Source organism: Lissotriton vulgaris, chromosome 1_1, assembly GCF_964263255.1.
Source record: "Lissotriton vulgaris chromosome 1_1, aLisVul1.2, whole genome shotgun sequence".
NCBI lineage: Eukaryota > Metazoa > Chordata > Amphibia > Caudata > Salamandridae > Lissotriton > Lissotriton vulgaris.
In genome coordinates, this window is record NC_141685.1 from 1,926,094,701 (window position 1) to 1,926,238,879 (window position 144,179).

A 144,179-nucleotide genomic window follows, 5' to 3' on the forward strand; every position below is an offset into this window, starting at 1 on the left:
AAGACATAAAATGCATAGAACACCACTGAGTTTACATAGTCAGTAAAGGACAGTTTGTCATCTATTATAATCCCTAAGTTGAGGGCCTTCCTAACTAGAGCCGGAAGTGGGCCCAGGTCTCATGGCCACCAGTTCATGGACCAAAAGCAAGTTTGATTACCAAATAGAAGAACCTCTGTCTTGCCTGAGTTCAGTTTCAAACAGTTTTTGCTCATCCAACCACTAACTGCTAACATGAATTTGTGGAATCTCTGTCCTGTTTTAGTTTCGTTGCTGGCCAGGAAGATGACAGTTTGAGTGTAATCAGCATAAGATGTGAGGGAAAAGCCAGAGGACCTTACTAAATTGGCAAAGGATATAACATAGACATTAAACACAGTTGGACTTAATGATAATCCTTGAGAGACCCCGCATGGAAGAGAGAAGGAAGGTGAGACAAAATCGCCTAGGGCTACAGAATGTTTACAGCTGTTGAGTTGAATAGATCCATAACTGGGAAAGACGATTCAGCAACAACCTATGGATAACCCTATCAAAACTAAAGCCACCAGCACGGTCCAGTGCAAATCCAGTTGAAAGTGCGAAAGTGGTTATCTGGGCACTTCTTTGTTGCCAGTTTTTGCACCTTTGTAATCCTGAAGTTTAACATGAGGCTAGCCAAATAGCCCTTGGAGTCTGTTTGTCTGTCCTAGGTCCAACTGGGAGCAGCTCCAGGCCTAGGAGTTTCTTTCCATAGGAAAAACAGCAGGCTCAGTCCTTCTTCTGAGTTCCAGTTCTTTCTCCCAGCAGGTGCATTTCTTCTTCTGTTTTCCACAGCTCCAACAGTTTTCTGAGGAGGGTATCCAGGGGTGCCACCTTTATGTCGGCACTAGCCTGTGGGTGGGGGTGACTTCTTAACCAATAGGGAAAAAGTGTCCAGGGTAATTCTACAGACTTTGACATGCTTTCCTCATGGTTTTGCCTTAAGCAATTGCACTGCACCCTGCTCTGCCAAAAGACAACAAATCAGAATATTTTGTCCCTTGACTAGAGCTATGGGCACACTCCTGACGGGCCTAGGAGAATGATGAACTCCCCCTGCCAAATCAGTTCTAGGACAGGTATTTACCCACTGGACTTCATGCCATTCTGGCTTAATTGAAAGTGGCAGGGGCAAGACTACGTGTGAGTTACCAATGAAAACACAACAAGAGAAACAAGGTTCTCTATTAAGTTGTGACAGTTCTAACTCAATAGACAATCAAGATCAAGACACAGGCCTATTATAAATCTTTTTAATTATTTAGTACATACTCATTTTATTGTAGAACTCTTCAATTGTTGTTTTTCTTAGGCTCCCTATCTACACAAAACTGGTTTAAAACTTAAATGCATCAGATCAATCATGCACAATCAATTCTAGAACAAACTCATCCAATCCAAGCATGAAAAACAACGTTCAGAGTCGTGAACGATCATTGTTATACATTATTTAGACAATTGCATTGACGTAGGCATCCATTCAATGTATATCGCAGTAGATACAAATACATCTTCATGAATCATTCAATACATATCATATACTATTATTTCATTATTACTATATATTATTCAGTATAATCAATATGTTATTGTTAACTGTTGTTGTAGGAAAAAGGAGGAGGATTGCGCCAATGCTTGTTTCAGTGGGAAGAAACCAAAAACAGTTATGCCACTTTCATCACAGCACTGAACATATTATTTTGCAAGGCAGCATAAGCCATCTATACAGAATAAGAAGAACGTTCAGGGATTCTGTGTCCAAATGTTTTAAAGGTCTGAAACAGGAGCAAATAATAAATACATATATACAAAATCACATGGGGAAATCCGGGTGAAATCCTACAACGATCAAAAGAAATTATCATAAAAAACACCCAGGGCCAGATGTACGACGGATTTTTGCATGCACAAATGGGTTTTAGACCCATGTGTGCATGAAAAAACCTGCGGCTCATGTACTAACCCTATTTTGTGAGTTGCTAATTAAATAGCGACTCACAAAATAGAGCTAGCGGTTCGCTATTATTATTATTAAGGGGCATTTCTAGAGCGCCTGGTTACGCAAAATGCGTGTCCCCGCGCTGAACTGAAGCACTCTGAAGGAGAAGTAGGGGAGGAGCCCACTTATTTTGAAAAGAGGTAAGTTTTTAATTTCCTCCGGAAACTAGATTCGGAGGGGTCCAGACGGAGATTGAGAGGTAAATTATTCCAGCTTTTTGCCGCCAGGTATCGGAAGGATCTTCCTCCCATACGGGCCTTTTTCACCCTAGGGACCTTAAGTAAGCCTCCATGCGAGGAGCGCAGTGCACGAGTTGGTGCATACCTTGTAATAAGGTTCTGGAGTGGTGCTGGCGCTTTTTTAGCGAGGATACGGTGGCAGGTACAGAGGGACTTAAATTCAACTCTGCTCCTCACTGGCAGCCAATGGAGTGACTGGAGGGCGGCCTTGGAGTTCGATCTTTTTGGGAGGTTTAAGATGAGGCGAGCTGCAGCATTCTGTAGCACCTGAAGTCGATTTATCGCTTTACAGGTAGCTCCCAGATAGAGTAGGTTGCCAAAGTCCAAGCGTGAGGTGACTAGGGCATGCACCAGCGTTCTGCGGGCGGCCGTAGGAAGGAGAATTAGGACTTTCCGCAGAGTTTTTAGAATGCTGAAGCAAATGCCCGTCACCCTGTTAATCTGTGGTCCGAAGGACAGGTCAGTATCTAGCCAGACCCCGAGATTTCTGACTTCTTTCCGAGGTGTGGGGGCCTCGCCTAGGCATGGTGGCCACCATGCCGACGTCCAGACAGATGGGCTGCCTCCCACCACGAGCACCTCGGTCTTGTTGCCATTTAATTTCAGGCAATTAGTGGACATCCAGGTAGCAAGATCTTGCATGCAAGCCCTGAAACTGTCCATGGCAAGACCGGGTGCACGCGAGAGGGAGACAACCAGCTGTGTGTCGTCGGCATAGGTAACAATTTGTAGTCCGTGTCCCACCACAATTGGAGCCACTGGGGAGACATAGAGATTGAAAAGAGTAGGGCTCAGGGACGAGCCCTGAGGAACGCCCTGACCCAATTCTATGTCTCGGGAATAGTAGGCCCCTTGACGGACCTGGAAACTTCTCCCCGTTAGGAAGGATTGGATCCATTGGAGTGCGGCTCCAGTTATACCTCCATCATTCAGACACTGTAGCAAGGTGGAATGAGCTACAGTGTTGAATGCCGCACTCAGGTCCAATAGGATAAGGGCCATAGTATGACCTTCATCCACCCCCTGCCGTAGGGATTCCACAGCCGTCAATAGTGCCGATTCCGTAGAGTGGCGGGGGCGGAAGCCAAATTGTGTGTCGTGGAGTAAGGCAGCTTTGTCTATGAAATCCATTAGTTGGAGATTGACCGTTTTTTCTGCTACCTTGGCCAGATATGGTAAAAGAGAGATGGGCCGCAAATTGTCTAATTTATCAAAGCTGATGGTAGGTTTTTTTCTGAGAGGAAGGACCACCGCTTTTTTCCATTCTTTAGGCACAGTCTTTGTCATAAAAGACACGTCCAATAGATGCCTAATGTAGGGCTCCAAGGCCCCCAGGCTGTCTTTTAGGCGTTTGGGAGTGGTAGGATCCCGTGGGGAACCTGATTTTACAGATCTGCAGATTTTTAGGAGAGTTTCTGTGGGTGGGGTAACAAAGTTGGTAAGGGTGGGTGAGTTTCCCCTATCCCTGGGTTTTTCCACAAACTCTATCCCATTCGTGGGTTGAGTTGGGAAAGCCGAGTAAATTCTTGATATTTTCTCGGCAAAGAAATCTGCGATTCTGTCACAAGACTCAGGCGAACAGTCATCAGGGACAGTGACGGATTTTCCACTAGAGAGAGTTTTGTAAAGCAAAAATAGCTCCTTCGTAGAGTTACCAGCTTCGTTGATCTTAGTCTCATAGTGTGTGGTTTTCGCCTTTCTAATCAGTCCGTGGTAGACTCGCCTCTCTGACAGGTAGACCTCTCTAGTATCTTTAGAGAAAGCCCGGCGCCATTGCCTTTCTGCTCTCTTCAATAAGGTTTTAGCATTTCGCAGTTCAGTACTGAACCAGGGTGCGGTTTTTTGAGCACGATCACTAGGTTTAGTTTTGGATAGCGGGGCAGTAAGATCTAGTGCATTGTTAATGCGTTTGCAGAGATTGGAGTTAGCCGTGTCTGCATCATCCCCCCCTGGATCGCCTCCTTTTGTTAGTTCCTCACAGAACTTAGACTGAGAGAAGGAGGCCCATTTTCGCCTTAGATGGTACAGTGCAGTCGGATGTCGGGCTCTGCCTTCAGGAATTTGAATGGTAAACGGTACCAGGTGATGATCCGACCAGGGGATAGGGATGGGAGTCTTCGCTTCTACTTCCCCCCAGTTAACAAATATGGGATCTAGTAAGTTCCCTAACTGGTGGGTAGGCCCGCTTACAATTTGATTTAATTGTAAAGCTTCTAATGCTTGGCAGAGGTTTTTACTAGCGTTGTCGGACGGGTCATTGAAATGAAGGTTAAGGTCACCAAGTACCATGGCTATTAGGAAGTGCCATTCCGAGGGTGCCCCTTCCTAATAGCAAGTCCGAACCCTATGTAAGAATGTTTTGTGACTGCAGCTGCAGTCGCAAAACACTCGCAGTTTACCCCCTCTTCAAGAGGATGGTAAACCATTTGCAAACAGGGGACCCCTGTGTGAATGGGTGCTCACATTTATTTTAAGAGCAGGCAGTGGTCCCAAGGACCACTGCCTGCCCGTACAAAATGAAACAAAAACGTTTCAGTTTTTTTTCAATCCATCCTATTTTCCTTTAGGTAAAACTCTCTGCACCATCCCTGCCAGCCATTCCCAATGGGGTAGCAAATTGTGACAGCCTCATTAATATGCATGAGACATGCAATTTGCAACCCCATTGGGAATCACAAACAGTGTCTCAGACACTGTAGTACATTGGCAATTGCGACTCGCAAATTGCGATTCATAATTTGGCACAATTTGCGACTCACAATTGCCACTGGTCGTACATCTGGCCACCAGTTTCAGGAAAAGAAGAGAAGATTCCTTAGTGTGTTTAATCAAGAAAAAAATAAAAATTAAAAGAATAATGAAATTTTTTTATTATAAACTAGAATAAATAGAGATAACTCCCCAAGTGCAGTATCAGTGTAGATCAGAAAACACAGAGTCCTTAGTAGACATATATGCATGTTGCAGTAGTGACCTTATTCCCGTAGGTTTTTTTAAACAGGAATTACAATAACACAGAACATCTACTGTATCGAGGTGTGAATAGTTTGTTCTGCTTTCCTTCCTAAACATATCAAGGGTAGCCAGAGTATGAAGAAGATTCTGATCACAGAACCCAGAGCGGAACAGGATAACCCTTTATCCTAAGTTACTAGTAGATAACAGAGACTGACTTAATAGAGAGTGAGTCATGGGAAAGATCATCCATATTTGTGTAGGACATTCATGACAGGAGAGATCTAGATGTAAAGTGCATATCATTGAGAAATGAAGCGAATGGAGGGATTCAGATAGGACAAGGATCAGTATATCTATGTCTCCACCAACTTTGATAATCTTTGCACATGAGTGTCCTTGGTGATGAAAGGATGTAATCCTATCAAAAAGCACAAATAAATAGAAACTGAATGGGTATGATCGGCAGTGAAGCAAAGCAAACCAAAAAGTATTAAAGTACTGGATCTGGAGGGATCCATCTATACTGAGAGTAGGGAAAAGCCTGTCATAAGAGTCACCAGAAACGAAAAATGGAAAATAAATGTAGTAATGCATTTAAAAGGGCAGTGAGTCTCCTCTTAAGATGCATAGAAGATATTCAATAAATATCCAGGGAGGAACTCGCATGTAGCCGGAACTCATGGGGGAACCGTTAGCACAGTGAACAAGAGAATAAGTACTAAGGTAAAGTGTACGTGCCAGGAAGAATAAAAATAAGAAATAAAAAGATCTGCATACTCAGTTTTCTGATATACTCGAAACGTGTGTCTAAAATACCAAAGGAATAGACATAGGGACAGCTTGACATAAGATAGAGAGCCAGCACAGTTCTTGAACAAAAAATTATAAAACATTTGTTCAATGTGAAGCATACCTGGAGATACGAGCGGCAGCGTTCTGTCTCAGTCTCGCCAGCGGCAGAACATAGACCCGTGGGAATGCAGTGCTATATAAATATCTAGACAGCCTCTCGCAGATCACCCAGCAGGGTGCACCTGAGTTGGACAGGGTGCCGGAATCCGTACACTGCACAAGCCAGCAAATGCTTTAGATAAGCGACTCAGAGATGTAATGCTGGCAACGGTCTAGTTGCCGCACGCACACACGAACTCCCACATCCGCAGGCGAGGCGTGGCCTGCGGGGTTAAATAAAAGGAGGACGGGCGCACGGGCACGTCACTTCCGACAGAGTTACTGTGTCTGTCCGATTGCTGCAGTCGCTGCGCGCCCTGCCCCTGCGCAACAGCGATAGCCCCTCTAGGCCGGAGGTGGCCCTAACATTGCAGCATACAATATTGGCGACGAGCGGAGGGGGCCCAACCCTCGCCCGTACACCGGGAACCTGTCCGGAGCGTCCTGCTCCCTTCTGCGGTGCCGACCGCGTGATTGCCTGCTGTGGCGATTGCCTGCCCCGGGGCCCACACGGCTGTTCCTGCCTCCACTCCTGGGCCCTGGAGTCTCCCCTGCTACCCTACGGGAGCCGCGACACTGAACCTGCCGGAGCCGGACCGCACACGCGATCGGATGCTGTTCCCCACGCATCTTGCGTGCGCCGCGGACCGGCACGTCGGCCTGCCAATCCTCACGCATTGCGCGTGAGACGCAGAAAACGTCCCAATTTTGCTCACGCTTTGCGCGTGAGTCGTGGAGATAGCTGGGAGGGTGCCATTCTGCGCCCTGGAGGGAAAACCAACAGCATTTCCAGGGTTTGAGCAGGACCCCGACCCTTCCACACCACTGGAGGCCTGCTGAACTTGCGGCGGAGCTGAGGTGAGCTGCGCAGCTTCCACGCGCCGTCACTGAACCAGCGCCACAAGGGACAACGCTCTGCGAGGAACGCACAGACAACTGTATCCAGGTACACCGTCACTATGGGGGACGCGGATGCACCAGCCGCCACTATCCACATCCCATTTCAACACACTGCGTTGGGGGTGCTGCCACCATTCAGTGCAGCGGAAGACCAATCCACAGCCTCACCAAGGGGGAAAGTTTGGCTCAAAAGACTAGAAAACTACTTCATAGTCACGAGAGAGACAGACAAAGCAGTAAAAAGGTCAATCTTACTACACCACGCAGGGGATGAAATATTCAGACTGTTCAAACACCTGCCTAACACGGGGGCCGCGGATGATTACGACGTGGCGGTTGCTGCTCTCAATGGCCATTTTGACCCCCAACTGAATGTAGACTTCGAAGTATTTAAACTGGGACAGGCACGCCAGAGGGAAGGTGAGATGATGGACCAGTTCCATACCCACGTCAGGGAGCTAGCCAGTTCCACCGCGAAGATCAACCAAAGGCCATAAGGAGGCAGATTATCCAAAGGTGTCGAGACAAGGCACTGAGAGGGTCGATTCTACGGAAGCCAGGGATCTCCTTGGAAGATATCTTAATTCTGGCCAGATCTCACAAACTCGCAAACGTCAGAGCCACCGCCATGGAACAAGCATTACACAAACCCCAGATCAAGACGGAAACCATCAAGGTTGAAAGGGCGGACGCGGTGCGGGCCCAACCACGTGGTCCGCCACAGAAAGGATATCGGAGAGACCCAGATTACCGGAGAGACCCGCCCCGAGCGGGGTGTGGATATTGTGGGTACGAGCCCCACGCAGCCAAAGACTGCCCAGCCCAAGGGCAAACATGCGCAAATTGTGGAATCCCAAACCACTTCGCATCAGTGTGCCGCAGGAGAAACATGTCAAAAGCCTTCAAGAAATCACGGACGCCTACCAAAGGCGTCCGTCAACTTTCGCTGGCCGAACCACCGCCGACAAAAGCAGAGAAACGCCAGCCCACGGTGTATGACGACTCGGAGTCAGGGGATGAAGAGGCCTACATCGTCTCATTCGCACGAGAGCTCAAGCGACGGCGACGGCCTCAACCAACGTGTGTTGTACAAATGGCGGGAAATGAAGTTAAGGCCATTATTGACACTGGTGCCACCGTCAACGTAATGGGCCTGCAGCAGTTCAACAAACTTCACCCGCGGCCTCTGGTATTGCCATCCAAGACGAGGATTTTTGATTATGGAGCAGACACACCGCTACCCCTCAAGGGAAAGATCACAATACCCATCCAGGCTGATGAGTCAGAGGTAATGGCGACAGTACAGATAATCAACCGAGAGGCCGACACGCTGCTAAGCAGCCACACCGCTGAAGATTTAAAACTGATAGCATTTGCCAACCGCATCAGAGCACATCAAATAGATGAACTACTGGGGCGATTCCCAGAATTATTCCGAGGCCTGGGCTGCATAAAATGTGAACTGATCAAACTACATATCGACAAGTCTGTCACTCCCACCGCCCTGCGCCACCGCCGGATACCGTTCCACCTACGCCCCCTGGTGGAGAAAGAACTTGAAAAGCTGGAGAGCCTGGGCATCATAGAAAAGGTCACAGGGCCCACCCCTTGGGTATCACCAATGGTCATTGTTGAGAGGCCTAAGCAACCCGGCAAAATCCGCCTGTGCATTGACATGCGGCAACCGAACACTGCAATCCGGAGGGAGAGACATCTGACCCTCACTATGGATGGCATCGTGGCTGACGTGAACGGGTCGAAGTGGTTTTCGAAAATAGACTTAAACGCTGGATACCATCAACTACCACTAGCGGAGGAAAGCCGATTTATTACCACCTTCAGCACCCATCTTGGTCTTCGACGCTATAAGCGTTTAAACTTTGGCATCTCATCGGCGGCGGCGGTGTTCCAGAACACCATCAGAGAACTCCTGTCCGGGCTGCCGGGGGTAATAAATGTCAGCGATGACATTCTGATACACTCCGCCACTGCGTCAGAACATCACAAACAGCTGCAAGATGTCATAAAGAGACTGAGCACCCATGGAGCGACACTTCACAAAGAAAAGTTTCAGCCCTCCATAGAATTCTTCGGCTACGTCTTTAACCAGGAAGGCGTCCAGATAGATCCGAGGAAGTCCAAGGCCATCAAAGATGCTTTAGCACCAAAATCCCCGACAGAAGTAAGGAGCTTCCTCAGCATGGCCACCTACTGTGGCCGGTTCATACCGGGCCTAGCAACGCGAAGCGAGCCACTGCGAGCACTGATCAAGGAGGATGCCACGTGGCAGTGGGGCCAGAAAGAAGACGAAGCATTCCAGGGAATTAAGGATGCTCTCCTGGAGAAAGCCACTCTGTCATACTTTGACCCCACTAAACATACAGAGGTGATCGTCGACGCCTGCCCGGTGGGCCTCGGTGCTGTCCTGACCCAAGAGCACGAACCCGGCCAGTGGACGGCATTAGCTTTTGCCAGCAAGGCCCTAACACCGACTGAAACTAGGTACGCCCAAATTGAGAGGGAGGCTCTCGCCATTAAGTGGGCGTGTGGCCATTTTCATTTATACCTACAAGGACACTCCTTTGTCATGGTCACTGACCACCAACCTCTGGGGTCCCTCTTCAAGGGGACTGCCCCACACCCACCACCTAGCATTGAACGATGGGTGATCCAACTACAATCCTATGAGATGGAAGTAGTATATCGCCCGGGGGCCAAGAACCCCGCAGACTACCTGTCGCGTCATCCCTCTCAACAGGAGCCAGAATCAGTGGACGACGACTGCGAGGAGTACGCCCAGTGGGTGGCACTCACCTCATGACCGCAAAGCATGACAATTGAGGACATCAAGGAAGCCGGTGCCACAGACAACATCTACCTGAGGTCTCTCCAGGCAGTCCAAGAAGGCTCGTGGGCCGAGTACTTACGCCCACCCAATTCCTGGTCCGCGGAAGATAAGGAGTCACTCACGAAAATCTGGCGAGTCCGGCATGAACTAAGTGCCACGGAAGATGGAGTATTGCTGAGAGGGCCACGGCTGGTAATCTCCCAAAGCCTGAGACAACGAGCAGTACAACTCGTCATGTGGGTCACCAGGGCACGACAAAGATGAAGGCGCGCATGAGGGAAAAAGTATGGTTCCCGGAGCTGGAGAACATGGTGGAGGAGTACGTGAGGAACTGCATGGCCTGCCAGCTGACAAGTGACCCCGAAAGGCCCGCGCCGGTGATCACGGAAGAAGCCTGCACGTCTCCCTGGACCAAGGTCAGCATAGATTTTGGAAGCTTCTCGGGCGAAGGACACACATTAGTGGCCATCGATGCCTACTCTAAGTACCCGCTAGTGGAGAGGGTTGCCTCCACCGCATTCACAGACGTAGGGCCGGCATTGGAAAAGATATTCTCCATGTTCGGATGCACATCTGAGATACGGAGTGACAACAGACCGCCCTTCCAAGGGACTGAATTCGCCACATTCCTCAGGACAAGAGGGATTCACCACCGTCGCATCACACCTCAGTGGCCCCAGGGAAATGGGGACGTTGAGAGATTCATGCGGACTCTCAACAAAGTATTCCGGATAGCAATGGTGGAACAAGCCGAACCCGAACAACGACTACATGAGTTCTTGAGGGAGTATCGAGGCACTCCTCACTGCACCACGCAAAGGAGCCCATGGACCCTCATGTTCCAAGGACCATGGAGGGACCTCCTCCCTACTGCCCCGAGCTGGACACCAGCTCTGGTTGACACTGAAGAGGCACAGGAACGGAGACGACAAGGAAACCAGCGAGCTAGCCGGTGCAGGAGAGCAACTACAAGGAACCTGAGCCAGGGGACCCGAGTGATCATACGGAACTGACGCCCTGGGGGGAAGTTCCAAACTCGATATGAGCCGGGAACTTGGACAGTAACATCTACCAAAGGCACCATGGTTACTGCCCAAAAGGGGGAAGAGGAAGTGTCACGAAATGCCTCGTGGTTCAAGGCCCTACCACCAAAATCAAGACAACGCCCGGAGGCAGCGGAAGCGAGCAATGAGTCACTTGTGACAGCGACTCCCACGGAAGATGATGAAACACCCCCAGAGAGCCGGGCCGAGGGACCTGAACTTACGCCGGTGTCTCAAACATCACCAATTGCCAGCAGAGAGGTGCATAGAGGCACGGATGGTGGCAGGGCAAATGCATGGAGATATAACTTGCGGCCCAACCCTCCACCGAGTCAGAAGTTGAAGGACTATGCCTGCTTGCTGAGACCCTGAAGTCGCCATCAAGGGACACGCAAGTACCCGGGCATCAATTGTGTGAACTGTTATCGATAATAGACTGATTTTCATCTGTTGAGAAAATTTTATATAGTTGGATAGAGATGTAATGCTGGCAATAGTCTAGTTGCCGCACGCACACACGCACTCCCACACCCGCAAGCCAGGCATGGCCTGCGGGTTAAATAAAAGGAGGACGGGCGCTCGGGCACGTCACTTCCGACAGAGATACTGTGTCTGTCCGATTGCTGCAGTCGCTGCGCGCCCTGCCCCTGCACAACAGCGATAGCCCCTCTAGGCCGGAGGTGGCCCTAACATTGCAGCATACAACAAGATCTACGGCCTACCTCAGGTGCCATATTGAGAACATCAAGCGATATATGAAAAGTATCCAAAGGAAAATATAAAGGGTGCAAAAAATGACCATCTTGCCCGGAATAAAATTGACTGAGTTCATATCAAAATTAACCCTGGGCGTAGTGTGCGTAGCGGGGCTACTGGAAGTGCAAAGTGTTCTTGCAGGAAATGTGCATGGCGGGTGTGCGTGCATGCGCAGTCTTCTTAAAGCTGTATCTGAATGTCGAGAAAGAGGAGGAGGGCAGCCCAGGGACGACGCGGTTATAGGTAAGTGGTGTTTTCATTGCTTTCATTTAATGTTAAGGTATTTTTTAAATAGAGGGTGTAAGCATGTGGAGGGCCAACTTAGCTCTGCTGCGCAGTGTGTGGAGTTTTGCCTACTATGTGTTCTCCGCAGAACTCAGAGTAGGCAAGGTTCCTCTCTCCGCGGGCAGAGCGGAGTTCTCCGCCCATGGTTAATCAAAATCCAAGAATAACTACTGACGTATATCTTGTGATTTCTTTCTCTCCTGTTTTTGCTTTATATGGTGTATTCGCCCACTGGTATCTGCACCTTCCATTCTTTAAGGATTCATCTGTTTGTTAGTATACCATTTAATGTTTGATATTCTCAGATCCCCGAGTATTGAGGGACTGTGTGATTTTCCACGGTCCTACTCTATTCACCCGATCAGTGCCATAAAACTCTCCATGGAGAGTATAAATTGTTTTTGTTTTAGTAATGAAGAATTTTCAAAACTATTAGGTCAGACTAGTGCTACCAACAAAGCTTTCTCAGCGGCCAAGGAATGTAATGATGAATGGTTTATGTTAAGTCGAGGCTGGACTATGGGAATGGTCTCTACTTAGGAGCCCCCACTTCAGTCATCCGTCAACTGCAGATAGCTCAAAATTCCGCAGCAAGGCTACTCACCGCACCAGCCACCGTACCACCGCAGTTCCCGCATTAAGGTCCCTACATTGGCTCCCAATAAAAGAGCGAATCCATTTTAAAACTCTCTGTCTTGTTCATAAAACTCTCTATGGGAACGGCCCCCCCATCCTGAAGGATATGATCAGACCATACATTCCATCCAGGCACCTTCGCTCTAACCAACAAAATCTCCTTATAACACCCAGGACCAACAAAGCCCGATCTGGGGATCGCCTTTTCTCCCGAAATGCAGCAAAGCTGTGGAATGCCCTTCCGCTATCACTTCGCTTAGAACCGAGCCTGCTGGTGTTCCGAAAACAGCTAAAAACAGCATTGTTTCCTAGACCATAGATCAGCCTTCTCCATTTCTCAATTTCTGTATTTCTGTATTTTCGGTATTTTTAGGGTTCAGGGCTGGGTTTGGGTTTTGGGGTACAGGGGTATTTTTAGGGTTCAGGGCTAGGTTTGGGTTTTGGAGTACAGGGGTATTTTTAGGGTTCAGGGCTAGGTTTGGGTTTTGGGGTACAGGGGTATTTTTAGGGTTCAGGGCTGGGTTTGGGTTTTGGGATACAGGGGTATTTTTAGGGTTCAGGGCTGGGTTTGGGTTTTGGGGTACAGGGGTATTTTTAGGGTTCAGGGCTAGGTTTGGGTTTTGGAGTACAGGGGTATTTTTAGGGTTCAGGGCTAGGTTTGGGTTTGGGGTACAGGGGTATTTTTAGGGTTCAGGGCTGGGTTTGGGTTTTGGGGTACAGGGGTATTTTCAGGGTTAAGTTTTATAAAAATACTTAAATTAAATTAATTAAATTTATTTCACTAATTTTAATATTTATTTAAAAGGTTTATATATATATAATTTTTAAATTGCAATGACATTAATATAAAATGTATTTAATAAATAAAATGAATTACATTTTTATTAATTAATTTTTTTTTAAAATAATATACTTACCTGTACTTACGTTGTAATGGTATGCGTTGTAATAGTATCTGCAATGTAATGTCATGCGTTGTAAAGGTATTCGTTGTAAAAGATCCTGCGTTGTAAATATTGCGTTCTAATGGTATGCGTGGTAAAAGTATGCGTTTTAACGTCATACATCCCTCCAAACAATTCGATTCATATGGTAATAGGGAACAACCAATTTTTTAGGAAACAGACAAAATTCAGGAACCAAACAAGGGGACAATATCAGCATACAGTCAACACAACCCACTGCCTCCGAACCAGATGCCACCAATATTTGAGGGGCTAAATCCTGGTCCAGTTTTTAATCTCTCCTCCTTTGAGTTAGACCAGCATTCCATGGGACTTCTGTCTAAGGAGTTATTCAATGTAACTAGTTCCTTCATTAATACATTTGAACTACTTCTAGCCGTTTTTGCTTCATTGGACTCCTGAACCTGCTCCTGCATGACTGGGCTCCCACAGCCCGCCAGGGACTGCAATTTCCATCATACCCATTGCGCATACGCGCTACAAGAGGAGGACGCTGGCCTGCGGCGCTCTGTAGCCGTTTTTGCGTCTTTGGGCTCCTGCACCTGCTCCTGCATGACTGGTCTCCCGCAGCCCGCCAGGGACTACAACTCCCGTCATACCCCGCATGCGGATGCGCTACAAGAAGAGGATGCTGACCCGCGACGCTCTGTAGCTGTTTTTGTGTCTTTTGGCTCCCACAACTGCTCCATGCACAACTGGTCTCCCACGGCCTGCCAGGGACTACAACTCCCATCATACCCAGAGTGTGGACACGCTACAAGAAGAGGACGACGGCTCGCGGCGCTCTGTAGCCATTTTTGCGTCTTTGGGCTCCTGCACCTGCTCCTGCATGACTGGGCTCTCACAGCCTGCCAGGGATGACAAAACCTGCCATACCGAGCGTGCGGATGCGCATCAAGAAGAGGATGCTGACCGTGGCTTTCTGTAGCTGTGTTTGCGTCTTTGGGCTCCCGCACCTGCTCCTTGCACAACTGGGTTCCCACGGGCCGCGAGGGACTACAAATCCAACCATACCCAGCGTGTGGATGTGCTACAAGAAGAGGACATCGGCTCGCGGCGCTCTGTAGCCATTTTTGCGTCTTTGGGCTCCTGCACCTGCTCCTGCATGACTGGGCTCTCACAGCCTGCCAGGGATGACAAAACCTGCCATACCGAGCGTGCGGATGCGCATCAAGAAGAGGATGCTGACCGTGGCTTTCTGTAGCTGTGTTTGCGTCTTTGGGCTCCCGCACCTGCTCCTTGCACAACTGGGTTCCCACGGGCCGCGAGGGACTACAAATCCAACCATACCCAGCGTGTGGATGTGCTACAAGAAGAGGGCATCGGCTTGTGGTGCTCTGTAGCCGTTTTTGTGTCTTTGGGATCCCGTACCTGCTCCTGCAAGACTGGGCTCCCACGGCCCAGCAGGGACTACAACTTCCACCATACCCAGCACGTAGACGCGCTAAAAGAAGAGGACACGACCCTTGGCACGGGACGCATGTGGGGATGCGTCCATGCTGTGCCAGGGCAAAGCCCAAGCTAAGGGCAGGCCTATGCACGCCCGTCGGAGCCCAGAGGTGGCCGGGCCAGGCCACCCCTCTAACTTCCGATTCCCAGATTTAAGGTACTACCATTCTTTAATTCCATTCTTTACATCGTTTTATAATTATGGTGAGATAGAAGGATTTTCAGACCAAGTTATCAGCTCATCGATTATAATACACCCAGCCGCCATGTCCACCTCCCTTCCCAGTACCTACAAGCACTATATGTAAATTACTTAGTTGGGAATGGGGAATCCACACTATATCCTATATTTACCTCATAGAACTGGACATATTTCAGATTCTGCAATTGCTATACCGTCTCTTGACGATCTCACTAACACCCCACCATTGACGATCTCACTAACGCCTGACCTCGGACGATCTCACTAACGTCCCATCCTAGACGATCTCACTAACGTCCAACCCAGGACGATCTCACTAACGTCCCATCCTAGACGATCCCACTAACGTCCGACCCCGGACGATCTCACTAACGTGCCATCCTGGACGATCTCACTAACGCCCAACCATGGACGATCTCTTGGACATCTACTATTTGAGTATCTGATGAGAGTCAATTTCCCTATCACAAAGAATAGGGACCCAATCCTCCCAGACAGAAACTATCAGTGCCAATCGAACCCACTGGAAGTTATTTCCCATCCAAAGTTAACATCTTTCCCCCATCATCAGATACTTGTAAGAAGGGAATCGCCCATCCTTCTATACGTCAGCACCTGGCTAAAAAGAAAGGTTAATCCTGTCAAAGAAAACAACATGCAATAGTAATCTCTAATCATTGGGGTCTCTTTATTAGAGGATGATAAAATGACAAGACAAAGAAGACATTATAGCAATAACAGTATATCTATATATAGGATGAAGGATTATTAGTGCAAGGGAGAACCTAAACATAACCTAAAAAGCAAAAAGGAGTGAATAATTATATAATGCAAACTATCTAGGAATGCCTCACCATAATCTCACGCATTTCGGTTTCAGCAGCTGAGCTGGTCCCTCTTTCTCTCATCTCAGTTCCTTCAGGACTCTGCTCGCACTCGCTGGTACACGTCTGCACCGCTATGCCTCATCAAAGCTGCTACACCTTTTGGTTGCTTGAACCCTCTTTGGTCTCTTCCATCTGTACTGGTCTAGGATGACACTCTAATAGCCATCACTGCTGACTTCAATCTTTAAACGGAGCAAGTAACTTCGAACTGCTCCCAAGTCTTGCTGTTATTAGCCTCTCCAACTGACCAATAGACCAACTGTCCTCTCCAACTTCGAAGACTAACTGACCTCTCTGCTCCACTGCTCTTTGCTAATATGGGAAGCTCTCTACCCATGGAAATTTCCAGCAAGCACCCTGCCACCCACCGAATTCCTGTACCAAGCCCTGCGCTCCCTGCGCTCCCACAGTGGCCAGCTGCAGTTGCGTCTAGAGCCTGGGAAGTAAGCACATTCCTTCGATAAGGGCCAGTCCTCGTCGGTTTCCAACTAGTGAATAACAAGCTAAAACTAAACATTGCCTTTGGCCTACAAGCGCCTCGGACAAATGAGGCAGGAAGACAAGATGGCTGCTCTCTAGTTTAGGCCTCAATGCCCGAAAAGAGGTAAAAGGACATAAAATCATGTCAATGCCAATAGGTAAGCCTCACAAATAGGTGAAATGAAGTTGGAAATAAAGAATCAATCTTCATATACTGAGATGGAGGTGGACAATGGTCACCACCAGTCCAAATGGTACAAATTACCCTGTCGCTACAGGGAGGGAGAGTGGCAACTCTGGATGCGTTCCTGATTAGAGCAGCGAGCGTCCTCTTGCACAAAATAGAGCTGACAGAGAGATGCATGTCTATGGAACCACTATTCCTTACATTGAGTTAGACCAGCATTCCATGGGACTTCTGCCTAAGGAATTATTCAATGTAACTAGTTCCATCATTAATACATTTGAACTACTTCTAGCCGATTTTGCATCTTTGGGCTCTTGCACCTGCTCCTGCATGACTGGTCTCCCGCAGCCCGCCAGGGACTACAACTCCCGCCATACCCAGCGTGCAGATGTGCTACAAGAAGAGGGTGCCGACCTGCGACGCTCTGTAGCTGTTTTTGTGTCTTTGTGCTTCCACAACTGCTCCTTGAACAACTGTCTCCAACGGCCTGCCAGGGACTACAACTCCCATCATACCCAGTGAGTGGACGCGCTACAAGAAGAGGACGATGGCCCGTGGCGCTTTGTAGCCATTTTTGCGTCTTTGGGCTCCTGCACCTGCTCCTGTATGACTAGGATCTTGCAGCCCGCCAGGGACTACAAAACCCGTCTTACCTAGCGTGCGGATGCGCTACAAGAAGAGGATGCCGACCAGTGGCACTCTGTAGCTGTTTTTGCGTCTTTGGGCTCTGCACCTGCTCTTCGCACAACTGGGTTCCCACGGGCCGCCAGGGACTACAAATCCCACCATACCCAGCGTGCGGATGAGCTACAAGAAGAGGACATTGGCTTGTGGTGCTCTGTAGCCGTTTTTGTGTCTTTGGGCTCCCATACCTGCTCCTGCACGACTGGGCTCCCGTGGCTCAGCAGGGACTACAACTTCCGCCATACCCAGCACGTAGACGCTCAACAAGAAGGGAGACCGACCCTTGGCGCGAGATGCATATGGGGACGTGCCTGTCGCTGTGCCAGGGGAAAGCCCGGGCTAAGGGCAGGCCTGTGCACGCCCGTTGTAAACCGGAGGTGGCCGGGGCAGGCCACCACTCTAACTTCCGAATCGCAGAATTAAGGTACTATCATTCTTTAATTCCTTTCTTTACATCGTTTTATAATTATGGTGAGACAGAAAGTTCCTGTGGAGAAACCTGGGGGAGGGAGAGTGACAACTCTGGATGCGTTCCTGATTAGAGCAGCGAGTGTCCTCTTGCAGGAAATAGAGCTGACGGAGAGACGCGTGTCTATGGAACCACTCCTCCTCATTTTGAGTTAGACCAGCATTCCATGGGACTTCTGTCTAGGGAATTATTCAATGTAACTAGTTCCATCATTAATGTATCTGAACTACTCTAGCCGTTTTTGCCATCTTTGGGCTCCTGCACCTGCTCCTGCATGACTGGTCTCCCGCAGCCCGCCAGGGACTACAACTCCCGCCATACCCAGCGTGCGGATGCGCTAAAAGAAGAAGATGCCAACCCGCGCGCTCTGTAGCTGTTTTTGTGTCTTTGGGCTCCCACAACTGCTCCTTACACAACTGGTCTCCCACGGCCTGCCAGGGACTACAACTCCCATCATACCCAGCGTGTGGAAGCGCTACAAGAAGAGGATGACAGCCCGCTGCGCTCTGTAGCCATTTTTGCGTCTTTGGGCTCCTGCTCCTGCATGACTGGGCTCTCGCAGTCCACCAGGGACTACAAATCCCGCCATACCCAGCGTGCGGATGCACTACAAGAAGAGGATGCTGACCCGTGGCACTCTGTAGCTGTTTTTGCATCTTTGTGCTCGCGCACCTGTTCCTTGCACAACTGGGCTCCCACGGCCCACCAGGGACTAAAACTCCCACCATACCCAGCGTGCGGATGTGCTACAAGAAGGGGACGCCAGCTTGTGGCGCTCTGTAGCCGTTTTTGCGTCTTTGGGCTCCCGTACCTGCTCCTGCACGACTGGGCTCCCGCGGCCCAGCAGGGACTACAACTTCCACCATACCCAGCACGCAGATGCGCTACAAGAAGAGGACACCGACCCTTGGCGAGGGACGCTCATGGGGACGTGCGTGGGGATGCGCCTGTGCTGTGCCAGGGCAAAGCCCGGGCTAAGGGCAGGCCTGTGCTCGCCCGTCGAAGCTCGGAGGTGGCTGGGCCAGGCCATCCCTCTAACTTCCGATTCCCAGATTTAAAGTACTATCATTCTTTGATTCCTTTCTTTACATCATTTTATAATTATGGTGAGACGGAAGGTTCCTGTAGAGAAACCTGGGGGAGGGAGAGTGGCAACTCTGTATGCATTCCTGATTAGAGCAGCAAGTGTCCTCTTGCACGAAATAGAGCTGACAGGGAGACTCATGTCTATGGAACCACTCCTCCTCACTAGTAGGTCATCTTCAAGGAAGCACGTTTGAGATGACCCCTCTTACCCCATATTACAATTGTTACCATTGACCGATCTCCCGGCTGGCCAGCGAGAGCCATTACCAAAAAACAATCTGCAAACAGTTCATATTTGGGGATAAACTCAGCAATCAATCGCTCTCCAAAGCAATGTAGGGGAGGTGGACCCGTTAAACCTAAACAAACTGAAACTGTAACAGTAACCAAACCCAGAGTAGCCCACGTCAAGACTGCTAGAGTGGATATTGTGACAGCACCAATGTCGCCAACTATAAGCACCTTGACCCGAGAGTTAGTATTGAACGGCGCTTTCTAGGCAGAAGTCACTAAATTAATGACCACTCTTCTTGATCCCATCCTCCTCAAATTGGCTAAGATCGAAGAGAGGCTAGCTGGAATTGAGTCCCTAAATGTACTCGTACCAACATCATCATTGCCGATGCGCTACAAGAAGAGGATGCCGCACCGTGGCACTCTGAAGCTGTTTTTGCATTTTTGGGCTCCCGCAACTGCTACTTACACAACTGGTCTCCCACGGCCTGCCAGGGACTACAACTCCCATCATACCCAGCGTGTGGAAGCGCTACAAGAAGAGGATGACAGCCCGCTGCGCTCTGTAGCCATTTTTGCGTCTTTGGGCTCCTGCTCCTGCACGACTGGGCTCCCGCGGCCCAGCAGGGACTACAACTTCCACCATACCCAGCACGCAGATGCGCTACAAGAAGAGGACACCGACCCTTGGCGAGGGACGCTCATGGGGACGTGCGTGGGGATGCGCCTGTGCTGTGCCAGGGCAAAGCCCGGGCTAAGGGCAGGCCTGTGCTCGCCCGTCGAAGCTCGGAGGTGGCTGGGCCAGGCCATCCCTCTAACTTCTGATTCCCAGATTTAAAGTACTATCATTCTTTGATTCCTTTCTTTACATCATTTTATAATTATGGTGAGACGGAAGGTTCCTGTAGAGAAACCTGGGGGAGGGAGAGTGGCAACTCTGTATGCATTCCTGATTAGAGCAGCAAGTGTCCTCTTGCACGAAATAGAGCTGACAGGGAGACTCATGTCTATGGAACCACTCCTCCTCACTAGTAGGTCATCTTCAAGGAAGCACGTTTGAGATGACCCCTCTTACCCCATATTACAATTGTTACCATTCACCGATCTCCCGGCTGGCCAGCGGGAGCCATTACCAAAAAACAATCTGCAAACAGTTCATATTTGGGGATAAACTTAGCAATCAATCGCTCTCCAAAGCAATGTAGGGGAGGTGGACCCGTTAAACCTAAACAAACTGAAACTGTAACAGTAACCAAACCCAGAGTAGCCCACGTCAAGACTGCTAGAGTGGATATTGTGACAGCACCAATGTCGCCAACTATAAGCACCTTGACCCGAGAGTTAGTATTGAACGGCGCTTTCTAGGCAGAAGTCACTAAATTAATGACCACTCTTCTTGATCCCATCCTCCTCAAATTGGCTAAGATCGAAGAGAGGCTAGCTGGAATTGAGTCCCTAAATGTACTCGTACCAACATCATCATTGCCGATGCGCTACAAGAAGAGGATGCCGCACCGTGGCACTCTGAAGCTGTTTTTACATTTTTGGGCTCCCGCAACTGCTCCTTGCACAACTGGGCTGCCACGGCCCACCAGGGACTACAACTCCCACCATACCCATCGTGCAGATGTGCTACAAGAAGAGGATGCCGGCTTGTGGCGCTCTGTAGCCGTTTTGGCGTCTTTGGGCTCCCGTACCTGCTCCTGCATGACTGGGCTCCCGTGGCCCAGCAGGACTACAACTTCCGCCATACCCAGCACACAGATGTGCTACAAGAAGAGGACACCGACCCTTGGAGCGGGACGTGCGTGGGGACACCCGTGCTGTGCCAGGGCAAAGCCCGGGCTAAGGGGAGGCCTGTGCACGCCTGTCAGAGCCCTGAGGTGGCCGGGCCAGGCCACCCCTCTAACTTCTGATTCCCAGATTTAAGGTACTATCATTCTTTGAATCCTTTCTTTACATTGTTATATAATTATGGTGAGACGGAAGGTTCCTGTGGAGAAACCTGGGGGAGGGAGAGTGGCAACTCTGGATGCATTCCTGATTAGAGCAGTGAGCGTCCTCTTGCACGAAATAGAGCTGACAGAGAGACACATGTCTATGGAACCAATCCTCACTAATAGGTCACCTTCAGGAGGCACAGTCGAGATGACCTCTCCTACCCCAGATTACAAATGTCACCTTTCACCGATCTCCCGGCTGGCCAACGGGAGATATTACCAAAAAACAATCTGCAAACAGTTCATATTTGGGGATAAACGTAGCAATCAATCCCCCTCCAAAGCAATGTAGTGGACGTGGTCCAGTTAAACCTACACAACCTGAAACTGTAATAGTAACCAAAGCCAGAGTAGCCCACGCCAAGACAGTTAGAGTGGATATTGTGACAGCACCAATGTCACCAACTATAAGCACCTTGACCCAAGAGTTAGTATTGGACGACGTTTTCTAGGCAGAAGTCACTAAATCAATGACCACTCTTCTTGATCCCATCCTCCTCAAATTGACTAAGATCGAAGAGAGGCTAGCTGGAGTCTAGTCCCAAAATGTGCTCGTACCAACATCATCGTTGGCCCACACCCATGCAGCCATAAACAAGCCACAATCGAACGTCTGTGTTGATGGGGTTGCAATCGCTTTACCGCCCTTGAGCATCCCTACTAGTACATCTGAAATGGAGGATCTGGTCTCTCTTTAGTCCTTGATCAAATTCATATACAACTGATGGCCTCACCATCATTACTTACAGACAATGGAGACATGGCACAACAGACACATCAGGTGCCCGAGGGCTGGGGGAATTAAAAACAGCACCTCACTCATTTGGACCAGACCATTTCCCTGTGGTGGATAATAATCTACTACATCGGCTCCACCCTCCCCCGGCAGCTTCCTTTCTAGTGCTGGTTCTGGCTAACCCTGGGCGAAGAACTACGCTCCGTTTGCGGAGTTTGCGGAGTTTTGGCAACTCCGCGTTCCGCGGAGTTCGCGTAGCTGCCGATAACTCCGCTATCCGGTGCGGAGCGTAGTTGCCGCGCGCTAAATAACATTGTCGCGCGCTAAATAACATTATCGCGTGCGCGGCAATGGCTTACCTTGGTTCTGCGTTCGCTTTTTCCCGGTCGCGTCTGCCACCATGTTTGTAAACCCTTCCGTGCAGCTGTGCGAACGCGATAACGTCATTGGAAGCGCGATAAAGCCATAAGGACGCGCGAGTATGTTTGTTGGTAAGATCGAGTTGCCGAACACGCAGAACCTGCAATCTTGCACAGAATAACTCGCGAGCATGTTAAAAGTTAAACCATAATAATAAATTACCATTTTGGTTAGCAAACAAGTGAAAAACCCCTCAAAGTTGTACCTTTGGATGTATTTTTTGGGGGGAAAGAGTCCTCTTTCTGTTTCTACTCTATTTTTGAATATTAAGGAGGAAGGGCTCTGGAGTTTACAACTTCCTGTTCCTGTCCACCAGGCTCCTCCCAGTGCTTTGTCCATGAGGTGGTCACTTTCATTTGGATTTTGAGCTGGCAGGATCACTTTCTGTGTGTGTTGGCTGCATTACTGCTTTTTTTGAATCTTACTGAGGACTTTTGGATTTTGAATTCTCTTTTTCAAGTAAGTTCAGTAATGTATGAGTGAGTATGATGTTGTAGACTTGTGTTTGTTTGATTTAAATTTTTTTAACTACAGTATTCATTCCTTGATTTAAATTATTGATGGGTGCCTACTTTTATGAGGTCCCAACTTGTATTTCTTTTTAAATTTCATCCAGGCTACATAGAGAGGTACCCATGGGTAAAATCATAATTCTGTGTTTAAAATTTTATTCAAGTTTGTAAACAAACATCATGGCTGGCATTGGATTATGGTCATCATTATGCAATAGCAATGTCTGCTGTGGTATTTCTGTTTGTGTAATGAAAAAGTTTTTTATTTTTTTAAGCCAATAGCTGACCCTAGTACTCCATGTAGTTAGTGTGTAGGCATGTTTGAGTTCATTGTAATAACTTTCTGTGGTTGGCCTGGCCATGTGTTGTTGGCGGCCATTTTATGTTTCCCAGCCACTTTGGTCTTGCCATAGGCCTCCAAACTTGTGGCCTACTCTTCCAGTAGGCCAGAGGTACTAGTCATAGGGTCATGAAAGGTAATCAACCGTTTTTCTGGTGTACCTCTAATTAGGAAATCATGGATGGACTGGTTTGATTTAGAAAATCTTATGTTTATGTGTGGGGTATGTCAGGTTTCGGGTGTCTGTCAATTTCTGCCATTAGGTAACCCTAGGAATACAGCTCGGGTAGTTTTGGTAACGTCGCACCGTGTGAGAACGCGACCTTACCTTTTTTGTCTTGTTCGCGCGCTCAATGTACTGGCTCGGGAACGCGATAACGACTTTTCACTCGATTCGCGTTGCCGAACACGCCGATTTTGCATTCTCGCGAACAATATGTCCCGAGTTGCATAAAAGTTCCTCGAAAATGTTTAATGTGTCCCCTGTGCTACAAAAAAGTCCTCATTTTTGTGTTATTTGGTTGTAGTTTTGTCTTCCTGGAGCATGGGCCACTCTCAGTTCCTTTCTGTCCTCTATGTAATGATTTCTTGTTTATGGTTGGGGTGACCAATTTGGGGGGTGGTGTCTGGTGTGTCCATTTTGTGAAGCTAAGCATTGTCCCTTTGGCATAGGCATTTATTGTCTGTCCTCTCTTTCTTTTCATGTAGTGGTGAGGGCCATTTTGTGTGTACTTACTTCCTTTGTGATGATTCTGCTATGTTGTTGTTGGTGGGCAGGCCATGTGGTGGCGGCCATTTTGTGTATGCTTCCTTTGTGACTGATTTTGCCATGTGGTGGAGGCCATTTTGGGTGCATCCCCTTTCCATGTTGTTTTTGGGTGTCCCTGTCCTCCTGGCCCTATGGAGGCGGCCATTTTCTGTGTCCTTCCCTGGTTCTCTTCTTTTGCCATAGCCATCCAAGGCTTTTGTAGGTACTACCACTCACAGCCATAGGTGCATTCAAGTTAATCAACTATTTTTGTGGTGTAACTTTAATTACACCGTGTATGGCTTTGGATTGCTTCACATTTTTTGTAATGGTGGTACTTTTAGTTTTTTGGTTGCTTGTGTGTAGCTATTATGGCACTCCCTGCCATTAGGTAACCCTAGGAATACAGCTCGGGTAGTTTTGGTAACGTCGCACCGTGTGAGAACGCGACCTTACCTTTTTTGTCTTGTTCGCGCGCTCAATGTACTGGCTCGGGAACGCGATAACGACTTTCCACTCGATTCGCGTTGCCGAACACGCCGATTTTGCATTCTCGCGAACAATATGTCCCGAGTTGCATAAAAGTTCCTCGAAAATGTTTAATGTGTCCCCTGTGCTACAAAAAAGTCCTCATTTTTGTGTTATTTGGTTGTAGTTTTGTCTTCCTGGAGCATGGGCCACTCCCAGTTCCTTTCTGTCCTCTATGTAATGATTTCTTGTTTATGGTTGGGGTGACCAATTTGGGGGGTGGTGTCTGGTGTGTCCATTTTGTGAAGCTAAGCATTGTCCCTTTGGCATAGGCATTTATTGTCTGTCCTCTCTTTCTTTTCATGTAGTGGTGAGGGCCATTTTGTGTGTACTTACTTCCTTTGTGATGATTCTGCTATGTTGTTGTTGGTGGGCAGGCCATGTGGTGGCGGCCATTTTGTGTATGCTTCCTTTGTGACTGATTTTGCCATGTGGTGGAGGCCATTTTGGGTGCATCCCTTTTCCATGTTGTTTTTGGGTGTCCCTGTCCTCCTGGCCCTATGGAGGCGGCCATTTTCTGTGTCCTTCCCTGGTTCTCTTCTTTTGCCATAGCCATCCAAGGCTTTTGTAGGTACTACCACTCACAGCCATAGGTGCATTCAAGTTAATCAACTATTTTTGTGGTGTAACTTTAATTACACCGTGTATGGCTTTGGATTGCTTCACATTTTTTGTAATGGTGGTACTTTTAGTTTTTTGGTTGCTTGTGTGTAGCTATTATGGCACTCCCTGCCATTAGGTAACCCTAGGAATACAGCTCGGGTAGTTTTGGTAACGTCGCACCGTGTGAGAACGCGACCTTACCTTTTTTGTCTTGTTCGCGCGCTCAATGTACTGGCTCTGGAACGCGATAACGACTTTCCACTCCATTCGCGTTGCCGAACACGCCGATTTTGCATTCTCGCGAACAATATGTCCCGAGTTGCATAAAAGTTCCTCGAAAATGTTTAATGTGTCCCCTGTGCTACAAAAAAGTCCTCATTTTTGTGTTATTTGGTTGTAGTTTTGTCTTCCTGGAGCATGGGCCACTCCCAGTTCCTTTCTGTCCTCTATGTAATGATTTCTTGTTTATGGTTGGGGTGACCAATTTGGGGGGTGGTGTCTGGTGTGTCCATTTTGTGAAGCTAAGCATTGTCCCTTTGGCATAGGCATTTATTGTCTGTCCTCTCTTTCTTTTCATGTAGTGGTGAGGGCCATTTTGTGTGTACTTACTTCCTTTGTGATGATTCTGCTATGTTGTTGTTGGTGGGCAGGCCATGTGGTGGCGGCCATTTTGTGTATGCTTCCTTTGTGACTGATTTTGCCATGTGGTGGAGGCCATTTTGGGTGCATCCCTTTTCCATGTTGTTTTTGGGTGTCCCTGTCCTCCTGGCCCTATGGAGGCGGCCATTTTCTGTGTCCTTCCCTGGTTCTCTTCTTTTGCCATAGCCATCCAAGGCTTTTGTAGGTACTACCACTCACAGCCATAGGTGCATTCAAGTTAATCAACTATTTTTGTGGTGTAACTTTAATTACACCGTGTATGGCTTTGGATTGCTTCACATTTTTTGTAATGGTGGTACTTTTAGTTTTTTGGTTGCTTGTGTGTAGCTATTATGGCACTCCCTGCCATTAGGTAACCCTAGGAATACAGCTCGGGTAGTTTTGGTAACGTCGCACCGTGTGAGAACGCGACCTTACCTTTTTTGTCTTGTTCGCGCGCTCAATGTACTGGCTCTGGAACGCGATAACGACTTTCCACTTCATTCGCGTTGCCGAACACGCCGATTTTGCATTCTCGCGAACAATATGTCCCGAGTTGCATAAAAGTTCCTCGAAAATGTTTAATGTGTCCCCTGTGCTACAAAAAAGTCCTCATTTTTGTGTTATTTGGTTGTAGTTTTGTCTTCCTGGAGCATGGGCCACTCCCAGTTCCTTTCTGTCCTCTATGTAATGATTTCTTGTTTATGGTTGGGGTGACCAATTTGGGGGGTGGTGTCTGGTGTGTCCATTTTGTGAAGCTAAGCATTGTCCCTTTGGCATAGGCATTTATTGTCTGTCCTCTCTTTCTTTTCATGTAGTGGTGAGGGCCATTTTGTGTGTACTTACTTCCTTTGTGATGATTCTGCTATGTTGTTGTTGGTGGGCAGGCCATGTGGTGGCGGCCATTTTGTGTATGCTTCCTTTGTGACTGATTTTGCCATGTGGTGGAGGCCATTTTGGGTGCATCCCTTTTCCATGTTGTTTTTGGGTGTCCCTGTCCTCCTGGCCCTATGGAGGCGGCCATTTTCTGTGTCCTTCCCTGGTTCTCTTCTTTTGCCATAGCCATCCAAGGCTTTTGTAGGTACTACCACTCACAGCCATAGGTGCATTCAAGTTAATCAACTATTTTTGTGGTGTAACTTTAATTACACCGTGTATGGCTTTGGATTGCTTCACATTTTTTGTAATGGTGGTACTTTTAGTTTTTTGGTTGCTTGTGTGTAGCTATTATGGCACTCCCTGCCATTAGGTAACCCTAGGAATACAGCTCGGGTAGTTTTGGTAACGTCGCACCGTGTGAGAACGCGACCTTACCTTTTTTGTCTTGTTCGCGCGCTCAATGTACTGGCTCGGGAACGCGATAACGACTTTTCACTCGATTCGCGTTGCCGAACACGCCGATTTTGCATTCTCGCGAACAATATGTCCCGAGTTGCATAAAAGTTCCTCGAAAATGTTTAATGTGTCCCCTGTGCTACAAAAAAGTCCTCATTTATCTGTTATTTGGTTGTAGTTTTGTCTTCCTGGACAGGCCATGTGGTGGCGGCCATTTTGTAGGTACTTCGTTTGTGCATTTATCATTGGCCTCCCTGCTTTTGGTCTGATCTGATAGTAGGCCAGAGTCCCAGAGGTGGTAGTTACTAGTTAGCGGGGCTGCTTTATGTAGCTGTTTCTATTTGGTCTATTTAATTACCATCATTATGGCATGTGTGTATGCCATTGCATTTCCAAGTTTGTTGTCTGGGCAGGGGGGTAGGTAACTTTTTTGTGTGTGTAATAATTTTATGGCTTGTATGTGTTTTTGCAGTGAAGTTTTACAAACTCTTAGCCATGGGGTATTTTGATTTTCCTTGCATTAACCTGTCATGACTCATGTGTAGCAGGCATCCTCCTTTTTCTGTCCATATTGGTATATGATAGGCCTGCTTGACTTTATTATTGGTTCTTTCTGGACTTCATGTGGCTGGGAGCTGTGGTGCTGGTAGTATTAGTCTTCTTTTTTGTGTTTTATACATTGGCCTGTGTGTCTTTCAATTGTTCATGTGCTGGCTTGCTGCTTGTTTCACTGACGTGTTCTGTCTTCTTTGCTTGTAGGTGCACAGAAAAAGACTGAGGAGGTGCGGGTTGTTTTCATCCATTGCCCGTTCAACTGCCAGACGGACGTCCTTCAATTGTACACCACGTGTGGTGTGTGACTCATCTGACCACACATCTCTGCAATTTGTGCTACTGAGTGCTGCTGTGTGCTGACATCAGAAGAAGATGGGCCCTAAGAGAGCAGGTACCAGGTCCTCCACCACCAAGAAAGTTGCTGAGAAGAAGGTACAGAAGAAGGAAGTGTCACTTAAGGCTGGTATGGACCCCCAAACCTTTTTTGGGCCCCCAAAACGTACGCCTGCAGCAGCGGTGTCCGTGGTGCAAGCTGGGGCCAGCACATCCGCATTAGCGGGGGCAAGCCACCAACCCAGGGCCAAGCACATGAGGGTCGAAGAGGTAGCCAGCCTAGTGTTACAAAGCAGTGATACTGAGCCTGAACTTAACTTATCGCTGTCTCAAAGTAGCACACAATCCACGCAAGATGAAAGTGCTCAACAACCGCCGCCAGCAGTAGATGTTCAACAACCACAACCACTTCCCGCAATAGTTGTTGAAAAACCACAACCACCGCCCGCAATAGTTGTTCAACAACAACAACCAAATCCCACAATAGTAGTTGTTGAAGAACCACAGCACGCTATAGTACTTCCTCAAGAACAACAACCACAGTCTCCACACGCAATAGTAGAAGTTGTTCCTCCCGATGTCGGGGCAGTTCAGGAAGTAGAGCCTCATTCCGAGCAAGAAGAAGAGGAAGCCACTTCTGGAGGTGATCTACTGTCTTTAAATTTACGAAAGGAAAGCAGTGTTAGTGGCAGTGCATCGAGTTCTTCGCATAGCATCCCTTCAGATGACCTTGATAACGAATGGCGTCCACCACGAGTAACTGAGCATTCAAAGGAGAGACATCCTAAGACCAGGCTTGGAAAAAGGAAGGATCCGGCAAGGCTTGAACTTCCGGAGTTCGATGTAGGTGAGCAGGATACTGATGGTGATAAAGACGGGTCTGACACTGACAATGTCATCATCACAAGCGTTATTCCTGGTGCAGAGGATGTAGAGACCAGCATTTTCACCCTATCCAGAAGGGCTACGATTAGTGATGAGCAGGTAGCACGTGTAACTCCTACACACTCAGCGCCCAAAGTAACACCAGCTCCCATTTTTGCATCAGCGAAGGCCCGGCAGCGTGCGACATCCAGCGCAAGCACCACCTCAACAGAAGGAGGTAGTGGCAGTACTAGTACTGAACTGTCACATAGGGAAATTCAACAAAAAGGCTCCAGGTTCATCCGGGATTGGAAGTGGGTCCTCCTCTTCCTATGGCAGGAGACAAAAGTTTAGCTCCCCAGTCTGGGATTTTTTTACGGTTCACCCACATCAGGAGAACATTGCTATATGCACCATTTGTCACACCAATGTTAGTCGTGGTAAGATTGGTACAAACTATGGTACTGGAGGCCCAACGACCCATATGAAAAAAACACACACAATTGTATGGGAGAACCACCTTGCAAGCTTAAAAGATGTAAGCACTGGTGTTGGTGGGGAGGATACAGTACTACAAGGTCCACTCATGGAAGAAGAGGGAGACGATGACCTTCTATCTGGGAGTGGTACACAAATGAGCCCTGTCGCCAGCACTGGAGTGGTGCAGTCCAAATCCTCAGCATCAGCAACTTCTCAGTGGCACCAGAGTCAGCCGGAGACACCAAGGGCAAGGAGTGAAAAGTCTGCGTTGAAAGGTGGTCCGTCTAGCAGAACAGAAAGAATTACCAAGCAGCTTAACATTACTGGCATGTTTAGGCAGGAGGGAAAGTACGAGCGGAACCACCCAACAGCACGTTTGTACAATGCGAAACTTGCAAAAATGTTGGCACTGGACCTTCTCCCATTTTCATTTGTTGAGGCAGTGGGATTTCGGCAATTAGTGGCAACACTCGCCCCAAAATGGGACGTTCCCAGTCGCTACTATTTTGCAAGAGTTGCTATTCCAGCACTACACCACGACGTGCTGGGATTGATTGGGAAAGCCTTACAACAGAGTGTTGTCCATTGTATCCACCTGACAACCGACATGTGGAGCAGTCGCGAAGCCACAGCAGATTACATGTGCATCACCGCACACTGGATCTCTTTTGCAGGTGTGAAAGACAAGTTAACATCAGGCCTTCTTGAGGTTGCTGGGATTTTCAATGACACTCGCAAACATGCAACTGTAGCCATGTTTGGTATGGAGAAAAATCATACTGCTGACAACATTTTGTCTGACTTTAACAGCAAGGTCTTTGAATGGCTGAAACCAAGAGGCCTTAAGATTGGTTTTGTTGCCACCGACAATGGCAGTAATGTAGTGAGGGCAATGAAAGATGGACAGTATTTCAGGGTACCCTGTTTGGCACACTGCATTAACTTAGTCGTGCAAGGCTTTCTGAAAAATGAACTCCAAGTCAGCACCATACTGACCATCTGCAGAAGAATATGCACGCATTTTAACCATTCTTTCAAAGCGCGGAAGCTGCTACGCGTCATTCAGCGGGAGCATAATTTGCCAGTCAAAGCACTGATCCAGGAGGTCCCAACACGTTGGAACTCGACTTATTTCATGCTTGAGCGTCTCTTTGAGCAGTACATACCACTGAATGCTTATGTAATGTCAAGAAGATTAGTGGATCCTACTGTTAATCTTAAAAGCCTGACCGTTGAGATGTGGCAGTGGGACATCATTAAATGCTTGACAGAGATGCTACAACCTTTTGAGGTGTTCACACGTGCAGTTAGCAGGGAGGACTGTACTATGGGCCAAGCCATCCCATTGTTGTACATGCTCGAGCAACAGCTGAAGGAGGTCTGTGAAACATACGAAGGTGACGAAGAAAAAGTTGATGCATGTACCTTGGCCAAGGCCTTACGCAACCGCTTATCTGTAAATGCAAGGCTTAAAATGATTGTGTCAGATCCAAATTACATAACTGCAACAATCTTGGATCCACGGTACAAATTGTTTGTCAGCAGTAGCGCAGTCATTCCTTTTTCAGATGGGGATGTTGCCAATTACAAAAGTTCCATAGCTGTGGAAGCTAATGATTTCGAAACTGAACGGCTGTTACTTAAAGGCCTGACAGTGCCAGCCCAGGACAGTCAAAGTACTCCAGGCCATCCTCCTGAGGCAACTCAGGCAAGTTCATCACAGCATGAGAGCGGTGCGTCCGCTTCCCAGCAGGCACCAACAGTACCAAAAGCAGCACCTACACGATCTGATTCAGCAGACACAACCAAAAGCATAACTGCTTTTTTTCTACAGAAGGGGATGGGTAAGTCCGTTGCTGTTGCAAAGGGGAAAGAGGAGCAGCAAAGCCGAGCACCAATGAACACTGAGCGGATGGTTCAGGCCTATCTGGATGACACAACAGAGGTGTTCATGGAGCAAAGCCCATTGGTCTATTGGTATGAAAGAAGGAGACAGTGGCCAGTGCTGAGCAGGCTGGCGATAAAGTATTTGGCTTGTCCTGTAGCCAGTGTCGCCTCTGAGCGGGTTTTCAGTGCTGCTGGTGCCATTGTGACATCGAAAAGGACCAGTCTCTCCCCCAAAAGCGTCGAGAGGCTGACAATGATAAAAATGAATCAACACTTCATACCACCAGACTATACTGTACGTGAATCAGAGCAGGATGAAGAAAGCGAGCCCGAAGAATTCCTCACTGCTGGGTTACATGACCTACTGCTGTCCGGACCCGCAGAGTTTGAGGACGAGCACCTCTTCCCTGACCAATAGGCTGTTAAATTGTGACTTTTTCCCTTCTTTTATTTGTGTTATTTATTTTCTTATTAAAAATGACTTTCTGGTGCAAAACTGCTAATCTTAAAATAAAAAGCTCAACCAAATCCATCCCCACCACTCATTCTTTTAATGTACCTACTGGAGTTGCACACCTGTGCATTTATTTTCGCTGTATCTTTTTTAGTTACCTCCTGGAGTTGCACGCCTGTGCATTTATGTTCCATGTTGACTGCACTCCTCAGAGTCTTGCTGCATCTTCTTGACTCCCACTCAAGTCAATACAATTCCATCTTGGCAGCCATACATTTGATGTTGTAGATGGAGTATAGTACAATAACAATAATGTAGCCTCTAACAGTCCCTCCATAATAAGTGAACCGTACATGACTACAGCCATCCTCTATTTCATTTGAAATCTGCAACTCATAATAACTGCCTTGCTGAGTCTTACTGTTAAGGCTACCACCTCTGTCTGCAGGCATTCAGAGACGACTCTTCTGTGTCAAAAGAAACTTGAGCAGGCATCCACAACTGAAGTCAACTTGTTGTGATGACTCGCATTACAAAGGCTCGGCAGCATCTGTGATCAATCTTCTGACAGTGAAAGAGAAGAAGAGCAAAACAGGTATAAAAATGAATGATGTCATGCATTGCATTGGATGTATTTTTTGGCTGACTCTGAGCTAATGTGCATGGAGTTGAAGTATACTAGTAACTTCAGTTCAGACTCACGTGATAGCCAATTCTTCCATGTTATTTACTAATAATAGAAATTATTTACGCACTTGTGTTCCTACTACTACAGATGCAGTCAGGACTTAATTTATCGTAGTCACTCACTACAGACTGAGTTTCTGATGATAATGATGGTGACCACCATATCTTTGCTGTCAGGCAGTTGGATCTGAGCTGATTGATGCACGATGTTTCTTGGAGTGGAATACAAGGTAATAAATAAATACAAATAAGAGTCACAGCACAGTAGACCCAGGCTACTACATGTTTGTGCACAGTGCTGTGGTAGAGTACAATAGTGGTATGATTGATGACTGAGAATGACGCATTGATTTTGTTGATTAATTTTGTAAATGCTAGGTTGCTTTTTCAATTTCATTCACCTTTCTGTGGCTCTGAAATTTTTAGGGAAATGCAGTTTGTATAACGGCCAAACCTGTGTCGTCGTGGGCCTGTTGTTGTGTGCTGGCTCCTGTCTTTTTTTGTACTTCTAGATTAAAAATGATATGCAACTAGTAGACTTATACAAATTGTATCCAAGCCGCCTCAGTCTGAAAGTCCTCTCATACGACTACTCCTCTTGTGTTGTTTTTTTTATCTTCACTGTATTACAATTTGTTTAGGTCATTCACATTCTTTTGTATTTGCCTTTTCTTTTTCAGGCTGGACATCTTTCACGGTTCACCCACTGCTTTATAGTATGAGCATCAACTCTCATCCTTACCACAGATCCTCATCATCAAGCAATTGGATTGCGGGAAACCAAGAATCATATTCAGCGTGTCCTTTTCTTACGTCCATTGCTTACAATCATTAGCTAGCGGATCAACATCATAAATCATCGTCTTCATTGTTTTGCTTTTGTTGTCTCCAATCTCCATGCGTACTGTTTTTCTTTCTCAAACCTTTCCCAAAACCCCCGTACCCATCCATTAAACAATCCCTAACACTCTTCCCCCGGGCTGCGTGGTTACATTGAGGTGTGATGTTTCTTACATTAAATATACACCAACAATTTGATCACGCGCTTGCTGGGGCAGATGTGGTCAAAGCAACAATAGTGAAATGTCAACAAGGCATGGCCAGGAGCTTCTGCGGCTTCCCAACTCAAGCTCTGTGTATAACGCCAAATAATTTACCATTAACATCAAACAACGAATGCATCTAATGAATTGGCGTAATTTTTTGGGTTTAAAGTGTAAAGCATTATGATTTAGAAAAGTTTGACGTTGCCGTGAGTACTACAAGTAAAGTTGAACTTCTTATCTTCTCTTGCACTTTGTTTCCAGTCCCCAAAACCATTGTTTTGTTTCAGTTTAGCAGTTGCAATATTGGGTCACCCATGCAATGTACTGTACTTACTTATACTACCCCCACATTGTCTGTCACGCAAATGACTGTCTCTTTCTTTTTGTCGCTACTGGCAGGGTCTGTCTACTACTATCACAGAAGTTCTGATTCTGAACCACAGATTCTTCGCCATTGTCTTGGAAATCAAATGCAGCCCTTGCAGTGCCACACTTCATGATAAATCATCATCATCTCATCAGCAATCACAGGTAAGATAAGTTTGCAGTGAGGTATAACGCAAGACAGACTGGTCGTTCTTCTAATACTACAAATATAACTCGGTGAGGGTTTGCTGCATCTATCTGTTTGCATGTTAAAGATGTGGGCAATATATTTTATTATTAAAAAGCACTGTCCGCCGACCTGCATGGCCAAATTAAACCTTGCGAGGTTGCACAACGTACATTATTTGGTGAAACACTCCCCCCTCCAACCCCACAAGAAACGCAAATGAACTTCAAATGTTTTCTTTTTAACATAACTTTGTGTCTCGTTTATTTTAACATAATGTAATATATAACTAAAGATGATACAAAAATAAAATATATATAAATCCTACACCAAGCTGTCCCCCTACCCGCCTCCCCTAACCCCAACCAAATTCCCACGCTCAATGTCATGTAAAAAAAAAGTAAAAACCCAACACCCAATTCCCACCCACCAACAAAAGGATTGAAAAAGGGGCAAACAGGGTCCATCTCATAGCCGGCGGGCTTTTAAGTGTTGATCCACCAGGATCTTTACACGCTCCTCTATCTGTTTTTTAGTCTGACTGCTTTGAGCCTCCAGCCTGGCTACCCGGAGGAGAATTTTTCGCTGGAACTGGCGGCACCTACATTGGCAGCCATGTTGTTGTGGGGGGGTGGACGATGCGGGGAAAATCTGGCGGCGGGCGGCTGCCTGACCACGCCGACGTACTCCTGCAGGCTTGGGGGCCGGGGCATTGGAAGAGGCAGCAGCTGCTGCCGCCGCCTCCTCCTCCTCCTCCTCGGCCTGAGCCACCAGCCGGCGGTAGGCCTCAACGATGGCCTGCAGTTTCCGCTGACGGGCCCGGACTGCCTGCTCCTTCCTCGTTGGTTTAGAAGGAGTAACTATAAAGAAAGAGACAGAATTGTTGTAATCAAAAATCCCAGCAAATAAAGAACACAAAATGGATCCAACACATAGTGGGCGGCACAGTACAGTAGCAATAGCAAGCAAGTTGAGTACCTAAAATGTTGTTTTATCTATCTTGAACATTCTACGCCTTATATACTTCATTTGTCTGCCTTTTTGGCACGGCATTATGCCTGCCCTAGTAACATAGCATGGGTGTACTTCAACGGTCACATACGAACACCTGTCTTTTTCATATCTCGTTTTTTTATATCATATACTCTGTGCTTCCGGGAAAAGTGACAGTCTCAAACTAACATTAAATTAACAGTGGCCAGCTAGTACTAGTAAATGTCTACTCTAGAGACTATCATTCTTTATATCGCCAACAAACGTTAGGTGGTTTGTGTTTCGCCAGCAACGACCCGGAATGCATCCAGTCGTCCCCTCCTTCCCTTGCCTTTGTGTTTAACCAAAACACCGCTGCCAACACTAGTATCCACTATCCACTAACCACCAATATTGGATGTGTCTCCCACCCACGCAGGCAGCTGTGTTTTCCACTTTCTATGCTTCCACAACAACCCACGCATCCAACTGCTCTCAAACACCTGCATTGCTGATTCCAAAGTATCCTTCTATATTATATGATTAGAGCTTTTTCCTTGCACCTTTCATCATACTTAAAATCAATCTCATGTTAATCCATCGCGGTCATGTAATGTTGTGGATAAGACTTTTTTAGTCTGCCACCAACCTTTCACAGCTGAGTTGTAGTCACATAGAAGAGGCATGTATAACTAATTTTATCAATTCTGGCCGGTGGTAATGCTTTTGCTAAGCTTGGTAATGAGAACAGTGGCATCATATATTGTCCAGTAGAACTTCAAGTTCATTATAAATATCAGAGTACAGTGAGGAAGTTTTCCCTACCCACCAAGTAATGCGGATCACTATTGAATGTAACTTACCATCGCCCACCGTTGTTGTCTCCTCCCCCGCTGCTGCCGGTGCTGCTGTAGGTGCCTCTGGTGGTCCTCCATTCCCCTCCGGGATCGCCTCTGCTGACGGCGTTGCAGCGCCGCTGCCCCCGTCGGCACTGGTGGATGGTACCGGTTCTGCAAAAATAAAAATAAGTAATTAAGTACACCTTTTTAGATGGATGCACAGCCCCCATTGTACTTGTTCACCAAGAACGGAGTTCTGCAAAACAGTTAAGTACAACGTAATCACTAGTAGTCCACATTGCCTAGTACAGCAGAGTAAGTAACACACTACACATATCAGCATTTATTTGGTATGGTATGGTACCCAAGCTCATCTCATCTATACTGCTACTCTAGTCCTTGGAAAGTTAGACTGAACCATGTAACCTAACCAGTTTGTACATCAATGACATGTCTACAGTTTTGCGCATGCTACCTCACAGCTTGTTGCGCAGTACGAGAAGATGCCTTTGAGGCCACATGATAGTTCAAAGCATACACCTGAAGAGTTTGGAAAATAGAGGCCCGTATTTACTTTTTGAATGTGGATTGTGGAATCCAGTTTCCTTACAGCCTCAGGTTACACCTTTTTTTTTAGCATGACAGCTAAAAAGTTGAATAAATGTATGTAATGTTTTCATACTGTCTAACGTGCACCACTTTTGTCATTATCTTTCGGCAGATGAGAAGATTTACTTCTAAGAAGCAAAGATTTGCAGAGCTTACCAACAAGAGGCATATGCAACCAGTATACGTTCAATGGTGAGGGGTCTCCGACATTTCCCACATTTCCCTATCGTGCACTGGTAGCTGTACAAATGTAGAATACTTTTTATTGAGCCTTTTTTAACTCTGGATTTCTTCTGGTGGCCCTGCCCTTGACGTATTTGACAGAACAACTTAAAAACATTGATGTTACTTACTTAGTTACTTCTAACAAAATAAAGGTTTTGAAGTACCACATTGACTCGGAAGTATATTTTCAGTGTCTGTTGTCTTGTAGACTTACACGAGAGAGTGAGAAAAAGGGGGTTACTTAGGTTATGGATTGTGTAATAAAATCATTTGGCATCTTCATATTGGGGTTCAGGAAAGGGGTAATTGAATAATTGACCACTGACTGAGCCCATATAGGTTGTCGTTCATTGAATTGTGGGTTCCTCTGAGTTCTGTGACTGAGGTGTAAGACTCGAAGTAAGTAAGGTCCAACCTGCCTATCAACAACAACATCCAATTTTGGGGTGCATACATAGTTATGTATGTCACTGCATAGAAGAATACCCGCAAGAGTAGTAGTGGTATTCATTACTAACGCTTACAAAATAGTAGACCAACATCTGCATGCATACTTGGTTGGTGTCAATTGCCAAAGAAGAGACATTACAGAGGAAAAAGCATAAGACAGGAGTGGACCCTGTGCCTTCCGCTATTCGATCACAGATTTTTTGAAAAGATTGATACCTTAACTAAACAGTTAGGTGAAATGTCATTAATCGGTTGGAAAAAAAGCTCCGTTAGAAAGTTAGGGAAATATCATTGTTCCAAAAGAAAACACTGTTGGACTTACTAGGGACAGCAGCAGGATCCTCAGTAGAGGAGCTCTGTGCCTGTGGTTCACAATCACGTTCACCCGCCGACTCGGTCCCAGCCTTCTGCTTGCCCCTGGGTTCTGTGGTTCATGTAAGAAATAATAAAGAAAGAGAAAACATTGAGTGCTGTGAAACATAGACAGCAAGCATTTCAAAAACCACTGCTACAACATTAAAAGAAACAAACATTGGTCTACCAAATGACTACTGCCTTGCATGATTCACTGACTAGTGTACTTGGTGAAAACAAATCAAATGTTCCATAAACATTCTGATTGCAGATTACTAAGTAACACAGAGGCAGTAAGACCTGAACAACACCACAGATTCAAGAATGGGGTAATCAATCAATTATCTGTAAGTAGCCATTTCTTTTTCATTTTTTGCCAGCAAAATGCATAGATCGCAAGGAGGAGACATGCTTAACTTTGTGCATACTAACTAACACGAAATTGTACGTTCATGGCATCATATTTTGTTTTGCTACTGACTGAATGCTACTGCTGCCCTACCCACTCAATAAACAAACTACATCAGTTCTATGGAGGGCTGAGGCAGGGGCGGCTATAGGCTCATGGTGGTCCTGGACTCCTGGCCAGGGAGCGTAGGTGGGGGGCCCGGAAGAGGAGGTCGGGGCGGAGCACGGAGGCCAGTGAAGAGGGGGAAGTCAGGGTGTTTGGAAGTGGAACAGAGCCGGAGGCACCAAATCCCTGCCAGGGGCCGCCACGCAAATATGTATCCATCCTCTGAGGATTATTAAATTAAGGATATATATTGGTGGGGTGGCCCCTGGCGTTTGGTGGCCCTGTGCAGTTGCACAGCTTGAACATGCCTAAATCCGGCCCTGGCTGAGGTAAGAAGAACAAAGTAACTTTTGCATTCATTGCCAGAGGAGTATTATTCATGCAGAAGAGAAGGCCGTGAAAAAAAGATACGATATGCATTGCAAACACGTACAATTATCCATCAACGGCTATTTCACTGACGGACAAAGGAAGGACAAGACTCTATTAATAGCATTAACTAACTTCAGTTCTCTACAATAAAGAAAATCTCACACCAATAAACAGCAAAAGCTAGCGCCAAATTGAACACGCAAGAGTCAGTGAAGATGAAGAAGCGCAGCATAGACCAGTGTCATACAATTACAGTAGATATAATAACGGAAGGAATACATCGGAAATGTAACTAGGAGCACCAGTCATCGCGTTACTTATTCAGCCAAGATTTGCAAAGATACAACAACAATACTTATACTACTATAGAGATATATTATACACACACTTATTTTTTTTTGGGTAGCCACTCACCAAGACCCACGACCTCGACGCCAAGCAGGTCCAACAGGTCCTGCTCCCGGTCCAAAATGTCTGCCCAATGGTGGGTCAGCTGGTGGTGGGTACGCCGGATACCGGAGCAGCGGAAGACTGCCCGGCGCACCTTCACCCACCGCCGGAGACGCTCCTCAATATGCTGGTAGCCGGAGCCGGGCCTGCCACCTGCTGCCAACATCAAGGGGAGGTAGCGCTGGATAAAAAAAACCAGGGCAGCCACCTCCTCCTCCCCAAAAAGTTGGCGGGGCCTCACCCCTAGGGGGCGCATTCTGCCGCAAGGCAGCCTAGTTTTTTGGGGCACTGGCGCCTTGCCCTTTGAGCCGCCGCTGCTGCTGGCGCCCTTGACCATGGTTCTGGGTGGAGGGTAGAAGAAAACTAAAAGTTCAAGACAAAAAGGTAGGGGAAAGAAGAAGCAAGGTAAAAGAACAAGAAGGAAGTAAAAAGCAATAGAAAAGTTGTAAAAGTAGAAATAAAATGAAAAATATAAACCTAGGCACAGAGAGAAATAGGTAATAACTAAAGAAAGTTAGAAAAAGTGGGTAAAAAGACAAGGATTAAAGAGATTTTAACAGGATGCAAAAGTAGGCCCAAAACCATAGCCAGAGTGTGTGATCCAAGATGGCTGCGCCCATCGCGACCGCATGGGTAGGTTCGCGCGATATTTAGCGCGATCACGCACTTTTGTAGTGCGAACGAGAAGATGAGTTCCCGAACATGTCTTGCACAACGTGACCACGTTAATTGTGACCCGGAACAGGAAATAAGGGAACGCAAGCAGGCGGGACAAACCTCTGGGGTAATTTAGCGCGCTAGCCATCCCGCGCATGCAGGCAATGCCCCGAACACGTGCACCGCGCTCCCGAAGACGAAAAACGGCGCGCGAACGGGCCCAGCAAGCAACTCCGCATGCTTGCGGAGCTACGCGTAGTTCGCGGAGTGCAACTACGTCTTCGCGTAGCTCCGCGGAGTCCGACTCCGCGAACTACGCCCAGGGTTAGTTCTGGCCAATGTTCCTCTTCTGTGAGACAATCAGCAGGAATCTACGATGCAGCTAATGGACAAATGCTTGCATTGGCTATCAAATCAGCCTATGGTCTGGGGAATGGGGAGCCATCATTTAGCCAATAAAATCATTATGGCCAGGAGGGTGAGGTGGGTGGGAAATTCAACGAAAACCTTTGCAGGGGTTTGTGTAGTGGTAAACTTCAACAGTCCCCATACTGGCACTTTTCAGAAACCTTGAAAGATCTCGTCCGGGGAACACCCAGATCATTTCTTTGGCACTGGAGCATTTTAACAATCATGGCCCAACTTCAGGAATTAAACTAAGGGGTAGGTTAAGACGAGGTCAGCCCATGTCACGATATATATTGAGCGCTCAATTATTGCCTCAGGGGTTGGGCTTTACAGCAGTTTTGCCCCCCTCTCTGACTTGAAAGCTTGCAATTGACCATCAATTCCTACCTACCCATCATCCCCAATGTTGGCCAACTCTGCTTCTATCACGCAGATTCCATTGTTGCCCCTTTTCCATGAGGAAATAGGGGAAAGAAACAGGATAAACGTAGTAACATGGAACATGGCAGGGATCGCTTTAAAGGTAGGAAATGAAGATTGGCATAATCTTTGGCAAATATCAGACATTGTTTGCTTCAAATAAACCTGGGCCAAGGACTCCGTTTTTTCTCTGATTATCGCACCATTCAAACACCTGCAGTTCCTTCGACTTCAGGCAGAGCTAAGGGTGCTTTACTAACCCTTGTCTCTAATACACTCGTGGTTCAAGTTAAACAGCTGGGCCCCTAGGTCAACTTCTTTCAAATTATCCACTGCTGGCCAGTGGATATTAATTACATTTTATAATAACGATTTTGCGGGGAATATGAGACGAGTCGTAAATGACTTAAATAACAATCTCCGATTAATTAACTCACGAACACAAAGAGGTTTGCCTAGCATAATTTAGTTGGAAGACTTCAATACCCACTTGTGAAAGTATGCTGAGGTTAGCATGTGTGGGATGAACGATGTGCATGGCAACCCCCTTTTACATTACACACATAATGAATATGGTCATGTGCTCAATAGGCTATTACATACAAGGCATCTGAGTGTAATTAATAGTGGAAAGACAGGTCAGACAGAGCCAACATTTAGGAGGAACAGCTCTGAGTCTGCAATTGATTTTATTGTATCCTCTTCCGTATTATAAGACAGGGTGGGTGGACCATCTCAGTAATACATTCACCTCTTATAGTGATCATGCAATATTACTCATTCACATAATTATCTTGCAAAAAGTAAAGAGATCCTATATGCTAGTCAATAATATTGCACTATTTAGAAAAAACAGCTATCAAATGAGGTGGGCACAGGTAGACAAAAGAACCTGGCTTCTGCTAGAATACCCCAAGTAAGAGGGGACATTCTAAATTGCCTGGTTGAAGATGCATCTCCCTCCCTTTTAGTTTCCCAGTTCAGAACCCTTTTATCAAAACTAAAAAATGCACTTACCAGACACAAACCAGCAAACGGCACACCACCTGGTTGCTGGTTTGATTCAGCATTCTCATTAGCAAAGAGAGCTCTGGACAATGCCTTAAAAAAATCACCCCAGAGTTCTGGCACAGATAAGTTCCCTTCACAAAGATTACAAGCAGGTGAGGAGTACTTGTGCAAAGGCATTAAGGGAGAAGGCCTGAGATGACATTGTACAAGCTGCAAGTTCATGCAATAGTAGGAAGTTCGGGAGGTTACTAATGCCCCATATTTTAAAGATCTAAATGACCTGTCTCTTGATATGCATATAGAGGAAGATGCATGGATAGGGCACTTTGAAAGCATCTTTGTACAACAATTTCCCCTTGAGATCCCTCAACTTGATTTAGCGCCATCCATCCAAGGAACCCTGACCTTCTTGCTCCATGAATTGAGAAAAGGACTGGAATGCTGTGTACCAGGGAAAGCCCCGGGACCGGATGGGGTCTCAATGGACCGCTTCCAGGCCAATTACGATCTGTGGGTTCCTTTAATAACCAATGTTTTTAATAGTATAGCGGTAGAGGGCCCTTCACCATCTTGGAACCACAGCGCAACAGTTCAAATTTTCAAGAGGGAAGACAGGGGCTGCCCCAAAAACTATATGCCCATCTCCCTCCTGGAATCAACGGTAACATTTATGGGCCGGTTGTTGCTAGCCAGGTTGAAAGAGTGGGCAGAGTATTGCAATATGTTAATGCAGGCCCAATACAGATTCCAGATGGGCAAGGGGACAGTAGACCAATGTTTGAACCTCTCGCTTTGTATTGACAAGTACACGAAGACCAAAGGTGGGAAGATATATATGGCCTTCATGAACTTGTTCTTTGATTGCGTGCCCCACTCCAAACTGTGGCCAGTGATGGAGGGCATGGGGATCGATCCCTTGATCACCCGCTTTATTCGCCAGTTGTACGCCAATACCACTCCCTCTGTGAGGTACGGTAAAAATGGGGAATGCAAGCGCGCATTTAGGATCGAGAAAGGCATCAGATAGGGATGTGTCCTTGCCCGTTTCTTTTTTCCATATATACTAACGGGGTGGAGGTGGCCCTGTCTGGCCTCTTTTTAGATGTGCCAAAATTTGATAACACCGTACTCCCCATCTTGGCGTACACTGATGATGCGGTTCTGATTGCAAGGACAGGGGTAGCTCTCCAAAATCCTATATCTTCGCACGCCTCATTTATGGCTTCATCAGATCTGAGAGTGAACAAATCCAAATCATTCATCATTATAGCTGAAGCCCCTAGATGGCGAAAGCACTATATTTTTATCTATCCTCAAAGAAAATCGAAGTTGTTGATTACTTTTCATACCTGGGAATCTTGTTTGACAACAAGCAAACCTGGTGGCAGCCAGAGCCTTGGGTATGGAAAGAGGTCTCCAAGCGATAAAAGGTTTTGTTAAAAAAATTAGGAGCCGGACCTTTGCATACAATTAAAAACATATATCAAGCCAAAACGAAGGCGGCAGCAACTTATGGGGCGGGAGTTTGGGGAATGGCCCAAATTGACCAACTGCAGAAAGTGGAAGGCACCTTCTTTAAGTTGAGAGTTTTGCTACCATCCTCAACCTCCAACTATATCTTGCATCTTGAATTGGGCCTTCCATATTTGTTTGAATCTATTATATTAGTGCCCATCCTGCTGTGGCTCTCGATCTGGCACAGGGACACTGTCAGCTTAACCCAACGCATAATTGGTGATTGCCTGAGGCTCGAGAGCCATAGCAGGATCGTCTGGCTTAGATATGTGGAGGTGGAATTAAATGCAATTGGGGAGGGAGAACTATTAAGGGACCCTTCATCATGCAGCAAGGTATCTAAATGGAAAATAATCGAACTATACTTGCAGAAGGCCAACTGTGATCGCAGGGAAAAAAATAGGCATTTACAAACGCTCAAATCCTGCCAAGACCCGGGGAAGACCATACCGCGCCGTATGTCAATAGATTTACAAGACACAATTAATCGCCATTGTTTTACTTTACCGCGTCTCCTCCTAATTTCACATGACGGCCGGTTGGCATATTGCACAGATCGACTAATTCCGAAATAGGATTGGCATAGTCACTTTATATACATCACCATGTTAGTTCCAATAAACTGCGCTGCCTGCCAAGAGTTTTACTTTAATTCTCATGCAACGACACGGCATAGTCATTGTTTTCAAACAAACACTCGAGTAAGTCGACCATCACGGGGGATGTATGTCAATATCACTACGCCAGTTAAAAATACAGCGCCGCATGTCAGTCGAATTACAAGACACATTTAATCACCAATGTATCGATTTACTGGGTCTCCCTTCGGTTGTGGCAGACTTCTTAATTTCACACGGGATCCGTTTTGCGCATTGCACAGATCGACTTTCGCGTTTTATTGACACTATCCACACATTTCACCCTTAAATGACTACGCTCGACATACTCTGATCCTTCAGAATACAATCCGCATGCCACGCCAGGCCACTTTGGCAATCGTTTTTAATCAAGCACGGTTCATATGACTCTTATGTAAATCAAGTCACCAATTTATAGGTTTTTATCCATGACTAGCCTGAAACCAAACCCATTACTATTGTAGGCAACTGCCAAGGCGTCCCAGATCAGTACATTTTCCCACCGGCTGGTGTTGAAGAATCAATCACATAATAATATGGTATGATGATACTGTTAACCATGACAGTAAGACCACATCACCGTCAATTAAACAGGCACTAAGGTTTACTGTATAATATTTATAGGACCAGTGATCCAACAACATCCTGTGTGACATGTCGACTGACAGGCACCGGAAGAAGTATACCCAATACCAAGGTGAGCACACTAAAGGTGCCCCACACCTAATGTAGGTTTTTAACTGAGCCACGGTAAGCCCTGACCCATTGTTATTCTCATCCATAGGCTGTCCTAATTTATTTTCAGTCCTGATGAAGACCCGCCTAAGATGCACACAGTCAGCGCATCACCACTAGGGTCGAAATGTCGACGTACTATGCTATAGATCTAACTGTACAAAGTCTGATAGGATCAAAAGAAATAATTTTGCCAAAAGACTATTGTGATTACAGTTGATAAGCTTCAAAAATTGCATTTTGTATGTATCTATGTAGTGTAACCTGTAATTGTCCATCACAAATCATGATCTACACTACTTGTTGTATTTCATTGTAAATGTCTTTTTGTATTTTGGGCAGCATAACCAATGCTTTATTTAGTCAAAATTACAGAGAAAGTTGAATACTAAAGATTTACTTTCTCACCATTTGTGTCAGTGTTATTCATGTGTTTATCCTATTACGTGTGTACCCCTCCTGGGACATATAACTACTATTGAAGTATTAGGTACCATGTTAAATTGATTTTCTCCTCCCAACAGAACCATTATTGAATGTTGAAGGCCATTTTTACCTTTCCTCTGTCACTGTAGCACAACTCAGATTCATCCTGCTGCGTTTCCACTTGAATTTAATCCTGTTGATGTTTGGGTTCCCGGGAGAAGATGTTTAAGCACTCGATTTGGGCCCCTGCCTCTTTGACCAAGACCCACCTCAGTCCGACCTACACCTGCTACTGTTTTGCAAACGTTCCTCCTTCCAATTTTAAGGCAGCAACATTTTACGCAATGCAGAGTAGCACTACACTTTTTAACAGCACTTTCGAATCCCCATGTTCGTTTTACGGTAGCATCTTTTCCGTGGGCCTGTTGGAGAATTAGAAGGGTGAGGAGTTTGCCGCTCTGAACTTTAGTATTAACGGTCTAAGAATGCTCATGTAATTATCCAAAAGTCCAAGTTATGCTAAGATGCACACGAAACCCTTTGTACAATCTCAATGCCCAGGAAAATGCTGCCCTAATAACCTAAGGAAAAATCATGAGGGGACAGTCAAACCATGCGAAAATGGAGGAGGCATTGTCCTATTACATTCTCAGAAATATTAGAATAAATGTAAGTTTTGATAAACATACCTGACCATCATTGCATATGCAGAGGCAATACAGAAAAAGTATCAAGGCACAGATCCTGAACATTATAGAGGATGCAATGAATAAAGGTATTATCTGCAGACAGGAGTTTTAGTATCTTAATAGATCACAAACTCGAACACATTTTATGTATGGGGTTCTAAAAACCCATAAGGACCCTTTGGATCTACCACTCAGACCAATTGCATCTACCATAGGCTCAGCCACCGAGCCCTTTTTAAATATGTTGACCTGTTCCTTAAAATCCTAATTGTTGCCCTTCCGGCACACATTAATGATAAGGGCCAGATGATTTCTAAGCTTGAAGGCATTCCTTTTGATCCTGCAACAGATATCCTAGTCACAATGAATATTAAAGCATTATACACCAATATAACACAGCAAAAGGCTTTTGAAGCTGGTCAAACTATATTGGACAGAATGAGTATCAATAATCATCATGACTTTATCTTACAAAGTTTAGCTATTTTAGTCCTAGAAAATTTCTTGAGTTTAAAAATACTTGCTAACAGCAGATAAAGGGCGTCAGCGTGGGGAAGGCCTGTTGCCCCAATGTGGCCAATATCTATATGCAGGTTTTCCAAGACAAGTTTATAAACTATTAGATCAGCACCTTTCTCAGAAAATATGGACCAGTGAGCAAGATACATTGATGACATAGTTTTTGTATGGAAAGGTGAGGAGGAATGACTACAAGAATTTCTCCTGTTGATCAATATCTGTGATCCCCACATGAAGTTTACTCCCAAGATTGGCAACTCCTGATTCACAACCCCAAGATTAGCAAAACCAAAGTGGAGTTTCTTGATATCTAGTTTTTTCATCACAAAAATGTGATCCATGTTCCTTGTTCACTAAACCTATGGCCAGAAATACTGTGCTTCATTTTGACAGCTATCATCTCAGATGACAGAAACAGAGTATTCCCTTTAGCCAGTTCTTACGATTACACAGGAACTACACCTGCATCTAGGATTTTGATATGAGCTAAGAATAATTTAAAAGTAAGCTATAGGCTAGAGGTTATCCCAGACGCTTTGTTAGAGATTCATGCAAGAGGGCAAAGTACTAAACAGGGAAATGCTGTTCCTAGAAAAAACCCCAACTAGTGAAAAAAACCTTGTATGTGTCACCCAACATTCTTATCTCAATTACAAAATCTAACATAAGCTAACAGATTATAGGATCACAGTCGCATATCCTAAATAGTGGAGACTGCACAGAAAAACTCCTTAAACCTGTATATATGCGTTTAAATGCAATTTGAATCAGAGAAATTAGAGCTGACTTTGAGGAAGAAAAAAACTTAATCCAGAAATCCATTACAGGTTTGAAACTGATCTCTGGATATTAGATATGTGGCAACTGCCATGTCTGTGTCAGTGCCATTGTGACAGACACTCTGGGGAAAAACACACACTGGGGAAAAAGGAAAATTGAACTTTTCAAGATGACAAATAGTAGTAAATTTCAATGTTGTAAACTTGATTCACCCATAGGAAAAACAGAACAGGAGCCCCTCTGGTGGAACATTGGTCCAGTAAACATCATACGGAGAGTGACCAGATCTGCACCATCCTGGAAAAGATCAAAAGAGCCAGACACATTGACTTTGATGCACAAAGAAGAAAGAGGAAAGTGCAGTGGTTCTTTTCCCATGGAACTTCGGACCATGGTTTGAATGAAATTCTACCATTGAAAATGCCATGATTTAAGTCTTTATGGGTTCTGGTGACTTTCTCCCCTCAGCTGTCTTTTGATCCTACTTTTTATCTTTTATTCTCTATCTTTGTTGGATTCAATATTTGGTACAATCTGAAATGGTCCTATCTACACACCTCTGTGTGCTCTGCAGTTTGAGTTTCACTTATAGGTTACTTATTTCACTCCTTATCATCCACGTTATTCAGGATGTGATTTGCTTTTTATTGCTCTCATTTTATTCTCTGATGCTTTTGAGATGAACTCCATTGGGCACTTGCAATTCTTTATTTCTTTTTTCACTTATAATTTTTCAGGAGCCCTAGATACCTTTTGACTTTTGGATCTAGGGTCTGCTTATCAGGTAGAACGTAGTTATTGCCTGGTTTGAATCTATTAATCTTCTCCTTATTATAGTGGCTTGTATCTTTCCTCCAAACTCCTGTGATGTGGAAAACACCATGTCTTCTTTGTGGGGCAGATGATTACATTTGGGAGATATTTTTGCCCTAGTTTGTTTACCTTTGAGTAGAAGTGATTTTGCATGTTTATTTACTACCCCTATTTATGTCCTACAGCTATATATTGAGATGGTCTCACCATACCTTGCTGAGATTCTTAGCATCTTTGTGTACAGTGCCTCTGGCTCTTTATTATGATGAACGCAAGCTCAATATTTTTGGGAACTTTTTATATTTTCCTTTGGCTACTTTTTATATATCGCTTGGTGTTCGCTCAATATGGCACTTGGGTAGGAGGTATATCTAGGTCACTCACTATAGCTTTTGCGGTCTTGAGCCGCATTCGTCTTCTGGCACCCTGGCCAACTCAGGTGCTGCCTGTTGTGTGATCTGCGAGTGGCTGCCCATACATGTCTATATATACAGCGTCAGACCGGGTAAGGCGACTCGCGGCTTGTGTTGTCCCAGATTGGGAATCAGCGGGTTACCGGATTAACTTCTAAAAGTTATTACTAACGGACTATAAATACTCAGTGACACAGTGGATTAATTCACCAACATTTAGAGATTCAATTGGCATTATGTTTTCCAACGATGCAATCCGTGACAGGGAAACGGCAGCAGAAGCTCTTTTCCAAAATCCCCCTACAGTCACCAATGAACCACGCAATTTTAATAAGCAGACACAGAATAATGACGGTAAAGCACTGCTAAAGACATTAGAGAAACTGTTAAGAAATGAACTCTCAAAATGGTGGGAGAAAAAAATCTTTGGAGAAATACAGGGACGCCAATCGAGTACCGAGATGTCTCTGTGTGTTAATTGCCCCTACTTTCGAAAATCCGAATCCAGCTATGTTACAAGAATGGGCTGAGAATAATTTACAGGCATCTATGAACATGATTCACATTTTGATCAAATACGCTGAAATTGACCGCAACGTTTTATTGATTTAAATCGACCGCACTAAAGGATTATTAGATGCTACAGGTGATGCTGACCTTGTTACTAAAAGCAACAAAAGAAATCGATGCACGCATTAAAAAACATGAAGACGTCATTAAGGAACATAAAATATATAAGTTTGCCAGTGACGAAAATGATTATGCTACTGCCAGAATATTTACATTTGCTCGGAAGTACGACAATTACAAATGTCAGGTTCTGACTGGAAGCAAATCACAGAGCAAACAAGCTACCAGTGGAACTGAGGAGACATCGATAGAAGGCGACTCTGACTCTACCTCATTGACATCAAACAGCGATGTTGAGGACAATAGACCTGGAACTTCAGCCATGATTCAACCTGGTATGATGAACTTTTCCCTCGGTGAGGAGCTGTATTTTGTGAGCGAGGACCGGCGGTATACCTTGCACCCCCGCAAGCCTCTACATGCGCAAGGAAATCAGTAAACAATCGAAGGCATGAGAGGAGGGTCAGACACAGGCAAGCCTTCGTCAAGAGGCAATACAAGGTGACTGACATGGTGCTATCAAAAGCAGAGGAACAACTGCTCTCATTAGGATTGTCATTTGGTCCTAAAAATCGCTTCTCATATAACAAAGCACATATTGACGTATTTAAATTCATTAGGAAAATTAAGCTCATCAAATATTTTCAACTAAATACGTTTCCAAGTAAAGCCACTGAAATAACATCTGAGGCTCTCCATACTGAAGGTGCCATGCAGGTTAAAGACAGCTCCAACCTACAAACATTATATGATTTAGCCTATGAGAATGACTCCGAAGAAGCTCCTACTGTCAGCCAAGCTATCAATGTGAATAAACCAGCTAAAAGTCCCTTTCATCCAGGTTCCACCTTTCTACCCTTAATGCCTAAAGATGCAATTGATGTTTATAGTGACAGGGTCATGACAGAGCTCAAAAGTCTCAATAGAACTGTAATGTCACAAACACGTCAGAGAGATTACCGTGATAACCCGTACCATCAACTTATCAGAAAACTTCAAAGTAATTCTGACATGATTATAAATAAATCCGACAAAGGCGGAAATACAGTCTTGTGGTCAAAGAAATATTATTTGATGGAGGCAGATCGGCATCTAACTGACTCAACATGCTACATGAAATCATCAAAGTTTGAAATGAGAAGAGCAGAAGAGAAAACCCGCAAAGAAATCCATCAATGGCGGCGCATTGGACTGATAACTAAAGAGGAAATTAATTTTTTTAATGTTGAACATCCAATTAGACCAGTCCTCTAATTTTTTACCAAAAGTCCATAAGCAAATTCAACCTGTGCCTGGGCGGCCGATTATTACTGCCCAGGGAAGCATTAATGAAAAACTGTCAAAATACGTAGATTTCTTTCTGCAGCACATGTATATAGTTTGCCGTCTTATCTTAAAGATACTACAGACTTTCTTAACAAGATCAATGATGTCATTTGGTGTTCAGATTATTACCTAGTTGTAATGGATATTGAATCCCTTTATTCTAGTATTAATTATTTTCCCGGTATTAGTGCCATTAAACATTTGCTAGATAATCGTGATCTGTCTATGGGAGAACATCACATAATGTTGTTGCAAATCATTGAAGTATGCCTCACCATCAACTTCTTTCAATTTAACAATGTGGTTTACCAGCGGCTGCGTGGTGTGGCAATGGGTTATTGCTTCTCCCCGAGCTATTCATGTTTACATGTTGGCTGGTGGGAGAAGCATGTCCTCAGAACTGCCCACCGGCGCTGGTGGAACCTCATAGCACTTTATTGTTGTTACATTGATGATGTTTGTCTCATAGGGAAGGGGTCCAAGGATGAAGCCTTGAAATTTATTGATGACATCCATGCAAACGATTTAAATCTCAGGTTTACTGCCACCATTGACAGATCCATGGTTGAATTTTTGGATGTATTCTTACATGTTGATGGATGAACAGACCATGTTGCATAGGAAATCTACTGCCGGAAATTCAATTCTGCATGCCTACAGTACACATCCTAGACACTTGATTAATAGCATTCCGTATGGTGAGTTTATTCTCATACGTCGTATCTATAGCTCTCAACTAATATCTATAAGTGTTAGATGGAGGCATTCCAAAGATTTTTGAACAGAGGCTATACTAAAACACAACTGACTATCGTTCTAAATAAAGCTAATGCCAGACAAAGGGAGACTCTACTTCAGCCTAAGCCTGATAAAAAGGTTGACATAATTGTTTCTTATAACAATGTACAGTCTATTCGGCTAATAACTACTTTTAATAATCAGGAGCAGGCAATCCATAGAATTATTTATTCTGAATGGCCTATCGTTTTAACCGACAACATTCTAGGACCAATCCTGCCAAACTTGCCAGCCATTACTTTTAGACGGGCTCCCTCTATGAGGGATGCTTTCGTCAAATCAATGCCAGAGATAAATGCTAAAGGTACTTGGCTTATGAAAACTGGTTTAAGTGCAAAACCTGCCGAGCCTGTACATTTGCTAGAAATTCCACTCACTACACTATAGCTTTTAGTGATAAGAAAATTGCTATTCAGGAACATCTAACATGCCATTCAGAATACGCAATTTACAAACTGAAGTGCACCTGTAATTTAGAATATATTGGCAGCACAAAGCTTCCATTGCACAAGCGAATCCTTCAGCATGTTAGGGCAATTGTCAACTCTGACCGTAACTATCCAGTGGCGAGACACTTCAGGTATATTCACGATAATAAACTTTAAGACCTTGAGTATACAGTCTTGGGATCTGCCCCCAACCCCGGACTGGGGAGGAATCATGATAAGATGCTTAGGCAAAAGGAATCCCAATTTATTTTAGCTCTCGACACAAGAGTCCTTAATGGCCTGAATATGAATGAAGATCTTCACAATTTTCTGAAGAGTCTCTAGTAGAGCCCACTACTTTTGTGCACATATACTGTGGCTTTTATTAGATTAGATTAATGACCTATTCTACAATTGTTCTGATGTAATTCTTACTGAGTACTGTATTAATTTTGATACGTGACTGTAGGCACATTTGCACTTTAGGACTGCTTAGGCTTAAGCAATCCAGGAATTTTGTCTTCTCTGCTGTTAAAATGAATATTTGTTTGTTGCACATTATACACTTTTTTGCACAGCACTATTTTGCACATATCAGACGTTTGGCACTTTCTGATCATTTTCTATATATTCGTTGGATAGTTGTAAATAAGGCATTTTAACTATTTATTGTGTTCTTTTATTAGCAGATATTTCCATTTTTAACATCTATGGTTTTATCTCCGGACATATATTAATCAATTCTATACATGATTGTATGGAATCTGCACTGGCACAATATATATGAAATGTATCTGATAATGTTTGTTGATTGATAACCATGCACACAGGTGCCGCTTCAACTGTTTGGAAATACTGGCTAGAATAAATTTAGATGTTGAAATTGACTTGTCACAACGAATAATTCAAATATGCTGCAATATATTGATATATGATGATGATTGCTCAATTTCAGGCAGATATGGCGATGACAATGTTAATTTTGCACTATGCAATTATCTAATTCATTAGCTGCTATCCACACTATGCACTTTATTTCATTGTGTTTTTGCACAGCTAGTATAGTAATAATATGTCAGTAAATGGTATAATTGTATACACTATGTATAGATTACCTGAGCTGCTATATTCATTTTGCACTTTAAATATCAAGATAATTGCGCAGATCACTTGTCAAAGTCTGTTGTTTAGTTGTATTGTAAAGTAAACGGTTAGCCTATTTTCTATGGATAATGGTGCAAATTATTCACTTTAAATACGTCATTGTAATGGAGACGCATCATGTGATCAAGCTCCTAGGAGGAGCGACACGCGTCATGGAGGACACTGGTCCTTGTAACGACATACCGAATAAATTTGCACTGCATTTTCACTAAAATTGGTGTGGAGGTCCGTAATTTCCTTTGGAGCAGCTGTAAGGTCCGAGCCTGTTTGGCGCCGCTCTGCGAATTGGGGCAAACAGGACACTTACTATATTATATATATATATATATATATGTATATATATATATATATTACCTACTGACGGTCGCCAGTAGGTATATATAGTTAGGATTCTTTCTCTATGGGACTTTTGAAAATTCTATGTCTAATAACTTTGGCGTTTGTGGACGGAATCGGCTGAAATTTTCAGGAAAATGGCACATTTTGTTTCTGAGCAGCCCCTGAAAATTTGGGGGGTTTTGTCAAGGGGGGGCCGAGAAAAAAAGGGGGTCCCAAAACGCGTTTTTCCCATGTTAATTTCCATAGGGCGTTTGGCCTCACTTTTAGCTCGAACGACTGAATGGATTTCCACGAAACTTGGCAAAATTGTAGGGACTGTTAGCCCGATGTGCCTTTGCTGGGTCTCAATATATGTGCTCCAGTGGATTTTGAGAAATTAACGTTTTAAAAAACAGATATATCTGTGACAGCGTCCTGGATAGCGCTCCAGATCGCGTACTTTTCGCGTAACGGAGCTTTGCGAAGCGAAGCTGATTGGCTCTCCGGTGTCTGTCAACATTCTAAACAGTCAAAGCGGCCGCCATCTTGTCTCTCGGTAGGATCGAGAGACAAGAGGAGGAGAAAAACGAAGGGGGAATTTAATGAAAGGGGGCAAGGTAGACCCCTAGGAATGATGTTGGGGTTATTAAAGGATCCCGTGGGGAAAATAAAAAAAATTTGATTTTTCACGGTAGAAGCGCTTCCCGGTTCGCGAACCGGGCCGCAAACTGGTAGCGAAACGGGAATTCGCCATTTTGTGTTTCGGTTTAATTAAATTACAGGGTATAAGGGGGTACGGGAGACGTATCCTGACCCCTTATGTTTTCTGAGGGTGGCTGAGGAGGCTCATATATGTTGATACATGTCTTCCAGCGGCTGTGCGTGAGCGTTTTTTTTTTTTGCTGCGTGACGTCTGTTAACGTTCGATTCGATGGAAATCAGGAACTGTTGACCGCCATTTTGTCACTGCGAGTAAATATTTTGTTATAAATAATTGTTATAAATTAATCCTTATTGATAAACATTGTCTGCGCCATCTTGCCTTTTTTGCAATGCCACACTTTTGTTGAGCACGGCAGCCATTTTAGATGCCTTGACCAGACCCACTCTCTGCACGCCGCCGATCCTCAGCATGGCTCCCCACCCTCGCAAGCATCTCCCCCACGCACTGGTCACCCCCGCTCTCTCTCTCATGCATGGGCCAGAAACCTCCTCCCATCTGCGCTGTTCTTCTCTGAGAATTACACCCTGTGCCCGCCCGACACCTCCCTTTCACCCTATTCACTACCGCACCCTCTGACACTCCTCTTCCTCTGTGTCCGATTGTCCAGGCCGGTCCCAGGCTATCACCTAGCCCTGCAGATGTAGTTTATGGCCCCAGCTGTAAAGAATCACCCCTCTTCAAAGGAGTTACAGTAGATCAAGACCCCCACCTGATGAGATCCGTCACACCACACGCGTTCCTACTATCTGATAACCATCCTGTATTGTGCTTGGGGAGGGGATTCTCACTGTGAGGGTGTGTGGGTCCGAGCCTGAAGCGGAAGATTCCAGGGATGCCTCTTTGTACATCAAAGTCTTTACAATTATGTGTCACATTAAAAATATATAGCACTCCAACAAAGTAGTAGGATTATAAAACTTTAATAACTTATAAATATATACAACACAACAAAAACAGTAAATACATTTAAAAAAAATTTTGAAAAAAGAAGCAACAATGGTCAGTAGCTGTGTTTTGTGCGAATAGTCCCAAGGCAGCACAACGTGCTGAGTTCTGGACGGCACCCAGGTGATGTTACCTGGGTGCCGCACTGGTTTTTGGTATCCTACAATGCAGCTCCGAAAAACGGCGTGGGGCGTCCCGGGGGGTGCGGGGGGAGGCCTCGTCAGTAGTGGTCTGTTGTGCGAATAGTCCCAAGGCAGCAGAACGCGCTGAGATGTGGATGGCACCCAGGTGATGTCCAGTAAGTTGCCGCACTGGTTTTGGTATCCTACAATGCTGCTCCGAAAAACGGCGTGGGGCGCCCCGGGGGGGGGGGTGGGGGGGAAGGCGGCGTGAACGGGCCTCCCCAGGTGGAGGCTCGTCTGCTGTAGTGGGGTGCCCCTTTACCGTTTCAGTTGCCATTCCGCCCGCTTTTGGTACACTGTGCCAAAATCCGCCATTCAGCTGAGTTGCGCCCACTCTTGCGGTTCAGCGATAGGCGGCTGCTACAGGACTCTCAAAATGGCGGCAGGCTCTTTCCTTTTTGGGCCTGGTCCACTAAAATGGCCCTGGGACACCTTGGAACTCGGACGCTTGTCTGCTAGGTCTTGGACCCCATTCTCGAAAGCGTCCCCTGAGCCTTGAAGATTCTACAAAAGTCTTGGGGGCCCCCGACTCCTGCAGGCTTCCGGCTGCCATGATTGCTCGCGGAATGACCACGACGGAGCCACGAGATGGTGGTGCTCTCATGCTGACGCCAGCTTCAGTCTGAAACATCCAGAAACAAGGTGGGGCTTTCATCGTTTGGGAAAAAAAAATGTTTTAATCCAATGAAAAGTGTTATTTTTAGGTCATATGATCAAGCCTTCCATCATTAGGAAACCAAAAGTAAAATGAACCAATGAAAAGTTTTATAAACAAGTCACATGACCTGTTATGCGGCATAGGGCTATAAAAAGCGTAGAAAATCCATTGGCACGTGAGGCGGCGTCAGTAGCGGACCGATGTGCGAATAGGCCGAAGGCAGCACAACGCGCCAAGATCCGGATGGCACAGAGGTGGTGTCCAGCAAGTTGCCGCACTGGTGTGGTCATCCTACAATGCTGCGCCGAAGGTCGGCGTGGGGCGCCCCGTTGGCCTGTGAGGTCGCGTCAGTCAGTGGGGGCTGTTTGAGGATCTGACTGCATTGGAAAGCAATGTGATGCTGTGCGTCGCCCCTCCTCGGCTGCAGTGGGGCGCCCCTTGGTGTTTCACTCGCTATCCAGATGAGTTGCGTCCGCACTTGCGGCTACAGTAGGCCGAAGGCAGCACAACGCGCCGAGATCTGGATGGCACCGAGGTGGTGTGCGTCGCCCCCAAGATGGAGGCTCCTCGGCTGCAGTGGGGCTCCCCTTGGTGTTTCACTCGCTATCCAGCTGAGTTGCGTCCGCACTTGCGGCTACAGTAGGCCGAAGGCAGCACAACGCGCCGAGATCTGGATGGCACCGAGGTGGTGTCCAGCAAGTTGCCTGCACTGGTGTGGCCATCCTACAATGCTGCGCCGAAAGTCGGCGTGGGGTGCCCCGTTGGCCTGTGAGGTGGTGTCAGTAGCAGACCGATGTGTGAATAGGCCGGAACCAGCACAAGGCGCCAAGATCCAGATGGCACCGAGGTGGTGTCATAGTTGAGAGTTCTGAGCAGCGCTTGTAACACTGTCTGAAGCTTATTTGCACCTGCTGCAGCTTCACTATTGCCCTGGTGTGGCCAAAGATCGCCCATGACATAGGCGGCCGGCTCCCGGGGTCCGGCGGAACTTTTTTCCTTTTCCTTTCTGCATCTTGTCCCACAATCCGTTTGACCTGAAGACACGACCAGGTCCCTGAATGTGTGCAGGGGGACGCTATTGATTGAATCGAAATGGCGGCTTCACACAAAGCTGACTCAAGCGTTGCTGCTGATGCTATACAGACAAAAACTGGTTTTCAGTTTGTACATTCTTCAGGATTTTTCCATCCAAGAGAGTTTGTAGAACAATGGCTTCAGATTTTCAACATACTACTCTTCAACATTCTTCCTAAATGTAACAATGTGAGACTCACTAGGAGAACAGCTGTTTATCTTTCCTTTCAAAATGCTGCCAACAATATTTTCTGAATGGAAGACACCACAAGGCGCTGAGATCCGGTTGGCACCGAGATGGTGTCCAGCAAGTTGCCGCACTGGTGTGGCCATCCTACAATGCTGCGCCGAAAGTCGGCGTGGGGTGCCCGAAGGGGGGGGGGAGGCGGCGCAAACGAGCCGAAATATAGTTATGGTAATTATACCATGCATCGTCATATGGAGAGGTGGCACCGATTAATTATAGTGCTGCACAAATGAGAGATTTGGTGGACAATCCCCGACCTGCCAGTACATCCACCAATGAAGTGGCATTGACAGCATCAGAGGCAAGGGAAACGGTCCCAAATATTCAGAAGAACTTTGGAAAGATTAAAAGGACATGTTTAGATTGTGGCAAATTAATTTCATGTGGACAGATGAGTGTTACTCTAATAAATAGAGCTTATGAACATCATCATAGTCGATGGTTGGTGGAGACATTTTGACTATATCCTGGACCTGCCCGGCCTCGCCCAAAATGGCGCCGGTATAAATGGGACTCGTAACTTCTTGTTGTGTACTGGTTGCACAACCTTGATATCACGAGATACGTATGCAGTTTTGAAGCACATGGCAGGCGGGGACGAGAATTGATTGAATATTTCGACATCCCTATTGATATTAAGTTCTGATGTGTTATTGATTACTGTACTATTGAAAGTTCGAATTAACGTCACCCATGGTACTTGCCCGCAAATGTATATCTAGATAATTTTATTGTAAGTGGCCCTGTCGTATTTTAATTACAAAATGTACGTCCACCGATTCTGCAACTGTTAGACACCTTAGTTCTTGCAACCTAATGGCCCGCTCGTTACGTTCCTCTACAGTGTAAATGTCTCCTCATCATATACGATTCCAGTTTGCTCCGTGGCCGGCCCACGTGGTTATAGGCCCGTATTTGTATACTGACATTTTCACAATAAAGGTTTTTAAAACAAAACATGGTAGTAGTATTTACATTGGTAAAGTTTTTAATTTTAGTCACTGTTTTCGAATCAGTAAAAGGCAAGTGAAATAAAGCAGTCCAATTACATGACGGATAAAAGGTATAATACGCAGGAACACAGTAAAGATAAATGGTCAAGGGCTGTTGTGTTTTCTACTCCTGCAACATAAAGTGATCGATAAGAATCTGATATTCAGGCGTATCGGCGACTAAGACAGCAGGCCGAGCCTCTTTTGCTCAACGGCTCCGTCATGGGACGAAGAAACGCCCTTTTTCTCGAAAAAGGAATATATTTTACTTGCAGGACAGTTGTAAATTTTCCGGGAAAGTACATTAGCCTGGAACATTATAACATATATGTTTTAGAAAAAATAATGTTCGAAAGCAATAAAAAGCGTAATTTTTAGGTCATATGACCAAGCCTTTCATCATTAGAATAACAAAAGTAAAATGAACCAATGAAAAGTTTTATTAACAAGTCACATGGCCTGTTATGCTTACGTTACGCGCTGCGCGCCGCACCCCGGATCGCTTCCGGGAAGCTGCGCTTCGCGCACCGGAGCACTTTCGGGTGCGCTAACGCGGCGTGTCATATAACGCATTACGCGACAACGTAGGTCCAGAATATAGTCAAAATGTCTCCACCAACCAGCGGTCGGAACACAACCCCTTTCAGCAGTCTAAAAAGTTCTGTTAAATGACAACAGAAGGGACAGGCAACAAGAACCATCAGTCAAAGAGGGGAGGGCAAGTTCTTCTCTACCGGGTCACGTTGGGGCGCTACCGGAACTGATCGAATTTGTAGTCTACAGTGTTTCTGGATGTTTCAGACTGAAGCTGGCGTCAGCATGAGAGCACCACCATCTCGTAGCTCAGTCGTGGCCATTCCACGAGCAATCATGGCAGCCGCTCCCCACCAGAAGCCTGCGGGAGTCGGGGGCCCCCAAGACTTTTGTAGAATCTTCAAGGCTGAGGGGACGCTTTCGAGAATGGGGCCCAAGCACTAGCAGACAAGCGTCCGAGTTCCAAGGTGTCCCAGGGCCATTTTAGTGGACCACGCCCAAATCTGAAGAGCCGGCCGCCATTTTGAGAGTCCTGTGGCAGCCGCCTATCGCTGCATCGCAAGAGCGGGAGCAACTCAACTACATGGTGAGCGAGACGCTGTAGTCGCAAGAGCGGGCGGTAAACAGCTGAATGGCGGAAGAAGCACAGTGTAGCAAAAGCGGGCGGAATGGCAACTGACACAGTAAAGGGGCGCCCCAATACAGCGTGTCTTCAGGTCAAACGGATTGTGGGACAAGGTCCAGAATGGAAGAGTCATCAAAAGGCAAAAAGTTCCGCCGGACCCCGGAAGCCGGCCGCCTATGTCGGGGGCGATCTTAGGCCACACCAGGGCAACACGACTTGGGGAGGGGGCAGGAGCCAAGCGCCCCCTCCCAGTCCGCGCCACCACACCGTATGTTAAAAATCTGAAGCCATCGTTCTACAAACTCTCAACCAGCCTTGGATGGAAAAATCTTGAAGAATGTACAAACTGAAAACCAGTTTTTGTCTGCATAGCATCAGCAGCAACGCTTGCTATCAGAGTGCATGAGTTTCATGTTCGATCGATTGAGCTACCCGGATCAGGCAACAAAAAGTATAAAATAGTTATGTAAATAGTTATTTAATAAAATGTTTTACCCTGTTACTTTGCTGGTGTGTTGTATATATTTATAATATTTGCATAGAGTTTATCGTTATTTTGGGCGGGGTGGGTGGCGGAGCCGAGCTGTCTTGCAGCCATCATGGTGTGGAGCTCAGTTCATCTCACTAGTTTCGTATTTCTCATGAAGGGTTGTTCCTAATGTTTCTATTTTAGCGAGGTCAAAAAGAGATCCCATTAGTGGCCTACTGATTTTGCTCGATTACTTTTGTTTTTTTATACGATTTTTCACTATCTGCAAAGACTAAACAGAGTATTGCGACTCTGTGCTTGTTTGTAAATAGAGAATGAACCAAAGAGAATCAATTCTAAAACAGTAAATGCTTGGATAACAATCAATCAAATGGAGAGACAAGCAGGCACGACGGATTACAACGGGGGCAAAGGCCTGCGTTAACTACCCTTCACTATCTGCAAAGAGAGAGTACTACTAAGAGAAAAGAGGGGGGGGCAGCGTTCAAAGCACATCAGCGTGCATAAACACGAAAATGTTTTTACCTATCACGTACTTGACATTTGACAGCTTTTGATATTTGCTATTAAAAAACCATTGAAATTCACTGAAAAAACCATAGGTTATAGACCATATATAGTTAGGAATTAGCATTTACAAAACCTTGAAAATTCAATGAAAAAACCACAGGTTATAGACCATATATAGTTAGGAATTAGCATTTACAAAACCTTATTTTACTCGCACAAAACCATAGAAATTCGCATATATAGTTAGTTGCAATAACTATATATCGCGCACCCGCAATCCACTGCTGATGATGTCACATATTACATCATTCATGACATGGTCAGTGACATCACTGATGACATCACTGATGACATCTCAAATGACATCACTGATGACATCACTGATGACATCTCAAATGACATCACTGGTGACATCACTGATGATATCTCAAATGACATTACTGATGACATCACTGATGACATCTCAATTGACATCACTGATCACATCACTGATGACATCTCATTTGACATCAATAATCACGTCACTGATGATATAATTGATGTGATAATACAATGCACCTCCTCACACTCTAAAATAACCTCTGTTACACCCAGTGTTAAATACAGAGTTTCATTTTTTTAACCATTGACACACCAATACCGGTTACTACATACGCACTCACTGATTCCTACGTCTACACACACATTCACTCATTCACCCATACAATCACTCATACATACAGTCACTCATTATTACAACACCATCATATGCACTCATACACCTATGCAGACACTCAAACACTGCCACTCATCCATAGAGTTACTCACACACCTAGTCAGTCCTGTAAATAATCAATCACACTTCGATTTGCTCATCTATACAGTTAAACACAGAACACCTTATTTATTCAAACATATACTAACACATACTTACTCTCTTATACAATTACTGATACAAGTACACATTGATGTGCACAGAGTCACACACCTCCCAGCCAGCCACACACACACTAAGTATTCCATACAAATACTTGGGCAACCAATCAATAACCCATATAGCCACTCATATAGCTACTGATCAAACCATGCAGCAGTTTGCACAACAACAGACATATTGATGCACACTTTCAGACAGTTTAGTCACTAATCCATGCATTCAGTAAGACACATTTTTTCACTCACTCAGTCAGTCACGCACCTACTAAATCCTTCATCCAGACACTTATACATCCACTCATTCTTCAATATGTAAGACATAATTTAATTTTAAAGAAACATACAGTCACTGGATGTTGTCATCAGTGATGTCATCAGTGATGTCATTTGAGATGTCATCAGTGATGTCATCAGTGATGTCACTAACCATGTCATGAATGATGTAATATGTGACATCATCAGCAGTGGATTGCGGGTGCGCGATATATAGTTATTGCAACTAACTATATATGCGAATTTCTATGGTTTTGTGCGAGTAAAATAAGGTTTTGTAAATGCTAATTCCTAACTATATATGGTCTATAACCTATGGTTTTTTCATTGAATTTTCAAGGTTTTGTAAATGCTAATTCCTAACTATATATGGTCTATAACCTATGGTTTTTTCAGTGAGAATATATATATATATATATATATATATATATATATATATATATATATATATATATATATATATATATATATATATATATATATATATATATATATATATATATATATATATATATATATATATATATATATATATATATATATATATATAAAGATTCGAGGGTACCTCAGAGGAGAAATCACACCAAAGGGGGTATACGCACACCACTGCTGGTAGCTCCAAGAACAGCCTCTCATCACTCTCCGAAGTGGTATAAAATGCCAAACAGGTTTCGAGCGTGAAAGTCACTCTTCCTCAGTGGCATGTATCAAAAAATGCAATGGTTGAAAAAAATCCTATGGATGCTGCCCCTTGCAACTCAAAAGACCGTAGTCAATGCACTCATTACATCTCGTCTTGACTACGGAAACATTCTCTATCTGGGCTCAAATCAAGCTGTCATTAAACGTCTACAACTGGTCCAAAACTCGGCTGCAAGACTATTATGCAAAATCCCAAAAACTGCCAGTGTGTCAAAACACCTGAATGACCTACATTGGCTCAGGGTAGAAAACTGCATCAGGTTCAAAGCCCTGAGCTATATGTTTAGGATCAAAACCGGCACCGCACCAAAATACCTGTAATCTCTAGCGACCCTATACATACCGGGAAGAGAACTGCGCTCCCAGACCGCAGCAAATTTGTGGCTCCCAGGTTCAAACTAGCGAGAAGGGGAGGGAGATCCTTCTCTGTCCTAGGGCCCACTCTCTGGAACAAACTCCCCCTTCATATTCGCAAAGAATAAAACTATGCCAGATTTAGGAAGAACATAAAGACCAGGCTATTCCAGAAATAAACCTACTGACCTAATTCATCCCTTACTTCTGTTCATCGATAAATCATCGGCGCCGGGAAACCCTTTTTGGGTAGCTGCGCACCATACAAGTGCAAAAAATAAATAAATAAATGCTCCACGTAAGCTATCCTGGCTGAAGACGGCTGATAGCCAGAAACTGATCCTAGGATACTTGATTCCGGTCCAGGGAAGACATGGCTTGGTAGTTCGTGCTGGACTGTTCCCATGAGGCACAGGGTCAAGACTGATTTGCATATGGCCATGTCTGAACTGGGGTGGCTTGGTGAGCAAAATAACGATGGATTAAACCTAGATCTGTGACTGGGGGTGAATGTTTTGCCATTGTGCAACATTCCGTCCATCATCTTGTGTGTTTTGCAGGTCAGACCCAGGCACTGTCCCCTTATCACCGCCTTGCACGTGTCCCAAAATACTCCATGATCTGTCACTGATCTTTCATTCGCGTCAAAATATGTTATTATGGCCATGCCCACCAAGTCTCTAAAGAAGGGGTCCTCCAGCGCCGCTGTCTGTAAACTCCCAATTTTAGTGGTGTGTGCCGTATCTGTGCACAGAGCTGCAACATGTGCGGATTGTGGTCGGAATGTGTGCGACCAAAGTAGCCTGCACTCGTGCATTCTTCTAACAGCGCCATGCTCCTTACAAATCTATCTATGAGCACATGTAGGCCATGTGGGTGTGAGTAGTGTGAGTAGAGGCATATGTGTGGGTTTGATGTTGTCCATAATCTACTAGTCCCCATCCGAGTAACCACTCAGCCAAGCCTTTTAGCGTTGGACACAGCAGTTGTCTGCTGCAGTGGTGGGAAGGATCTGTCCAGGCTTGTGTCTAGTACTGTGTTGAAGTCCCCACCTAGTACCCAGGGTACATCGCACCAGCGGGCCAGTTTGGTTGAAAGTGCATGCCAAAATTGGGCTTTGTCCGCGTTTGGGGCATATTTGGAACCCAGCACTATTTACCTGCCATTTAGTCTACCTTTCATCACTACAAATCGGCTTTGTATATCTATTTCCGTTTCTTCTGACACATATTGCATGACCGGTGTGACACACACTAGCGCTCCCCTCACGTATGGGAGTATCCTGTGGCAAATATCTGCCCCCTCCATTTTCGCTGCAGTCTATGTATTACTAGTTGTGATATATGTGTTTCCGGTAAAAATGCTATATGGGCTGCATGTCTCTTCAAGTACGCGTAAGTGTTATACCGGAGCGCTGGCATATGCATACCCCTGACATTCCAAGTAATTATGATAGTCAGCGGCATCTACTAAGTACATATTATAGGTATATGGGCAGTTGGCTTACCACCCTTTAAGGAGGGCGGTCAGCGCACACATGCATTCTAGGTCTATTCTGCAAACTCTCTATGCATAATTCCAAATGCTGTGTTTGTGAGATGTGTGGGGGAATAGACACTGTATTATGTAACTGGGACAGGGCAGAGGGACAACGTGTGTCTGCCCAAACCTTGAACTGCACCTCTCAGTAACTTCTGGCCGTATGTGCTGTGTTACTTTGTGTATAGAGGGGCGTGCTTAGCCTAGTGTATAGCGACCTGACTGGAGCTCAGGCCCTGTGACTAAATTTCGTTATGCTCACTGCACCTTGTCTTGCCTGCATTTCAGCGCCCTCAGAACAGGGGCAGGAGAGAAGGCAGCGAGGGAGGAGACAAAAAGTTCACCTGTGCATAATTTCTCACTTCGTGTAGGTGGACCTTCATCCCACTGCGCTATGCTTGCCTCTTTGGGTCAGCTAAACCTACTAGGTTCTTTATGAAAATATTGTAATGCTTTATCCCTGTATTACACAATGTCGTCAGCTGTTTGGGGCGTCACTTTTGGCAATGGCTGTGAGTCTTTGCCCAATGGCCACAACGTAGATGTACTGTCCGCACTCATGGACCGTTGTGACGAAGCATCCATGTCTTCATGTTCTTGGCTTTTCCTCATGGTCGCTGCTGTCTGGAATACGGCATGCCTTTCCTTCATTCTCTGCTCAATGGAGGGAGCCACCTTGATTTGTGCTAGGTTCTTCCTGGTTTGTTTGAGAGGCCGTTGACGATTTCTGTAATTGCTTTGTTGAGAGTTCATGACAGTATGTCGTTGACTTGGTGATATACGGTGTCCCTCAGCTTCGAGCCAGTCCCAAGCCTCTTCTGCTTCATTAAAGAAGCGAGTGGAGCCATCCCTTACTGCTCGGTGTCGGGCGAGGAAGAGAAGCAAGTATTTTATATCCAACTCTCACATTTTCCTTTTTGACTGCCATAAATGTGATTCTCAGGTTCTGCACTCCAAGGGAATAGTCCAGAAAGAACAGTACTACATCAAGGACCCCAGCCAGGTTTCCGTGTGAGTCACCACGTCCCACCCCTCCGTACCCTTGGGTAGGCCTAATACCCTGAAGTTATTATGGCGAGAACATCCTTTCTCATCATCTATCCTGCGCTCTAGTATGCGTACCTTCTCCGTTGGTGTCCACATTTCAGTAGCTGAGGCTTTGATGGTAGGGAAGTTTTTTGAAGTTTTTAAGTTTATTATGTTTTTGGCTCTCAAAAGAGGGCCACATAAAACAATCACATAGTTATACACCACTACATACAATAAAAAATCACAATAAAAGCCGAATAAAGGATCACATCTTTAACACTGGCCGAACAATCATCAAACAACATCTCTAGGTATCATTAATAAATATCTAAAAAACCCTTAAAAAAGTAAAAAATTTTTAAGCAAAACATTTCATTAGGTGGACAATAAAGGGCATGGAAGAAAGTATTTACATTAAGGATTCCTAATTGTAGACAAATAGATTTTAACCATTTAGAGCGCAATGGACGTAATGCAGGACAAATAAACAAAACATGATTTCGGTCCTGCACTGCCTTATTACAAAGGTTACATACTGGAGATGTCCCATACCACTTTGCTAAAAGTGAATTTAGAGGAAGCAAATCATGTCTTAAAAGGTACCATAGCCTACGGACTCTATGAGGGATATTCCAAGAAACGTACTGCTGGGCCTGCTTTACTGAGTACGTGCTTAAAAGTAAATCACCACCCTTCTTTTCGTGTAAAGCCGTCATATCCAATTTAAAACAGAGTTCCCAAGATGCATATTTCAGCTGAGACTTTAGTTGAGAAGGAGAAAGTAGGAACAAAGTACTTGCATCCAAATCTAACATTGTTACCGCTTTTCTAAAGTTTTTTACTATTAATGAAAACTTGTTTAGATTGCCCAGTAGTTCGTTTTTAATATATGCCCGTAAGTAACCCGATTTACCTCTGGCCAAACAGGCCACCCACCTTACCAGGGCAATCAACCCCTGTACCCAACAGCTCCGAAGGCCAAATTCCAGCCTGCATGCAGACACGGAGCAAGCTGTATTAAGGGAAGCAATTCTTCTTAATACCTTTCCTTCCATTAGTTGCAGAAAACCCCAATGCCTTAACTCCACCAATTCTATTCCATATAGCAGAGTTGCAGGGATTTTTGCTCTATATACTTCCAAAAATCGAGCAAAGTGTCTTTTTCCTGTAGCAGAATACAAGAAACATAACCCCATACCATGAGCCAATGCTTTACGCGAATTATGTTCAATGTGGGGTTTCTCACTTAGATTTGCCGAGATTATTTTACCTAAAAAGGTGTAAGTTTTAACCACCTCTAGTGTCTGGCCACCTATAGCCCATCCGAAGTTTTCAGACCTACATTTTTTTCTTCCAGAGATGCACATGATTTTGCTTTTGGAAGCATTGATCTTCATAAAATGTGCTTCTGCAAATAAATGTAATGCTTGCAGGCGGTTAGACAAGCCCTTCGGAGTTAAGTCTAAAATGAGGATATCATCCGCATACATTAAAACCGAAATGGATGACCCTCCAACTACCGGGGCTAACCCACCACATGCAGCAATGGAAGCAGGTAGGTCCGCTGTATATAATGAAAACAACATGGGGGCCAATATACACCCCTGTTTTAATCCATTCAGGGATGGAATAGTCTGTGAAAGACCCCTTTCTCCGCCTTGTAGCACCTTACACCAGGTATTCGAGTGAAGGGATCTTACTAGTTCCAGTAGCTGTGGTGGCATACCCAGTACAGCAAGCTTTCTCCACAGCGTCGGACGGTCCACCTTGTCAAACGCTGTGGAGAAGTCTATGAATGCCGCATATACTCCACCTCCTCGCACTCGTACATATTTGTCCACAATCACTTGAAGAGCTGTTAAATTGTCAAGTGTACCATGCTCTTTACGGAACCCAGTTTGTTCCAAAGGTAGAATTCCATTTGCCTCCACCCAATCAGTGATTAATATGATGGTAGGGAGAATCTCTTCCATATCAGCTTCTATCTCCTCCACTCTCTTTGCCAATTAACGATAGTCTGCATGCAGTATCATAAAATCTGATGTGATCTTATCAATTCGTCTCTCTAGAGAAGTATGGGTTTGTGCTAGGGATACACTTAGCTGTGTCCCCACCTGCAGTACAGTGTCTATTTTAGATCGCAGCGTGGGATTCTCTGCGCTCTCAAAAGACTACTTTTCATGGTCTGGTTGTTCGAGTGGCGCCATAGATTGTGTATGCTGCATGGTTGCTCCTGCACGTTGTCTGCCCATTATCTCTGTTCCGGGAATGGACTAGCCTATATTGGTACAGCTGTGATGGGTCAGGCACTTACCTTTTTGCCCGAAACGCTAAGCATGTTATGCTGATGAACTAGTGCCAATGGTGGAGCTACTATCCTCTTATTATATCACTGTAACTATGTGCACTGTTCCTGGCTCTGCAGCTTTTCACCCCGGGCCACGATTTCCTCTACACCTTCCGACCACGGTTACTGCAAGCCTCCGATGATATCTAATAGAGAGCCTAGACACAGCTTCTCACATTCTTACTCCTGCGCAATGCGTCTCGCCTATCTCCCATTTTGCCTCCTCTCACCGGTGCTCTGTATGTCCTTCAATGTGTGGGCACCTTTTTTTGGGCAGCAGCTGTCACTGCGCAGGATCCGCGTCTATAAGACTCTTACTGCCAAGACTGTTATCCCTTAATGACCGGACTGCTAGGTGCCATAGAGATTGCGACAAGATGGCCGTCCACTGCACATCTGTTTTTGTTGGTGCAGGTCACTGTTACATAGGCGGTGGGGTTGCTTTCGCAATGCTTAGTCTCAGTTTGTTTCCCCAGTATGGCTGCCCTCCTGTGCTTAAGGGGAACTCTGGTGTGCTCGGTTCTGTGGCTGCACCACTGCCCTACGCTGCCTTCAATGCACGCCTCACCTCCTTGGTTTCATGTGGGGAGGAATCCGGTCCGGTGTCTTCGCGAGGCTTCCCACGCGCATCCCTCAAGGCCTCCGTGCTCTTTCAGTGGCACCTCGCACCCCGGTCTTGGCTTCAGAAGACCACCCTCGGATCTGATTGCCATGCAGCAATATTTTGTTGTTGTTTTTTAGCTGAAAATCCTCAAAGATGGATTTTGATTATTTGAAAAACAGAATAATAATGACCCTCCTACCCCAGGGGTTTCACCCATGATTTGCGAGTCACTATTTCTCTTTTCGGTCTCTCACTGCCAGGTTAGTCCTGGTGGTGACAGACACAACAAGCATTTGCAATGCAATAGGTCTTGCATTAGGAAAGTTTGAGCTATTGGTATTGTAAATGACAAATTTTGTATTTATGTGTTGGTTTTGAAAATAGCTAAATTAATAGCTTTGTCATTTACAATGCCAGTAGGGAAGGTTGGCTAAACTGCTGACTTTGATGCTGGAAACCAGGGTTCGCGCCCACATCCTGTGATTCTGGGCAAATCACTTAATCTCCCCGTGCCAAAAGTAAGTAACCGGGGCATATGTAAAGCGCTCCAATACCTCGAGTTGGCGCTATATAAATATGCCCCCCAAAAAAAAGCATGCTTGACCATATTTTAGAAGGACTATCGGGCTTGCCCTTCCAGTTGAGAAACTGTTACTAATTTGAGAGCTAATGTACCATTAAGAATGATATCAAACAACTACAATAGACTGTGCGATCACTGGACAGATTCTCGTTATTAAACGATACATTTGAAATCCTCTGCATAGAGATTGAAGTTCTTACTAAGTCCGATTTAGTACCAAAAATAACCGACCGTGTGAACCCTCCAAAACTTTCTTGGGATCACTCATCTGCTTAGCAGTAACCCCACCTACTGTACGTCAATCTACCTCTGTCTCTACTGTTTACAAGCAGCATCAGAAGTACGGAACTTGGCGTCAACCCAATGCCACCGTGCTCGTGCTTGCCTACCACACACGTTGGCATTAGGAAGCTCCGGAGTTGTATTGCTGTACTCTGCATACTAACAAGATAACAAAAAACTATATGGTGGAAACTTGGATTGGAAAGTGGAAGGAACTGCTTTTTGTGCACGAGCATATTACGCCATAGAACCCCCTTGTGGGTCGGAATTATCACCACATTTACAATTGAGAAACTTGGACAATCTAGCCTTGAGGAAGTCGCGGGATCACACCCCTTTCGCAACGAAACACGTGTTGGCTGTGGCTGAAAACAACAGAATAAAGCTTGAACAGAGAAAATTGAAAGAAATTGTGTATATTTTGTGTGTACATTACTATATATGCTTGCCAATAATAGGGAAACCTGCTATAATTCTAACGTGTGCTTGGGAGTATAATTTAAGTGTGAATATGAGTTGCGGGAAATTGATTGTGGTTGTTAATACAGCTGACAGATTCTCCAGAGGAATTCAATCACATTGAAAGACAGGACTTGAGCTTTATGAGAAAGAACCTAATTAGAAGGAACGCAGAGTATGACAACGTTATTTAAGTGTGGAACATCATGTGCAGCTTATTAGCCCCTTTGATGCTGGTGACGGAACCATTCCGTCATCAGTCACGGTTGAGCTGTGCTGATGATGGAATGGTTCCATCACAACCACACCCATTATCATTGGGGCCCAGCACAGGAGGAAAATATCATCCGCAGCAATGAGGTTAAGTAGATGGCGGGGAGCCATGGAAAGCTCGAGACAGAGACCAAGGCTTCCAGTGGCTTTTACCAGCAAACCTACGCTCCAACCTCAAGAAACGCCCACACCCCTTTAACATTGATTTTCAAGACAATCCAGCACACACAACAATACCGGCCCTGTAATGTAACAATTAATAATAAATTCCTGCAGAACACCTTGCGGACACAGAAGACAGCTAGTTCCCTCGGTGTGGCCGAAATAATTGCTGAAAGATGTAAATTTGGAGAAATTTACAACATCCACCACTGAGGTTCCTATCGCCAGTCAAGCCTCCCAACTACCACAGCCCGAAGCAGAGACGGAGGGCACTGGATGGATGACAGGAAAGCTCCTCTGTGATTGGGAATGAGAGGCAAGTATGACGTATCCCTCTGTAATTGGTCAGCCGCTCACACCTTCGGACTGATGACCTGATGTGAATATGTTGGAGAAAGTTTTGTGGAAAACACTTTTAGGTGGAGCTGTTAAAATGATGCAGAAAATAAACATCAAAGGAGAGATAAAACTTAAATGAGCACTAGATTGTAAATATTAAAAACACCACTTTTGTCATGGGAGTGGAGAAGAAGCAGATACGAAGGGCAGAGGATATAGGTAATGGCCAGAGTTGCTGCATCAGGAGCTAGGGAACCAGGTTCACGTCCCCGCCTTAACATCCAGCTATTCATGGCAATCACTTAATCTCCCCAAGCCTCTACCAATTTTTTTTTTATATTAGACTGTGTACTGAAACCAATGCCTGTGTAAAGCGCTCCAATACCTACGGTCTGAGATTGCTTTGCATAAAACTGCAAAAGGGGAGGAGGGAAGTCAATACACTGCCGAAAGAGGTCTGTGAATGCAGCTACCTCCGAGAGAGGGGTGGGCATGTGGGAGGGGTGAGATGGTGTTGGGCACTGCAAGGGAGATGGTGGAGATGAGCCATGGGCAAGCTGAACAAGCTCTGGAATTGCGTAGAGGGGGCGGGGGAGCGGCTTCCTTTGAAGTCTGATTGGGGGGGAGCGGCTTCCTTTGAAGTCTGATGCCGAGGCATGGTGTGGGATGTGGCTGGCGACGTGCACGTGCCTGGCTCACATGAACTGTACCCGATCTGCAGCAGTTTGGGTAGACTTTTGAAAGCCTCACTGTAATCTCGACAAAGAAGCATTGCTAAAGAAATGCTGTAGGTCGAGACCTAAAAAGGGCATCCCAGCACTAAATAGGGTGGCTTGTGTAATGTCCTTTCTCTGATGTCCCATCTCCGTCGGACCATTGGTGGTAGCTTTTCCTCAATAAAGCCAAGTGTGCCTCCGTTGACGGATAGCTTAGGTTCTGCATCTCTCTAAAAGAAGTAATTGAACCAAGAGTTTGGCGTACATGGTACTCAATTGCATTTGTGATGGAGTAGCCTGTCTGCTGAACTCAAAATCATACTCAAAGGGTTTTCTTTAGAGTTTGACAGTTAGTACACCAGGGCACCTGGTTGGTGGAGGCCATCACCTCTACTTTTTGCTGCTTTCCCAGATAGAAAAAGATCTCACTCTCTTCACTGAAGTCACCTCAGTAAGTCAGTAGCTGGTCCATTGAAGGCAGTAAAGCTATATAAGATCCATGTCTGATGCTACTACCCAGCATTTTTTTTTAAATGTATAAACTTCCAAAGTGTTGGTTTATTTAAAAAAAATCAATAACCCCCCACTGTAGAGGGAGCTTTCTTTCCATGAAAGTGCAGGTGACCACATAGCATTTTCCTTTCACATCACTGCCAAGCTTCGCACAGCAGTTTCAGGCAGGAAAATCTAGTGACAGGACTAAATACGGGGGTTCACTGTCACTATGACCTGACTGCCCTGTGTTAGAGCAGATCAGTGGTTTTACCAGCTGAGACCCCTCTTTCAGAAACCCAGCACTTCCACTGACTCTAGATAAGTGCAAAATGAGTCTGACGATGTAGAAACGCTCCACTTTTCCTGAAGAACTCTAAATAACCTATTAAGTGTCCCTGTGACACTTTTTAGTAAGACCTTGACTATAAGGAATCAAATTTGTGAGTACACACTTTCGGTTAAAAATGATAACATCATGATCTGAATGCGTCCACGGTATTTACCCGGTGAGAGCTCCAAAAAAGTGAATTGAGTAGCAGGATCAGTGCCATGAAAAGAAAACAGACAACAATGGAAAACCTCAAGTGTTGATAGATGCCTTTTGATCTCCAATGTTTCAAGTAAGACCATTTGATTAACTGGATAGCTTCTCTTATGTAGGTCCCATTTTATAGCAGTTATTGAAGATATCTCTGTACAGAGGGCATAGCCAGCAGACTGGGGCTGAGACACGATTAATGGGCTCAAACAGGTATATTAAAGTTTGCAGTGGACACATTTGTCGTGATTCAAAAGGCCATATGCAGCTCATGGTATTGGCTAAGGCAGGGAAGGTCAATTTTTCATATGATCTATGCAAGCCTTCCACTCTAAACATTAAATGCCCTTAGAAGTTTTCCTGAGGTTTCGGAGTAATAATCAAGCTCTCTTGAAAACTTCAGCTGGCACTTTTGAGAAACTAGGTGGCATATCATCAAGCACGGCGTTAACATTATCGCCGCTTTAGCGGCAGAAAACTGCTGCTAAAGTGGCGATAACGGGCTTGATAAAACGCCGTGGAGAATTCCCATAGAAGCACATGTTCACACCAGAACATGGGCTTCAATGGGAATGCACATGGACATATCATCAAGCCCATTATCGCAGTTTTAGCGGCAGTTTTCTGTCGCTAAAGCAGCGATAATGTTAACGCTGTTTCTTGATATTATGCCCCTAGATTTTTATTAAACAGCCATGGCTTCTCTCGCAAAATTATTTTCTACCACACCCTCCGTGTACAAACCAGATATACAGCGCAGCTCAATTAGGACATTTATCAGGAGAGTCTGCTTGACCCTGTGCCTTCTCTGTTTTTCTTTGGTTTCCAGGCTGCTAAGTAAGATAGGCTTCTGGGCACTAGGAGAAGTAGATAATGCAGCCAAATCAGTACTCGAATTACCCTAGTAGTATTTGGGAGGAATACTTTTTCAAATTGTGAATGTCATTCTATGGGCTAAGATATTGGAATATATGTTTTCTTCGGTTTGTTTCACAGATCAGCGCTGCCAATAAAATCATCTGTAACTACAACAAAGGAGTCACATTGGCAAAAAACTTTATGAGGAAAATATATTTCTTTTGGTGAAATTTCTATACAGAAATTGCTCCTTTGGAACACTGTTATTAGCCTAACTTTCATTCACTTTTAATGCAATGTGATTTCACCAAATCTTAGTAAAATGCTTTCAGGCCACTAAACCTTTACTAGCAATATTTTGCAAGATGAGCTCTGCTGGCATTGGTTCGCTCTACCTTTAAGCTTTAAATAGGAAACATGGATGGTTTCATCAAAGCCCTCTTTGGTTCAAGAAAAGACAAAGGGTTTACCACCTTATTCTTTATGGTTAACTGCCAATAAGGTTGAGGTGACAATTCCACAAACGACTTTCCAGAAAGGTCCATCAATATAAATCTAGGTTGTCATTTCACAATAGCAGACATTACAATTTTTAACCCCTTGTATGCCGATGACGATACCCAGCCGTCATGCACTACAGTGCTCGTGTGCTGATGACGGCTTGGTATCGTCATGGCCCGCCCCTGTTCGTTTGTTTACCGCACAGCAGCAGAAACGGGCCAGCAGCAAAGGGGTTAAGAGAGAATCCTTATTTTTTTATATTTTGTTAGCAGTTAAAAATATATTTATGAACAAAAATTATGCAAACCGAATTTGAAATGTATTAGTATCACCAAATGTTACATATACCTTACAGTCTTGATGAAGTTACTTTCACCAAGTAGATATTGCACTACTTACGTTAATTGTGCCATGTGTTTTGTAAAATAGGGCCGCTGTTAGCATGTGTTGACCAAACTCAATACACATAACAATTGCTGGGGAGAGACAGAACACAACTGAAAGATACACTTAAAAAACAGCGAGATGCCTGTGTACAGTCTATTATATAAAGTGTTGAAATATTTCTAAAACAAATTAGGGCTAGATGTAGGTAATTCCCATTTACAGACTCTTAAATACCGAATTTTACCGAATCGGTATTTAAGAGTCTTTAAATAGGAAGGGGGCAGATTTAGGTAATTCCGAATTTAGGAATACCGTTTCTGTAAGATTCGGTATTTACCGATTCGGTAAATACCAAATCAGTATTGCCCATTGATTCCTATGGGCCTTGAAGCCCATAGGAATTAATGGGAAATACCGATTCGGTATTTACAGAATCGGTAAATAGCGAATCCTGCAAGGGTGCAGGGGGTGTCACTTTGACACCCTCTAGCACCCCAAGTACAGGCTTGTGTGACATGTGGCACACATACATGCCCTAAGGGCATGTCTGCGTGTCACATGGCACAGGTGTGCATGCACAGATGCGCATGCACACCTGAATTCGGTATTTACCACACAATAGGATTGTGTGGTAAAATACCGACTCTTAAGGGCCTGTGGCACTCTTAGGAGTGTCAGCTACATATGGATTTACCGATTCGTTAAATATACCGATTCGGTATTTTACCGATTCGGTATATTTACCGAATCGGTAAAATTACCGATTCGGTAGGCCCTCTACATCTGAAAAGCCTAATACCGGTCGGAAACAGCCGAAATCGGCCGTTTCCGACCGGTATTAGGGCTCCTACATCTGGCCCTTAGTCCTCAATGGAGGCTATGCCAAATTTTAGTTGTCAATCAATCAGAACATTTGTTAAGCAGGCTACATACCCGTGAGGGTCTTAAGGCGCGGGTGGTTGCTGCTACTGATCGAAGAGCCAGGTCTTGAGGAGTCTTCTGAAGGCCAGTAGGTCCTGGGTCTCCCGTAAGTTGGTGGGGAGGGTGTTCCAGGTCTTGGCGGCGAGGTGGGAGAACGAGCTGCAGCCGGCGGTCGTTCTTCGGATGCGGGGGACTGTGGCGAGGGCGAGGCCGAGGCCGGCGGAGCAGAGCGGAGCTTGCGGTAGGGGCGTAGAAGCTCAGTCGTCTGTTGAGGTACGCTGGGCCGGTGTTGTGGAGGGCCTTGTGTGCGTGGATGAGGAGCTTGAAGGTTATCCTCTTGTTGACGGGGGTCCAGTGTAGGTCTCTCAGGTGGGATGTGATGTGGCTGCGGCGGGTGATGTTGAGGATCAGTCGTGCCGCGGCGTTCTGGGTGCATTGTAGCCATGTCAGGAGCCTGGTTGATGTTCCTGCTTAGAGGACGTTTCCCTAGTCCAGCCTGTTAAAGACGAGGGCCTGGGTGACTGTTCTTCTCATTTCAGTGGGGATCCACTTGAAGATCCTGCGGAGCATTCGTAGGGTGTTGAAGCAGGATGAGGAGACGGAGTTGACCTGTTTAGTCACGGAGAGGGTGGAGTCGAGGATGACCCCCAGGTTGCGTGCGTGGTCAGTGGGTGTCAGGGCTGTCCCAGTGAAGTCGACCACCCGGAGTTGTCGTAGGCTGAAGGGGTGGAGCCGAGGATGAGGACCTCGTGTTGTCCGAGTTCAGCTTCAGTCGGCTGTTCCTCATCCATTTGGCGACGGCCTTCAGTCCTTCGTGGAGGTTGGTTTTGGCAGTGTGAGGGTCTTTGGTTAGGGAGATGATGAGCTGAGTAAGTCGCCTAGGTCCTGCAAAGGGGGGATGTCGTTGGTGTTGGAGAGTTCCTTCACGATGCTGAAGAGCTCTTTGCTGTTGCGTGCGTTGTTATCCAGGCGGTCTTTGCATGTGGTCCTCTTGACAGTTCTGATGAGTTGATGGCATCTGCGGGTGGTGTTCTTGAGGGCCCTGTAGTTGTCTGGTGATTGGTCGCAGAGCCAGTTCTTCTCCAGTTTCCGGCATGCATGCTTGGAGGCCTCGAGGTCTTCAGTGAACCAGGTGGCTTTCTTGCTCGTGTAGCTGTTGGAGGGTGTCTTGAGCGGGGCGAGAGTGTTGGCGCAGTTGTCGATCCACTGTCGGAGGTTGAGGGCGGCGGTGTTGGGTTCGGTGGGATCAGCTGGGGGGCTTTGAGCGAGGGGGGCAGCTAGCTGTTCTTCGGTGACTTTGACCCAGCAGCGACGAGGCATCTGTTGGGCGTGGTGGTGCGTGGTGGGCTTCCTGAAGGTGAAATGGACGCAGCAGTGGTCGGTCCAGTGGGGTTCTGTGGTGTGGTTGAAGAAGACGTGGGGGCTTCCAGAGAAGATGGGGTCTAGCGTGTGACCGGCGGCGTGGGTGGGTATTGTCACAAGCTGTCTGAGTCCAAGGTTGGCGAGGTTGTCGATCATGGTGGTGGAGTTGACGTCGTTGTTGTTCTCGAGGTGGAAGTTCTGGTCCCCGAGGAGGATGTAATCTGTTGAGGCGAGGGCGTGGATGCAGATGAGGTCGGCGATGGAGTCGCTGAACTGTGGTCTGGGTCCGTAGATTAGGTTTCCTCTGAGGGTGTTGTTGGGGTCGGTGTGAATCTGGAAGTGCAGGTGTTCGGTGGTGCTGAGGGTGTCATCGGTGCTGGTCGAGATGCTGAGGATGTTCTTGTGGACGATGGCAATTCCACCTCCTGTTCCGTTGGTGCGGTGTCTGCGGACGATCTTATAGCCTTCCGGGATGGCTATGGTGATGTCGGGTGCTGAGGAGGGGTTCAGCCAGGTTTCTGTCAGAAAGGCGACACCTGGGGCTGTTGATTCGAGGAGGTCCCAGATTTCAACTGAGTTTTTGTGGGCAGAGAGAGTGTTGAGGAGGATGCACCTCAGGTGGTTGGGTTTGTTGGTTGGTGGTTTCACGGGTCGGATGCTGGAGAAGCTGCAGTTCCGGCATGTGAAGGGCCCTTGGGTGCGCTTCGGGGTGGCCCGGTAGGAGGTGTGTGTTCTCGTCCGGTGTTGAGTACGTAGAGGGTGCTGGCATCGTAGTGCAATAGGGTGTCTTGGTGTCTTCGGGGTCCAGGGGTTCTAGCGCTGGACACGGTCTGGGCACGGTCCAGGCACGGACGAGCGCAGACAGGCTCGCCTTAGTCGAGCCCACTGCGCGCGGCCACCATAAGAGAGGGAGGAAGGAGGGAGGAGCAGCTGGGTGGGGGGAGCGGACCAATGGGAGCGGGGGGCAGGCCACAGGGGACACAGCAATGGAAAACACGGGGAGGACGGTGAGGGTACAGAGGTGGAAAAAGGGCACAGAGATGCGTATACAATACAATACAAAGAGAGCACAGAGATGCAATCACAATACAGTACAAAAGGCACAGAGATGCAATTCACAATATGATATAAATCAGCAAGGTACACTAGATATGGCAGGACTTGGCCGCAGGGGACTCAGCAGCGGGATCGGTGAGGGAGGGGAACAAGCACAGGCAAAGGCAACTGAGCGACAAGGCAGCAAGAAACAAGGCAGCAAGCAACAAGGCAACAAGCTTGGGAAAAATAGCAGTTATGAGAAGCACAATCTATCCCACACTCCCTCCAACTCCTGTCTGGGAGGGATGAGCAGGCCTGTGATGCTGCAGGATTATTTACAGGTGTATTCTAGAGCCCTGTTCCCACATGGATGTACCCATAAAAGAAATCCATACTGTATATTTTAAAAGGCTTTAATAAAACAATGAATGTCCTCACATTGTGCAGATTATATGGATACGTTATCAGCAAAAAAAGAATTGTTACAGCATTTACTGAAATTAAAGTGAGGCAAGAAAACATGGCAATTTATGTCATGGTGTACTATGTTGAAACCCCCTCTTCAGATTCATAGTGGTAAACTAACCCTGCTCGGAACCAAAGCGCTATGATGTAAGTATCTTAAAATGGCCTGCACATACCTTGTTGACATAACAAGATGGTTTAAAACCTGCTACTGGGTGCGGTGAGCCCGTCAAGGCCTTCAAGTGTTTTTGTATTCCACTGTAGTCAGAGAATATCAGATAAGAGACTAACTATTATGCCTGCCCATAAATAGAGTTTCTGACCCAATTTCCAAGCTTTAGCTGTGAATTCAGCTAAATAAATATTCAGATACGTTCTTGAAATGTCAAATCTCGCAATGCATGATGCAAAATACTGCATAATTGCGTGTAATGATATTTCCATCCTCTATTAGAATATTGGTTCCATTGCATACTTATTGCAAACCTAACATATATCATTCAAACTTCTATATTACATATGAACTAGGTTTATACCAGCATAATACAATACACTCTAAATGAATATCTAGTGTACCATGCATATATTGAATAATGCACGAAAACATGTACCTATATTTCTTCAATAAATACAATTCAGTCAAAGTAATAGGCAAATGCTAGGCAAAAACATTGTCAATGAAGTATTGAAGTCAAATTATAAGGTGTGTTTATCAATCAATAACTACATTATGGTAAAAAAATAATGTGATTTTGACTCTTCATTTGACTATGTGCTGGTACAAATGGAGGTCTGGGGCACCTGAGTACATTTTGTGACTGACTGCTGTGTTTTCTGGAACTACAATAATTGGATAACAGAATAAAGCAAAGTGTATGCGTTGTGCTCCACTCTTCCTAGAGATGTAGAATGAATAGAATGCCATAGGGAATGTTTTGGCATAATCAACCGGAAGCAACCCTTAGGGGCTCCATGTAGTTCAGGTTGGAATTGTGAGATTGTGGACCTCCTTCAAGCTGGAAAGGGCTCCATCAAACAGAAAACAAGAGTGAGGGAGTTGGGAAATTAGGGCCACATTATGATGGCGGAAGGACCGACACTGCTGGGGCCGGCAGTGGCTGTCCTTCCACCATCATGCAAAATAATACCAAATATTCCCACTGCCAAATTAAGATGGCGGTGGGAATCCCAATGGTAACGCGGTGGAAGGTAAGTCAGTCCGCCATGGTTCAACAAGGGTCCTTTTTTGCCCGCCTTGCGGTACCCGGAACCAGGGCAACATTGCGGCGGTGTCATGTAGGCACCGCCGTAAGGATTACGGTATCTCTTTCTGCCTGTTTCTTTTAATGCCATTCTTGATAATATGCCCCTAAGAAACCTGACCCACTGAAATAAGCACATTGTATTCCTAGGGTTTGAACGTTAGCAATAGCAACAATTTCATTGTCTAGTAACCTTGCAAAACAAACCTTATTTGCATTGTCAAAAAAAGCAATATTCTATTTGCAAATAATCTACAACAAGAAAATAAGGGACTTTTTAATTTATTTTAGAGACCAGGACCTGTAGAAGATTTTCGATTTTCAGCATTTCATACTCACCTTGAGACAGAGTAGTAGGAGTGATGAAAATGGAAGGAACAAGCGAAGCAAGTAAAACCATTGTCTTACAGTTTTAAATAAGTAAGTTGCACCCATAAAAGATTTACGGAGGACTAAAATAACATCGTCTCAAGTTGGACATTTTAAACATCTTTCCTTGAAAGTGAAATTCACAAATTACTTATTTAAAATTACGGATGGATTTTCAGGCTGGACTTACTGTGGACTTGATGTTATGCTAATGATTTGTACAGAAGTGATTAAATTAAACAGAACAATAGTATTACTATTGATTAAATATATACAGTAGCATCAACGTTTAAATGACATCTGCAGGTGGGCGGGGAATTCATCATGTAAATGCCTACATGAATCTGTAGAATAGGAGTGGAAGAATATCAGATAGTAACGTAGCAGTTGCAATGCACCATGGATCTAGTAGTTTGATGAATGAGTGGGTGTTAATTGGAGGAACACTAACAGGTGGGGACACGTGATAGGTGTTTAAAATGAAGTGAGAGAGTGAGGCATCGAGATTAGCTTTCGAACACGAGCTTTCGAACATGAGCGAGAGCAGTTACTGGAACATTCAAGGTATGAGCTTGGTGAAATAAGGTTTTTGATGAAGGGATATTGTAATTCGTAGTGGTTAATTGCAAATCAGAGAGGGATAAAAGTTTACGAAGCTAAGAGTATTTGAGGGATTGGGCATTTACCTAGTGGTAATGTATTATTAATAATTCAGCGGGCATAACGTTGATAGTGGGGTGAACCTAAGCTATTATTACGCATTATTTTTGTTTTGTTTACACTAAGTTAACAAACAGGAGCCATGTAAGAATATAGCTTAAATGTAATGTTTTAAATTTGTAGATAACCCCTGACGAAGGGCCCGAAATGCATTGGGTGATGAAAACTATTGATTGAGGAAAACTTGTGTGAAACTCCGTGCTCTTTCATAAGGCCTGGAAGGCATGTCTACAGCATTAGGGATGTAATGTGAACACAAGAGTCTTTCATGTGACTGGATTAAAAGGAAAAATGTATGACAAGAAGTGGATAAAATGAAAAATAAAATACGGATGAAATTGCGATTCTCCTATTAACATGACCAGAGAATCTGGATTTCATTAAAGACACGGAGGCTAACATTATGCATTAATCCTTTAATGCAGCTCACAAACAGCCGCCTACATCACAAAGACTAGAATAAGAAAAAGTGACATCATAGTATCCATAAAAGTCATGTGCCAAGGAAGATCAGCCTCTTTTAAATGCCTTGAACGACAGGTCAGGCTGCAAACGAAGAATATATCTTGAAACTTGAAGGAAGTATTGTCGAAACTTGGAAAATCCTTGGAGATTCATCAATTCGAATTGTCTGGAAGAAAATAAAGGAAATTAAGAAAGGCACAAAGTAACCTTCAGAAGAAGCAATAAGAAAAGCATAATATAGGTTAAAAGGGGCATGAAACATTGAAAAACATTGTAAAACATTGTAAACCAAATCAATCCTCAATTTCCCTCCAGGGAGGGACGGGAGGGATAATGTTAGCCTCCGTGTCTTTATTGAAATCCAGATTCTCTGGTCATGTTAATAGGAGAATCGCAATTTCATTACAAGACAGGAGGCTACATTATGCATGTTGGTAGCCTTGAATCACAACGTCAGAAACATGTTCAATTGGTTTACAATAATGATGGGCAAAGGTAGAGGCATTAGACCAATCATCAGCCTTAAGGATAGCATCCAACTTACCACCTGACCAGTATGACTTACTGGCCATTGCACTTCTTAGTGAATGAGCTTGAAATTTAGAAAGGTCAATACCAGCGAAGTTCATAGCCAATTTAACCCACCTTGCGATAGAGCAGGATGAGATGGGTTTAAAGGGTTTGACATAGGAAACAAGAAGTTGATTTGCATCAGGGGGGCAAAGATTAGACATCCTGGAGTCATATTCCTTCATACAATCAACCACACAGAGTTTTTTGCAAAAATCAAAACGTGGATAGAAGATAAAGTCAGACATGGTTTTAGTTCTCCTAAAAATTTCACATTTAACACCAAACATGTCATAACATCTATTAGAGATGTCCAGAGCTTTAACATCTGAAATTCTGCGACAAGAGACTAAACAAAGAAGAGAGGCAAGTTTAATAGAAAGACATTTCCTGTTAAGGAGAGAATTGTCAGGCCATGAACAAAAAAGGTCAAGCAGAAGTTTAACATCCCAAACAGACTGATATTTATGGCGAGGAGGCCTTTTAAGTCTAATACTTTTGAGTACTCTACAAATGATAACATTCTTACCTACCGTCTTACCATTGACGAGAGAATGTCCAGCTGAAATTGCAGATCTAAAGCAATTTATTGATCTATAGGAGAGACCATTGTCAAAGAGTTCTACCAAAAAGTTAACTATGTTAACGATAGGGGCCTCCACGGAATCCAAGTTCCTCTCCATGCACTAACGAGACCATTTCTTCCAGATGTTGTTATATCTGTAGTGGGTTCCTGGTGCCCATGATTTACCAAGGAGAGTGAGAGCAGATGATGAAAGTCCAGACAATTGGTTAGATTGCCTGACACTTTCCAAGCAAGAAGGTTCAAACTCCCTGAAAGAACCAGGTGATGATCTTCTCCATTTGCGTTTGAGAGGAGGCCCTGAGTTGCGGGAATCAGGAAGGGAACGTCGCAAGAAAGTTCCAGAGCTGTGGGGAACCAGGCTTGAGACGGCCAGAAAGGAGTTATCAGGACAAGAGAGCACTGTTCCTGTCTCACTTTCTGTAGAACCCTTTGAATCATTGCGAACGGGGGAAAGGAGTAAGGGTGAAGAGGAGCCCAAGGCTGGAGAAAAGCATTGACAGCCAGAGCACCCGGGTCTGGCATCCAGCTGAAATACTGAGGGAGTTGGAAGGTCAACCGGCTGGCGAAAAGGTCCACGTCGAAAGGACCCCAGAAGTGATTCAGGGAATTGAAGATTGTCACATCGAGTTTCCAATCGCTGAAATCTGGAAGGAATCTCGAGTTCCAATCTGCCCGGATATTGGATTTTCCTGGGAGATATTCTGCTTTCAAAGCAATCTTGTGCTCCAGACAGAACATCCAGAGTTTCTTGGCCAGATCTGATAAGTCCGCAGATCTCGTACCACCGAGACGGTTGATATCAGAGACTGCGGAAACGTTGTTCATCTTCAGAAGGACAGATCTGCCCTGAAGGGAGTGTCTGAAACTCATAAGAGCATAGAGACCAGCGGTCATTTCTAAAAAGTTTATATGGTGAGCAGACTCTGAATGGGTCCATACTCCACCAGTGTCTTGGTCGAGGAGACGTGAAGGCTGGCGTCTGACTCCAAAACAAAGTCTGGGGTCGAGCCAAAGATAGCCCTTCCATTCCAGGTGTCCAAATTGTCCAGCCACCAAGAGAGTTCTAGTTTCGCTTGTTGATCTAGAAAAACATGGTCCCCGTACCAAAGACCGGACCGAAGAGCATTGCCTTTCACCCTCTGGAGAGCGCGGTAATTCAGAGGACCTGGGAAGATAGCTTGGATCGAAGAAGAAAGTAGACCCAGGAGTCTGGCCAGTTCCCGGAGAGAGAGAGATTGTTGTCTCAGAACAAACCTGATCTCTTTCCGAATTTTGCAATCTTCTTTTTGGGAAGTAAGAGAAGACAACTGGAGGTGTCCACAGTGAAACCTAGGAACTCCAGGGATTTTGAGGGCATCAGAATGGATTTTTCCCTGTTTATAATGAAGCCAAGGTCCTCTATGAGGTCCATGGAGGCCTTGAGATCCTCTAAGACTTGAGCATGAGTTTGAGACATGATAAGGATGTCGTCTAGGTAGATAATTAGTCGAATAACTCTTGCTCTCAGAATGGAAACAATCGTTCTCATGACCTTGGTGAAACACCAAGGGGCGGACAAGAGACCGAAAGGGAGAGCTTGAAATTGATAGAGGTGACCGTCCCAAATAAATTGGAGAAAGGGTTGATGTTCCTCAGCCATAGGGATGGTAAAGTAGGCGTCTTTTAGGTCCAGTTTGACCAGCCAATCTCCGTGAAGGAGAAGGTCCCTGAGAAGATGGATTCCTTCCATCTTGAAGTGTCGATAAACAAGATATTTGTTTACTTCCCGTAGGTTTATCACCGGTCCCTAACCTTTGTCCTTCTTCTCGACTAAGAAAAGGGTACTTACAAAATTCTTTTGGGACCAAGGCACCTCGATAATGGCACCTTTCTTGAGCATAGAGGAAACCTCCTCTCTTACGATTGCTAGATGTTCCAAAGGAAGGTCTAGAGGTCTGGGAGTAGTGGTCTGGTAAGGAGTGTCTACAAAGTCTATCCTGAATCCCCGAACAGTCTCCAGGACCCACGGGTCTTGTGTAAATCTATTCCAAACGTGAAAAAAGTGTTTGAGTCTTCCCCCGACCCTGGGAGGTGAGAGAGAAGAAGGGGCACTTACTTTGGGAATTGTTGTTTGGTGCTCCACGGGAGGAGAAGCATCTGCCACGGGAACCACGTCCTCGTTGAGGGTAGAATTGTTTATTGGAAGGGTAGAAGCCTCTACCGGTGACACCTCTTCCTTTGCCAGATGAGAAGGGCCGGAAGGTTCCACGGCCGGAAGAGCGGCCCTTTCTTCTGGCCTGTCCAAAAACATTTGTTGGGAAGACTTTTCTCATGTTGTTCTGGGCTCTGTCTAAGGCAGTGAAGGTGGTGACATATTTTCCAATTGTCTTGATCATATCTTCTACAAATAGGAGACCTTTGGGCTTATTAGAGGGTTCTTTTTCAGCGAGGTCCCCAAGTTTGGGGTTAATCCTGTTGAGGATAGTTTTCCTTCTTTCCATATTAAGACCAGAATTAGCATTCCCCAGGAGGACGATCGCCCTCTGGCTCCAACCTCTTATTAGCCCAATGTCAAGGGGTGTATTAGAGATATGAGATTCCTCTGCTAAATCAAGGATTTTGGTAAGTGGGCCGAGTATATCTAAGAGGCGGTCTTGGCAAGCCTTAAGGGCTCTTTCCAGGCCTTTCCTGGGATCTTTTCCCAGTTTAAATAAAAATTTAATTAGGTCTGGGTCTAGGTTGGGGGTCAGGCAGACCTTATCATCAATCCATGGTCTGGGGCATTCAGAACGCATGGTATTGCGTGTATCTGTTTCAAGGGTGTTCCTTAGCCACTTTGTAATGAACTTAGCGACATGGTCGTGAGGGAACCATTTAGAGCTATTTGGACGGGAGATATTGTTAGGGGAGAACATTTCTCCACCTAAGGGGTCAAGAATAGCGTCTTTAGAGGAAGGGGAGGAGTCCACCTCAGAAAGCGCATTTAGATCTATGTCATCCAAGTCATTATCATCAAGATCAAAAACGAACTTGTCGCAAGGTTCATTATATACTTCCTCTATATCAGAGTAGGAGTCTGAGTCAGCACAAACGTCTTCACCAATTGTGCCGCTAAGGGCACCTCCCAAAACTGTGCTGCCAGGGCCACCCATCCTTATTGTGTCGCGAGGGACACCAAAACCTTTTGGGGCGCTATGGCCTCCCATACTGCGTGAGGTGCTGGGACCTCCCATGTCAACTGGGTTAGAAATAATACCAGTATTGCCTTGATTGTGCTTGACTTTTTTAGTGGCTTTGGATAGGGAAGGGGTATTTGTTGTATCACCTTCAACACTTAGCGCTCTTTTATGAGACATGACCTCTTTTAGGGTATCAATCATGCATGATCTCATTTCTTTTTTAAGAAAATTCTTAAAAGAATCTCTAGTGTGGGTAGGGGAGCTTGCGACAGCGTTGTCAGATTCCAAATCAGACATAATGTTAATATAGGTCTGACATATACAAATATAAACAGGAATAAGGATTGTTATCCAGTATTGAAATTAGTTATTTAAATTCTAGTAATAAAATGTATTTTAGTGGTGTCTTAGAGATCGGTTGAGAACCAAATCAAATCAAATATATTCTATATCACATTAAGTAAAATAAATGCTATATTAAAAATCTCCTTTTTTTCTTTTTTATATATTTTTTATAAGGTATCAAGAAAGAATGTCCCACGTGTAAGTAAGGGCAAAATTGTCGCTTTTCATTTGCCTTAGCTACGAAACGATCCAAAACTAGGTGGTGAGGGGAGCTCTCTCGAGTAACTGATGCGCTTGAGAAGGAGAGAGAGAGAGCGCCACGGAGAAAAGAGGAATGACCCTTGGGAGGCAGGGTGCGCAACGCTGCCGCTGCCGAGGGTCATTCCTCTAATGCGGGAGCGTGCGAGGCATCGAAAATCACAGCGCGAGGTAGACGCTAGGCGCGAGGGTAAAACATCGTTTAAACTAAAACATCTTAATATGAAATCCAGTAGTGTTTTAAAGTAGGATGACAGCAATAACGTTGAAAGTGAAAAGACAATCTTTAATTAGCATGAGCAGCAAGCAGATCGCAGTAAAGCAAGAGAATCACAGGTGACAAGGCGTCACAAAGGTGAGGGGAAGACAACCGTAAATTGGAAGTCTTAGGGAGGGGGTTACAGTGAGGGTAACACCAACACAAGGATCAGCTATGACAAAAGTAAAAGTAAAAAGGTCATAAGTAGAGAAATTACCACGAGGCTTAATAGGTATGCTCTGAATATATATACTATAAGCAAATAGTCAATAAAATACTATAAACAACAGTAAATAAACAGTATTAGAGAGATAAGGAGATTCAGTAAAGGCAACTGTCTGAGAGCCGCATTTAAAAGAGGCTGATCTTCCTTGGCACATGACTTTTATGGATACTATGATGTCACTTTTTCTTAGTCTAGTCTTTGTGATGTAGGCGGCTGTTTGTGAGCTGCATTAAAGGATTAATGCATAATGTAGCCTCCTGTCTTGTAATGAAATTGGATTAATGGTGGCATCTTTGTTATGCACTAAGGAATGCTGTGGATCCAGTGTGGGGTGAGATCTCGCCCCACCTCTTCCAGTGATTCATGTATACGTGGCTGGGCAGTCCACGGTTCTGGGTTTGCACGCAAACAGAAGAAAAGCAATAACTGAAAGGTGAAATTTGAAATGAATAAGGTGTGCACTCTGTCACTTTCTTTTGTGATGTATTACTTCACTGCCCGTCTGACGAGTTGCACCCATAAAAGATTTACAGAGGACTAAAATAACATCGTCTCATGTTGGACATTTTAAACATCTTTCCTTGAAAGTGAAATTCATAAATTACTTATTTAAAATTACGGATGTATTTTCAGGCTGGACTTACTGCGGACTTGATGTTATGCTAATGATTTGTACAGAAGTGATTAAATTAAACAGAACATTAGTAGTACTAGTGATTAAATATTTGCAGTAGCATCAACGTTTAAATGACATCTGCGGGTGGGCGGGGAATTCATGATGTAAATGCCTACATGAATCTGTAGAATACGAGTGGAAGAATATCAGATAGTAATGTAGCAGTTGCAATGCACCATGGATCTTGTAGTTTGATGAATCAGTGGGCGTTATTTGGAGGAACCCTAACAGGTGGGGACACGTGATAGGTATTTAAAATGAAGTGAGAGAGTGAGTCATCAAGATTAACTTTCGCACACGAGCTTTCGAACATGAGCAAGAGAAGTTACTGGAACATTCAAGGTATGAACTTGGTGAAATAAGGTTTTTGATGAAGGGACATCGTAATTCGTAGTGGTTAATTACAAATCGGTGATGGATAAAAGTTTACGAAGCTAAGAGTATTTGAGGGATTGGGCATTTACCTAGTGGTAACGTATTATTATTAATTCAGCGGGCATAACGTTGATAGTGGGGTGAACCTAAGCTATTAATACACATTATTTTTGTTCTGTTTACACTAAGTTAACAAACCTGAGCCATGTAAGAATATAGCTTAACAGTAATGTCTTAAATTTGTAGATAACCCCTGACGAAGGGCCATGAAGGGCCCGAAATGCATTGGGTGATGAAAACAATTGATTGAGGGAAAACTTGTGTGAAACTCCGTGCTCTAGCATAAGGTCTGGAAGGCATGTCTACAGCATTAGGGATGTAATGTGAACACAAGAGTCTTTCATGTGACTGGATTAAAAGGAAAAATGTATGACAAGAAGTGGATAAAATGAAAAATAAAATACGGATGAAATTGGATTAATGGTGGCATCTTTGTTATGCACTAAGGAATGCTGTGCGTCCAGTGTGGGGTGAGATCTCGCCCCACCTCTTCCAGTGATTCATGTATACGTGGCTGGGCAGTCCACGGTTCTGGGCTTGCACGCAAACAGAGGAAAAGAAATAACTAACTGGTGAAATTTGAAATGAATAAGGTGTGCACTCTGTCACTTTCTCTTGTGATGTATTACTTCACTGCCCGTCTGACAAGTTGCACCCATAAAAGATTTACAAAGGACTAAAATAACATCGTCTCATGTTGGACATTTTAAACATCTTTCCTTGAAAGTGAAATTCACAAATTACTTATTTAAAATTACGGATGGATTTTCAGGCTGGACTTACTGTGGACTTGATGTTATGCTAATGATTTGTACAGAAGTGATTAAATTAAACAGAACATTAGTAGTACTAGTGATTAAATATATGCAGTAGCATCAATGTTTAAATGACATCTGTGGGTGGGCGGGGAATTCATGATTGTAAATGCCTACATGAATCTGTAGAATAGGAGTGGAAGAATATCAGATAGTAACGTAGCAGTTGCAATGCACCATGGATCTTGTAGTTTGATGAAGGAGTGGGTGTTAATTGGAGGAACACTAACAGGTGGGGACACCTGATAGGTGTTTAAAATGAAGTGAGAGAGTGAGGCAGCAAGATTAACTTTTGAACACGAGTTTTCGAACATGAGCAAGAGCAGTTACTGAAACATTCAAGGTATGAGCTTGGTGAAATAAGGTTTTTGATGAAGGGACATCGTAATTCGTAGTGGTTAATTGCAAATCGGTGAGGGATAAAAGTTTACGAAGCTAAGAGTATTTGAGGGATTGGGCATTTACCTAGTGGTAACGTATTATTTTTAATTCAGCTGGCATAACGTTGATAGTGGGGTGAACCTAAGCTATTATTACGCATTATTTTTGTTTTGTTTACACTAAGTTAACAAACATGAGCCATGTAAGAATATAGCTTAACAGTAATGTTTTAAATTTGTAGATAACCCCTGACGAATGGCCATGAAGGGCCCGAAATGCATTGGGTGATGAAAACTATCGATTGAGGAAAACTTGTGTGAAACTCCGTGCTCTAGCATAAGGCCTGGAAGGCATGTCTACAGCATTAAGGATGTAATGTGAACACACGAGTCTTTCATGTGAGGGGCATGGCTTGGACGCTGAAGGGAATAGCGGCGTGAGCTCGGAGCTCCGCGCTCGATCCCCACAGAAATCCTGAAAATCAGAGCAGAAAAACTCACGACGGCCCTGGAAAAACGGGGCGCTGACGGGTGAATACAGCGGACACACGGTGAACCGCCAACAGAGCCGATTACCAGAGATTTGGCGCAGGAGGAACAGTACAACTTGAAACGAAGAGGCTCCCAAAATGGCGGCTGAGGTGTGATAAGAGCTGATCGGCAGCGAGAGCAGTTCTCCCCCTGAGGGAGCCGAAGCCCCGACTCCGGATCATACCGCCAAACATGGCTAGGTGACCCAGAGGTGGACCTAGATGACCAACGACGAGAAGGTTCCTGCCCACCGAGCCGACTAACCTGAGAGCAGAGACTAGACAAGATGACGGAGTGACCCGGGCTGGTACGTCATGCAGGGGAGCGGAGCCCGGAGAAGCAGAGACCTATAGCCCATGAAGAACTAAGGAGTGGTGCAGACCAGCAAGGCCGAGATGCCCTCGCTGACGGCCCGGAGGGTGGCTGACTCACGACCCCCCCCTGAAAGAGACGAAGGAGTGGGGCACTGAACCTCGAGCCATCGGCCATCGGCCATCAGCGGCGGAGAAGACGACCGCAGGCAGTCCTAGAGAAATGCCCCAATCGCCCCTAAGACAGTAGAGCTGAAGGGGAGACCACACGGTCGGCCCAGCAGTACACTGGGAAGCCCGAGCTGTGCATTGCACCAAGCGGGGACCGAGACAGCAGAGGTGCGAAGACGCAGATCGCGGGCCCGCCCTGTGGGTAGGCCGCATGACAGTGCTGAACGGAGAGCACCTCCAGACCAACACCGGGCCCTAGATCGGTCTTAACCCGAGTGATCCATGGCGGTTTGCAGAAGAACGCAAACACGAAGCGGAACAACGGGCTGAGTGGTGATCCAACGATGACCCAGAGACAGGAGGCCCTGAGGCCGCAGCCCCCGAGGCGCCAACAAGCGAGTAGCTGGGAATGCGACGGTCCCTGCAGCTGGGATCCAACGCCCGAGAGGAGGACCAGGGGACAGCGAAGGGCCCGATCGGCGATTGTGGGCACTGAGCACATCGACAGAGTAGGTGGCTTGGCAATATGGTGAAAATTATGGGAAAGACTGAGGGAGCGGCGGCCTCCGACGCGGCGGAAGGGGATCCTGCAGGACCATCGGAGCTGCAGCAGTTGCAGGACCGTATCTTGGAGGCTATAGCGGCCACAAGAGACACTTTGCAACAAGATATAGCACAGGTGGTTTCGGGAATGGGCCTCCTGCGAGCGGACCATGACAAACTTAAAGATAGGGTCAAGGATGTTGAAGATACCCTACAGGAACTGGCTCTGGTAGACTAACAGATGCCCTAGACTGGATCCAGGTCCTGGAAAGATGGGCTGAGGACGCTGAAAATAGAAGTCGACGTAGTAATGTCCCTATCGTAGGAGTACCGGAAAAGGCGGAAGGGGAGGACATGGTTGAGTTCCTCGGCAACTGGCTAAGGACTGTGGTGGCGCCGGAGGGCCTGTCGCCCTTCTTCACCCTGGAGTGTGCACACCGGGTCCCATCCGGGCGGCCCAAACCAGGCCTGCCCCCAAGACAGATCATAGCTAAATTGCTGCATTATAAGGACAGGGAACTTCTGCTTCAAACGGCTCGGGACACTGGTCCGTTTCAACTGGAGAACAGCAGAGTGACATTGTACCCCGATTTCACCTTCGAGACACAGCGACTGCGGGCCTCCTTTCTTTCGATTAAAAGGAAGCTCTGGACTGAAGGCATCCCGTACTCCTTGCTTTTCCCAGCTAAGCTCAGGGTGGTGGTTGATGATAAGACACACATCTTCGGCACGTCGGCGGAAGCATGGGAGTGGTGGGAAACATATAAGGCGGGCACTGATGGAGCCATGTACCGAGAAGAAAGGGAACGGGAACGGGAACAGGCACCATCGGGCCTCCGGAAATCGCAGAGATTGCGCAAGAGACGACAAGGCACACGGAAACCATCGGCGTCATAAACGAAAGCGGAGCGGAAGGCCGCGCTTCACACTGTGGAAACGCTGGCGAGATCCGGAGATTCCCAGTCCAAGCAGAGCACGGACACAGAGACACACTCCTCAGCCTCGGGCTCGGAATCGGACCTTTCGGGGATAAACAGAACCAAGGGCCCGTTGGTAACACCGCAGACGTCGGAGGAGATCCTGAATATTTGACTCGGAGCTGACAGGTAGTGGGCAGGATTGCCAACAAGAATCTCCCGAACTAAAGAGTACCATGACCAGGGATTACGAACTGGGTTATAAGCCTGCTGCTAATCATGGGGGGTCCACGGGAGGGTGCGGGGGGAGAGCCTGCGTAGCTACCTTCCGGTCTTGGCCACGCTCCACTAGCCCTTAAGGCACTCACGGTTACGAATGTGCTATAGCACACAGTTTGGAAAGTTGCATACGTTTAGATGGGAACTGATAGACTAATATTGGGGCCTGTTCTGGGGGGGGGAGAGGGGGCACTGTTGGGGACCTTTACCACAATTGGCGACTGTTGATCCCGGGAAGCCTGGGAGATGAAAAGTTTGAAAACTCCAGAGGGAATTGGGGGGGGGGGGTACACCATCCGCGAGGCAATGGGATTCCATGTGAGAAAGCGACTTGAATCATGGGACAATGGCTAATGCTAATGTATTTAAGTGTATAACCTGGAACATGTGGGGGCTTCACACGATGGTAAGGAGGCATAAGGTACACGCCTACTTAATTTGAAGGGGGGTCCATATCGCGTTGCTGCAAGAAAAACACCTCACAAAGCAGGAGGGGGCGGCACGGCAGAGGAGATGGAGGGGTCAGGTCTTTCACACTTTTTATTCAGCGTATGCTAGGGGCGCTCTGATATGGGTTAGGGCGGGCACACCCTTTCAGCCAACACAACATTTAATAGACCCGGAGGGGAGATACGTAGTGGTGGAAGGCAGGCTGAGAGGTAGGGACATAGTACTATGCAGCGTATACGACCCGAACACGGAGCAGCTGGCCTTCCTAACATGTTTATCGGGGACACTGGCACACTTCCTGGCGGGCCCGATCCTGATGGGAGGGGACTTTAACTCAGTAGCGGACACAACACTGGATAGGTCCCACCCACCATTGAGGGCCTCCCCTGTTCACCGACTTACAAAGGGTAGATTGGAATGGCAGGAGGGATGGGGTTTGAGTGATGTTTGGCGTGCACACCACCCAACTGAACGCGATTACTCGCACTTCTCCAGCCTGCATGACCTCCACGTCCGAATTGACGCGATATTATGCTCACAGGTCGTGTTGCCAGCCATAACTTGGTCAGAGTACTTGACGAGGACAATCTCGGACCACAACCCGTTAATAGTTAACTTGGCCTGGGCGATTGAGGTACCTCGAGTGCCGACCTGGAAGTTAAGACCAGAGACCCTGGAAGACCCGTTGTTTCACGCGGCACTGGAGGAGGGTATTACCCAATACTTCACCGATAACGAGGGGACGGGGGCCACTAGGGCGATGGAATGGGATGCTTTTAAAGTGGTGGTGAGGGGCCAGTGCATAACAAAATACGTAGGCACGCGGAAGGTGCTGCTAGAGGACCTCAATAAGGCAGATTCCAAGCTGCGGGAAGCGGAGAGAGTGCGGCCTGGCCGTCCCGAACTCCAAGAGGAGGTTAACTCAGCTAGGGAGGCGGTGGCGGTGGCGATGGAAGTGGAGCAACTTCGCGCCTTCGACCACCGGGCGTATATGCTTAGGACCCACGTAGAGGGGGACAAAGCCGGAACGTTGGGCATGAGAGGGAAGGCGACGACAAACTGGAGATCCTGACACCGGTTCCTGATCCCCGCGCTATGATGGTCTTCACGAAGGGAGGGAGGCTTAACCCACGTTGCCCTGACTGCTGGATGTCACTGGAGGCTCTGTGGAGGGGCTGCTGCGCTGATCGTCGAGAGTCCCTGGCGCTGATGGTGTTTGCAGCCCACCGCTAAGACCGGAGACCGGAGACCGAGGCTGGCTGAGGAGCGGTGAGAGAACGCGGCCAACGCGGAGGGGGCTTGAGGCGGGGAGCGGGAGCGGAGGAGGATGAACGACGTCGAGACTAGCAGGATATGACGAGAACCCGCGGGTGAGAGGCATAGCAGGGTGGACGTAGGAAAGGAATAAAACTGAAAAGAAAGCTATTGTGGCAGCACTAGAAGCGGCGCGCCTGACTTTAAAATGGCGGCCGCTTGAGACACATGTAGTCCTTCCTCTCTCTGGCTGCAGAAAGTAAACAACCAAGAGGCAGGAAAGGGAAAAAGGACAAATAGGTTCCAAACAGATAAGAAGGAGCCTACAATTGATTCCAATTTGAGACAAGAAAGGGAAAATGGACTAAACGAACGAATGAGTAAAAAGAGAAAAAGCCCCTGTCTATAGCAAAGCACCAAAACGGCGGACATTTTGTAATACCCAGTTTTTAAACCTTTTAGAGCACAATAAGGGCCAGTATAATTACTGCTACCTAAAATTACAACTAACAAGGTCCCAAGAAATTAACTGGAAGAGAAACTGTCATCGATTACTATATTAGAAGGAGATTACTCAATAGATAAACTTGGATATATCACTACCATAGAAGAAAAATTACCTAATGAGATATCGATGCATGCCACTATTTAACTTCAATCCCTGGAACATCTAAGAGACTAACAGAGAAAAGTCACCATAAGAACTATAGCGCGAATCAAATATGGGCGAAAGGTACCGAGACGGCTCAAACGCCCAGGTCATAAAATATCCATCTAAGTTATCTAAAAACGGAGCCAAAAAGTTTAAGCATAATACCCTGAAGAAAAACGCGGACTCACTGTTCGCCGACCCATACTTTAATTCAGATAAAGGCACTATAACTCATGACTTGATTTTTTACACTAATAAAACGGCTAAATGGCGCAGTGCCTTCACAAGAATGCTCAACATAAAAGATACGAAAAACATTCCACATGGCACAAAAATAATGACCTCACCATCAAGAAGATGCAGAGCAGAACTATGCATCACCATATATAAAACCGGAATAGTGCTGATACAGGCAGCGAACAGTGAACTTATGAAGTTTGACAAGATATTCCCTACCATCACTAGAGGGCTTAAGACACCAACTACACCCAACCCCACCAGAAGTCACTCATGATAATATTGAAATCAGAGACACCAATCGAACGAGAGGCTGCATGGAGCCAGCTACTAAACCCGGAAACAAAACTGAAACAGGAGAGAGTATATCGAAAAATAAGACAGAACGGACAGAAAGATCTACGAGTCATGAGAATAAAGAACAAGACCAACTCCAAAGAGAAGAGCCGATATCGCTTCCAAACACCGAGCCTTCCCACGCAGAACATACAGTGGTGCCGAGTGAACTACTCGATGTAAATCAAGAAACAGCTAAGATAGGAGATATCAACCGTGCGCTACCCACCTCTAATACTATACTAAAGCCAGGTAGAACCTCACCTACAAAAACACTCCTTTCTTCACAAAACTCAGACAACTCACACAACATCCCAAGAAAGAATGGAACAGACGACCAAACAGAGGATATACAGGAAATGACTGAGGCACTAAGAAAAGATCGAAAACAGAGAAAACCGACATACAACCCCCGGACACACAGGCTAACCATCCCTAAGAAACTAACCAGGAACCAGAAGGCTACTAATGATCTTCAGAAACTAGTCTGCAACATGACACAAGTCACAATTAGTACCTTACAAGCGATGAAAGAAATACTGGAAATGACAGCAAGCACCCATTCTAAAATCACGAATATTCAAGATCTTGTACACTCCATACATAGAAAGAGCAACAAAATAGACATGTCACTAGCGAATAGGATCAACCGACCAAATAGGACGAAGGCCCTGTCGAAGGAGGATGCCCTTGCCTTACTCCGATCCTATGAATCGCCAGATCATGAAGAAGAGGAGAACATCAAAACAGTTCCGATTGATCCTAATAGAACATCAAGAAAGAACGATAGGAAACTTAACCATAACAACTTACAACAAGTCCAGCTTAATTCCGAACACGAAACCCTGAACATTAAGAACTCTGGGAAACAACTGACATGCCTCCTACTCAACTGTCGATCGGCTACAAAACATGCGTCAGACATAGCAGACCTCATTATCAACAAGGAAATTGATCTGGCAATCCTTACAGAAACGTGGCTATATGAATCATCATCTCCAACCATGGATCTCTTAGTACCACCTGAATATAGCATTGTGAGACTAGATAGACCAAGAAAGACAGGAGGAGGAATTGCCTGCATTCACCGATCAGAGATAGAGGTCAATCAAATTCAATCTGACCCACTAGAATCTTGCGAATACTTAGGTCTCAATATAAAATCAGCAACGAATCAAAGATGCAATCTACAGGCGTTTTACCACCCACCAGGAGAGAACGCTAAGTTCATAGAACAGTTAATGGAGATCATTATGACCAACTCTAACACGAATGCTAATAACATATTCTTAGGAGATTTCAACTTACATTGGGATGACTGCAATGACAAACTAGTCAACACGCTTAAGGATTTCCTTGCTGAGCTAAAACTCAACCAAGCATGCACGCAACCTACACACTCAAAAGGAGCAACACTTGACTGGATTATTTCAGATATCAAAAATACATCAATCCTCTCAATAGCCCCATGTGACTGGTCGGACCACTATGCAATAACATTCCGGATACCCATATTGAAAAAGCGCCAGACCGTTCAACCTGCCAATTTCAAAAAATGGATTCGAGACACAAGAGAGACTAACATTGAGCTACTAGTAGAAAGCTGTGAGAGAGACTTAAAGCCACCCAGCAACTTACAGAATGCAAATGAGCTGACAGAGCATTATATAACCTCAGTCGGGAATATCGTCAACAACACCCTGCCATTAAAACTAAAAAGAATAACGGATAAGATGAAAAATGCATGGTTTGACGGATCACTGAACGAAGATAGGCGCAAACTAAGAATGGCCGAAAGAAAATGGAGACAACACCCATCATCCCTTGAGCTGAAAGCCCTCAGAAAAATTAGAAACCAATATAACAAAAAGATCATCAACTCCAAAAAGGAATTCATAAGATCGGAACTGGATAACGCCAAAAACAGACCACGGAAACGGTTTGAAATCCTGAAACAACAATCAAACAAACTTACCAAAACAGTTCATGAAAACGTAAAAACATCCATAAGTAGCGAGGAATTTTCTACATTTTTCACGGAAAAAGCCAAAGCGCTTGAAACAGAGCTCTTAAGCGCAGCAAATAACCTCCCCATTCAACCATTGACTACGAACGATCCCAACTCGACTACAGTCTGTAGCAAAACAAAAAACAAGGCTAAGTGGGACACATTAGAATTATACAATCAGAACACGATCGCCAAAATGCTTGTGAAAATCAAACCTAACAACCACTACCAAGATCCCCTACCTGCGAAATGCTTAAGAGAAATCAGCCATATTGTGGTGCCAATCTGGACCAAAATAATAAATGCATCACTGTCACTAGGAACCCTCCCAGACTGTCTAAAAACTGGTCAAGTTGTTCCATTGATCAAAAAACCGACTGCAGATGCTACAGACCAGTGACCAACATCCCTCTTTTGGCCAAACTAATTGAGAAATGCGTGCAGGGCCAACTGAGCCAACACCTCAATAAGTTCTCCCTACTAGATGAATGCCAATCAGGATTCAGATCAGGGCATAGCACGGAAACAGCGATCCTCCATATTGTTGACGACGCGCTACAGGCTCTTGATCGAAATCAAGCATGCTTGCTATTTCTCCTGGACTTGTCATCGGCATTTGACACAGTAAATCATGAAGCTTTACTGTCCAGGCTACAGGACAGGATGGGAGTGTCTGGAAATGTGCTGAAATGGTTCGAATCTTTCCTACGGAACAGAACACAACGTTTCCTGGTCAATCATTCAATTTCACCATCTTGCCCTAACTCAATCGGAGTCCCACAAGGATCGACACTATCATCTGATCTGTTTAACTTGTATGTTGAACCTCTTACAACAATTCTCAGAAACTCACAGATATCTTATCATATGTATGCGGACGACACGCAAATATATATAAAGATCACCTCCCTTGAAGACATTGAACGAATGAATGAAACATTAACAAGGGCACTGCAATGGTTAACTACCAATCATCTGAAGCTAAATGCTCAAAAAACAGAATTCTTACTAATCTCTCCACCAAAGTGCTTTACGGAAATAAAGGAATGGACCAAGTTGGTGACTGCGCTCAGCTGCACCCCGACTCTAGTCAACTCAGCTAAGTCGCTAGGAATCACTTTAGACGAGAATCTTGACATAAAAGCTCATATTAATTCAATGGCAAAAAGCGCCCGCTTCCACCTGAACTACCTAAGAAAATTGAAACCATTCATCTCAGAAGCAGATCTGAAACTGGCAATCCAATCTTAAGTCATCTCTAGGATTGAATATGGTTGCACCACCTTAGCAGGTTTACCAAAAACATCCACAGCACCACTAAAAGCCTGCCTCAATGCTTCTGCGAGACTCATCACCGGATCTAGGAAGTTTGACTACATCTCTCCTCACCTGAAAGCGTTAAATTGGCTACCCTATGAGGCCAGAATTCAACTAAAAATATCATGTATCACCCATAGAGCACTCCACCACAATACTCCTAGATACCTATCAAAGAAAATTGAGCTATCAGGAGGCAACAGACCGGCCAGGAGTGCCAAAGAGTTGGTGCTGCGCCCAGCCATATTCAGAAAGAAAAAAACTTATGACAGGGCGTTCACAGGAGCTGCCCCCAGGATTTGGAATTCACTGCCTCCAAGCATTAGGAAGATTCCTAATACCTCAACATTTAAGCGAGAAGTGAAGAGCTTCTTAATGAGTAAATACCTTATATTGACAAGGTTATGTTTCACTATGAGATCGAATTCTATCCTAAATCGAAATACTTTCGTCATCAGAATGGGAAGGACTGCCGTGAATTAGATGAAAGATAAATGATGGTCTGATACTGTCGACTTTCCTTTTGTAACTAAAATGTATACCAATTGCTACCTCATGTCAATATTAATTCATACAGCTATCTCACATCCTGAAACTATATAACCGCTACCTCAAAGGTATGACGAAAAGGACAAATGACATAACCTCATGTTGTATAGTATTCGTATTATAATCGACGAACTTGAGTGGAATGTAGTTACTTAAGCACTCACTATAGCCATACAATTATCTACCTCATATCTATCTGTTTGTTTAATGGTTATCATCTTGTTAATATTTAACCTACTTTCAATAAATAAATAAATAAATAAATAAATAAGCATGGCTGGCAAACTCCACAAAGCGATGCTCCCCTATACTAGCCATGGAGGATGAGGCGGGTCGCATCCACTACTCCCAAACGGAGATCGTAGATGGCTTTCAGAAGTACTATGAGGGCCTCTACAAGAGCGAACCGGGGGATCAGGAAAATGAGACACAGGTCTTTCTGGATGGCTTCCAATTGCCCCAGCTAGACAAGGTACAGGCGAAGGTTCTGGGGAGAGACATTGACCTAGGAGAGATCAGGGGAGTGGTGAAAAGGATGGCCCGCAACAAGACACCAGGATTGGATGGGCTGCCCTTAGAATTTTATAATAAGTACCTAGACATCTTGGCGCCAAAACTCCAAACAATATATAAGGAAGCTAGAGCAACGGGTCGCCTGCCACAATGAATGCGGAAAGCGCTAGTAATACCACTCCTGAAACTGGGTAGAGAGAGCAGTAGCCCTGCATTTTTTATAGGCCACTCTCTATGCTAACCGCTGACTACAAGATATTGAGTTCCATATTAGCAGCTAGACTACTACAGCATATGCCCGACTTAGTACACGAAGACCAAAATGGATTCATTCCCGCACGGACCACGACGATTAACATCAGGAGACTCACGAGCCTGTTGGAGGGCTCGCACGCTGAGGGCCGAGCGCCTCTAGTCCTATCAGTAGACATCAAAAAGGCTTTAGATAGTTTAGAATGGGACTATTTATATAAGGTCATGGAACGCTTCAGACTGGGAGAAGGGTATATCAATTGGACGCGAGTCCTGTATACGGCGGCAGTGGCAAGAGTGAGGATAGGATACCTAGTCTCGCACCAATACCCGGTGGAAAGGGGCACCCGACAGGGATGCTCCTTGTCCCCCCTATTATTCGCGCTAGCGTTTGAGCCACTAGCCGCCGAGGCCCGGATGGGAAGACATTTTGAGGGGATAGATAGCAGGGACGGTCAGCAATTTATTTCGCTGTACGCCGACGACCTGCTGTTATTCCTGGAAAATGACACGACAGCGCTGGAAGGTGCAGAGAGACTGATGGGGCGATTCGGCAAAATATCGGGCCTAAAGGTCAACTGGGCGAAGACTTGCTTGTTTCCATTACGGAGGACGCGGGTCGTCCTGACCACCGGCCCATGCTTAATTGGGAACCGAATTGTCTTAAATACTGAGGGGTATATATATACCATACGGCTGCGGATATGTTAGAGGGAAACGTGACCCACTGTGTGCGAGCGCTGAAAGGCAGCATGGCCTTTTGGGCCACGCTCCTGCTATCCGTCGCTGGCCGTATATCCTTGCTGAAAATGGTTGCCCTGCTGCGATTACTATACTACTTTCGTACACTCCCGATCTGGATCCCTAGTTTCTTCTTCCGTCAACTCAAATCTCAGCTGACCACGTTCCTGTGGGGGGCAGGTAGATGCAGAGTGGTGCTGGCGACGCTCACCCGCCCGAAGGACGAGGGAGGGCTTGCGGTACCGGACTTCGAGCTTTATTATCTCACCGCTCAGCTGCAGATATACACGCAGGAGGTGGCGCGGGTGTACCGGCGCCCTGAGAGTGGCGGGATGAGAGGCACGCCACGGCATGTCCTGGCCTATATAGCCCTACTGCAGAAGATCGCTATTCGAGACCTGACACTTGAGCAACAAACGTTCCGGCTTTGCTGGAACCGGTCTCAAAGGCGTGCGGGGATTCGACACCCATATGCCCCGGAAATACCCCTGGGCATGCTGACGGCGCTGCCCCACGGCGGTGACTGGTCGCAGTTGCAGCACTGGGAAGAAGCGGGTATACAGGTTGTTGGAGACCTCTATGAAGACGGGGCGCTCCTCCCTTATCAGGAACTTCAGGAACGGTTCGATCTGCCACGAGGGGGCTACCTTCTGCACTCGGCTGTGGTTAGAGCAATGCAGGCGCATTGGAGAGGGGGTCTGACAGAGCCAGAGACGTCAATGGCTTGCCAGTATGCTATGATGGCGGCTGGGACGGTTAAGGCTGTGACGTGCCTGTATTCTAGAATGCTCCGCAAAAACCTGCTGCCCCTCTCGGCGCTGAAGTCCAAATGGGAAGCTGACCTGGGTAAGGATATTCCTGAGACGACTTAGGCCCGGCTAGTGCGCCGAGCCGGAAATAGCACGAGAAACGCGAGATTCCAGCTCATTCATTTTTATGTGCTGCACAGGGCCTACATGACCCCTGGCAGAATCAGGAAGTACTTTGGGGTAGCTGAGTCGGCGTGCCCCCGCTGTGCAATGGAGGGAGTGGAGCTGGAGCACATGCTGTGGTCTTGCCCGGCCCTCCGGGAGTACTGGCAGGCCATAGGGGAGACCTTAAACGAAGTAACGGAAAGAACCATTGAGTTTGATTCGGCGGTGTGCATTCTGCACTGGTTCCCACACACGCCCAAAAATAAAAATTCAAGCAAATTCGTTGATATGGGGTTGATAATAGCCAAAAAGGAAATAACAAGACAGTGGAAGGCGAGAACAGGCCCAACTCACAGGAGATGGTATAACAAATTCCTCAAGTTGGCAGCTTGTGATAGCACACACAGATATCAACTAGCACGTCGGAATCCAGACGTCAGAGCATTTGACATGGCGGCAGCCTGGGAGGCGCTAGTACAGGCCCTTAGGGATAGCATGCTAACGGAGGATGAGGAGACCCTCAGCACGGACAGGAATTGCACCCAGGAAATACCGAGCACACCACACACCTAGATAATATCTGGCCCAAGGTTGTACCCCAGATAAGTCACAACAGCAGACCCAAAGAGCGGATGGTGAGAGGGGAGGGGAGGGTGGGCATGTAGCACTGTTGAGGGACAGTTTAAGAGGGAGTTTACACAGTTTATTTAGGTTAGGAAAGAAAAGTAGACATGCACTCTTTAATGCGAGGAAGATGATCCTAACAACAGCAACCAGACAAAGGAGGGTCGATTGATTGCCGCCGCCCGACCTCCGGGTTGTGGGCCTGCAGGCTGTGTATAACATGACACGAAAGTATATCGTTAAATGACCTGAGTAGAACTGTAAATGTGTGGATACTGGTATGTGAACTGTACGTCTATAATAAAAATTACTTTAAAAATAAAAAAAGAGTCTTTCATGTGACTGGATTAAAAGAAAAAATGTATGACAAGAAGTGGATAAAATGAAAAATAAAATACGGATGAAATTGGATTAATGGTGGCATCTTTGTTATGCTCTAAGAAATGCTGTGCGTCCAGTGTGGGGTGAGATCTCGCCCCGCCTCTTACAGTAAGTCAGGATTTTAGCAGACGTTAGATTTTGGTGAAAACTATAGTTTTCACCAAAATCCAATGTGTGCTAAAATCATGTGGGCTGCCTTGTAAATATCGCAATGTAAACATCAGCGATTTTTGCAAGGTAATCCATCTGGGCTACGCCCAGTAATGCCCAGTTTGTATCTCATTGGAGATGCAAAGGGAGGTGTTGGGAAAAAGGGTGCTAACATGCTATTATGCATGTTAGCACCCTATTGTAAATAGGGCGCTGGTTTTATCTCTGCTTTTTGGGTTTGTAAGCCAAAAAAGCGGAGATAAAGCCCTTGTAAATATGGCCCTTGGTTCTTTGGTTGTGTCCATGTGGGCCATACAACGTAGGTATAGACTTTCAGTTATGTGTCTTTGTATTGTATCCTTGGGCGTGCAGATGTTAGTATCGTCTGGCATCCCTACGTTTGCTCTTAAATAAATAGGCTGGTGATTCTCTGGGTGTGGTCAGTTGACAAATGATCTAAACTGTTTCTGGTGCAGTTTCTATTAAGAGTCCCCTGAAGGGCCCACCACAATACTGGCAATGAAGACAGGTATTCCAATATGCCCCGCTGCTGCCCCCTGGGAGGCCCATTGTCACCTCCATCTCTCCCCCAATATCAGGGGGATAGTTCGACACATGGGCGGCATTCTCCTCCCTCAAGGACGGCCTGACATACAACTGGCTCATGGTCGTCAATCTGCAGGTGTGTGCCCGAGGCAGGAAGTGCGGCAGGGGTTGGCAACAACCCGCACAACACTCTGAGAGGCAATAGCCCTGCCCTTTGGGCCCCCCAACTGAAGCAGGCCACATGCACGATGTGCGCAGAGACCAGTGTCCCATCCAATGGCACACTGTGCATTTGCCTCAATTGAGGGGGTGCTACCTCAAGGTCCCGATGGGCTCCGGTAGCAAGCATGCCCACCGGGTGAGAGCAGTGCACCAGTTTGAAGAGAGACTCTAACCTGAGTTCTCTGCCGGAGTGGGACGACCAGGAGCGGCTAGGCCCTGCTGCACAAGACTGCCCCGCTATTAACCCCACTGACAGGGGAGGAAGAAAAGGGCACACATGTGACAGCACCCCTCCGTAACACACTGATGTACAGATACTGCACCACCCCTCAACAACCCACCCTACCCACAAACTCAGTGACAGCCTTTTCACAGTCCAGCAAGCTCAGGCAGTTTACCCACCATGGTGTCCATCCCAGCTTCGGAGCCCTTTGCAATAACAGGCCCACCACTGGCAAAGGCCACTAGGTGGAGAGCATGGGTCGAACACCTGAAGCCCTACTTTCTACCAGTAGGCAATGCGGATAAGAGGAAATGCCCGCTGCTTGTCACCTAGGTGGGGCAGACCTAGAAAAGATCTCTAAAATTATGATGGTAGTAGCCCCTGCACATACGCAACTCTCAAAAATGCCACCACAGCCCATTTTGAGCCCTTTGCAAACCCAGACTACAAACAGTTCCTCCTATAGCAGGCCCACCAGAAGCCCAATGAGTCAGAGGATGGCTTCGACATCCGCTCCAGGAACTAGCCATTATGTGTACCGTGCCCTACGAGGATGATGACGTTCAGACACAATTAATAAAAGAGGGCACTTCAGTGAAGCTGCGGGAGCAGATCTTGTAATTGGACAACATGTCATTGAGGGACATTCTCACCCTGGGGCAGTCCAAAGAGCTGTCCAGGGCACAGGCAGTGCATATGGAGGCGGCCTCACAACATCCTGTCCCATCAATGTAATCCACAAGGAGCCTCACAGTACAAAGACTAAGACACCCACATGCACGCTGCCTGGTCGACCAAGCAGGTGGGGCGCAGTTCCATCACCCCATCAAGGGGACTGCCATGTGAGAGGTAAAAAGTTTAGCATCTGTGGCAAATTGAATCACTTCGCCAAAGTCTGCTTGTCGACTCAAAAATCATCCAATCCCAGAGTCACACGAGCAGTGAGCACCATCAACACTCTGAAGGTGAGGAGGGGAATGACATGGGTGATGAGGGACAAGAGACAATCCATGTGATACACACAATTGAGCCTCATATGGTCACAACCCACACCTCGCCCAAATGTGACATTGGGATGCAATGCCAAACAATAACGGTTCTGATTGGTCCAATTGCATAAATCAATCGCATGGCTGCCAACATCTACTAAAAACTGCCCACACCTCCCAAACTAAACCTGACCAAAGTCAGCATCTGTGTGTTTGGCAATCAAATGCCCCCTGAATATCACAGGAGTTTTGCACACCACAATCAATAGTCATAACACTGCAATGAGGCCAAAGTATATATGTCCACAGAGAGTAGTGGGATTTTGATCAGCTGACGAAAAACCCAAGAACTTGGCACTGTACGTTTTGCATTCCTCTTTCACACGAGTGAGATCGACAGTCTGATGCAAGAATTTGCCCTGCTCTTCAAAGGCACTGAAAACCTCAAGGGCGTGGCTGTGAAGCTCTACATTGACAAATCAATCAAACCTGCAGCCTTCCACCGTCAGCGGGTGGCGTTCCACCTCAGTTCCAAGCTGGAACAAGAACTACGACACCTGGAGGATGCAGGCATAATAGAAAGAATCGCCAGTGACACTCAATGGGTCTCCCCAATTGATGTTGCCATGAAACCAGAGGAGCCACATGCAGTTCGAAACTGCATAGATGTGACAGTACTGAATGTAGCCACCTCACACCCACTATCGGTGACATCATTGTGGAGTTGGCAGGCTCACACTGGTTTTTTAAAATGGGCCTAAGGTCAGGATATCACCTGATCTCTCTCAAACCTAGATTCCTGACCCATCATAACCTTTTCCACTCATGTTGACCTCCAGCAGTACACCAGACTGAACTTTGTCATCTTGAGTGCCACTGAAGTTTCCAGAAAATCATAAGGTATGTACTAGGCAGTCTACTTGGTGTTCTAAATGTGAGTGATGATATCTTGGTGCATGCACCACCCATAGATAGCCACCTTGCAGGCCTTCATGCCAGAGGCTCAGAGAGAAAGGCCTGACACGGCAGAAAGAAAAATGTGAATTCCTGCAATGAGAACTCAGTTCCTTTGGCTGCCAGTTTATGGGAAAAAGGCATCCAACAAGACCCAGCCAAGATGCAGGATATTCAGGTTGTGCCGGCCTCCAGTTTAGTGTCTGGAGTAGGGGTGGGTGAAAAATGATGCTCTGTTGGTGGAGTTTGCAGATTTTAGCCCACTGTGCATTCCAGCAAACCTCCACCAACTGTCATATGGCAGAGTTTTTGCTCGCACATGGCTTGCCACTATTAAGTTGGTAAGCACGAGTGGGAGTTTGCATCCTCAGCATGATTTTTGGGTGCTAGAATGCCTCCTGGAGAGATCTCTCAATGCGGGCAGTTGTGGCAAGCCTCAAGCATTCACAGTGGGAAAGCTGCAGATTGAGTAGAAAATTTACTCGAGCAGCAGAAAGAAGCAACAATCTCTAGCATGCTATGTGGTGCCCATTCGCACTGATTTCACAGCATAGAACAAGTTCTTGGTGGTAAAGTCAGTGCAAGCAGCATGACATGCTAAATTCAGCCTGCTTGACGAACTCCGCAGAAACTCACAGTGTATGCATGTAAGTCTGCGGAATTCTGTGGAGTGAAGCCCTGTGAGTTCTGCCCACCTCTAGTTCGGAGTACAGAGCTTCTTAGGAATGGTGACATAGTATGGCTGGTTTATGCAAAATATATCTGATCAAACCAGGCCCCTTCATGAGCATACTAAGACTTCCAGTCCATGGGTGTGGGCAAAGAACAAGAGCTGTCTTTCCAAAGCACCAAAGGTGCCCTATCTGCCAACATGATGCTAGTGTACTTTGCTCCAAAGATGAACTCTGAGCTAGCAGTGGGTGCTAGCCCCATTTGTTTGGGAGCTGTACATTTACAACTTTAGAGCTGTGGGCAATGGGCCCCTGTCGCTTATGCGACCCGCACCCTGACACTCACCGAGCAGTATTGCTCTCAAATAGTGATGCCATCACAATTCACTGGGGGTGTCACCACTTCTACGACTACATGAATAGGCACCTGCTCATTGTCTGCACAGACCACAAGCCTCTGATCCCTCTCTTCAAATGGTTGGTGTCCAAATCACCCACATATCAAACAATTGATTATTCAACTGCAGAAATGTAATTTCACTGTGGTGAACAGACCAGGCACCAATAACCTTTAGGATATCCGGTCACTACACACCAGACCTGCCATGACAAAAGAGCCCACAGAGGCACAGCACACCAAAGTGTATGTCTGTTTTGTGGGTAAGAGGTCCAGGCTACTGTTGATTTCACTAACGGATGTGGAGGCAGCCACAGAGCAAGATGACTGCCTCCAGCTGGCACTCAGCACTGTAGGAACTGGAGATTGGAAAGCCCTGCACTCCCATTTGACCAGGAGGACCGAGGAAGTCAGATTGACATTACAAGTACTGCACCCAGTGAGTCATAAATGCTCCGTAACCAGTGAGGGCTGCCTGATGAGGGGTCCGAGGCTAGTCTTACCCCAGAGTCTTCAACAGCAAGCAGTCCAGCTGGCCCATGGGGCACACAATTGGATGGTGAAAACAAAGGGCAGGCTTTTGAGCACAGTCTGGTTCCAAGGTGTGGACCAGGATGTGGAAGCAGCAGTGAAGGAATGAGCCACCTGATAGGAGAGCAATCCCCCGGACACCCCTGTTTTGGTCATCATGGAGGAGGAACCCACTGCTCCATGGCAATAGAGATTTCGGAAGCCTGCACGATGGAACGTATTTGCTCATAGTGATCGATGACTTATCCTATCCGGTGGTAGAGATTGTGGCATCTACCTCTGTATCTAAAGTGGTGTAGAAAATGGAAGAAATTGTAGCCTCCCATGGCCCTGGTTGGGGAACATCACACAGACAATGGGACTCCATTCAACAGGCACAAATGGGCTGAATATCTTCAGTCCCGCATCATTAAACATTGGCACATTATTCCCTGGTGGCCCGAGGCAAATGGAGAGGTGAAACGTTTTGTACAAACTGTGGCTAAAGTCATCCAGACTGTGACAACTGAAGGAAAGAATGTGGAGTACATAGAATACCCGTTGGTGGTCACTGCAGTAAAAGGGAACATGGTCACAGCTAGCAAAGGGACTGAGTCTGTCACTTGGAATATTTCCTATCATAGGAAAATGTCTGGGGCTGTGACCGATAGTATGACATTGCCAGGTCATCAAAGGGCCCAACAAGCAGAGGATGATGATGAGACACTATTGCCACAGGTTAGAGACCAGAGTGCGGCCCAACCCCACACCTTTCACAGAGAACATCAGTCCTCCACAAGTTTGGGTGCTGAATCCCCAGCTGAATCAATAACTGCCAGCAGCTGAGCCCCCCCACTGCCAACCGCAACAAGAAGGGTCTTGAGAATACCACCTTGCGGCCACTCCAGCCCCATCCCAGATCCTGTAACTGACTAGTAATGAGCCCTGTTAGAACTGGGGGTCTCTAGTTGGCAATGGTATACACCTTTGACCAAATAGGGACCTTTGCTCCTAAGTCAGGGAAAGGATGAAATGAATGAAATGAAATGAATAATTATTAAACTTATATAGCGCGTAACTACCCTGAGGCCTCGCAGCGCTTTAGCTAAAACCATTCAGGCGGCAGGGCAGGGCGCTAAGCTCTTGCAAACAAATGCGTTTTTAATAGCTTTATAAAAGCTGTCAGGTTGTTATTTTCTCTCAAGACCAACGGAAGAGCGTTCCACAATTTTACAGCATTGTGCGAAAAAGAGCGACCACCCCAGCGGGATTTTTTTAATTTTGTGGTGGTGGCCAGATGTAGCACACTGGAGCGGAGAACTCTAGAAGGGAAGTATGGAGTGACCAATGGGAGCATGATGGATGGACCTGACTTACGAAGAGCCTTCTGAACCAGGCACATAGATTTAAATTGTATCCTCAACGCTACCGGGAGCCAGTGCAACTTCTTCAGGGCAGGTTTGGCCGACTGCCAGCGAGGAATCTGAAAAAGTAGTCTGGTCGCACAATTTTGAGTAACCTGGAGTTTGGTAATTGTAGCAAGGGGGGCTCCAAGGTAAAGTGCATTGCCGTAATCCAGGCGTGAGAGAATCAGGGCCTGGACCATGATTCTCCTCGCCTGGAACAGCAATAGAGAGAGAACCTTCCGGAGCATTCTCATAAGTCCGAAGCACGTGGCAGAAGTCTTAGTAGCCTGGACAGTGAAATCAAGTGAACTGTCTAGCCAAACTCCCAGGCTCTTTATCTGGGGTTTGGGGGGAATAGGGGGACCTAGACAGGAAGGACTTATGGGGGTCAGGAGGTAGGTGAGGGATTACCCAACAGCATGACTTCCGTCTTTTCCCCGTTTAATCTAAGACAGGAAAGTTCCATCCATCTGGCGATAGCCTCAAGACATGGGCTTAGAGTGCTAGACGACCGCTCAGCATTGTTAAAAGATACCACAAGCTGAGTGTCGTCTGCATAGGTGGCAATACGGACACCAAATGGATGACGATCTGTGCAAGGGGCCTCATATAGACATTAAAAAGTGTGGGGCTCAGGGCAGAGCCCTGAGGCACCCCACAGCTGAGTGGCTGTTTGGCGGAGGTAGCTTCCCCTTCAAAAACTTGGAAGAAGCGTTTCTCTAGGAAGGAGGTGAGCCATGACAGTGACGAGCCCGACACTCCCATGCCACTAAGATAGTGTAATAAAGTGGCATGGTTAACCGTGTCAAACGCGGCGCTGAGATCTAGTAGTATGATGGCTGCTTTTCCTCCCCGGTCCAAAACTGTTCTGGCCTCCTCAGTCACTGCAGGGAAAGGGGATTACACTACTGGATAAACCCTGCTCACCTTTGGTAGCTTGGCACTGTCATGGGTTCCTTTGCCATTGCATCATGAAAGGCTTAGTATGTATTCCTGTTTCTCACTTGCATCGTGCTTATGTAATTATTCAACTTTGATGTCTTGTTTCCCTTTTGCATTTAACAATGCTTGTTGCACCTTGCTCTTGACAATGCTTGTTGGTTTGGGCTGTCTTCGTTTAAGTCTGGATTCACGTGTACCAGCAATTACAACGGTGATAACAGTACATGTGAAGTAAAGAGCCAACACCCGAGACGAGGGTATAAAAGCCATGACTGCACCCGCGCTGACGCTTCGCTTCATTTCCAGGCGTCACCGCGAGCGTTCCAGTCCTCCCGCCTAGAGCCTCCCGAAACCTCCCCTCCTCTTTCTTCCCCATTCTGGTGTTCCCGCCCAGGCTCCCTTTTTCCCCCAGAGTTCCTGTCACTTACCTGTCAGCATTCCGTGGTCCACTCGCCGAGACTCAGGAGCAGCTTTCAGTCGGCGGTTCCGGTTTCCCTTCCTTCGAAGTCTTCCGGTTTCCTGCAACACAAGTAAGCCGGTTACTAATCAACGATGGCACCAAACAAACATTGGCCAAAGGAAGTCAACGCTGGATGTTACGAAGGTCGGAAAGACATTTTATTTGCGAACCTTGCTTTGACTACTTAATGTGTGCGTTGCTTTAGTTATGAGACATTGTTGAGGACTTATTGTGAACGTGATTACATGGGCATAATCTTATTTCTTGAACATTACAGCAGAGGATAAAAATGTTTCCTCCAAAAAACATTAGCCCTCGGCATATATGTTAGCAACATGTTAAAAGTACAGCTGTGCTTGTAAAGACATTATTGCATGCTAGTAATTGAGAGCACTTAGGACACCTAGTTGCTGTTCTTTTCTTTTGTTTATCTTTTCGTTTCAGAACCCATTTATAAGGTTGTAAAGAGCAATTGTCAAGGTAAGAAGAATGTAGAGTGTTGTGTTCTACTTATCATTATTAACAACTAACCAGTTCGCAGTTCCTACAACAGTTCTAGATATTGATACCATCCTGCTGATATTTTTTGTGTTTTTTATTTAAGGATAAGTTGACTGTATTGAATTCGCCTGATAATTGTAGAAGTGTTAGGACGGGCTCAACCTAGACTGGTATATACAAATAGGTTTGAAGTCCCTTATGATATATGTGAATGAAGGTAAGGAAGGGCCTTTTTATTCATGTAAGTCAGCTGTTATTGTAGAGATGGTGTCTAAGTACCTGTGAACATTTAAGATGCCCGGAACACTTCAAAGAGAAACCGCATCAGACAACTCAGGAAGAGCTCCAGTGTTTGTCTTGTTTCTCTCACTCCACTTCCCCTTTCCCTTGGGGATTTATCAGCTGTGCTAAGAGATATTCCTTGGCCGCCTGGTTAGTTCACAAGGGAGTTGGGAGCGCGAATCATCAGGAAGGAAACAACTGGAACCTCATGAGTGTACGCTTAACAGGCACAAGCAGAGAGTCTTATCTCAGAGGCAGTGTGTTAAGCATTTGTGAACACATACAATAATACAATGAAAATACTACCGATGGACACAACACAGGCTATATAAAAACAATATTATTTATATAGACTTATCACAAGACCTAAAAGGACAAAAATCCACAATACTGTACTCAATAAGAATTCCTCAAGGTGGTAGAAATGGTTCGAAAATAGTTTATTCACTTAAAAGCAGTCTTTAACAACAGATTACCCCAACTGGAGCTATCACAACATCAAGGTCAAAGAAATCCCAAAGTACGATGCCGACCGCGAGGTGCGCGGCGTCGGGCCCGGAGTCAAAACAGACCCACAAAGAACAGTACCTAGCGGAAACAAAGACAGCTCATGGCATCGGGAGGTGCGGCATTGTTGGTGCGTTGCGGCGTTTATTCCTTACTTCGGGGGAGATGCTGCGTTGGTGTCCTGGATGCTTGTGCAGGCAGGGGAAGCGTCAGTTCCTGACCTGAGAGGAGGTGACATTACGATTGCGCTGAAACCACGGTTCCGTACGATGTCACAATGTTTTTTTTTTTTTTATTTTTTTTTTTTAACATTTTATTTTTGTTGTTGCTATCACATGTTATACAGCGACGATCAATCGGTCCGTGGAGCAGCGTCAACATTCAGCTGCCCACGAGTAATAGAGCAACTTTTTTAATTTTACCCCCCCCAACATATAACTTGCTACTTTAAGGGTTGTAGTGAGTGGTCTCGAACTGTAGTCTAGTACAGCGTTAGTGTGTTTACAGACGTCCCTCAGCCCTCAGCACAGTCTCTGATAACACGATGTCACAATGTTGATGGATTCTTGACCACCCACTTCAATGATCGGCTCTGCCTTGATGTCAGTTTCAGAGTCGATGCAGCACAGTAGAAAGTGTTGGGCTGGCATCGCAAGTCGGAGCAGCACTCACGGCTATGGCAGGCTTTCGATGTCGTTCGCTGGCGTCGATGTGGCAAGGGGGCTGGCGTGGGGTTTTCGCTGCAAGTCAGAGCAGCGCTCACAACTTTGTTGCAGATTACGGAGTCGCTCGCCGGTGTCGGTATTGCAGATTCCTTTTGTAGCACTAGATCAGCAAGTTCCAGATGCAGGCAAACAGAAGGGGGTGAAGTCTGGTATCCCTGAGACTTCGGTCAGGAGGCAAGCTCAAATCAAGCCCGTGGAGAAATATTCTGCAAGATGATGAAAGTTCTTTAAAAGTTCCTTCTCCTTTCCTTGGCAATGAAGAGCCCACTGCAGGCCAATCCAGGAAATAGTACACTGGGAGAGGGGCAGTCCAAACTCCTGCAACTTCCTCGGTTCTTCTCCTTGGCAAACGGTATGTCTTGTTCCCAGAAGTGATTTGAAATCTAATATTTATACTCATTTTCCCTTCGTTCTCTGGGGGCATAGAGGCCTTTGCCTAGTCCAAAACAGTTCTGGTTAGTCCTGGAGCACTTTGTTGACAAGAGTCCTTCTTTCTTTTCAAAGTGTAGGCCAGGGAAATCAGACACACCACATGAGGTGGAGCCAGCATTGTGGACCTAAGGCACAGCCCTATTCAGGTCCCAGGTGCATCTCAACCCACCCATCTACATGCAGATCTCTCTATTCAGCCCTGTGCTGACTCATCCTGTCTCCTGGAATCCCCCAGCCCCTGTCACTCAAACTCCAGGCAAGTAATACACAACCTAGCAGAGGCAGGCGTGGATAGTTAGGCAAGAAAATACCTACTTTCTAAAAGTGGTATTTTCAAACACAAAATGTTAAAACCAACTTCACTAAAAGATGTATGTTATCATTCTGAGTTCAGGAATACTAAACTCGAATTTCTACCTAGTTTCCTGAGTCAATTAGGATTATAAGATGTTATAATCAAACTGCCCATTCTGGCCTATGGGGAACAGGTAGCATTGCAATAGTGAAAAACGAAAATGGCATGGAGTGCTTCAAAGTACTATGCACTGTGCATGTAGTGGTGTAACCACCTTCACACTTGTGCTTCAGCCCTACAATTCCCCTCTCAGTATCCATACACTCTAGTAAACACAGTGTGACTGTTGTTGCAATCCTATAGTGACTCTTTCAGTACCATATAGTAATCCATTCACTAAGGTAAAAGTCAATCAATTAATAATTCACCCAGTGTCTCTTCTTATAGTACTGTAATCATTCAGACAGTAAGGGCAACAGACACATTTAAGTTGGGTGAGCTGAGAGGTGCAAACTGAGCTGCGTTTGCATCCTAATCGAGTAGACCCGCAACCAGAAGTTGCACTAAATACTGAAAAACAAAACAGATGTGTGGAGGGTCAAGGGGAATGTTTTAAGACCTGTCTGCTCACTCCCCTACATCAAGTTACTAAACACACAAAAGAGCAGACGAGGTCTAAGGGGGTGTGTACTAGCAACAGTGACCATGTGGCACTATAGTGAATGCGTGAAAACATGTTGTTAAAAACAAAGACCTTTCAGTATTTAGTGCAACTTCTGGTTGCGGGTCTACTCGATTAGGATGCAAACGCAGCTCAGTTTGCACCTCTCAGCTCACCCAACTTAAATGTGTCTGTTGCCCTTCTGTCTGCCTCCACTGACACCCTAGGATGATAAATACTTTTTCCATCACGGTGAAATTACTTGACATGGGGTCTTGTCACTTTATTACCATACAGTGACCCACGATGGTATATATACCTCTTTTTGCTCCAGGCTCCACCCTTGTCCCTTCCCTCTGTTTAAATAGCTAGCCGATGTAGTACTCTCTAATGAATGTCCCATTGTATAAAACATACCTTGAGACTTAACCTGACGCCACATCTATGCAAGTAGTATGAGCCAATATGAGACATGACCGTACTATCCCCCAATATTACATGTTTATAATGGAGGAATATTACCTCCTGCATTATACACTGTCGGTCTCCACCACGAGGAGATATGTGCTCACAATCGGACCTCCTAAACTCATGACTAATCTCCTTTTGAGTGGCAGTGCGCGAAACTGTCGAGCCTGGTTGGTGATATCCGCCGGGTCCGAGTTCAGAGGAGCAATGTCTCCCGAAAGGGTTTGTACTCGTACTTGCATTGGCGATTCTGCCCAGCTTTGTTTCCATTTTATCCAAACTCCATAGAAACCGTTAATATTTACTATGGTATTGCTTTTCCTGCACGAGATGTTCGGCGAGAGGTATTTCCGGGTTTTCCGATAAGAGGATGAATGCGCATGCGCTAGAGAATTGTGGCTGTCAATCTCTACGCATGCGCTTCCGACTAGCAGTTTCTCCCGCGTGTTGGGTTACGATTCTGCTTAGAGGTTAGTCTTCACATTACGGGGGACTCATTATCCAATCAAGGTGGGCTATTTAAAGAGGGATGGCGGTAGTACAACTTGCCTCCACTTCCGCTCGTTTCATTCCCGAGGCACCGACGGACAGGTGAGCAGCGTAGTACATTTACCATATCGCAGTTAGGTTCTGCTTGGTAGTCTGGTTAAGCCGTTTTCCACTGAGTCAGCAAGACCATATGGGGCTAACATGGCCCCGATTCCCTACAAAATATGGGTTGAGATGGGAAGCTTGGTCTCAGAGATTCCCTTTCAGTCAAGATGTAAATGATCATAAGTGGCCCAAGTAGCTGCTCAGGGACGCATTATAATATCCCCTACCAATCTCAAAGGGCTGTGGCCTTAAGTAGGTCTCTAGCCGACCCCCATGTGTTCATAATTTATACATATTAAGGACAGTCCTTTCTCAATATTGTCTTTTAAATATGTACCTGGGGACACATAGTAGTGTTAGGACAGTGCCCCTATATATGATTAATATCGATAGATGTGCTATCCCTATGTGTCACTGGGGATTCCTTGAGGTTGTCAGTGTTTGGTATGACAGTTGGGTCACTATCATACGTCTGTTGGGTTCAAGTGTAAAGCAATTGGCTTGGGGACGGTAAAGTAGTGTGCTTACTGTACCTTTTATTTTCTACACTATAGAGCGGGGCCTCATACTCCCGAGCGGTTGCCGGGTGAGGTGAGGTCATCACCCACACAAAGCTGGGTGAGTATCACTGTGAGGAAATGCCTCAGTGTGACTAAGCTAGTATGCTTTTCATAATGCAGAATACAAACTATTCTTGCAAGTGTGGCAGCACTGTATCTGTGTGTGTACGTCGGTGCGTGTGTGTGTAATCTGTTTTTTGACACAATGTCCTTTTGGTTCTTATTTCTTGATAGGAAGAAGATATGTCCTTCTCCCTCCAGTGGACACTTAAGTATATTAGTTCCTGGCATAAATGTAACTTTTGTAGCACATTCTTGTGATCACTATTTTCTTTACACAAACACTTAGTAGTATGTTGCAGTAGCTAACTTTTATCAATAGGTCCTGAAGAAAGCCGGGTTAAATGCCCATTAGGCTGAAACATGTCGACCACATTACAGACCATACTGCATAGCGCCATAAGTGAGTCCTACTACTTGGCGTGGTTTTAATCTTGACACCCGGACTTCTATTTAAAATGTCCTCTGAAGTCGGGGTAGTTCATTTTATCCATTTTTTATTATTTGAGCACTGCACTTTTTTCATCCACATCTCTTGAGGGTGCATATTATGAATATACTCTTGATATCCATTCCCGTACCGGCACTACATGGTCGGATTTAGGAAGGGAAGACTAGCAATTCCCACATGACGTGAACTCCACCACATGGGTGGTCTGATGGGAATTGTATTAGCCTTCTGCCACAAAAGGTCTTTGTTTTTAACAACATGTTTTCACGCATTCACTATAGTGCCACATGGTCACTGTTGCTAGTACACACCCCCTTAGACCTGGTCTGCTCTTTTGTGTGTTTAGTAACTTGATGTAGGGGAGTGAGCAGACAGGTCTTAAAACATTCCCCTTGACCCTCCACACATCTGTTTTGTTTTTCAGTATTTAGTGCAACTTCTGGTTGCGGGTCTACTCGATTAGGATGCAAACGCAGCTCAGTTTGCACCTCTCAGCTCACCCAACTTAAATGTGTCTGTTGCCCTTCTGTCTGCCTCCACTGACACCCTAGGTTGATAAATACTTTTTCCATTACGGTGAAATTACTTGACATGGGGTCTTGTCACTTTATTACCATACAGTGACCCACAATGGTATATATACCTCTTTTTGCTCCAGGCTCCACCCTTGTCCCTTCCCTCTGTTTAAATAGCTAGCCGATGTAGTACTCTCTAATGAATGTCCCATTGTATAAAACATACCTTGAGACTTAACCTGACGCCACATCTATGCAAGTAGTATGAGCCAATATGAGACATGACCGTACTATCCCCCAATATTACATGTTTATAATGGAGGAATATTACCTCCTGCATTATACACTGTCGGTCTCCACCACGAGGAGATATGTGCTCACAATCGGACCTCCTAAACTCATGACTAATCTCCTTTTGAGTGGCAGTGCGCGAAACTGTCGAGCCCGGTTGGTGATATCCGCCGGGTCCGAGTTCAGAGGAGCAATGTCTCCCGAAAGGGTTTGTACTCGTACTTGCAATGGCGATTCTGTCCAGCTTTGTTTCCATTTCATCCAAACTCCATAGAAACCGTTAATATTTACTATGGTATTGCTTTTCCTGCACGAGATGCTCGGCGAGAGGTATTTCCGGGTTTTCCGATAAGAGGATGAACGCGCATGCGCTAGAGAATTGTGGCTGTCAATCTCTACGCATGCGCTTCCGACTAGCAGTTTCTCCTGCGTGTTGGGTTACGATTCTGCTTAGAGGTTAGTCTTCACATTACGGGGGACTCATTATCCAATCAAGGTGGGCTATTTAAAGAGGGATGGCGGTAGTACAACTTGCCTCCACTTCCGCTCGTTTCATTCCCGAGGCACCGACGGACAGGTGAGCAGCGTAGTACATTTACCATGTCGCAGTTAGGTTCTGCTTGGTAGTCTGGTTAAGCCGTTTTCCACTGAGTCAGCAAGACCATATGGGGCTAACATGGCCCCGATTCCCTACAAAATATGGGTTGAGATGGGAAGCTTGGTCTCAGAGATTCCCTTTCAGTCAAGATGTAAATGATCATAAGTGGCCCAAGTAGCTGCTCAGGGACGCATTATAATATCCCCTACCAATCTCAAAGGGCTGTGGCCTTAAGTAGGTCTCTAGCCGACCCCCATGTGTTCATAATTTATACATATTAAGGACAGTCCTTTCTCAATATTGTCTTTTAAATATGTACCTGGGGACACATAGTAGTGTTAGGACAGTGCCCTGATATATGATTAATATCGATAGATGTGCTATCCCTATGTGTCACTGGGGATTCCTTGAGGTTGTCAGTGTTTGGTATGACAGTTGGGTCACTATCATACGTCTGTTGGGTTCAAGTGTAGAGCAATTGGCTTGGGGACGGTAAAGTAGTGTGCTTACTGTACCTTTTATTTTCTACACTATAGAGCGGGGCCTCATACTCCCGAGCGGTTGCCGGGTGAGGTGAGGTCATCACCCACACAAAGCTGGGTGAGTATCACTGTGAGGAAATGCCTCTGTGTGACTAAGCTAGTATGCTTTTCATAATGCAGAATACAAACTATTCTTGCAAGTGTGGCAGCACTGTATCTGTGTGTGTACGTCGGTGCGTGTGTGTGTAATCTGTTTTTTGACACAATGTCCTTTTGGTTCTTATTTCTTGATAGGAAGAAGATATGTCCTTCTCCCTCCAGTGGACACTTAAGTATATTAGTTCCTGGCATAAATGTAACTTTTGTAGCACATTCTTGTGATCGTTACTTTCTTTACACAAACACTTAGTAGTATGTTGCAGTAGCTAACTTTTATCAATAGGTCCTGAAGAAAGCCGGGTTAAATGCCCATTAGGCTGAAACATGTCGACCACATTACAGACCATACTGCATAGCGCCATAAGTGAGTCTTACTACTTGGCGTGGTTTTAATCTTGACACCCGGACTTCTATTTAAAATGTCCTCTGAAGTCGGGGTAGTTCATTTTATCCATTTTTTATTATTTGAGCACTGCACTTTTTTCATCCACATCTCTTGAGGGTGCATATTATGAATATACTCTTGATATCCATTCCCGTACCGGCACTACATGGTCGGATTTAGGAAGGGAAGACTAGCAATTCCCACATGACGTGAACTCCACCACATGGGTGGTCTGATGGGAATTGTATTAGCTTTCTGCCACAAAAGGTCTTTGTTTTTAACAACATGTTTTCACGCATTCACTATAGTGCCACATGGTCACTGTTGCTAGTACACACCCCCTTAGACCTGGTCTGCTCTTTTGTGTGTTTAGTAACTTGATGTAGGGGAGTGAGCAGACAGGTCTTAAAACATTCCCCTTGACCCTCCACACATCTGTTTTGTTTCCCTACCTAAGGGATGTCTGATATGAAGAAAAGGGAAAGTTTAGTAACTGGCAAGTGGGTGCAGTTACCAAGTTGACATGGCAGTACTAGACTGCACAGAGGCTCTGTAATGGCAGGCCTGAGACACATTTTACAAGCTTCTTCTGTGGGTAGCACAACCAGCGCTGCCCATCAGAAGCATTTGAATTACAAGCCCTGGGCACGCATGGTGCACTGTACTAGGGTCTGACAAGTAAATCAAATAATCCAATCATGGAGTCACTAATCTATATATCAATTTAACATTAGGGGAGCACTTGCACTGTGGCACTGAATAGCAGTGGCACAGTGCCTAAAGCAGCTAACCAGCAAAACAGGTCAAAAACAGAGGAGGCAATCAGTGAAAAATGGAAGGGAGACTCACGCCCATGATACCAGGTCTAACACGTGTCCCCTCCAGCTGAAATGTGGGGCAAACTACCCTTCCCCTTGGAAGTTCTCTTCACTAAGGCAGAAAAATTGGGATAACCCATCAGCATTGGCGTGTTCTGTACCAGGGCGTTGTTCCACCGTAAAGTCCATCCCCTGTAGGGAAATGGACTACCTCAACAACTTTGGGTTCTCACCCCTCATCTGGATCAATCATCTGAGGGGCTTGTGCTCTGTCTGAACCCGGAAGTGAGTCCCAAACAGGTAGGGTCTCAACTTATTCACTGCCCAGATCATAGCAAATGCCTTACGCAAAATTGCACTCCACCTCTGTTCCCGTGGAAGTAACTTCCTACTGATGAAGGCTACAGGTTGGTCTAGGCACTCTTCATTAATCTGTGATAGAACAGCCCCCATACCATGCTCCGAAGCATCCTTTTGAACAATTAATTCCTTTGAGAAGTTGGGCGCCTGAAGCACTGGTGCTGTGCACATGGCAGTATTTAGGGCGTCAAAAGCCTTCTGACAGGTGTCAGTCCAGTTCACTTTCTTGGGCTGCTTCCTGGAACTCAGCTCAGTCAAGGGTGGAACAAGGTTGCCATACCCTTGTAATACCCTGTGAGTCCTAAAAAGGCTCTCACCTGTGTTTGAGTCTTTAGGGGTTCCCATGCTAGGATGGTTTCAATCTTGTGTTGCAGGGGCGCCACCTGGCTGCTCCCTACCTGGTGCCCCAAGTACACCACGGAACCCTGCCCAATCTGGCACTTATTCACCTTGATCGTGAGGCCTGCTTTGCACAGTGCCATAAACACTTCCCAGAGGAGGCGCAGATGTTCTTCCCAACTGGCGCTGAACACTACAACGTCATCCAGGCAGGCGGCACTGAAATCGTCTAGTCCAGCCAAAACCTAGTTGACCAACTTCTGAAAGGTGGCAGGGGCATTCTTTATCCCAAAGGGCATAACCTGGAATTGGTAGTGCTCATCTGGTGTGGAGAATGCTGACCTCTCCTTGACCCCATCAGTCAAGGCGATCTGCCAGTACCCAGACGTCAAATCAAACGTGCTGAGGTACCCTCCAGCCTCTAACCAATCAATGATGTTATCAGCTCTGGGGATGGGGTGCACGTCGTCTCTGGTGACTGCATTGAGTCCTCAGTAGTCCACACAAAACCAGATTTTGGGTGTGGCACCAGGCGCTGCAGCCTTTGGGACCAAAACCACTGGGCTGGCCCAAGGGCTGTTAGAGGACTCAATCACCCCTAATGCAAACATCCTGGAGACCTCCTCCTTGATGTAAGTTCTGACCCTGTCAGTCACTCGGTAAGCCTTGTGCTTCACAGGCGGACTGTCCCCAGTGTCCACATCATGGACACACCACTCAGTGACACCAGGAACTAAGGAAAACAAATGAAAGAATTGCCCCAACAGTTGGCGACAATCGTGCTGCAGATCAATGGTCAGTGTGGCAGAGAGGCTAACACCATCCACTGACCCATCTTGCTCTGTTGCAGACAGGAGGTCAGGAAGAGGCTCGGTCTCCTCCTCCATTCCATCATCTGTCACTAGGAGCATGCCCACTTCGGACCTTTCTAAGTGGGGCTTCAGGCGGTTAACATGCAGGACCCGCAAAGGAATCCTTGGAGACCGTAAATTCACCAGATAGGTGACATCACCCTTGTGCTCCACCACCTCAAATGGTATGGTCCACCTGTCCTGGAGTGCACAAGGCTCTACAGGGGTCATGACCCAAACTTTCTGTCCAGATTAAAGCTCAATCATGTCCTTCTGGCTGGCTTCCAGATTCCCCTATATGACTTGTCTGAGTCGCCCAGGCTGGTTCCTGAAGGCCAGCATGTATCTGTATACATTCTGGGGAGGTTTCCTGGGAGATTGCTCCCAGCCTTCGTTGACCAGACTCAAAGTTCCTCTTACCAGGTGTCCATACAACAGTTCAATGGGGCTGAACCCTAGGGACTTCTGTAGCACCTCACGGTAAGCAAAAAGAAGGCATGGCAAGAGGACATCACACTTATGCCTCACAGGTTCCTCAAGACCCATAATCATGCCTTTAAGTTCCGGTTAAATCTCTCAAACAGCCTATTACCTTGGGGGTGGTAAGGAGTGGTGAACTTGTATATAACACCACACTCCTTCCACAGGGACTTCATATAACTAGAAATGAAGTTGGTACCTCTCTGGTACCTCACTGGGGAACCCCGCACGGGAGAAAACTCCCATCAATGCACGTCCCATCACAGGGGCCGTCACTGTCCTGAGCTGGATGACTTCCGGGTACCGGGTAGCATGGTCCACCAAGACCAGGATAAACCTGTTACCCATGGTTGTCTTGGGGTACAGTGGCCCCACAATGTCAATGCCCACCCGTTCAAAGGGGGTACTGACTACATGGAAAGGTTGGAGAGGGGCCTTGTGCTTCCTTCCACTTTTCCCACTTGCCCGGCAAGTTTGACACGCCCTACAATGAGTATCTGAACTCTTCCCCATCTGTGGCCAATAAAAGTGGTTGACAAGCCTTTTAAACATCTTGTCCTGCCCCAGATGTCCAGCTAAAGGCACATCATGAGCCAACCCCAGTAGGAAGGTTCTGATGCGCTGGGGTACCACGAACACACAGGCTGACCCAGGCGCAGCAACCTTAGGCTCGCTACACAGGAGGTTGTTCTTCCAGTATATCCAGTGTGATCCAGACTGATCACCTGCTGCCTGGTTTGTGGCCTGGTGCCGCAAACCCACAAGTGAAAGGCACTTTTTCTGCTCTGTACAAAATTCCTCCCTGGAGGATCCTCCTTCTTGCTGCCAATGGGTCAGCTCAGGTAGGTCCCCCAGTTCAATATTTTTTCCACTGTAGGTTCCATGGCATCCCCCACAAGGTCTGCCTCCTCCTGGACCGTTGGAACATTGTGGGCTGGTTTCCCATGCCCACTACCTTCTTCTCTTTAAGGCAGCTTCCAGGGCCATACTTTCAGACTCCAGGACCTCTTGAACACCCCTACTGGCTGCCATTGACTGAGTGGTCACACACGCCCACTCAGGCAGACCCAACATCTCCAAATGAGCCTTCTTCTCCACCTTAAACCAAGGAGAGTTCTCTAGATCATTGCCCAACAGGCATGGCAGGCCTCAAAGCTACTTGAAGAGTACCAGAGACCCCCCCACTCAAAGGGAACGTGAGCCACCTCAGACTGGCTCTGTTAGGTATCTGCTACAACTACAGGGAAGAATGCATGAGGGATAACCTGCTCCTTGGACACCAACCGGCAACTGACAGCTGTCACACTAGCCCCGGTGTCCCTGAGGACCTCCATTATATGGCAATTGATGGTCATCCACTGCCACTACTTTTTAGTGTTATCAGGCAGCTGAATCTTAGGGACTATCTCAAAGTCTCCTAATGAGACAAGGGACATTTCTGCAGGACCCCACCCACCTTTTGCACCAATCTCCTCCCCTCCCAGAGCTACACTCGCCATCTGCTAGGGTGGTGCACGGGGTGGCACATACTGACCCTTTTGGGGACACTAGGGATCATATCAACGGTGTCCTAACTGCTTATACTGAAAGCAGGTAGCAGGCCTCCTGTGAACAGGTTTACCTGTCTGGGGCTCTGACGTCTTCTCAGGGGAGGCTGAGAACCCTTCCCTTGGTTCCCTTGGGAATTACTTTGGGGCCCTTTCTGGAAATCCCTCTGTTCACCCTTGTCCCCCTACTCTTCTGCAGGGGTCCCGGCCTAACTTCTTTGGCCAAGTCTCCCACAGGACCCTTGTGGACCTGGATACTGATCCAGCGGTCCGCCTCCTCAGCAAGCTTCCTAGGGTTAGTTAACTTGCTATCAATAAGGTGCTGGCATAGCTCTGGAAAACAGTTAGCAGACAAGTGCTCCCTTGCAATCAAATTATAGAGGACTTCAAAAGTATCCACTTTGCTACCCTTCACCCAACCATCCAAAACTCTGCAAAAGAAGGATACATATTCTACCCAAGTGGTTCCCTCCAGCTTCTTACAATTTCTGAATCTCTGTCTATAGAGTTCTGGGGTCAGACCATACCTTGTCATTAGGGCTTCCTTCATGTGGGCATAAGACATCCTATTTTCACTGGGTAGGTGTAACAAAGTGTCCCTCCCCTCACTCACAAAACGACCCCACAACCCCACTCCACAATCCTTCTCAGGGACCCGGTGGGCCAACATTGCTATCTAATAGGCTGCACACCACTGCCCAATATCTTCATGCTTATGGAAATCTTTGAAGACATCTTTGGGGATATATACCCTGTATTCTGAAGGCACAGATGGTGCTCTGCCACCAGAGGGATTGATCTCTAAGCCCTTTGCCTTGATCTCTAACTCCCTCTACATCCTCTCATGTTCCATTCTCATTCTCTCTCCCCAAGGACAATCTGTTATACTCTATTTCCCTCTGACCCTCCATCTTAAGCTTAGCCATCTCCAGCCTGTGTGCCCTATTTCTCTCCCTGTCTTCCAGCTCTCTGGGGGAAAGATCTTTGGAAGAGTTACTACTGCCAGGTGGGGCGGTTCCCCCCTCCCTAGCAGGAAACACTGGCCTATCCAGTTGCCCATCTGCACCCCCAGCTGGCTGCACCACCAGATATGGGGTATTTCTTGCTTCTACCCAGGCCCTCAGCGCCTTTTGGTAGTCACCCTTTTTGCAAATGCCTGGTGGAGCAACTTTCAATTTCTTGCAGAGATGCTTGAGCTGTTTCAAAGTGTAGGTTCCCAACCTCTCTTCTTCAAAATCTAGATTCATAGATGCAACAGATGCTGGTCTATTCATGGTAGTAAGAATTGGCACTTCTCAGAAAAATAACAGTCCAAGGAAAAACAAATTCTACCCCAAAAAATATGTGGTTGAGTTTTGTCTGCACTCACTAGTAGTGTACACCAATGATTGTATATGAGTCACAAATGCAGGTCCACATCCTCACTGCTGAACACCAATGTTAGAGCTGGGGGTCTTTAGTTGGCAATGGTATACATAGGCTTTCCGGTTTTCAGTTTCTATTTTTGGTAAATTCTGGTGGTGTTTTTTCAGTGTTTTCCAGTGATTTCAATATCTCATAAAAACAGTGCTTTTCAGTGGTTACTCGTTTTCGCGCCATAAAAAATAACTAAAACAGTGTTTTACCGGTGTTTATGGAACTCTATGCTTTTATTATTGCTTGTTTCTGGAAGACATTTCATGCAACCATCTATGCTACATCAAGTCAAGGAATCCCTCAACAGAGGCCCTACAGAAGATGCTTAACTACCAATTCTAAGGGTATAAGCATTGGTCTGATGCCTACAGCGCTGCAGCACGTTCCTCCCACAGACATGTGTAAATAAATGACTGCCACAAAGGTGCTCGTGAAGAGGGAATGTGGTGTGAGTTTCGAAACTTGACTGTGGCCGCGTACAGCCGGGGCTGTAGATGGCATCTCAGTTCTACCCCATTCTGAGATACCTCTCAGTCTATGTAGTGTCAGTGTCAGGCATCTCTTGTTGTGAGAGCAGTGTCCATAAGTTGCACCTCTTGTGCTCTGGGTGGTGTCTCTAACTAGCACCTCTCCTTGCAATGCTATCAGAGAGAGGCACCTCGCATTGACTGCGCCTGAGAGACACTGTCCTAGCTGTATTTGTGTAATTGTGGGATGGGGGTGGTATTCATCTGTGTAAGGATGGTGTGCAAGCTGGATGTGGAATTGAAAAAGGAAGTACGTTTCGGGAGGTGGTGTAGGAGTAGATGTGCACATGGATGAAAATGTGAGAACGCTGTAAGTCAGTGTGTGCGTGGAGTTGGAAGTGGGAGTGTGGGGAGCTTGTGTGTGTGTGTGTGGCTGTCCTTGTGGAATGTGAGAACGCTGTAGGTGTTAATGGGCATGTAGTGCTGGAGGTAGGAGTGTGGGGAGATGGTGTGGGTGCAATTGTGGTGGTCTGTGTTGGAGTGCGGGAATGCTGCGGGTATGAGAGTAAGTGGGGTGGTAGTTTGGTGCAAGTGCTGGTTGGTATGAATGCCATTGTCATTTCTATTGTCCACAGTTTCCCTGCATACCCGGGTCTACAAGCTATCGGTCTGTATTCTGAGGATGCACAGGATAATTTTGTTCAGGTTCTTTGTCCATTTTCTTAATTTTATTTTTAAAGAGACACCCTCAGCCTGCTGTCCCCTCCCTCAGCCTCCGTTTCCTGAGCTCAGAAGCAGTTGAGGCCTGAGATAAGGATCGTGCAGGCGGGTCAAGGTGTGTGCAGCCTGTGATGGCGTTTCCTCTTTGCTTCACTACCCCAGACCCTGGCACCACCTGCAAATAAAATATCAAAGGAGCGTTGTTTGTAATGGGGGCACTTTGCAGCCGGCCTTTGTCTTGTGATGGGACAGGGTGCGGGGTGGGGGTGTTTGCATGTCTTATCAAATGTCTCCAACTATTGAGTGGCAAGGTCCTCCGCCTTAAAGGGCCAGAGGCTCCCAGCTATCTCTGGAACCGGCCACCCAATCTCCCAGATAAACTCCAAATCCTCTTTGAAAACACAGCAGCCATTAATGTTATGTAGTACCTGCTTCAAGAGTGTGCCAGCGTGCAGCCGTGCTTCCATAGTACGTCAGAGTTAGGAAATGACTGAATTCCTTCTTGTATTTATCATTATTGGGGCATGTATGCTGAAACTCTTAAAAAGGCCCAGTCCCTCTTCGAGTTATCATATTGTTTAGGAGCAGCCATCATCCCACATAATTCCCAGGTGGTCAACGGGTTTCATTTGATTCATCACTTCAGTGTAGTGCATGTTAGCGCCTGGGATTGGAGCTCCTGGCTCCTGATCGACAGGGGCATCATATGGAGTGGCCGTGGACATTTCTGAGCCTGTGTGGAGATCCAGCAGCTGCTCTTTGCCATCAGGACTGCACTGGCACGAGGACTAGGAGGGAGGTGAGGTCGGATCAGTACCTACATTTATGTGAAAATGTGGACTTCCAGCAGCCTGGGGCGCCCCCAAGACTGCATAATCTGTAAAGAGCGCTATGAAAATGAAGCTTTGAGTGGAAAGAAAGGCCAGGGACTCGCTTGTCTGGCCTACATCACAGGTGTTTTATCGGCCTAGCTGGTCCATTGTCATGTGCAGTAGGACAATGGGCCAAACTGAAGAGGCACGGCATGTTGTGGGGTTCCTCCCATCCTGGGTGAGCGCGACAGTAAGGCCTCAGGGCGAGCACTAATGTTGCAGGGGCAGGGGGGAGGGGCTGTGCCGTGAGCTGGATTACCAGTGGTGGCCTGTTTAGAGGCTCTGACTTTTTCTCCAGCAACTGTCAGACGAGCGTGGGTGCGCGCTAGCACCTTGTCAATTTAAAAATTGCAAGGGGGGGGGGGGCGTTCTCCATTGAACGAAAATAAAAAATGACGCATAACAACCAATAGGAGCAAAAAGAAAACGTTTTTTGACAACCCAATTACATTTTTTAAACGTTACTGTGAAAAATATTCATCCAGGGACACAATGACTAAGGGAAGGTAGAAAACAAATGGACTGGCGAGTAACAAAAGTGCAGAAACGATAGTGTGTGTTACCTGTGTGGGGTAAGGGACTTACATGTGGGGAAATGTATTACATGTGTATGGAGATAGATGTCTTGTGTGGTTAGAGAGACAGGCTACATGTGCGTGCGTTGCCTGTGCATGTGCTGTGCGCTGGAGCGAGGCAGGGGCATTCGAAGCATGTTCCGTGATGGCAGCAGCAGGCAGGACCGGTGCAGGCCACTCCGCACACTAAGTGACACATGTACAGAAGCTGGTGACTAAACACACACGCCAGGCAGACATACACATGAACAAACACTGTCCTTCACACACATACAAGCGCGCACCATGCACAGAAGAAAAGCACACACCAGGCACACACACAAACAAAAAACATAGCCTTCACACACAAAAGAGGCACGTACGCACCATGCACGGACTATAAACACTCACCAGGCAGAGATACACTTGAAGATGCACCGTCCCATCATACACACAACACATGCATATCATAAACGGAGGACCAGGATTTTAAAATCCAATACGTGGGGCATTAGGACGTAAATACAGCATACAAGTGAAAGGTGCATATCTTCTTGCTACTGTAATTTTACTATTTATGTCTGTTAATCTTATATTTCTTGGCTATTTGGTATCGTGTATTGAAGATATTGTGCCCCAAAGTCACTACAAAGCAAACACAACGCCAACTTCCGAAGTGAGGGTTGTCATTTTCTACCATTTGAACATTTTTGTTTTCAACAAAGGACCTGAAACGTATCTTAAAACGTGTGCAGGAAGCACCCTTTTCCATTAAAATATATTTATATTATTTGATTTTCATGGTACAAAGCGCATCAATACCCTTAATGTACACACAAAGACGTTCCAGAAGAAAAATGGGAAGCTAAAATAAGTATAGATTCTACAGGGTTAGGCCCCTCGTGTTTTGCTGTTGTCTTGTACCCAGACATGTGCCAAAACCTCAATCAACAAAGACTGTTTCTGTGCTCAGCTTCACCCCCAGGGGCTCTGAGAAGGGGCGAAAGAACAACAAAGCCTCGTTAAGCAAATGGTCTTTTTAAAGACCTCTGAAGTACTCGCGTGCGGCCGCAGTAAGGCAGACGGCAGACCGCAGATCACAACAGCTCCTCTTCCCCACGCCAACTATGAAAAAAAACAATGACACTCGGTTTAAACCCGGCCAGCTGTTTTTCATTTATTAGTGTACTTTCGGCTACAGTCGGTTTTAACCGAATTCCGAACAGCCTAGGTATACACCTTTGAACAAATAGGGACCCTTGCTTCTAAGTCAGGGAAAGGAGATTACACTACTGGATAACCTCTGCTCACCCTCTTGGTAGCTTACAGGCTTACCTCAGAAGCAGTGTGTTAAGCATCTGTGAACACATGCAGTAACACAGTGAAAACACTACAGATGGACACAACACAGGTTTTATGAAAATAAGTATTCTTTATATAGACTTATCACAAGACCATAAACGACAAAAATCCACAATACTGTACTCAATAAGAATTCTTCAAGATGGTAGAAATGGTTCAAAAATAGTTTATTCACTTAAAAGCAGTCTTTAGAAACATATAACCCCCAACTGGAGCTATCACAATGTCAAGGTCAAAAAAATCCCAAAGTACGACGCCGACCGCGAGGTGCACGGCGTCGGGCCCGGAGTCAAAACAGACCTACAAATAACAGTACCTTGGAAAGCGAAAACAAAGACAGCTCACGCCGTCGGGTGGTGCAGAGTTGTTGGTGCATTGCGGTTTCGGTTCCTTACTTCGGGGGAGATAATGTGTCGTGTCCTGGATGCTTGCGCAGGCAGTGGAGGCGCCGGTTCCTGACCGGAGAGGAGGTTGCATCATGATAGTGCCGAAACCACGGTTCCGTACAATGTCACAATGTCGATAGATTCTTGACCACATGCAATGAAGAGACCACTGCAGGCCAACCCAGCAAACAGCACACTGGCAGAGGGGCAGTCCAAATTCCTGCAGCTTCCTTGGTTCTTCTCCCTGGCAAAAGGTTTGTCTTGTTCCCAGAAGTTATCTAAAATCGTGGGGTCTGGTCCCCATATTTATACTAATTTTCTCCTCATTCTCTGAGGGCAGAGAGGCCTTTGCCTAGTCCAAACCAGTTCTCGTCAGTCCTGGAGCACTTTATTTTATTTTATTTATTAATTTTGAGAGTTTTATAGAGTGCGAACAAGACCTTTATGGATATCAGAGCGCTTTACTATCAGTTAATTGGACAACAAATACAAGTAAATATAAACACGTATACATAACATCTTGTAAGATTAGAGCAATAGGGTACAACCCAGCACAATCCTGATGGTTCAGGTCAAGGGTAGATATAATGTCTAGGTTGTCAAGTTGGATCCTTATAATAGTCCAGGTTAGTAGCTAGGGTGCGACTGGTCTCAAAAATTCTTAATACTATGCTCAGGTGAATTTTGCCATGAGAATTGATTTTACTTCCCTTTTTGAAAGATGCGGTAGAAGAGTTCAGTCTGGTTTCTGGGGGTAGCTCATTCCAGATTCTGGGCGGCTACCCTGAGAAGGTTTGTTTGTATGTTTTCTTCTGATTGAATCTTTATGGTTTCAGTAGAAGGTTTTCCCCTCTCCTTGAAGATCTTGTCCCCCCAGAGATTGTCAGTTTCTGTGCCAGATAGCTCGGTGCGTTGTGATGCATGGCTTTATGCGTCATACACACTATTTTCGGGTGAATTCTGGCTTCAAGTTTTTTGCAAATTCAGCGATTTTAAGTCTGGGGAGATATGGGAACTTCTTTTTGAACCAGTGATGAGTCTCGCTGCATCTTTTTTTGAAGCACTTAGAGGTGCTGTTGAGGCTTTTGGAAGGCAACACAGAGAGACACTTCCATACTCCACACGAGGGATAACTAGAGCTTGTACTGCCAGCTTGAAGTCATTTGCTGGCAGGAAGGGTTTCAACTTCCTCAGTTTGTTTATCTGGAAGTTTGCGCCCTTTGTAGCGTTGCAAATGTGTTTTTGCATATTGAGATTGCTGTGAAGAGTTATTCCCAATGATTTTGCAGCGTCAACAATGGTTTGTTGAATGTTGAGTGCATTAAGATGTTTGATCCAGTCTTGTATTATAGGGACTTTGGCGGGTGGAGCTATTAGGAGGAATTCGGTTTTTAGGGTGTTCAGTTTGAAGTGGTTTCTTGCTAGCCAAGTCTGGGTATTCGTAAGCGATGAGTTCAGCAATTTAATGTGTTCTAGGGTGTGTATCTTAAGCTATAGTTGTGTGTCGTCAGCTTACATGTGATGTTGCATTTTAGACGCTAGTAGCATTTCAGTGAGTGGTTCCATGAAAAGATTAAACAATGTCAGGGATAGTAAGGCCCCCTGCAGTACTCCCAATGTAACTGGTACGGTTTTGGACAGAGCGTTGTTGACCCAAACTTTTTGTGTCCGGTTATGGAGGAATGAGGTAAACCAGTTTAGTACTGACCCTGAAAGACCGATTCTATGTTTTAGAAGATCTATCAAGTTCTCATGTTTGACCGTATCATAGGCTGAGGAGAGGTGTAGCAGGATGAGTAAGCATGCTCCATTCTGATCAAGGATTTGTTACGCGTCTTTAATTATGTGTGTCATGGCTGATTCAGTGCTGTGACCTGCTCTGAAGCCTGATTAGTGTTTGTTAAGAAGGTCAAAGTGGTCAATATGTCTTGTCAGTAGATAGTGTAAAAATGTTTACAATAGTTTGGCCAGGGTGGGAATATTAGAAATAGGGCGATAGTTGTTTAGGTCCGTAGGGTCAGCCTTGGGTTTCTTTAGAATGGGTGATATCTGTCCAACTTTGAAGGTGTACAGGATGCTACCTTGTTGCAGTGAACTATTAATGATCTTGATCCAGGGAGGCGGAAACAATGACATGAATTCCTTAATAGCGTTTGCGGGGATAGGATCGGTGAGGTGATTGGCAGGTTCAGGGCACTAAGAATCTTGCATATAGCTTCTTCAGTGTAAGTTGCAAAGGATGACCAAGTTGTGTCATAGTTTAGGACAAACTTTGAGGTGATTTGGTGTGGCATCATGGGGAGTGCTGGGGAGGTATTCGTATTAGGACCTGAGTGTAAGGTAGGGTCATCAAGGAGATCCTTCTTGATGTTGGCAGTCTTCTGAATAAAGGAGGAGGAAAATTCTTCACAGTTGGGTTGCGGTCGGGCTATGTCTTGTAGACGGTGAGACGCGTCTTTAGATTGGGATTTGATGCGTTCAAAAATTTTTTTTTAGGACGATTTCTTGCTTGGCAAGTTGGTGGCTCAAAAAGTCTGCTTTAGTGCTTTCTGTAATATGCATTTCTCTTTTTCCTTATTATCTTGAGGTGAAGTTCTGAGAGATCGTCTATCCTCATTGAGTAGACCATTGTACCAGGGCTTAGAATCTTTTGTGGAGACTCTCTTTAGTTGAAGGGGGGCTACCTCATTTATTATCCCGGTCATGGAATTGAGGTAGTGGTTGGTGCGAACATGGACTTCAGATGAGCCTGCAGGGGGCAGAAGTAGGTTGTAGCTGGAGGAAGGTAATGTGTTATGGTTGAGTTTTTTCAAGTCTTTTTTTCATACCTTAGGTCTTGTGGATTGAACCAAATTAGGTTTCACTGTTTCCTTGATAAAGAAGGTGATAATATGATGGTCAGACCAGTCACAGGGTTGGATCGACGCAAGCTGAATGGAGTCACGTTTGGAGATAATTAAATCCAGGATTGAGCCTTTGTTGTGTGTAGGGTTGTCACAGATTTGGGTAAGGTCTAGAGCATCTAGGACATTTTTGAGACTATTGACCACTGGATCGTTGTGGTGGTTCCAATGGAGATTGAAGTCGCCAAGGTATATTTGGGTATTTTGCCACTCGGTGTTCGATGAGACAATATCGATGAAGTGTTCAGTGAAGGTGAGTTGTCACCAGGTGGATGATAGATGATGTGCAACGAGCAAAATGGTTTGCCATTGCTGTTGATGTCGAGGCATGTGTATTCGCAAGAAGGGAATGCAGGGGAGATATCTCTGATAACAGAGATGTTGCTATGATGTATACTGGCGATACCTCCCCCTGTCTTATCAATTCTGCCCAATCTAATGATGTCGTAGTTTGGGGGTAGTAGAATGCCGATTATAGGTGTGGGGGATTCCGTTAGCCAGGTTTCGGTTAACATTATCAGGTACAGTTCTTGTGAGATAATGAGGTCAGCTATATCAGCTGTGTGTCTAGTAGCCGATCTACAATTTAGGAGTATGCATTTCAGACGGGGTGTGATGAAAGATGAAGTGGGATCCTGAGTTAGTGGGATTCTTCTTAGGTTGTTGTTGATGATTCCTCTATTATTGAGTTTAGAGGACCTGTATGGATTGGGGGGGGGGGATAGTAGGGATGGTCATAGAAGTGAGGGTTTTGGCGTGCATGTGAGAGGGTTCATAAGAGTGTGGTAGAGGAAGTAGATCACTCTTGTAACACGGAGTTGTGCTTCGTTTTGGGTGGGTAGATGGGTTCCGGGAGGGAACTGATTTCCAGCTGGGAAGAGTCAGTTTTGAGTCGAATGTTAGGTGATTCAGGAGCTCGCTAGATTTAGATGGTCTTGAAGGCCTAGTGCGCAGTGGTTGTCTCAATATTAACTCTTTGAAAGATTGAAGTTCCTCCTTGATTTAGTGAAGTGCAAACTCATCCAGTCTGGGGTCTGGAGTTGTTATGAATGGGGTTGGTAGCTGTGAGATGAATGTGGATGGCTGCGAAGTGTTCTGGTTAGGTCTGTGGTAAGGCAGGTCTGAATAGCGCTGAAGGCAGTGTTACGAGTGTGGCTGGATGGGTTGTAGATGAGGATTGCTGATTTGTGGGTGTGGCTGGCTGGTGTGTGGGTGTGGGGAAAGTAACTGGGTGCGATGTGTGATCTGAGGGTGGTGTGTATTCTTTCCTACTTTGCCAGGAAATTGGGTAAAAGACCTCCCGATGAACTTATCTATATCTATACTACTATTATAAACGCAAACCTTTTGGCAAGGTAAACTCGCGAACCACAGCGCCAATCCACACACCCAATACATTGTTGTAATCCTCATGGTGTGCAGATGGACATAGGCTATAGAAAATAAAAAAAAAACGTAAATTTAAAAATATAACTTAAAAAAAAAGTAGTGCCCTGAAAGTAGCGCCGGCCGCGATGCTGACGGTCGCGACGTAGCGCTGGCCGCAATGTACGTGATGACGAGGAGGAGCGGCGCTGAAGTGAGGAGCTCAGGGAGGAGCAGCGGCTCAGGTAAGGCTCTGGGACACGGGATGGGAGGGAGCTGGTGCGGGAGGTTGGGCCGTAACAACTGCGGTAAGGCTCAGGGTCTGGGGACAGCATTTCAGTCTAAAATGCTGCCCCCAGCCCCCTTCTGCCTCAGGCAATGCTGGTGTGGAACAGGAGCCCATATTACCATCGATGCCCAGGCTGCTGGCGCTGTGCGCCTCTTAGTTCCCATTCTGAATAGTTACCAAATAAAGAGACGGGCGCTGGGAGCAGGAATCGCAAGAACAGGATTTATTACTCATGAGGAGAGCCTGTCATTTCAGACACGAAACAAGGTGTCATCGGGAGGTGCTCTAACAAGTGAGCTGAGACATCTTCTTTTATACCTTACAAAACATTTGGCATTACAATCAGGACATTGTGACACAAAGAAAAGACATCCCTATAATCCTCGTGTCAATCCTACCCCACATATGTTATCAATAGAGACCCTTGAACTGTAGATAAGGGAGGGGGCAATGACGCAGCTGAGTGTTCCGCTGATTATTAGGAGATGTGCGCCTGATCGTATCCCAAGGGGTGGGGAAGCCAGGATCAATAGTGGGTTCTTTGAAGAGGACTGACTCCATACCATAAGGGGCAATAAACAGTATCTTCCGGCTTAGGCGATGGCCTCGGACATGTGTGGACAGTCAATCGCGGAGGGAGGGTTTACTAACAGAGGGGTTATTCATAAAAGGAAAGGAGGTGCTGGTCAGGCGCGGCCGTGACTCCCAAGGACAGGGTCTTGCAGAAGAAGAAGGTTTATGACTTGCCCGTGTGAGGGAGAAGGGGAGGGGGGAAGCCAGGGTGTGCACAGGGACAGAGTCGCACAGAGAGAGATCTTATGACCCGTACATGAGAGAGCGGGGGCAGTCAGGTGCAGCTGGGGAGGGATATGTCAGCTGAGGCGAAGGATGCCTCTTCAAGAGGAAATGGGGGGTTTGCGTGGGTCAAGCAGAAGGGTTGCCTTTCAGGGCAGGGTCGCGCAGAGGGAGAGGGTTTCATGGTCTATGCATGTGAGAGAGGGGGGGGGTTCAAATACGCGCAGAAGGGAAGCCGGTGATTCTAATGAGCGGGAAAAAGGCCAGGGTGCCTAGAATGGCTGTCATGTACATATGGGTACAGGCTTTTACTGGCGGAGTGATGCGGTCAATATTTTATGGTATTCATGGTGCTTACAGGGAGAGGAGTGGGAAAAGGGAAATGAACGCTGTTTATGTACATCAATTTCTCTAATTTTCCACAGTCGCCCCTTTTTACATTACAGAGTTCATTTTTGTAATTGATGGGGGTACAAATAAACAGGCGTGGTTGAAGAATTAGCATTTGTCAATACTAACATTTGGCATATAATCATGGACAGTTGATGTGATGGGCAGAATGCAGCACATAGGAAATTGCATTTGTCGAGTTCCTATCATTTCAAAAGCACTACATAGCATAAATGTTTCTGACTTAAAAATGTGACCAATGAACATTTTGACCAAGTAGTTGAGGGCGGAATTCAGTTCAATACACAAGATCTCTTCGTCACAGTGTCTTTTTAGCAGTGAGCCATCACTGGTAGGCTCTAGTCCGTGTCCTTTCGTTGGCGCTGTTGAGCACCGGCGGTGGAGCTATAGGTCCAGCTCGGGTCCATCCTTACGCGTTGCAGGGTGCGGTCAGTCCTCTGCTGTTAGACCACAGTCCTGTTCCCTAACCAATCCTTTTAGTGGCGCCTTATGCTCGGCACCCATATTCCTGCGGCGTACCCCATTTCCACCTGGATGCTGTTCTTCCTTTCGACAAGAAGTCATGTGGAAAAGAGGGTGTGTGGTTTCGATAGTCGATGGGAGTGAGAGGGCGGAGTGGGGGCAGATTTTCTTGGGACACACCAAAGGGACCAAGGGAGCAAATGATAACAAGCAAGCAAGCCCATCAACCGGGCTTGAAGAGGGGGAAGGAAGCTTCAGGCACGTGTGGGTAGGCGGACAAAAGGCTTCAGGACAGCCCTTCATCCTTTCGTTTTACCACATTGGAGAGTGCTGTCTCGTCCCGTATTCCTGTCGTGCTGGGGCTCCACCTTTGGTCGATGTCGCAGGTGTCCCATGATCTGCGGCCAGGCTGTGTGTCACGTCCGACCCTTCTCCTCCGGTGATCGTATATCTTTGAAATAGGTACAAAACAAGCTTTAGAGAACTGGTCAGGGGAAGACATTTATGCACGTGAATTCCTCCCTCAATCCTACGTACTTGGGAGATACGCTCATCGGTCACAGTCAGAGGTTCATTACCAAGCAGTGCATATGTCAGCATTCCTACTGAGTTCATGCCAAGTTTTATTCATCGTCTATATATGTCACATATGGAGAAAAGTCAGACTCTTATCAACTGTGCATTTCATCAAACTCAACATTTCGGAACCTCCAGGGAGACTCGTCTTTCTAACCTGAGCCTTAACAGTCTAACATTTCCCTTCAAGGCTGGCTAACCTTTTCAAACAGGGCGGGGGCGCTATCATCGAGAGTCAGGACGACAGTTACTCATGGTCATCATGTTTATATCCGGGACAGCAGCTGGGGTCAATCAAGTGGGGCGGGGATGCTTCGGGCATTCGCGCTTGGGTGCAAAGGGGTGGGGCAATCTGGGCATTGGGGGTCAATCTTGACGGTGGCGTTCGTCTCTGATGAACTAAAAAATAAGGTGCCATTGACATACAGTTCCCCTGTAAAAGGCCAGATTGGGGGACTTTTAGTCGTCTTACCTGTCCTTTCCTTCTCAGCCAATTCGAGTTCATTCATTTTGCAGAAAGGAGAGGTAGTAATATGGCGAGATATGATCATTTTAGTTTCGGTCAATTTCGCTGAACACCTTCGCGTTCAATAAGTATCCAATCAGACTGGTGCCGGTGGGGCACAATTTTACCACAAAAAGGAAGAGGAAATAGGGAGACTCTCATAGAGAGTGAGAGTCGTCCGCAATCTAAACGAGCCATTCGGTACACGTATGACATGTAGAGAGAGAGAGAGAGAGAGAGAGAGAGAGAGAGAGAGAGAGAGAGAGAGAGAGAGATAGAGAGAGAGAGATAGATAAGGGGGGGGGAGAGAGAGAGAGAGACGTGTACGAAAATAGGTCATTTAGTGCGCTCACAACACAGAACAGCAGGGGGTCAGGTAACGGAGAGACGCAAACAGAGGGAGGACATAAATCCCTACAGTACACACACACAAACTCAGACGAAGGAAGACAGTACGTGTATTACATATAGAAGACATTCACGACAAAACATAAAACAAATATTGGCCAGAAAGATCTATCTTTACATCCTGCGTATCTTTAATATCCTATTTACCTACGTGCTTAGCTCTTTTTACCTTTCCCTCCTTTTCCCTCTCGCTTGCTATCTTTTGCTAACGTTCTCAATTGCCAATACTTACGCCTCGGTCGGCCGGTCAGAAATTAACCTGGTGGGGCTATTTACCCACGGTTGGATCTTAAACCATTTTTCAGTTTCTTCCCTTGGTGGGAAGTTCTCCAGGCTGAGGCAACGGCGGGTATGGATCGGGAGAACAGTCGGACAGCTTGGTTATATCTATAAGAGTGTGAGAAGGAGGCGGTACATTTTGAACATCAGCAACATTCCTAACTTCCCAGACGGGTGGTGCCTTGGTAATCCTTACCCCGGCACTCTTCTTTGTCCTTTCCCTATCTAGTCAAACGTCTAGTTACATTATTTAACATGCTATTTCGAGTCAATTTTCGTCATACAGTACCCGTCAAGTTTCTATGTCAGTCCATCCTCCCAGTCGCTACATTTTAAGGAGGAACAGTCATGTCTAAGTCTACGTCTTTTTTAAAAACTCATCAACATAAGGGCTATGCTCATATTCCCTCCTTCCCTTTTTGTCGGTTGTTTGATCATCGCTCTTCCACACTTCAGTCGTCGTTCCGACGCGACCTGCAGAAGGGAGGAGAAAGAAGGGGGTGGGGGCAACATCCAAAACACATCAACTTGCATAAATCCGAAAATGTTTTTACCTACCACATACTTGACCTATCTCCACGGGCCGCATTCTCTACCACCTCGGCGTTTAAGCCCAGAGGGACCAGTAGCGTCAGATAGATAATCATCGATGGTCTGCGTATCTACATGAATCACACGATCGTGGCCTTATAGGTCGTGTGCAAGGGTGGCGGTCAGGTGGTATTTCTGTGGTATCGCTCAAGGGCGTCTAAAAACACCTTTCCGGCTGCCCGCGATACATAGTGTAGCTGCTAAATACCGGGCCTTTTTAACCTTCAACCTTAATCATACTGCATGTATTTTGCCTATGTCGATGACAGTAGCCATACATTTCAACAACATTCCTAAATATATAAACGCTACGATAATATTTGCGTGTTCAAAGATTTTAATGAAAAAAGGTTGGCGCACAAATACGGGCCTACAAACCAGTGGGCCGGCTACGGAGAATAAAGTCGGTGGTCATTCATTTCTTAAAGAGCAGCAGTGAAATAAAATCATATCGAACTTTCCTACACTGCAAGTATGATGCATGCCAATAATTCAATTTTTCAATAATTTTATCTCACTGTCCAACTATTACTCAAGATCTAATATTTACCAATTCATTGTCCAAATGCTCAATCAGTTCCTATTTCATACCAATTCATTGCTTCCAACACATAATTAGTACCCACTCTAAATCAGCTCATTGTCCCAGCACATAATCAATATCCATCTTATATCGCTTTCTTTTCCAAGCACATACTCAATATCCTTCTTATCTACTTTCATTGTCCAAAAACTGCATACATATCTCGGGGCATCAAAGCTGCGCAATCAGGGTGCATTCAAGGTTTATTTAAAAAGTCTCATTTTGTGTCGGCGCCATTTTGGGCGAGGTCAGGCAAGTCCCTGCATAGTCAGATTGCCTCCACTGACTCGTAGTAGGGCCAGAACCTTCCGTTGGTGGTTTCAAAAGTTTTTCGCAATGGGTTAACAGTTTAGCAATATGGACCATCAGTCAAAGAGTGGGGAGGGCGGTAACAATTTTTCCTACCGGGTCATTCTGGTGTTCCTCCGGAACTGAACAAGTCTGTGCCTTGGCTGTATTTTAGCCATTTCCAAACTGAGGCTGGCGCTGGCAGGAGTGCGCCGATGTCGCGGTTCCCAGTGAGGGGGACGGGGGCGCCCATGCGGAGGGATCGGGGTGCCCCCCGGCTCTCATAGAATCTTCAAAGTTGAGGAGAGAAGGCATGGGGCATGTGCCCGTCCTGGGCAAAAGACCGCTTTTCGATGTTGACCTTCTTTAAGCAAGAGCGTTGGGGTGTCGCTGGAAGCCTCCACCTGGAGGGAGGTGGGGGAGGGTCGTTCGCGCCGCCTCCCCCTTCCAGCGACCCCGCGCCGTTCTTCGGCTCCAGCGATTCGGTATTGGCCGTGCCGGCAATTGAAGATGGGGGGGGGTCGGTGGCTGAGGCAAGACATCCCCCCCTTGACATGTGGCGGGACTACCTGCAACTCTCAGGGTTGTCCGACCTCGCCTTGGCTCCGGTCCTCGTCGATGGCCAGATCAGGCAAGAGAGGGGTGGGGGGGTGGTCGATGGCTGAGGCAAGACAGCCCCCCCCCGTGGCCTGCAGGGCAGCAGAAGAGGGAAAGGGGAGACCTCCATGATTCCTCGGGCCGTCCGCCCTACAGCCTCCCCTTTCGACTGCGGCCAGGTGAGCCCTGCACGCATCGAGGCCTCGCCTTCCGGATGGGCGTAACCGCGGACCTGTTGCACTTCGGGAGCTTCCGGAATGGGGGTAGGTACCTATGGGTTTGTTCCTAATTCATGTGACCGTTATTTGGGCGTGGCGGGCAATGAGGCAGACATGTTTGGAGCAGGAATAGGCAATGGAGCCTAGCTACCTCGTGGCTGCCTTGGTGTCAAGCTTGTCTTCCCTCGCCATTTTTATGTTTCTTATTGCGAGTTATTTCTAACATTTCTTATTTTATTTTTAGCGAAGTTGATAACTCATCAGTGGCCTACTGATTTCGCTCAACTCTTTTTCTTGTATTTTTATGCCATAACCTATTATAAGCTATAGCGACTAGTCCACACTTAATGAACATGTCCTTATTAGGTGTGCCCTCCAGTGGAGCTGGATGGTTCATCTCTAATAAGCGGTCCGGGCTAAACAGGCTACCAATCAGTGGGGAGAAGATAGGCATGACGGATTACAACGGGGACAAAAGTCTGCACTACCTATCTTATCACGGCGGGCAAAGACTAGACAGAATATTTCTATTCTCCGTTGTTTGCAGGCGGTGAATACCTCAAAAGAACCAATACCGAACACTTAATGTACGGTCAATCAAACAATCAGTGGGGAGAATAAGTGGGTGCGAAAAGGTTTGCGTTACCCACTCTTTCTCTACCTGCAAAGAGAGACCTTGTTCTTCCCTGTTTGTAGACAAAGAATCTCCAGACAATAATCCACGAACGACAGTTCGGGAAACAGTGGGGGAGGAAGATAGGCACGACGGATTACAACGGGGACAAAAGTCTGCGTTACCTATCCTTCACTGTTTGCAAAGAGAGAGCCTGTTGTTTCTCCGTTTGCAGACGGTGAATCTCCAGAGGGTTCAACAAAGCGTAATACTAGTATTATCCAAACCAAACAATCATTTCACAATTTGTCGCATTTACGCGACCTTACCCGGACCGGACCGTGTGGGCAGTTCTTCGCCTTCCTCCTTCCAGCGCCCGATCGTTCTCTTACTCCATGATTTTACCGCAACAGTCCTTTGGGATTCCAGTCAGGACAGTAGGTCACTCGAGAGAGGTCCGTTCAGAATCGGTGAAGTTCATTCAATCGGCAGCCGGACGAGGGCCCTCTCAAGGCAGGTATACTCCGATCATTTAGACGTTCACCTCATCGTCTGGATCTCTCTTACTGGACCTTATGTCACTGATGGACCCCGCGTTGGGACGCCAATTGTGGAACAGGAGCCCATATTACCATCGATGCCCAGGCTGCTGGCGCTGTGCGCCTCTTAGTTCCCATTCTGAATAGTTACCAAATAAAGAGACGGGCGCTGGGAGCAGGAATCGCAAGAACAGGATTTATTACTCATGAGGAGAGCCTGTCATTTCCGACACGAAACAAGGTGTCATCGGGAGGTGCTCTAACAAGTGAGCTGAGACATCTTCTTTTATACCTTACAAAACACTTGGCATTACAATCAGGACATTGTGGCACAAAGAAAAGACATCCCTATAATCCTCGTGTCAATCCTACCCCACATATGTTATCAATAGAGACCCTTGAACTGTAGATAAGGGAGGGGGCAATGACGCAGCTGAGTGTTCCGCTGATTATTAGGAGATGTGCGCCTGATCGTATCCCAAGGGGTGGGGAAGCCAGGATCAATAGTGGGTTCTTTGAAGAGGAGTGACTCCATACCATAAGGGGCAATAAACAGTATCTTCCGGCTTAGGCGATGGCCTCGGACATGTGTGGACAGTCCATCGCGGAGGGAGGGTTTACTAACAGAGGGGTTATTCATAAAAGGAAAGGAGGTGCTGGTCAGGCGCGGCCGTGACTCCCAAGGACAGGGTCTTGCAGAAGAAGAAGGTTTATGACTTGCCCATGTGAGGGAGAAGGGGAGGGGGGAAGCCAGGGTGTGCACAGGGACAGAGTCGCACAGAGAGAGATCTTATGACCCGTACATGAGAGAGCGGGGGCAGTCAGGTGCAGCTGGGGAGGGCTATGCCAGCTGAGGCGAAGGATGCCTCTTCAAGAGGAAATGGGGGGTTTGCGTGGGTCAAGCAGAAGGGTTGCCTTTCAGGGCAGGGTCGCGCAGAGGGAGAGGGTTTCATGGTTTATGCATGTGAGAGAGGGGGGGGGTTCAAATACGCGCAGAAGGGAAGCCGGTGATTCTAATGAGCGGGAAAAAGGCCAGGGTGCCTAGAATGGCTGTCATGTACATATGGGTACGGGCTTTTACTGGCGGAGTGATGCGGTCAATATTTTATGGTATTCATGGTGCTTACAGGGAGAGGAGTGGGAAAAGGGAAATGAACGCTGTTTATGTACATCAATTTCTCTAATTTTCCACACTGGGGCGGGCCGCTAGTTAAAATATATAAGGTAAAGTGTGTCTCTGCTGCAGTTTACGGGAGAGGGGTTTGGGGGTTTGAAGGTTTACTGACATCTCCCCTATTCAGTCAGTAGAAAAGAACATCTTAGCTGTCCAGAGTGGTACATCAGCATGCATTTGTCATGTAGAGTTAGGTCTTCCCTTCATCTCCAATTTAATTAGACTGGAGCCTGTGCTATTATGGCAAAAGCTGCGATGAAAGAGGAAACCAAACTGATATTTATACGAAAAAGCAGCAGCGGACCTTAGAGTGCCGCACCTAAACTCCAGTGCCAATGAGTCAATGTTCAAGTAGATTTGTTATTGTGCTGCCAACCCCGACACCAGCTGCTGTTTGGCGTTGCTGTGCTCTCCAGATCAGTTGAATAGTTTTTTAGATACTCATGGGGGCGCACCAAAATGAAAGTCCAAAAAGAAATAAGTAGAAAAATGTTCTTTATTTATCTTTGTCCAGCTAAAAAGTACATCAATAAAATATGTAGCGAGTTCAGCCAACGCGTTTCACTCCCTACCAAGGAGTTTCTTCAGGGCGCTGCAGATATTTTCGCTGTGTTGCGTTTGAGAGTTCCCTCTGTAATCACACTAGTGTTTCTCCAGTCATTTCTTCATTCCGACATGATTCTTAAAATTCTTTGAAGTACCTCTCCTCCCTTATCTTCTCACGTTATCACGGACTTTATATATCTTGTCCAAAAAGCAGTTCTGGTACTCCAGTAATTACCCGTCCCTGACTGTATTTGTTCGAGGTGGGTACAGTGATGTAATGACAGTCGTTCGATTTCAGCGTCTAGGCATGGCTGGTGCAAAAATATCTGCAGCGCCCTGAAGAAACTCCTTGGTAGGGAGGGAAACGCGTTGGCTGAACTCGCTACATATTTTATTGATGTACTTTTTAGCTGGACAAAGATAAATAAAGAACATTTTTCTACTTATTTCTTTTTGGACTTTCATTTTGGTGCGCCCCCATGAGTATCTAAAAAACTAGGAAACCAAACTGAATAGATATATTCTTTTAGATATCTTAAAATTGAAAGGTGTATTGAGGATTCCATGGCTAAGATACGTTCATAACTTCTTTAGAGATCTTGGCCATTCAGAATATTTTTCTAATCCCACCACCATCACGGCAGTAACCAGAAAGGAATTAAGGAAAGGGCGTCTTCTGCTGTTGGATTCTCTCAGAATGTCATCTGAGATTTTAAAGCCCACAGTCTTGCACAATCAATTGGTTTTTAACTACTTTTAACATTCAACCCTAATTAACTTTTCTTCCTGGTGCTTATGATAGGTTCCTATTAATCCGTTTTAGGTTGGGGGGTCTTCCATAGACCAGTCACTTTTCTGGTTATGAATGACTGGTCGCGAGACCTCCAACTTTGCCCCTGTGACAAAATTTCCCCTCAATCTACGATCCACGTTATCCTTTTTTGTACATTTTATTCCTCCGTAAGGAGTCTGTTTTTGATTCCTATACTAAAACAGTATGGGCTTTGTCAATGTCTTCCTGCCCTTATGGCACTACAGTTTTTAGATAACGAGAACGGTGTTCTAAGGATCACAGTCTTTTTGAAAAAAGTCTTGAGCCTCAGGAAATGTGCACCTATTTGACTACTTTTTTCAACGAAATGATGGTTTCTGTAAGTGTAACACTGTTTCTTTTAATAGGATTTTATGTAACACTTGTAATGAGTTTCCATGTGTGAATTTTCTATGTATTTCTAACTGTTCGCTTTTATGATTGCTACTAATCAATCGAATAAAGATTTTTGAACTGAACTGAACTGGTAATGGGGTGGCCTATTATGTGCCTGCACTTGGTCTGGTTGGGGTTGGCAAGAATGGGGGGTGAATGTGCTAGGAGAATCGTTGTGCCGTGCGGATGGGGTAGCGGGAGAGTTGGTTATGGGAAGGATGATGTTAGCAAGGGGGGAGCTATGATCATACACGGAGGGGGTTCAATATATATTGGGGGTGCGTATGCTGTCTCAGGCATACTGGGAGGCAGTAAAATGTGGGGGTTAGGTAAAGTGATGTGAAGAGTGTCGATGGGAGGGGTAATCTGGGTGGAAGTAGCGTATGAGCCCATTGCCAGTAATGGGCGGTGTAGTTGGGGGCGAGGCTGTCAGAAGGGGTTGGAGGTGTGAGATCTTGTGTACTGGTGGTGAGTGGCAATTTGGGGTTTAGACACTTGTTCTTTAATAATGGGGAAGATGTAATCCAGGAGATTTAAATTACGGTCTGTGGATTGTATGAGGATTGTTCCGTTATTGTAGATGATGATGGGTGCTGTCGCTTGGAAGAGCTGGGATGGGGCAATACCAATAACTAGACCATGTGCGGTTTCCCTAGTGGAGGAGATCGTAAATAAGGCTACGAATGCTTTCCTCCATTGGGCTCTACGTTTCGTGTGGAAAATGATATTGGTGGTTGTGTTCCCATTGTGTGGAGAGAAATAGGGATCATAGATGAGAGTTTCAGGGTGAAGTTTTTTAAAATTGTGCTTGAATCGTTTGGCTGAATTTCTTGAAAGATTGGGGTGATAAATGATAGTGTGGGTATGTGTGCCTGTGAGCTCCATGATATGGCCAGCACAGTAGGTGAGATGTTAAGGAGTGCAGAGTTTGAAAGGGGCTCGTGAGGGATCCGAGCTAAGCAGCGAGAAGTGCTTGGGAAGGAGGGTGGAACAAGCAAGGTGAAAGAAGCAACTTAGGAGGTGGCTAGATTATGGGCTGAGGGGGAAACGGGGGTCGGAGCTAGTATCCTGATGTTTGCCCCTTGGGCGCCAGGTGCGGAGTAGTTTGTGGGGTGTGTTAGGGGACAGAAAAGAGAAGAATAGAACAGACATAGAGCATATATAAATATATATATGAAATATATATAAAACATATATATACATTAAATATATACCTCATATACCTATACACAAACAGAGCTAGGTTAAGAAAAAATTGAGCAAAGAATGCAATGAGATTCTGATCTGAAATGTGTAGGAGGATTTCTCTCCCGCGGCTGTTGGACACTCCCTTCAATCCACCGAACTCAGATCGTGATGGCCCCGTTGTTGTGTGGGGGGGATCCTGCCCCCTAGGATATAGCCTGCCACTTCGACCGGGGGTTTGCAGGGGTGTGAGTCTGCTCCAAAGACAGCAAAAGCGAGTTAGCGGCCAACTTGGGGCTTGTAGGGGCTTGTTGCTGCCAAACAGAGAAGTCAAGCAGCCTTGCCCTGGGGCCTCCAGGGCGTGCTGCTGTCGAATCAGAGAAGACCTGCAGCCTTGCTTGGGTCTCCGGGGGCCTGCTACTGCCACACTTATGAAGTCCTGTAACCTTGCTCTGGGGTCTCTGGGGGCCTGATGCTGCCCAGAGGTCCTGCAGCCAAACTCTGGGGTCTCCAGGGGGCCCGCTGCTGCCAAGATGCCCTGCAGCCTCGCTCCTGGGCCTCCGGTGGTCCGCTGCTACCACAAGAAGAGGTCCTGTAACTTCGTCCTGCAGTCGTCTCCGGGGGCTTGCTGTTACCGCAGCGAGGAGATCCTGGAGGCATGTCTTGGGGTCTCCAGGGGCTTGCTGCTCCCGCAGCCTGAAGTTTTGGCCTGAGCAGACGTTGGTGGGCGGCAGGGGTCCTAGGCAGAACTGGCCTTCTCCTCAGCCCAACACGACGACAGCTACTCAACCTCGTAGATGGCGGCAAGTCAATCGTCAACTTCTAGGCCCGTAGCAAGGTAAGCGCTGTTTATATGCCCAAGGCCTTGTACGGTTAGTTCAAAATGAAGAAAAATTCCTGTTTCTCTTAAGTGTCTAGTTTCAGACGAAGTTGGGGATCCCAAGCGCTTGGAGCTCCTTCTTCGAGCTCATACCAGTCAGCCATTTTGTTGACAAGACTCTTTCTTTCCTTTCACAGTGTAGGCCAGGGACATCAGACACACCACAGGAGGTGGAGCCAGCATTGTAGAGGGAAGGCACAGCCCTATTCATTTCCTAGGTACAACTCCTCCCACCCATCTACATGCAGATCTCTCCATTCAGCCCTGTGCTGACTCACCCTGTCTCCTGGAATCCCCCAGCCCCTGTCACTCAAACTCCAGACAAGGAATATACAGCCAAACACAGAATGTTAAAACCAACTTCAATAAAAGGTGTATTTTATCATTCTGAGTTCAGGAATACTAAACTCAAATTTTTATCTAGTTCCCTGAGTCAGTTAGGATTATAAAATGTTAGGATTATAAGATGTTATAATAAAACTGCCCATTCTGGCCTATGGGGAACAGGTAGCCTTGCAATAGTGAAAAACGAAAATGGCTGTAATTCACACCAGGGCATGTCCTACCTTACACGTACAATGCACCCTGCCCTTGGGCCTACCTTAGGGGTGTCTGATATGAAGAAAAGGGAAGATTTAGGGACTGGCAAGTGGGTGCACATACCAAGTCGACATGGCAGTACTAGACTACACACAGGCTCTGCAATGGCAGTCCTGAGACACACTTTACAAGCTGCTTCTGTGGGTGGCACAACCAGTGCTGCAAGCCCACCAGCAGCATTTGATTTACAAGCCCTGGGTACACATGGTGCACTGTACTAGGGTCTGACAAGTAAATTAAATAACCCAATCATGGAGTCACTAACCAATACATCAATTTAACATAGTGAGCACATGCACTGTGGCACTGAATATCAGTGGTGCAGTGCCCAAAGCATCTAACCAGAAAAACAGATCAAAAACAGATCAAAAACAGAGGAGACGATCAGTGAAAAATGGAAGGGAGACTCACACCAATTATACCAGGTCTAACAAGCCCCCTAAGTTTTCTATTGAGGTCGAAATTGTGTTTTCATGACTAGTTAATGGTTGTATGGTACTATGGTTATGAAGTTCTATCATATTGCTATCCCAAATGAAGGGAGGGATGTAGTGTTCCAGGGTTACGTGGATGTGCCCATTTGGGCCATATCGCATAGGGGAGGTCTTTCGGTGATGTGACTTCATATTAAACCCTGTCGGCATTTAGGCAGTAGTATTGTCTGGTGTACCTATGTTTGCTCTTCAATAAATAGGCTGGCAATGCTCTAGCCGTGATCAATCAACGAATTTACTAATCCGTCATTGGCGCAGGGCCCACCATGACATGGACCACAAGCATTCAACTGTGCAAAACAGTGTTCCGCTCAGTGCTAAATTTGAGCAAGTGGTTTCTGGTGCTCGGCCCCTGCACTTATTTGTCAACACGGGCACCTGTGAATGGTCCGAATTGTCGCACTTGTCGGAGGGTGATGGTTAGGAAATGTGTTGTTACTATCATTGGCAGCATGGTAAGGGCAATATGTGGTGCAAGTAGCAGTGGCCTCCTGACTGGTAGTTTTTTTTAATGCAAAGTAAGCACTAGTTTATCTATTCTAGTTTTTTTTTTTAAATAATCACCATCATCAGTATTGGTCATATGAAGGTAATGTGTTCCATTTTAATTCAACAAAGTTCATGCACGTAGATTTATGATGCTGGTTTTAAATCTTAATTGAAAAAAGCTAAAAAATGTTGGAGTGAGATTTGTAAAACGTATTGCAGTAGTCGGTTCTGTGTGCTAAATTCACGGTATGTATAGCGGTGAGATTTCATGATTTCCTTGGTAACAATGGTAGCTTGCTATAGGGCACCACAGTGCGCGTTTTCTATGGCACAGTCTGAAGCTGTGTAATACAGGAAAACAGAGTTGCACTGAAGAGTTAGTACATCAAGTAAGTGTTCACAATGTGCAAGAGCCTTTTATTACCTAGAAGCGTCTTACACACGTTCTTCCAACATACAATAACAGTTCTCCCTA